We start from the raw sequence: 141689 nt of genomic DNA, 5'->3' as shown, positions 1-141689 counted from the left end.
GCCTTAAACCAAAAAGATCAAACAAATTATTTTAAAGAACCAATGCATATATACATGTCATTGTTTAACAAGACAGAATCAGAGCTAAAAAACTACGTACCACTGATTTTATGACTGCAGTGTGAAACAGAGATTTTTTATCACTGATGATGGCAGCCTATGCTCAAGTCAGCCCGGTTTTATCTCCTTGATAACATCAGCAATCCTTTAAACTGATGACAGCCAGAAGACTGGGCTCCGTTTGCCCCTCTGTTCCCAACCGCCGCCTCGTACCTGACTGTACAGCAGCCTCCATAGTCTATGTAATCGTACCTGCCATTTGAGCTGTTTTCCACAGACATGGCAGTTGAGATTTTCCCCATTCTTTCCCATATTTGTAATTGTCTCATGGAAGACTTATTCTCCTAGCTGAAAGGCCAGCCTTCTTGAAGAACTTGCAAAAGAACGGAAATGTTACATAGACGCAAGGGAGAGTTTATGAATTCACTTTTTCTTGCAGACTACTTCTACTACTACCTATGCAGCTTTGCATGTGTAATTTGTTTTCTTTAATGTTCTTTCTGTTAATTTACTATCACTTTATTATCATTTTTTATAGAACCTAGAAATTTCCCTCATGGACCACGAGCCCATTTTCCTGTGTGCTGCATAAGCACGGACTAAACTGCCCTGAGAGTTTGTAATCTAAATACGGGACAAGAGAAGGGACTTAGCATACGGTTACCTTGACTTTGTTGGCATCATAGAAGAGTAGAGTTTGAGGGATTTAAAGAAGATTGTAAGAGAGCATTGCTGCTGTTCGCATCAAGGGCAGCATGAAGATTTGTTTGAAAATGTAACGGGTGAACAACGGAAGGCAGCCCCATGAGAGGGAGTCGGCAGAGTACACTGCTGTGTCCCTCACCTCACAGGGGTGCTCTGAGGATGACTATTTTAAACATTACAAACCATTCAAGCACTAGGATAGTGCTAATTTTGTAAGGACCTGAAACAGAAACACACACCTAGGCACACAGCCACGATCACGACTGCATCTCAAGTGCTGTCTGGTGTCTGCAGGATGTTGCTGTAACAGGTAGGTAAGAAGCCAGCAGCACTTTAGAGAGGTGGTGAAACGCTGTGTTTTCTCCACGGTAAACAAGTTTTAGAACCTAAAAGAATGCAAAACTTACAAGTTATAATTGTCTCGGTTCCTCAGGCAAGGGAAAAACCTGCATGAGGAGGATATGCCCAAGAGGCCCTGTTTCTTTGTTTACATGCCCACCGAGGTCCCCAAAGCGTCGGGATGAGGAAAGATCATTCCCTGGTGGTTGACTCCAGTGAGGAAGGTGAGAAGGGGAAGGAGATGAGCTTTGTGGCGTACCCGGCAGCAAGGAGCGCTCAGAAGAGAAACAGCCCTCCTCCAGGAGCGGCTGTCCCTTTCTCTGTACCCGAAGGCAACTGGACTCCGAGCGGCACGCCGTGTAGTGCTGTCGGCTGCTGCAAAGGCAGTAGCTGGCTCAGGGGCTGCGGCAAGACGGGTCACCCAGCCCTTTGTTTCCCTAATTGCCACCTGTGGCCTCTCTCTGCCTTAGCTAAAGCCTGCCTTCTGCTATATCCTTGTAGAGCTAAGGGGACCAGGTGTATGCTGTGGGTTTATCCAGTGGCATCATAATATTACGTTTTAGTCTCCTGCCAAGGGCACAGCAGTGAATCAACCAAAAAGAAAAAAAAAGCATTGCCTCTGACTGCTTTGCTAAGACATCCATGTCTAAAGCACTGGATTCCCTCTATGGAAATCCAGTTTACAAAAATTGTATTATAACGGTGCCTAAAGTTAATGTATGTCACAGCTACACTTCCATTGTTCACAATAGGTATCTATTCTTCGTTGCTAAAAGATCTCGCTATAGCTGATCCAATACCCAATTTAGTTCTTCTACATAGAGTTTCTGGATTTATGAAAACAAATTCTAGATTCATGGAACTATCATTTGACAAAACATTTTAATATCTTGTGCATTCCAGATTGGATTAGGATATTCCAACCAAAAGTGAAATGTCATCTCTGGTTTATTGTTCTATTTGTATGTCAATAACAATAAATAACTCTTTCAAGTGTTACAAACACTAGCTGATAGATGAAACAGCTTGGTCTGAGTAAGGAGTTTGCTGTGGAAAGATACAGCGGCAAACAAATGGCTTCTAATTCCTGCCGCCATTCCTGTGGGCATGTTGCCTTCCCGTTACCTTACGTGGCTTTGCTGTAAACTGACCGTGTAATAACACTGAGGCAAGTGACCTTGTGGACACTTTGTACAACCAGAATTAATAAATGTTCTTGACAGGGTAATCAGTCAGTTGGTTCGTTTAGTACATAAGTTTAGTGGCTTAACAGGCAGCAGTGTGAGAAAAGTTTTGCTTCATCCTGTTGTGAAAACAAATGATTAGCAAAGAGCAACCTGACAGCCTCACTCAGCCACTGAAAACGAGCCCAGTTTTTCCATTGCTGCGAGACTGCTGGTGGCCGTTTGGAGAGTGGTGTGGTATCTTTGTCAAACCTCTTCAGTTTTACTGACGCGAGGGTACACGCTCCTGGAGTGCTTTCTTAGAGCCCTTCTGTATTGGGAGTTTGGTTTACAGCTCGTTCACATGTTACTTTTCATCATCCATGTGATGATTGGGGAAGAACATAGATATTCAATGCTGAAGTACAATTTTACCTGCTAAGCAAATATCACATGGGAAACTAGTAAGTTCCTCCTTGTTGTAATCAGATAGTCTTTAAAAAAATAATGAGCGCTCATTCTCTGAAAAAAACCAACAGCTGCAGCAAAGAGCTGCCGTAGGTGGCAGAGCCAGGTTCCTGGAGGGGCCCTTCAACAGCGGGACACCTCCACTTACCTTATTTCTAAGCTGCATAGCATTTACTAGGCGTAGAGCAAAAATGGAAGAGTTAAGGTTTTGGTATGCACTATCTGCAAAGAGTGAAATCTGTGGCATTGACTTATTTCACACAGGACTTTAAAAAGCCCTTATAGGGAAAGTTTTGTGTGCTCTTACAAATATGACTGCCCTATGGAACCTGGATGAGATAGCCTTTTAATATAGTTATTTTTTTATTGAAGTAAAACTCGTGAAGCTGATGAACAGAACTGTCCTTTGTTTGCACATGCTATTTCAGTTACAGGGAGGTGCTATACATGCATCCACAAACGATGGCATTAAGGTCAATTTAGTCCCACCTGAGGGCTGCTGCTGTCAGGGTGGGGTTTGCCTTTTCCTCCTTGCCTTTTGGCCATTTTCCGTGTGTTGGTGGAATAGTTTTCACCTGGTCTGTGAACTGAATGACCCATTCCCCAGCTGTGTGCTCAGTATAAAGTTGTGGGGCAGCCCAATATGTACCTTTTGTTTAAAAAAAAAAAAAAAAAAAAGGAAGGTTGGGGGTGACGATCTGCTGCTTTTTGAGAGCATCTTATGGTTAGTGTAATTAAATAGAATGCAAAGTTGTATAATACTATAGTCAGGTGCATTTTCAGATACTGTAGGTATCTGGAAAGATTTGATGAAAAAATGTAAATGAGTAGGTAGAACTTAGTTGGGTTTTTTGTTTAGTGTTTTTGTTTTTTCCCCTCCCCTTCACAAATATGCAGGCAAGGTTGCAGGAGTTATCTCACTTCCCTTCCTTCAGAAAAGAGAAAGAAAATGTTTGGACCAAACTATTTTAAAAGATAGAAAATTGGGGTCTTACATTGGATATTCTTCTTCTTGCCTTTGTGTGCTGGTGTGGAAAGCTGAGTTTGCTAAGCTTGCTATTATCACTTTCAGCTTTCCTGGTATATTTTCCTGCCTGGCAAGCTCTTGTTTGTGAGTTGGAGAGCAAAGCAAGCCCTGAAGAATAAAAGTTGTGAAAAATGGAGAGTCTGCTGCTGTTACCTCAAACCTCACCTCAGACAGCGTACAGGGCAAGGAAGTTGCTGTGTACCAGACATGATGACTTTTTTTTCTGACCGCTGAAATGTTTTTGTTGCTCCTAAATGAAATAACAGGCCTGGCCATTCCTGCAGCATCTCTGCCGTAGCGTTCAGTTGTGGCTATAAGGTAAGAGTCAGGAAACTGTGGTTTTCATTTTGTTGGGGTCTTGTTTATTTTACTCTACTACCAGATATGGGTGAGGTGTGAGTCCTTATGTGACCCTTCGAGAGAAAAACGCTATCTTGTAATTTAGCTTCTTACAACTGCAGGAAAATAAGTACCGGAATGATACTCCTTTCCGGTTTCTCCGTCCTCGCCGCTCACGCGTGGGCGTGCTGCCGCTGCGTGCCTGTCCCGCCAGCCTGGCGGGGAGCCTCGAGGGGGGGTGGGCTGCTCTTCATTCTGCCCAGCGCCGGCGGGGCTTCTCCTCCCTTTGCGGGAGGGGATGCGGCTCGGAGAGAGGCCGGAGTTTCGGGTTCGTGGTCCTGACCCCACCTCCGTGCCTCCCCCTGGGCAGGGCCCTGCCCGCTACCTTCGCGGGCTACAGGGAGCTCCGGCGGAGGCTGGGAGAGCCCTGTCCGTGTCCCTCTCCCGTTTCTCTCCCTGTCAGCCGGGAGGGGTGTCCTGCCTGCCGGTGCGGGCAGCGCTGCCCTCCGCAGCTGGCCCCGGGAGCGCTGGGGAGTCCAGGTAAACCCGCGCCGCGGGCGGGGACAGCCTGATGTGGCGAACGCCCGCGGCGAGGATGCGCGTTGTGCGAATTGGACCGATTGGGCCTAACGAGCGTCGCCCTGTGTCCCCCGCTGGAAGCGATTCGCCTTTGGGAAGGTGAGGGGGGCCGGGGGCGGCTGCGGGAACGCTGGGGGCGGAGAGGAGCGAGCGCTGCCGCGGGCGCTCCGCGGAGCCCCGCAGCCGCGCCGGCCGGTTCGCCGACCCGCTGCCTGTCGCCGACCCCGTGCAGCCCCGCCTGCTGTTCTCGGGTCGGCGACAGAAGAGTTCTGGTGGTGTTGCGGGAGCACGCGCGTGGCGTGCAGGGCAGGCTGTACCGCGCCGCGCTCCGCCGGGACAGGAGCGCTCGTAAAAATGGTTTTCTCTAACCCGGCACTATTTCAGTGGTAAAAAGCGTTCTTTCGTAGTTTAGAGTACGTGGATTTACGGTACTAAACCAGTTCTGACGTGTAACAATGTGGCTTATTTATGCTGTCTTCAGCAGGAGGGTTTTTAATCTTTCTATTAATTTAAAGACCTGAGCTACATAATTATTTCCTGCAAAAAATCACAGGGGCAGTAATTGCCCGGACCTTTCTTCTCCTGTTGTGCAGAGACCCGTTAATAGGATTCTTCTCTCAGAAAGAAAGGTCTCCTTAGCAGCATTTAACGTCAAGAATGAAGTAGAAATTGGATGGATTTTAATGAAGTGCATTCTAAAGAATTCCAAACTTAACTCTAGACTGTTCAGTGTTTTGCAAAATATTCATGAAGTGGTGTATTTAAAAAGTAGAAACGACTCCGAATGGTACACACTTAACGTGTGAAAATTAATAAGAACGTATTAAAGTTAAAACTTGAAAAACTATTTGAGTGTGCATTTAGAAAATAGGAACACAGGTCGAATAAATAGGGGAGGTGACAGAAAGAAAAGTATTTTCAGGTGTGTGGGGGAGGGAATCACATAGGATTTTCCAGCCATTTACAAATGGTGAGAGACTATGCAAATGTATGTATTTATGTATTTGCCCAAGAGGGGTTTTGTACGCGCGGGTGCTGTCTCTTGTTCGGCCTTATTTAGTGCTGAGGCGCAAGTCCAAACGTGTGAAGGGCCGGATTCGTACCCGCGGGGCTGCTGGGGCCTGCCAGGGTCCCTCCGGCTGCGTGCGCCACGCAGGGCGAGCTATGGAAACTGGGCAGCGCGTCCACGCGTGCCGCGAGAGGAACCTCAGGAGGCAGCTGGAGAGGGGCTGGGGCCTGAGCTCCCCTGCCCGCACCGCCCGAGGAAAGGGGGGCCCGGGGGTGTCCCTGCCACGGCCTCCGAATCCAGCCCCGGCTCCAAGCTGAAGGATGAGTGACCAGCTTTACATGCTGCCAGCTCTTTGGTACTGCCGGTTGTAAGACGCTCCTTTCTTCATTGTGATTTTGCCAGTGTTTTTCATCTTAGAATTTGCATTCTGGTTGTTTGCGTTGCCCAGAATTTTGAGAAAAAGGGGGACAAAATGACTCCTGCATTCCTAAGAACAAGCTTAGGGAAAAACCGACGTCTTGCCTGTTTTCAGTACTTCTGACCTGTCACTGAACAACTTTGTTTCCCACGCTTTGGGGAAGGGAACTAAATTTTGTTTTGCATGAATTTGCATCAGGGTTGTGCTTTTTGTTGTTCCCTTTGAAAATCTTCTCAAGTCTGGCCAATTAATAAGTCTTCAAAAATGCATATGCTTTGATTTTTTAAAAAATTTTTTTAGTAACTTAAATGTCCGAAGAGTCTCTCTTCAACATACTGGAATGTCCAAGAGCTTCCAGTTGTGGCTGGGCTGATTCTGTGCCAGTCCCACAGCAGAGATGAACATGCTGCCCTTGACCTGTGGCCGGAGATGATAAACCAGGTTGTCACCATCGTGGCTGGTTCCCGGTGGCCTCAGCAGTTTGGAGCTAAGAGCTGGCACTGGCTGAGCCCGCCGCGGTGACGCGGCAGGAGACTCGCTGGCATAAAAGACTGAAAATGGATTTGCAAAATAATTGAAGGGTGGGGCAGACACAGGAGTGGAATAGGAGTTCTGTGAGTGTTCTTTCAACATAATTTTATAGTATGGAATTTTAATTCAGAGTGAACAAAAAGCAAAGAGAAGGGGGGGAAAAAGAACTAAACATAGTCAGTTCCTCTTTGTTTCTAATGTTTTCCTAATCTCAGTTATTAAAATGACGTTTTAATTTCTTTAGAAGTTATTTGCAAAGGAAAAACTATGCTAGAAATATCATTGATATCAAATTTGAATATCTCGTAAGCTTTATTCTTTGAAAAATCCCTTCTAATTCCTATTGCCTGGGTTTTAATCGTGTTGGTACTGTGATACCAGCTCACTGTTTCAGCAGGTATCACGCGGAATAGTCTGGAGATCCACACTTCTGCTGCTTGTGCTGGAAGTTTGGCCGAGTGCACGGCAGTGTGGATTTTGGTGCCTGGGGCCGATTCTGGTAGCGGGGCGCTCCCAGCTAAGGTGCCCCGCACTCCCTGGCTGCCACCCCGCTGCGTTTCAGCAGAGCTTTTTGCTCTTTTTTTTTTTTTTCAGTGTACTATTTGCACACTCAAACAAGAGAGGGCAAATGTAAACCTTCCTTAAACAAGGGATGTATTTATCTCAAGGGTATGCAGGAGATGAATTGCTTTGGATTATTTCCTGCCCATTTCTTTGGGTCTGATTTATGGATAAAATCAATGTAAAAGTGCCGTTTATTTCAGCGGGCCTTGAAAAAAAAAAACCTGTTTCAAGTATAACAACAGAGCTTAATGTCATTGTGTCAAGTTATGTACATTTTTAAGACTGAATAACTGGATTTAAATACTCCATAATCTGACAAATTTAGATTACTTGGATTTCACAGATAAATGAAAACCAAGTACTTGGTGCAATAGCTGTTCCTTGCCAGACTTTTAGCCTGAACTCTAAAGGACAAGAGCTACCGTTTCATAAAGGACTGCCAGAATTCTTCTTAACCTTGAGAAGATAATGTATTATCCTGACACTTGTTCTTAAACAGCTGGAACCCTTTTTTTAAATTGTCAGATGAACACCCAAACCCCATGAGCATGTCTCCAGCTGGACTATTCCAACCAAATGGATAAACATCCGTCGTGGTAAACATCTATAGCAGGAAATGCTATATCGTGCACAGCAATGCCGATACACGTAGGACCTTTCTAGAATACACAAACCCATCTATTTTTCATCCCGAATGTGAAATGACATCTGTCCTCTTTGGGAGTTTATTCTTGGTGCAGCATTCCATGCATGGAGCTGTACAAGATTATTTCTTGGATCATGGACTTTTCTGCACCTGTCCCTGTTAGTATGCAGGCTCCTAGCTTCGAGAACAGGGAAGGAGCATGATCAGGAGTTGAAAAAGCCAACCAAACCACCCCATCTTTTTGCTACTGATCTGTCTAGGAATAATTATGTGTTGGGCTATCCACTGAACCTGTATCTAGTAAAATTTCAGTCCTGGTTGGAAGCAAATGTTTTTTGTTAATTATTTTTTATGATAATAAATATGAAGTAGCAAGAGTGTTTTTTCTTTTTCTGAAAAAAGTTACTAATAGAAAATCACAAATAAATTTTTCTTTTAAAATTGTCAACAAACTTTCCGTGAGTTGTAAAACAAATGGTTTAGGTAGTAAACATACTCTTCGAGCTGAGTTTTGTGGTCATCTTAGAGCCTGTAAAACGTAAAGGTTGGACCCCAGGGTTTGTTGTACTTCTACGACCAATCACCGTCAAGCTAATCTCTGGGTTTTTACTGTTTTGTCTTTGAAATGGCCACATCATGTTGCATATTTATTGCTGAAGTTGAATTTTCTGGTATCTAAAGCATCACAAGCCGTTTTTTACGAGACTGTTTGGAGAAGACTCAAGCATGACTTGATTTCACACCACAGACTGCAGAAACCCACGCGTCGGCGATGTAATGCTGCTTGTATGGCACTGACGTGGCCAAAGCTGTCCTGAGGAACGAGCAGTGTCTCTGTTCTCCCAACTGCCCTGCCCAGCCCTTCATCCAATCAAACCTTTTAAGGGAACAATATTCCCAGTACCACTGGCTCTGATTTAGGAGACTGACACAAGCCCGGGAATGTGGCGTCCACCCCGCTTCAGCACGCTCAAAACAGCAGCGCTGCGAGGCCCCGGGATCTGGGAGCGCTGAATTTCTCTGCTCCCTCAAACGCTGCCCGCGAATCTCGAGCAGTAACGGCGTGGCTTGCGACAGGGATGCTTGTTTCGTCGAGGCTGAAAGGAGGTCATCTGTGCTGATTCCGCACGGCGGCTGCACGCACATATTCCACATTGCTGAGGGATTTAGACATTCAAGGGTCCTTCCAGCTTAAGATCAGATGAGCTCATACGATTTGTACTTTTTTCCAACCCAGGTGTAGCGTGGCCTTTGCCTGTGGCCGGTCTGCGCTTTGTACGTGTCCCAGCCTCCCTCCTTTTATTCCTTCACCCTTCCCTGCTGCTGATGACCGTTTGTAGAAGTAGCTCTAAGACAATTTAATTGCAAGATTGTAGGGGAAGAGTGCGATCCTCACGGCGTCCACTGCTTTAGCTACCTCCAGCGCTGCTGGGAGACCTTAGTAGGAGTTAACCACCCAAGAAAGTGTCCTGCTTCCAGGTTGCAGCCCTTGCCAGCTGTTCCGTTATGCTGCTGACCACACTTCAGTGGTTTTTTGATGGTTGTGCATGTTCTGAATACCCTGAAATGAAATGTTTAATTTTGAGTGGAATTGGAACATTCTATTTGACACAAAATGAAAACTTGTACTATTAAGTTTTTCTGTAGACAAGCTGAACAAGTGATTTTGATATGAACTCAAGCAATTCCTACTTAACAGATTGAGTTGTCAAACTGAAAATATCTGTGATGGGACAGTGCCAGAAGGCTGTTCCTGGCAGATCCCGTCCGGCAAAGTTCATGTCTGTGATACTCCTACTGGTGTGAAATTTTGAGTTTCCAGCCCCAATCTCATGAGAATTCCCTACAAACCTTTGAGTGAAGTAAGTTGTTTAACTGGAGCGTAGGACTCTCTCCACAAGCAGCATCTGTTCCTTGGGAAGCTCAGCTGCTGTTTCTGCAATGTGGCGTCTTCCAGCGAGGGCTGAGGAGCCCCACGAATGGGACGGATGCCGAACCATAACTAAGTGTAGAATTGCACGGGTGAGAGCGACTCGGGGGCGCGTTGGTCCCGCCCTGCCCTTCCTTTCGCACCAGCCGCTCTCCTTTGCCCCACGGCAGGTCTCATGCGCTAATGTAGAGGAGACATTTAAATCCATATTAAGGCCCGTGGTGAGTGGCATGGTGTTTAGAATTGCTTCCGTGGTGTTTGAACGGTGTCCTGAGTGACGTTTTGGAAGGGTCAGTAGAACCTCTTCTAACATACTCATGGGACGCGAGCTTGCGTGCGTTCTCTTGGGCTCAAGGATCCGAGGCCATAACCTGAACTGACCTCTGAAAATGCACCCACGAAGTTTGCCTGTTGCGTGATTATTTCACACAGGAAATCCGGTCTAGTGAGTAGAGCAGGGGATTGGACAGTAGACGACTTCTCTTTCCACTTTTGCTGTGAACTTATTGCATGAATGTGGCTAAATTGCCGTGTAGCCCCAAATCTGTCTTTAAAGAGCTTCCGTCAGCTCTATGTCTGAGAAGTGTTGAGTTCAAAGTGCCTTTATATATTTTTATATATATTGCAAGTAATTTTGCCTAAATTATACGAAACAGACTGGTAAAACAAGAAGGATTTACTCAAAAAATAAACCCTTTTCAAGTTAGTGGGTTTTGTTAGTGAATTGTCAGTCATTAGATGAGAGTAATTAGAACTTCATGTTGTATACCTAAGAAAATTGCTACTTTTAATATATAAAATCAGATTAAAAAAGCAGCGATCAATTGTAGCATCTTGTATATCCACTATATAGGAATCTCCAGAACAGCCACATTCTGTGCTTCCTGTTTTCTGTTAATAACTTACTACAACTTCAGCACATGAAAAACGTCTTGAAACTTGTTCCTGAGCTTTTTCCATAGTGAAAACTCTCACAAAAGCTGCTGTGAAATTTCCGTTGTGCACAGCTTGCAGAATATGGTCCTTACTAGCAGAAAAGGTGCATGGAAAAGAAAATCTATGCCTCCTAAAATATTAATCTTCGTAAAATGGCTTTGTGTATTATTCTGTCACCCCAATGCCTTCTGAGGTTCAGGGAGACTCCAGAATTTAAATGATTAACTGGCATTTCCGGACTGCTGGCCAAACGAACGCTTACCAAATGTGAAATTGCGCGGTTAATGAGCCAGGTTTACTCAGAGACCTCTGAAACTTTTTAGTGTTTGATTATTAGAATAATATTGCTTTTACTTGTGAAAACACGCGCTGGAGTTGTGTTGTGAGACAGACTGATTTTTTCAAAAGCTACGTGCCAGAGACGTTAGCTCAGATCCTGCTGGGTTTATACATTTATAAGCTCCACGGCAGTAAACAAAAGCATATTGTACTGGGTCTGCGTGGCCAGGGTTTGGTAGCGGGGGCTGCAGGGGCGGCTTCTCTGAGAAGCTGCCACAAGCTTCCCCCATGGCCGGTGGAGCCGGTGCCCGCGGCTCCAAGATGGACGCGCCGGGGCCAAGGCCGAGCCCGTCAGCGGCGGGGGCAGCGCCTCTGGGGGAACGGAGTTAAGAAGGGAGGAAAAAACCTGCTCAACACCAGCAGCCGGAGAGAGGAGTGAGAGTGCGTGGAAACAGCCCTGCAGCCCCCAGCTCGGGGCAGGAGGGCTCCGGGCACCGGAGCAGAGGGTCCCCGGCAGCCCCGGGGGAAGCCCCCGGGGAGGCCGGCTGTGCCCCTGCGGCCATGGAGCTCCACGGGGGAGCAGATCTGCACCCGCACCCGGGGAGGGCCCCACGCCGGAGCAGGGGGATGCCCGAAGGAGGCCGTGACCCCGTGGGCAGCCCGCGCTGGGGCCGGCTCCTGGCAGGGCCTGTGGCCCCGTGGGGAGAGAGAGGACCCCCGGCTGGAGCAGGTTTGCTGGCAGGACCTGGGACCCCGCGGGGCCAGGCTGGAGCAGCCTGTTCCTGAAGGACGGCACCTGTGGGAGGACCCAGGCTGGAGCAGCCTGTTCCTGAAGGACGGCACTCGTGGGGGGACCCGGGCTGGAGCAGCCTGTTCCTGAAGGACGGCACTCGTGGGGGGACCCGGGCTGGAGCAGCCCGTTCCTGAAGGACGGCACCCGTGGGGGGACCCGGGCTGGAGCAGCCTGTTCCTGAAGGACGGCACCCGTGGGGGACCGAGGCTGGAGCAGCCGGTTCCTGAAGGACGGCACCCGTGGGGGGAACCGGGCTGGAGCAGCCTGTTCCTGAAGGATGGCACCCATGGAGGGCCCAGGCTGGAGCAGCCCATTCCTGAAGGATGGCACCCGTGGGGGACCCAGGCTGGAGCAGCTCATGAAGAACTGCAGCCCGTGGGAAGGACTCGTGCTGGAGCAGCCCGTGGAGGATGGTATCCCGTGGGAGGGACCCCACGCTGGAGCAGGGGCAGAGTGTGAGGAGCCCTGTCCCTGAGGAGGAAGGAGCGGCAGAGGTCACACATGAGGAACTGACCATAACCCCCATTCCCCGTCCCCCTGCACCGCTCGGGGGGAGGGAGAGAATTTGGGAGTGAAGTTGAGCCCAGGAGAAGGGAGGGGTGGGAGGACGCTGTTTGAAGATTTAGTTTTTATTTCTCATTATGCTACTCTGATTTGATTTGTGATAACTTCAGTTTTTCCCCAAGTCGAGTCTGTTTTGCCCATGGTGGCAATTGCTGACTGATCTCTCCCTGCCCTTATCTCCACCCACCAGCCTTTCGTTATATTCTCTCTGCCCTGCCCAGCTGAGGAGGGGAGGGATAGAGCAGCTTTGGGGGGCACATGGCATCCAGCCAGGGTCAACCCACCACAGCATTTGAGAAAGAAATACCTGTTATCAGTCTGAACTGAACCGTACTAAATGCCCAGATCTTCGTGTTCTGTACCTCTGTTGACCCTGTGTAATTTTTGCCTTTAAAAACCGCACGCTGCTGGCCCAGGCTGCTGGCAGAGCCTGCGGCTTCCTTCGCTGTACGCTGGTGTATCTGGGAGCGTGGCAGAGCTGCCCCGCTCTGTATCTGGAACTTAATCACGTAATGCTCCTTTTCTTAATGACATCTAATGGCTACTTTATTTATTTAGCCTCCCCGTAACAAAGGCGCCATTGTACTTGAGTGTTGTGAGAGAAAGCAGCGAGCCTGCTGCTGCCTTTGCCGCGTAGCTGGATCGACATACCAGCCGAAGCCCTTGTTACTGATTTATTTTTCTAAGTGCAGGAAGAGAGGAGCGCATACCTGATGACAAAAGCAGGCAGCAGCTGGCATTTCGGCTCTTCAGCCGGACCCTGGTCCCAGGGGAGCCTCAATGGCCCTCTCCTCTTACTTCTCTCACATTTTACAATGCGTAAGAGATAAACAAATAGATTCCCATTCCTTGGGAGCACTTTATTAGCACCCTGCACTACTCTTTAATACTTGGCTACAAGTGTGATTCCCAAACAAATTTTTTAGATGTAGTGACAAGTTGCATTTAAATTCTAGTTTTATAATTATCTGTGAAAAAAGAAAGTGTAGAACTTCTGACAAGTGATGTGTTCCTTAAACAGAATGCCCCATTTCTTTTTTGAATGCCCTTTCGTTTTGCCAATAGATTTGAGTGGAATTGGTACCAGTGCTGGATACACGTCTCAGGTACCGCACCACCGAGGGTCCACCCTCTGCTCGGGTGATTGCAGAGGGGAGGGGCGAGCTCTGATGCTTTCTGTTTTGCACCCAGACTCCTTTTTATGTCCAAGGAAGCTCAGCACAGCACTAGCGCTGAGAGAGCGTGAACTGGCTTGGGATGAATGTCTGTGGTGCAGCACGAGCTGCTAGAAAACGGCCGTCCTGCCCGGCAGAATGCTCCGCTCCTCTCCCTGGCATCAGCTCCACGTTCACCCAACTCCTCTGCGAACTCTTTCAGCTCAATAAACAAGCAGCAGTAAATAAAAACCCTGGGTTAGCAAACTGAATCTGCTCAGCAGAGTCCAACAAGCACCCGAGCTGCAGCAAGGCTGGTGTCGGGGCTGGGAAGAAATGGGAAGAGAAGGGGTGAGAGCAAACTCTCCCCTTTCAGCAGCAACACGGACTCAGCTGCATTTCCATTTAAATGGTTTGAGCAGATTCCGCTCTGAGGCCCAGGGATCGCTGGTAATCTATGAGCCAACAAAATGAATTTCAGCTGGTTTGAGAAACAATATTAAACAGTAAAATTAAAAGTGCTTATCCAGGCTGGTACAGTCCATTTTCTCAGGCACCAAAATGTCCCAGTGTGGTGGGATACAGCCTATGGCATTCTCTAAAGGTTTTTCTATGGGTTCAAATTGCTCAGGCACCAGTGGCATAGCATTTAAATGCGCTTACAACATGGTTTCAGTTGGGAACCTTGTTCAGCTAAATACTGTTTTATTTTTCTAATAAGGCTTTCAAATATGATTTGATTGTTCTCGCCTAAAGATCTGCAATCACGTCTTTTATCAGGGACAAATCCTGTAACCTTACTTAGTCAAAACTCCCAGCGAAGAGTCCTGTGACTCGGAGCGGGGCTGTGCTGTTTGGCAGCAATACCGATTTAAGGTCGTTCTTGGCAGCTGTGCTTTCCCCAGCACACAGCCGCTTGCTTCTGCTCCACGCTGCAGCAGAAAACCCTACGCGTTGCAACTGCTTATATTGCTGTGAATTGGGAAATCAGCCTTAAAAGGAGCGTGAGCAGAGGAAACTCCTGCAGGTTGCTTTGGCTGTGGCACACTTTGTGTCAAATCGGGGACTGAAGGAGCCGGGGACCTGTCCTTGATCCATGGTACATCAGTATGACTTAGAACAATAGCAGTGGCTTTGTGTTGCCTTTGGTCTATAAACTATTGCCAAACAATTAACTAAAAAATAGAAAATGCTAAAAAATATTAATGATGTCTGCTGTAACGTCATGCAGAAGGATTAACTCCTTGTAGGAATTGCTGGATTCTAGAGGAAAAAAAAAAGAAGATGTGCCTATAGTAACACTGTCTCAGTCCTCTGCCCTGCTAGCAGTTTGGTTACTAGGTAGGGCAGCCACATCTGTGAAGTCTGGGATTGATGAGATCTCTCAGCGATATTATTTTGTCTATTAGGCTGCTGTTACTTGGACGGTTTTGGTGGGTAAACCCCAGGATTTTTATTTTTATTTTTATTTTATATCCGTGCCACTATTTGACCTAGTTTTTGAAGCGAATAACTCTGAGCAGCCATCTGTATCCCAGCTGATGCCAAGTAATGAAAATAACATTGCAAGGTAATAGCCCACGGGGCGACTGGCGGGTTTTATGGGTAGCAGTTGCTGTTTGTGTTGCTTCCCCTTCGGATTTCACTTTCCAACACCTAGTAAAGAGGCTGGGAAGGCAGATGCGTGGGGAGCAGCGCTGCGGGGCGAGGGGGGCTCCCATCGGCCGTGGGCTGGCCGAGGTGGCACCAAGGACTTGTGGTTTTTACTTTATCCTGCTGCCTTACGGGGCTCGTCTTAGTAACCGCGGACCGATTTGGTGTATTTGGGGCTGAATGAAAGACGACTGTCACAGCCACGAGAAATTATTTTAATGTTATGTTTATCTGATGTCCCTGCAGTCCGTAAGTGGTTTTGTGATGCTGGTACTGTACAGCTGGTACTACAAGGGCAGCGGCAGAGCGCGAGGTGCCGGTGGACGGTGAGCAGATATCTCCTTTGGGTGGTGGTGATGGCCGACGTTTTCTGTATTCTATCCAGACTTAGGGTCCTTGCCTTCAGGAGCCGCACGCAAGTGCAGAACGCATCCTGGCGATGCGCAGATTAAGCAGAAGATCTGTAAAGTAGCATTAAGAGGCAGGTTTTGGCTCATAATCCTAATTATTGCCTTTCTACTTCCAAGCAGTTTTGTGCAGCGACTGTGGCAGCGTTCAGAAATGAAAGGCATACTGATGGCAACTACTGACAGCTTTATCATCAGTATTATGAGATTTTTGTGCATCTCTGAAAGCATTAGCGGCAAAAATTCAAGGATTCCCTGAAAGTCTTAGCTGTCAATTAAGACAATCCACCGAGTATATCAATATTTCTGGTTGTGAGTTTGGAAACATAACATAAATGCACTCTAAATATTTAGGAACCCAGGGACTGATAAAATAAACCTCAGCTCTCTTGTTTTCCCAAAATCCTTTCATTGTTTTGACTCTTGGCCCTGTTTATTATTGTTACCACGTACGTTTGTCGGTAACAAAGCTAAGCGCGCCTTTGCACGGCTTGTGGAGCTCCCGAGGGTGCTCGGTTGCTCCCGGCAATGATGAGCGAATGGCTGGTGTGCCTGGAAGGTTTCTGCCGTGGTTCCGTCACGCGCTCCGATTCTCATGTATCGTAGCGGTTTTAATGGCCATCAGCAGCTGTGTATTCTCTTTTTTGGGGTTCTCTCCACATCTCATTCCGCCGTTATTAGTCATTAAACGTCTTACTGCGTTGGAGCCGGGGCAGGGCTGCGGTGAGCCCCATCCCTCCGGCGTGCGTTCTTCCCGCTGCCCCCCGGCAGCTGAGCTGGACTCCGAGCGTGGAGCAAAGGGCAGCGATTGTGCCCGAACCTCCCGCCCTTCGTGCAAAGGCAGCAGGAAGATTTAATTGTTAATACTTGGAAAGTGCGGGTTTACTGGGGCGGTCGGGGCCCTAAAGGAGCTCTAGCCCTGCTGCCTGTTGGCTCTGCCCGGCGTTTCGCACGCAGGCGAGCGTGGCTGCGCAGTCCTCCCCCGCGGCTGAATCCAGCCTCGGAACGGTTTGCCATTGTGAGACACAATTGTTAGAGCTGCGGACCGTATATAATCCTTAATAACTTCTTTACAGGCAACTGGTTTATAATTTCAGAGGAGCATTTGGAGGCATGTGATTTATATTTTGAAATAATTTTATGATCAGCGAGTGCTATCATTGTATGCGTAATACTGTGTAGTGTTGTAAGTTACTAGTAAATCTACCACTGGTTTACAGCTCCAGGTTACAGGGTACTGTGCTGACAAGGCTGTTTTCCTGAGGCTTTGCACTGTTCTGCAAAGTTTCAAGTGGTTTGCTCCGAGCTGTTGCCAACACTCTGCACCCTGCAGTGGCTTTCGGCACCCTCGGGTAAGAGGGAAGCTGTGTTGGTTTCCGAGAGTCTCGTGGTTTTTAATGGATTTATCCTCGCAGCAGCGGGGCAAGCAGAGCGTTGTTTACCCCCGTTTACATACAAGAGACATTCCATCTTCCAAGGGCCCTTGAACTTCCACGTCTGTCCCGTTTCTGTCCAGGATACAGAGGTCGGGCGCTGCGCCGCGTCCAGAAAAGGCTGCTCACTACCTCAATCTTGATGTATTCAAACGTCTTGAAAAATCTCATTCCAATATAAGGGCCAAACCTTACAAAGATCCGTGGCAAATCCCGGAGCTAAACCAAACTCTCCGAAGTTAACAGCCTCGCTGCTGAGCTCAGCTGCCCCCGCTGTGCCCGGCAGAGGCAGGAGTCGGTGCATTAACGCTCTGAGGCACAGGACGGAGAAATGATGACTTTGACTTTCTCCCTTTTTTTTTTTTCCCCTTGTGGTATGTTTGAACCTTTATCATTCGTGTAGGACTACGGTCAGATTTCTGTCTGCAGCGCTTTAACAAATCGGTCGTCTCGACATACCTGCACAAAACCTACTGTTACAAAAGAAATGCAGAAAACCTCCCGCGCCGAGAAGGTGCGACCAGCGTCGCCGGCTCTGTCCCCAAAGGAGAGCTCTGCTCGTGACCTGGCAGGAGGAGTTGCTCAGGTTTGTCTTTTTCCTTCCAAGCTGGCATAGCACAGCGCAAAATTATTATTTTTTTTCTTCTCGTTTCTCAGACCACAGGGAAGGGTCCCCTCGCCGCCTGTGCAGAACACGGGGCTGGATCAGATACCAAGGCGCTGCCTTGTGAAAACAGGATTTAATGCGATGACTAAACACCGCGTTAGTTACTGAGTAACCTCCCGGGAGCCCTGCTCCATACCCTGGGAGTTACTGCGCACATTATGCGCTGGTGAAAACACATTTTCGGCTTAGGGATGGCCTGTTTGTGTACCGGACTCCGAAGAGGAGCCCGGGTGGTTGCTTGCAGAAAAACCTCAAACGTGGGTTAAGTGCATCATCAGCGAACTGTATTCCAGAGGCTGCTGTATCCTCCTCAGGCACAAGAGGTGTGGAGTTGAGATTTTCCCAACAAAACCATCCCCGGCCCCTCCTGCTTCTGCTGGTCAGTAAACCAGGGACGGATTCTGAACTCTCTCTGTGGTGGCTTCTGCCTTCCACGCTTTGGATTGTGGTGAAGCCAGGCAAAAACCAAAGGCTGAATCCGCGTCCCGTTGGAGAATAGTTTGCGCCTTGCCACCACGTAAAAACTGAACTTACCCACAAGTAAGCAGATTATTTTTGTAGAAAAACATGGAAGGAATCTCCAGTTTTCCCTCGAGAGACGATACATAAGCACAAATCAGAAAGCTGTTGCCTGCATGGCATTATCCAGCTGGCAGCTTAGTTTGAAGGGAAAAAAATAGCGGCATAAAATCGGCTTATTTTTTAAGCCCAGCTGGAAACTAGCAGGAATTCATCTCACCAGATAAGGATGTTATAAAATGTTGTATCAGACTCCATTGCTTATATTTGGAGGCAGGAAAGAATTTATTATGGAGGCTTGGGTTGATTCAGAGTCGCACAAAATAGATGAAAGCCTCAATCTGTGTGCCTTCTGTGCTGTTTTATGAGCGAAACTCTTACAAAAAAAACCCCAACCAAAAAACCTGCAGCACATAAAACATAGCTTCAGTGTTTCCTTGAAGTGGATTAACTTTTATTGTACAACCCTTTCTCTCTCCCCCTCCGAAAGTAATACGTAATTTTTTAAGAAAATCATATCTAACTACTTTGTTGATGAAATTTAACTACTTTCAGTTGGATTTAATTAGCTTTTGTCTAGTAGTGCAGCTCGGCTGCCCCAGTGCAGTGTGACCCGGGACTGGGGACAGCGGAGGACCGGGTGCGAGGGAGCGAAGGATGCTCCTCTGGTGATGCCATCCCGGGGGGTGCAGGGGAGGGGAGTGCGTCGGGTCCCGGAGGGGCGAGGGCCTCGCCCGCTCTCTCCGCTGTGGCCTCGGCAGCATCTTCGTGGAATTTTTCAGTTGTGCCCACGCGGGAGTCGTGGCCGCTGCCCGATGGCTGGGCAGAATAAGCACCATCGTTAATAATTGACCGGGGAGATAATGACGTAGCCGAGGCCGCTGTTTGCTTTCCTTCCTCTTCCACCGCCGCTGTAACGCTGCGCGCGGCGCAGGGGCTGAACCACGGGGCGGCTCCCGCCGGCGAGGCAGAGGAGTCGCGTGGGAAAGTCGCTTGTGCGGCTTTGAAGCCGGCGCCGCGCGTGGAGCCGCCGCTGCCCCCGGGACATCCCGGTCACGCGGCGGGGCCAGGTGAGAGGCTGCGGAAGTCGCCGCTGGCACGGAACGAGTTGCGTGGGAAACACTTCAGATCCCGGTGTTTACGAGTTCTTTGCCGCTGACTTTCGGATCCTTTCTGCGGACACAGCTGGACGGTGGCCCCAAAGCATTAGCTTTTGTTTTCTAAAGAGAAAACTGGAGGTAGAAAATCTGAGCGAACACGCGTTCAGATCTCTAGAGGTAATTAAACCAAACGTCGTTTCTGCGCGCGTATATATTTTAGATGGCTGTATCCGGTATATATTGTCTCTCTGTAACTCAGCGCAGTGGCTGTGATGCCTGTCTGTGTATTTGCTTTATGTGAGCAAAGAATGAAAATAACATTCTGCTTACTCCGTGCTGTTCGTTTCTTGGTTGCCGTAACTCTGTAGGAACGGTGATTCCGCGGATCCGCGGTCTCAGTGACTGCTCCTGAACCTCTGGATGAGTGCGTGTGTTTGGGGAGGGCGATTCGGTGAAACGCTGAGCCCGACCTTGGAGGGCCACGGTGCCTGTGGCCGTCCTGCGGGTTGGGCGATCTCGCTAGTCTCTCCTTACAGCGGATTTTCTTTCCCTTAGACGGTGGCCAGGGAAGCGTGTCCCAGAGCAGCTGGAGGATGCCACACGGGTCCTCGGACCTCACGGGGTTTAATGCAGAGTTTGTACGATATTACACGGCGTGAGTGCTTCCAGATGCACCCGGCCGTGCCCGTGGGCGTCGCGGCAGCAGTTTACAGGCGGTTTGCAAGGTCTCCGCAAAACAGGAGGCGCGGAGCGTGCGCTCAGCCCTCGCCTGCGCAGAGCCGCTGGGCGCGCGCGGGGAGGAGGGTTAGAGACGTCTTGCAAGCGCACGGCCAGACCCCGGCGTGAGCTGGAGGGAGGTGGCAGGAGAAGAAAGAGTGACGTTGGACAACGGAGTGTCGGCGTGTTGTGCTTTCTGCTGAGCCCCTCTCCCCACCGAGGACTAACTCGGCTCTCGGGTTTCTTCCGGAGCATCTGCTGCCGAAGGCCGTCTGCTCCCAGCCGGCGGCACACTGCTCTAACAGTCGGCAGGAAAACAGATGAAGGAGCAGGATATGTCTTGGAAAATATTAAAACCACGTTTTGCAATGTTTAACCTCGGGTTGCAAGCAGCCTGAGGCACGCGTGATTACACAAGGCAGCCTGAACTTCAGGGCTCGTCCTCTGCATCTCTGCGTGTGCAAGATGACGTTTTTCAGAGGGAAATGTGTGCATATAACCAAATAAGTGAACGAGGGCAGAACTTAATTTATACCAGAAAATTTCTCTTTAACATGCTAAAATTATTCGTATGTTATAATGCGCAAGGGACCAGGTTCACACCAGTTGTGGACAGGGACAGTCTGGTGTGTCACCTCTGGCGTGACAGCCAGTCCGGTACAAACACGGAGCTCCGCTCCGTCCTTGGGCCTGCAGAGTAGGGGTTGGGTGGTTTGGGTTTTTTTCAGAATAAAGAAAATCTAGGCCCATGTTAAGCAGAGGAGGCAGAGGTCTGGCCGTCAGACATCTTTACACAGAAAATAGTGACCTCGGTACAAACGCGCTTACCGATCCTCCAGCGCAGGCAGCGTTTGGGTGGCGAGGCCGATGATGAAATGCGCGTTACGGATGACCCATTTGGGAACTTGAAGGGAAAGTTTCCGGAGAACAGATTACATGTAGCAAGCCGCATCTGAAAAACCCCTCACCTTTCTCTTTGGATAGGGACTGGTGGGTGTGAAGTGTTGCAGGTGGGCAGTCGCCTGCACCGGGCGAGCCTCTGAATGAAACGTCCACTCCTCTGTTGAGTTACTCGCCGGCGGCCGGCGGCGGAGGGGCTGCCCTGGCGTTAGCTGATCTGCTACCGTCTCTCTCGCGTTGCTCGAGGCACTGCCTTTTCCCAGGATGAAATCAATTCGTGCTTTCCCCAAAGTTTTTCTTCCACCTCCTGTCAGTATTGCAGCGCGTCCGAGTGCTGTTTGCAGACCAGACCATCAGCTTCTGCCCGTGATTCCGAGTAACTTGCACCCCGCCGTTAAACCTGTATTAATATAACTAATAGATATTTCCAGATGAGTTTTAACTACTAACACAGTTTCTCATTGTTTGTTATGGAAACCAGCGATGATGATGTTTAATGAGAGTAAGAATAAATGCTTGTGAATTCTGTCCACGTGAAAGATGGGGGAAAATACTCAAATGCAATACTTGCCAGAGGAGTGGGCCACTCTCGTGTATTATATTTCTTGCATATATTTGTTTTTTCTTTTATTCCAGTGGAATGTTCTGTAGTAACCGGATACTACGTTGTTGTCTCCCTCAGCCCAAAGGCAGGCACAATTGTGTTCAGCATCTGGATGAATTAGACTGAAAACAGGCATCCTCTGGAAAGGAATAGTTTCTGTTTCTTATGTCAAAATAAGAAAATTGGCGCTAACAGCTTTTTTAATACCAAATTAATTAATATTGATTCATGACCCTTAATTTGTATATAAGAAAATGGAAGTGCTAACATTTTTTGCTAATTACATTTTAGACTGGCAATGTGCTAGGAAAGAATGGAAAAGTTACTCTATTAGAGAGTTATATTATTAATAGAGTTACTACTCTATTGACAGTAGTAAGCTATTAAAATTAATTTGTTGTTAGGAGAAGTGCTTAGGAGGCAGAGTGCTGGCTTCTGTGCCCATTGCGGGACTCTCACACAATTTTATGCTAAGGCAAATAGCGACAGTGTGTGATTAAGGTCTGTAAGATAAGCTCTGAGGTACAAGGAGGTGGTTTGGTTAGATGAAGCTCCGTTGCCACGTCTCTGCTTGCTTTCTCTCCCTGTTTTTCTCATGTGCTCAGCCGCCTCCTCACCTGTGGGCAGCGTTAGGAAGTTTGCAATTAGCTCAAGCTGATTATGGTGCGCTCTCCTGTCGTCTGGGAGCAGCTGGGAGAGCCAGCTTGGCTGTGCCGTCCCTCCGCTTTGGGAAGATCTGGTAGGATTCTCTGTCTGGTGTTTTACGTGTAGGTAATCCCTAGATGGGAATGACTTTGGGAATATAGTGAAGGGAATGTGAGTGTTCCTGTATCGTTCATGAAGTCCACAGCACGCAGTCTCAAGCTTGCTAAGTTCAGCAGAAGGCTTCTTGTTATATTTAGATGTATATTTTGTTATAGAATGAATTTTTTAATCCATCTTTATTACATCTAAAGGACATAAATATATTTACACATATATATTTATATATATAAATAATATATATAATCCCACTTGATTAAGTGCAAACTGGACAGTGCCCCTTGCCCACCCCGGTGCCTCGGGATCCGTCTGGTCTAGAGCTGGAGCAGCAACAGCAATGTCTGTTCTCATGCCAGTTTTGTCTGTGGAAAACGTAATTACAGCACAGAGAAATTGGAGTCTGCAGTCTTTTTCTGTCTGGGCCTCTTGGACTCTAATGACAGAGCCATCCATTAAGCTTCTGAGACTGGTTTTGTGTTATAACAGAAGAAAGCATATAGAGCTGCCAGAAAACCACTATTCTTCAAAAGATAAGATGACTTTGTGGCATTTCCCAGCCAGCCAAGCCTCGCTCGTAAGTTTGAGTGAGAGTTAGCTCTCCCAGAGCTCTCATAAAGCCCAGGAAAGGCAAATTCCGATCCATATAGTGCTGTGAATACATTTGGTTTGGGATGTGTGGCAGTAGGTGGAGCTGCCTGTTATAAGCACTTGGATTCTTCTAATTGTAGGCTGTTAATAATGGGCATATTTTTACAACTCTGTCTTGCACAGAGTGCTAACCAACTCTTACTGTTAGTTATTCTGGGTTCAAACCACACATCAGTGGAAGGAGATGCTGAACTGGATTTCACCTATTTAGAGGCCAACTTCTTCTCTTGTGGGCTTGACTTGATGCCTAAGCTGTGGGAAGCTCAGTGCAGTCAGTAGTAGGTCAGGGAGACTTTGAGAATTGTATTTTTCTCTCATGTTCCTTGGATGGCCTTGCTAGCAAGCAGTCAACAAGGTAGAAATGAGAAAACATCTTCTGAGACTGCTCTTACTGTGGACCTACGAGCATGTGCTCATGTTGCAGCTTGCCCTGTTCCTGGAAATCAAATCCCTTTTTCCTTACTGTCTGTTAAAATATGAAGGCTTATGCACCAGGCAGAAAGCAGTCCTCTGGGTGTGTCCTGATCTAGTTGAGATTCCTTGCCTCTCAGTACTGAGTCAAGTGCCGGGGGTAGAAAGTAGTTTTCTGCCCTTAGAGAGCAGCCTTCTTCCTAAACTTGTTGGGAGAGGAAGGAGTCTAATGAAGGCTTTTTACTTCGAATTTTCCCCGTGTTCTCTAGGACACTGTACAATATATACTAATTCTAGAGGCATATATCTAAAAATCAACAGTGGCGTGAGGTTTTTTTCTCGTTCTGAAATGTTGAGTTCTTTAGAGTCTGTCATTCTTTAATGGGCTTGAATATTTTTGAGTCTGTTCTTGTAGCCCGTAAAAGCAGTATGGAAGGTAAATTTATGGCATCAAATGAACTTGTTTAGATTTTTAAGAGAAAGAAGGAAAACTGCGATGAAGTAAGAAGGGTTGAAATGGAAACAACTGGAAAGAAATGCATACATTTGGAATGAAGCTGTGATTTCTGGCAAAAAGTATTTTCTGAGAAGTGCTTTCAGAGGTAGAAACAAAAGTAAGTGTTTGGTGTTTAGTAGATTAGGGAGTAATGATGATGGAAGCAAAGAGAAATTTTTGAGGCTGAATAAGGAAAGTCAGGGAATTAAAGGACAATGGAGAAGTATGTGGCGGGTGACTGCTCTAATTAAAAGGTCAGACTCTGTTGGGTGCTCAGAAAAGGTCTCTCACAGGGCTGTGAAGAATTGCCAAACCTGATCTTCCTCATTAAATCCTTGGCCAGAGATCGGACCATGGTTCTCAGGTCCAAAAACATTTGATTTGGGCCACAAGCTTTTCATCAGCCAAGTATGCATATTATCAAAATGCCAAACGTTCGTGTCCAGCGGTGAGACGTCATCGCTGTATGGGAAACGACTCCAGGGAAGGTGTAGGAACAGGTTCTTGCACCATGGCTCTAGCAAAGCTCCCACGCTAGTCAGTAGGAATCTCCTCCTTCTCTAGAGAGCTAGGCGTAGCTGGGTAAGGGAGTTTAGGAAGATTTATCTCCCCCACTGCCACACCCTAAAAAAAGGGGGATATGCATTATTATGCATTATTATTATTATTATTATTTTCACCCTCCTCTCAATCACTCAAGACACTTTCACAGCTCCAGGAAGCCTTAAGTCTGTATCTGTGGTTTTTACTGGAAATGTTTACATTTCTCAAACTATGGTGAAATTTATTTCTGTGCACACAGGGCATAAACCTCTTCTAAATCCCATTTAGGCTCTGTTTTGAGAATGTCTGACACTTTGACTTTCCCTGGCTCCCAGTAGCAGGGTAAGTTTCCCACTGGGCCTGTGTAAGCCAAACTTGAAAGTTTGTCCTTGTTTTGATGTATGATATCCTTGGCAGCTGCTAGCTACCTGCATGGTAGCTCTGGAAATTGCACTAAATGAGAAATTGGGTTTTTACAGTCTTCAGAAAACGTTGCAAGAAAAATACAGATTAGCAGAATGTGTGTTTTCCAGTCCTCTAAAGGGGATGATGTCATCTGGTATGTTCTGTTATCTTGCCTTCCTGTTTGAGACCTAAAGCTGAAAGTCCTAGGGGATAAAATTGTTGATTATAGATTTAATAATAATGATAATAACAATATTATTATTAATAATTGTATTCTTAATAATAATAATAACAGTAATAGAGTGAAGCGAGAAACAGTGGTGTTCAGAGATGCTGTGCACAAAGATGATCGTACAGCCACACTTTCCTGGATGTGGTATCCTCCCATTTCTCTCACCCTTTCAACACTCACGTGAAAGTGATGGAATTTGAAGACTTCAGACATTTGTCTGGAATTTCTGAATATTTTACAGTCTGGTCAAAGGAGCAGCTCTTATTTCCAGACATCCTGCATCTCAGTAAGAGATACAGTTGCTGAGAATGCACAGGTCATCTGTGTCATAAGTGTGCATAGATTTCTGTCCAGGAAGTCCTGGGTGAAGATCTGGGAACCTGTGCTAGATCAGCAACCGATGACCTACCAACGGTGTCTGTGATACCAGAGACTCTGTACTCGCCTTCCCCAAGATTTTAGACTCTCCAGGCTTCCCTGGGACAGCCGGTAAGATTGCCTGCTGAAGCAAGAGTCGCACAGATGATATTTTGGTAGCAACTAGATCTCATGGTCTGTGAAACAGATGGGTCAGGTGCTGCAGACTGTGCAACTGATTGGAATCTGAAGAATTTCGGCTAATATTTACATCAGGTGTTTACCCTTTGATAAGAAGCAGGTCATTCACAAACATGACATAATATTGGTAGGCTGGTCACGATGTTTGCTTTGCATTTCACACACTTAAAAATTCTCGTTACTTGGAGAACAGTTGCATATTGTAGTTTTATATGGATTAATAGCTGTGTTTTCCCCCTTTATTTCCATGGAGCCATTTGTTTAAAAAGGGCAGTTTTACAGAAATAGCTCTGTGAAGTTTCACACATGCCAGCGTGTTAGCAGGGTGTTGCCTTTGTCTCCGGAGTGTTTTGGAGGAGAAATCCTGTTTGGTTTTCCAAAGTTACAATTCCTCACCCATAAACACCAACAGCCCGGTCTGAAAAGCTTATCAAGGAGAACGCTGGTTCTTGCTTCTCTGATGGGAAGATTGTGCTGGTGAACTTTAAGGGAACTGCTCAAGTATGTGACTGCGCTGCCTGGCCGTGCTCCGTTTTTCCTGGGTCGTTGAGGATAAATTAGAGACTTGATAAAGAAGATACCTGTGTTTCTGATGGGTGACACTTTGGGCAAGCATTGTATATAACTGCGGGTGAGTTATGGATTAATTAGCAGCACCTAATACAATCTAAATGAGGTCAAACACAAACAAGCTGTAAGTAGAAAAAAGCTTGCCCTTAAAAGTCGGGTAACTTGTTAACTGGCTGCAGCCCGAGTCGCTGATTTTTCTGTGTACAGAGTTAATGTACCAGATACATCAGGCTTTGACTTAATAAGTTGCTTGCAAGGAATTCAAGATTGTGCAATACAAACCGCCTTTCCGTAGAATTAAGAGTTTGAGGTGGTGACGGGTATTTTAACAGCAGTCCGTGAGGGGCTGTAGACATCAGCAGGACTCAGACCTGTACTGCATGCTCAGGGGCTGTATTTGATAAATGTTTGGGTGAACGAGGAGTTTTAGTGCACAGCACTGCTACCTGAGCTGGGAAAACGTACAGCATGAGCAGTAACAATCTGAATTTCCTGGCACGGCTTTACGTCTACTATTTTTTTTCGATTATTATTACGGTGGAAACTTGGAACAAATCTTGTTTTGAGACACAAGACATCATTATCTCAGCCCAGAGACAGCCCAGCCTCGTGTACACAGTGTCCTGTGTCATCTGGGTTTTGTTCTTCCTCGGCCATCAGCTGCCTGGGAAGTGTTAGACAACATTGAGGTGCTGGAGCGGGTGCAAAGAAGGGCAGCGAAGCTGGTGAGGGGTCTGGAGCACAGGCTGCCCAGGGAAGTGGTGGAGCCACCATCCCTGGAGGTGTTTAAAAGACGTGTAGATGTGGCAGTTGGGGACATGGTTTAGTGGTGGCCTTGGCAGTGCTGTGTTGACGGTTGGACTTGATGATCTTAAAGGTCTTTTCCAACCTAAATGTTTCTGTGATTCTAAGTCCCGTTCCCTAGGGAGACCTTGTTTCTCTTCCACGCTTTTTTTCACCTCATCTCTCTAGTTTGTCAGATCTATAAAGCAAAGAGCGTGCGCTTTATATTTGCAAACTGCTTTGCATAGAGGGCTGTGCTCTGCGTAGGGTATCCTAGGCAGTCCTGGAGTAAATATAATAGATCAGTGGATGGAAGTCAAGTTAGCCTTTTTAAAAAAAAGCACACAAACCCAACAGAACTTTGGGTCTTAATAGGTTGTTAGTGGCTTTAGTTCTTCCTTGGGCATGGAGTCACACACTGTTAATACGCTTCCCTTCATCTTCTGGTGTACTTGGTTCTGATATACTTTTAATTTAACATTTTTCTTTTTGCTTTCAGAGGTTTACAATGAAAATATTGTGAGCTTGTCTGGAATGTGCACGTTGTATTCCAGCCTTGCCAGGACATTTCTAAGACCCAGAGACAATGTAGTCCATGAAGGTGCTCCACTACCTACCAGCTGAGGAGAACGATAACACCATTGTGAGCTGGGTTCTAGGTATGTTGAGGTTTTTCTTTTCCAGATGAGAGAGTAGGCAGTTTTCACGTAGTTCTTTAAACACGTTCTAATCAACAATTCTGCTTCCAGGGTTTAGGAGACATCTTCCCCACAGAAATATGATAGGTTTTCCCTAAGATGTGTTTTATTAATGTATGATTTCAATTTTAGCAGAAACGTCTGGAGAAGACTATATTACTGTTCTTAAGTGTATTACTTCTTTTGATTTTTTTGCTACTTCAAGGACGTGAAATTGCAAACTTGGTCTTAAGCAAAACAGATCTGCCAAATGTGAGCCATGGCAAGAGTGGGACCCACTGCGGGGGACACTCAATATGGGGGGGGAAAGTCCTCTTGCTTATCTGGCACTTCTCCATGGAGCAGAAGGAAAGACTGAAGGAGGCGCGACAGGGGAGACCGCACAGGAGGAGGGAATGTCCTACAAGCTGCAGTGTCCTCCCGCACCTGGCACAAACAGGGACTCGGTGCTTGCTGCTGCCCTTTCCAAGTCAGCTGTTCTTACCTCAGTCTTCCAAGACACTGAAATTGTGTTTGCTATTATTTCCAGTATCATCATAAAAACCCGAGACAAAAATTCTTCGCTACGTTGCCAACCTCACTGTAGATCACAAACAGGTAGCTTGAAATAACGGTGGAAAAGAGATCTTGGGAAACACTGGTATAAGAAACCAAGAGGGTACTTTCATTGATATACGTAAACCCAAGCACAACGGTTATTTAGATTCTACACATAGCTGTGAAAAGTTAGAGCCAAATTCTCATTGTAAATCAAGGTGGCTCCATTAACTTCAGTGGAACAGTGCCAGCCCACCCCAGACAAAGACTTGTCTCAGTCTATTAATAGCAGCAGCCGAGTAATGGAGCTGCTTGGAGAAGTTCCACTGGGACAAAATTTTGATTAAATGAACGGAGATAAGAATGACAGAGGAATCTACCTCCTGGTTCTCTTGTGGAATGTGGCTCCCGCAGGGTTTGACCCTGTGCACCTTCCAGCACCTCTGGAGACCACCATGCCTTGTGCAGCTCCGCAAGTCACTGCGGGGATCCAGGTTTTCAGGTGCAGTCTGTTCATTTAAATAATGTAACAGTGGTGTGATAGCGACTGTGGTACAGTCTGATTCTGCATTTAGTGTCAGTGCAGTCATTCTCTCAGCTTTTCTCTTTCTCCGTACCTTCAGAAAATCCAAGGTTTTCCTTTCACCAGATAGCTAAAGTTTTTATTTCTTTAAATTCTTCAATAGACTGTGGTGAAAAGGATGGGGAATGTTGTCATCAGCCACTGATGCTTCATGTTTCCTGTGAGACCCTGTTATTCAGGGACAGACAATTAAATTTCACAGCTGCATTTTAGATCATCTCTGAAGAGAGAGAAAGACAATTTCTCCAGGCATCCTTGAGTCGGTTTCTTACTGAAATTTCAGAAAAAGCCCAGCAGAATTTCCCACTGTGTGGTGTTATGCTGTTTTCATTTCCCAGAAACTAGTTAATTTATTTACTGTGTCCCACCAGTCCAAGTTCCCTTTATAGATTAACTTGTGTATTTTGGCTCCTATTCATCTCTTCCTTTGGCTCAAAATGAATGATACCAGGACTGTCTTTGAAACAAGGCAGGAATGTGAAATTTTTTTGATTAAACAGCAACGTCACCCCTGAAACCTCTCTTTCTGCCAGCTTTATGAGGCCCCACGGCAGGAGTGTGGTATTGGGAATGGCAGATTAAGGTCTGGTGAGTTCAACCTTTTTGAAGAAATGAGACATGTAACATTCTGGTGGGATTTGGAAACGGTTTGCATCTCCTCGGAAGGTGTGTCAACTGGAGCAGCTTGTCACCAAAGGTTTTCAAGACTATTTGCTTTCTTTTAATAACTAATTATCCTTTAGAACTGGTTTAAATAAGAATTACTAAACAAGGTCACTGGCTAGCACCTGCCTCGCTTGCCAGGTTCAGTCTTTTATTAGGGGCTCGTACTGCCTGTGAGTGTGTCAGAGGGGTTTGAAGCTGGTTGAGGGCGTCACACTAACAGTGTGACCATCTCCTGCCTGTCTTCTGTTGGCCTATTAAGCGGGCTGCTCGTAGAGATCTCTTTCATTAAACTAAACCTGCATGCATCATGTCTAACAATCAGAGAGTAAATGTCAAGTGCTGCTGATAAACACTGTTTTCTAGACTCTGCAAGAATTGTGTGTTTGCTGTATATGAACTCTGAGCTGGTGCTTTTTTGAGTACGTTTGGTAGGTTTGCGGGGGAGTTCCTAACATCAACCATAAAAAATATTTGGCTGCCTTTTAAAATCTATGATTTGTTACTGACAGCAGGATCTCTCACTGAGATACGCCATCAAGCTCTCATCAAGCCACTTTCTATAAGCCTCTGGAAAAGGTTTTCCAAGATGTGTAGTTTTGAGCACGTATGGGAATGGCATGGAAGCTCACTTAAATGACAAACCATTTTCATCATGTTCATGAACTAAAGTATGATTTGGTTCTTGCTTCTCTGGGAAGCAATGGAAGCCCTCAAGGAGTGGGGAAAAGGCTGATTATAATAATGATTTCTTCCTATTGATAATTCTTCTGGGTTAATCTGTGCACTGCTTGTTCAGTTATCCACGGGGCACTGACATGCCCAACTAACTGTCCATGTGTTCATACTTCTGTGTGAGATTTTCTGAAAGGAGACATGGAGGCACTGGTGGGGTTTGGGGCACGTTTTGTGTAATGTCGTTGCAGTTGTGTAGTTGCAAACCCCCATGCTATTTAGATCAGGGCTACATCCATCTGAATGAGAGCTAGGCACCGATCCCCGGTTGTGAGCATTTTTGGAAGCACAACTCTAGGTCACTTTGAAATTTCAACCAGCCAGGTGCATGTTGTATTTAAGCACCTCCAGGATTAGGCAGCATCTGAGCTGGGATTTTCAATCCTTCAGATTTATTTCTAGGCAGATTCGGAAACTAGTCTTGATTCTGGCCCTTGATGTTTTGCAGTTATAATGACAGAGCATCTTCTAATTTTATGTATAGTCTTTTAGATTTAATGAAGATCTAGAGAACTCTTGTTATCAAAAGCTTAGTTGCTCTGTTTGCAATAAAGGAAATAATCATGCTAAGATCCTGATAATTATGGAAGCCAGAAATTTACTTCTACCCACTCTAAATACTATTTTGACGTTCTCATGTTGAGCATGTGTGCGATGCTCAGTGCCTGATCTCCCCAGGTGCGATCAGAATCCTCCCACTGAGTCTTTTTCACATGTTTCTCTTTCTTTTTAGGATCCTCTAGATATTACTGGAATGTGACTACAGAGAAAAATGTGCTTTTCTATCAACTCAGTTGTGGACATTTAATCAGACTTTGATTTCTGGAGATGCTACAGCATGGATTCAACAGGGAATGAGATAGAAAGATGGACTCACAGGCAAGGGGACAGACTGGGAGAGCTGGTAGAGCCTGTGACCTCTCCTGAAAATAGTAATCGTCTTTCACCAGTAAAGTCAATTGGCAGTGTAGACCATCTCTTGCACCTCCCTGGGAGAGTAGACTCTGCTTACAGCTCTTTCTCAGGGGGATCAAATGTTCCAGAGTATTCCACCCCATCATGCTATGGTGAAAACTGCTGTTTGCCTCCAGACCAGGTACCATACATGGACTTAGAATATGTAAGAGGTATTTACAATCTCAGCGCAGCAAACTCTGACCTCAGATGCCTACATCCATACAAGGCACCAGACCTGAGCATCCATAACAACGCTCACAGCATCAGTCTCGCGGAACACTGTGGAAGCACTCCTACCCAAGGGGCTTTGAATCAGGGGCCACTGCCTCCGGCTGCACCTCCACCTTCTCCTCCCACGCGACTCGATAGCTATAAAGTCACTAGACACCTTGAAAACTCAAGAGGGAGATGCAACTTTAGATGTCACAGTGAGTGTAGGGTGCAGCCGGCTCCTTGCATGCAGGACAATCAGCTAGCAGATAGGGATGTACCATGGAGTCAACACAGGGATGAAGCTACGGCGCAAGATATAGTGGCTGCTAGGAGAAAGACTCTGGAAAGCAAGGGCCTTTCTTCTTCTGATTCTGCAAATGAGGCATCTCTATCAAAAATTCAGGGGTTAAAGATGGAGGAAAATGGAGAGTTGAGCCCATCCCAACAACCTATAAAGAGAAGCAATCCACACATTTTCAGCAGACCTTCTTCATTCATTTTCCAAGAATATTTAAAGACTGACTCCGTGGCTAATGTCCCTAAAATACTTTCTGCTTATAATGCAGTTCATGCTTATAAAATTCCTGAAGAGATGAACTCCAAGTCCTATCATCCAGTGCCTACCAACCCTAGCACTGTTAATGATACACAAGAAGACAAACAGTATCCCTGCAGCGTACGTAAGCCAACTCTCAAAGCAGCAGATCTGCAAAGCGCAGTGCCAGCACCCAGCCAACGAAAAGGATCCTTGCCCTGCCCTCAGTGCCCGCTCCATGCCGAGTTGCATTCAGACTTGGATCAAGATGTGTTTGAGGACAGTTGTGACTTAAAATGTATGGAGAATGGTCTTCTAATTAAAAATGCTTCCAGGAAGCTGAGCAGTTGTACAGATGAAAATCAGTGCTATGACTCTGAAGGAAAAATTGGGAGCGATGTTAGGGAATCACTGCTGAACCAGCAAGCCAAAATGCAGATATCATCACTGTCCTGCAGCTACAGTACTGCAGAAGCGGAGCACCCTCGCTGTGAGGAGTCGGATCAGGGAAATAAGCAATGCTACGATAATACTAACCAAATGACTTTTTTCAGACCAAAGGAAGATCCCACATCTCAGTTTTCACATGAAGTCAAGAAAGAAAAACAGGCTAACAACAGCAGTCCTGACCTTAGCATGCATCCGGAACAAGAGGAACCTCCTGTTCAGAAATATCAACCTGAATTTCAAAAACAGCTGTTAAGACAGCTTCAGGACGATCTTGCCGGGGAACAAATCACCAGGCAGACGACTCCCATGCTTTACTATCTTTCTGGGAGGAAAACCATCAACATCCCGCACAACAAGCTCGCCCAATGTCAAGAGGACTCAAGGAGCTCACCAAAGGAATTTCCAGCAAGCAGCTACTCTGCCTCAGCGTGGTGTCTAGAGATAGAAGGGGAAAGCAATCAGCTTCAAAGGACCAACCATCATCATCAGTGCAGTGCTGATGATCTCGTGCTCGAGACTGAAGATCTTACTCTTGCGAGTCCTGCTTCATCCACGGATGAGAGTTTCAAGAACGACTATAGAGAGAAACTCAAAGTGGCTCAGAAAAAGGTTCTGAGAGAAACCTCCTTTAAAAGAAAAGACTTACAGATGAGTTTGCCCATTAGACTGAGACAGAAATCCTCTAAAAGGCCTTCAATTGAACACCTTAGGTCTTTCTCGTTAACCAGTGCAAGCGAGGATGCCAAACCTGTTCCTTGTTCCCCTTCTCATCTAGAATCCTTGGAAAGTTTCAATAGAGATGAAGAAATTAAGAGGCTGCAAAAAGGTCGAGTAGGGGGAAGGAAAAGGGTAACAGAGGAGCAAAAGAAACTGTGTTATTCTGAACCTGAGAAACTCGATCAGCTGCCAGGTAAGGAAGTATCATGGAATCAAGTCGGGGATGAAATCACTGAGCCAGATATAGTGGCAGCTAGGAGAAAGACTCTGGAAAACAGAGGGAGGGCACTTTCCAGTTCAAGTATCTCCAGGACAGAGCTGAAACAAATCCAGCATACTGCACTTATTGAATACATGGAAAGAAAGATTAATCAAAGACCAGGTAGTTCACAACACCTCCCGCTGCATAAGCTGCCCCTGCAGAAGAGGCTGTCGCATCCCAAATGGCCTCCTGGCAAGACTTCCAATCCAAACGGGAGCAGGAAGATGCAAAACAATGAGGTTTGCAGCCAGGTTTTCTCTAAAGAAGAATCACCAGACGTTTTTCCTCCTTTGGCTTTTGTTTCCCCGCTGACCGTGACCAGCAGGTGCGATCCCAGCTCTGATGCTGCTGGTACCGCGACCTCGAAGCGCGACCCATCTCCCAGCGAAGCGGGCGGGAGCTGCGCTGGCAAGTGTGCGTCAGCTGCCGGTCTCCCACAGGCAGGTGATCCTGCGCCTGGGAGAGCTCACGGGAGACCAAAATCAACTCCTTCCACGCAGGTGAGAAAGATAGTAATATAGTAATTCTTGTTTGAGTCCAACTTACGATTATCTACCTGTTTTAGAGAACTGTGGGACTATTCACGTGAAGAACTGCTGAACATCACAAATGAGGAATTAAGACTCGATTGATTGATTTTTCTATTATTATTAGTATTATTTTTTAGCATGCAATAGAGAGTTGATAGATGTGGCGGAGAAGCCACATTTTGCTTAACCTGTAGGAAATGCTGTGTAGCTGTTAGAAAGCAGAATGCGTGCTCTGGTTTGCAGTGTACAGGAGGAACAATTCGGGGAGATTTTGGGAGAAGTGCTACCAATTTTAACACGTTAATTATTTTTGATTAATGATAACAATTCGTTATTCTCGGAAGTGTTTTGTAAGAAAGTATTGCAGACAAACAAGGTGTTCTTTAAGTTACAAGAGAACTGCATAAGGATGGAAACAGCTGCCTAGTCTGAAAACGCAGGTTGTCCCAGTGTGCTGTTTTCATTTCCAGGACGCTGGCAGAGGTGCCGCTGGCGCAGCGGCCGCGTCTCGGCGTTGCGAGAGCTGTCTGGGCCCCCCCAGGTAAGGCTGCGAAGGCTGCGCCTGGGTAGAGCCGACGTCCCAGATGTGCGAACTCCGAAGGCAGCCGCGGTTGTCTGCTTCAGTCTTGGGATCCTTCGTTGTCCATATGGGGATATTCATCCCCTACGCTATGTCCTTCACTTTGGCCCCGTCTTTAAAATAATTTTTACTGTGTGGAAATACTTGGAAATTTTTACTGTAGCAAAAGGGGAAAATGCAGAGTGTACCTGAGCTGCTCGCCCTGCCGCAGCCGCTCTCCTCCAGATCTCCGAGATCACAGCTCCCTCGTCTGAGCTCTGCAAAAACGGCATCTGCAACGGCTCGGATATGCCCGGTCTTGAAAAATATGGTTGCTCAGAGAGTGGTGTGACAGGAGCTTCTGGTGTGGGTTTTTTAAAGGGAAAAAAAATATTGTGCTGTTTACACATAGCTAACTAGAAAGTTTGTTTGTTAACTCTTGATAGTTATTTAGCTTGTTTGAGGACCATCAGGGAAGAAAAAGATCTGAACTCTGTCTCAACAAGGCAGTGACGCTGACACTTGTGTAGTAATAGAATTTCCACTGTTTCAGTCATTTTAAAAGATCCTAAGGTTTTCTGGAGGCTTCATTATCTTAGAAAGAAATTGTATTTTTTAGTAAGATTTTGAAGTTTCTCTTTAATTTCCTTATTTAGCTAAGAGACTTAGCAGGTCAGCATGAATGTCACTGGAAGTTCTGGACAGAACAGTAACATCATAAACATATTTGATCATAGCTCTATAATATGTACTAAATAATGAAAAGATGAGAAATCCAGAACTGGTTCCATTAGTAATTAACTTAGTTTATCATCTTTGGGAAATAGCTGTAAGTAGAGGTTTCATTCTGTTACAGCTGTATCTCATTTTTTCTCTTTGTTTTCCTCCACAAGAAAGTGCTGTTGTGCTGTGGTAGAAAATCCAGACTGGACCGGGCATGTTTGCAGTATTAATTACTCAGATAAAAGTTCCAGCTGGGACCGGCCCGAGGAGCAAGCTATGATCATTACCCGCACCGGTAGTGTCCGTAGGCTGGTGGAAAAAAGCTTGAGAACATTATGCACATTTTGCATTCATTCAATTACTCAATATAATTTTGAGGTAGTTTTTACTGATATTCTCTATTTTCTGTGATGACTGTTGCAAGCAGTTTGTTTAGCCTACAAGCTGGTCCTACCCCTGCCATTGCAATGAGGCCTGAGGATGAGTAAGAGCAAGGCCCAGCAATGTGTGCGGTCATTTTCTTGGGTGTCTCTGTGCCTCTTCCTTTCATCTATCACTCCATAAACATGCGCCAATCCATGATCACGATATTGCATCATCATCACATTAATTTAGGTGTCACAGTACAGCACCACACTGCGATGCCATGGGGTTTTGCAGGGGGTATTTTTAGCACTTTTTCAGTGGAAAGGCTTTTTCAGTGTTAAAGGCATCAGTAAATCACCAGAACCAGGTGGTTCAAGTCAAGGTCAAATAAGGGTTTTATTTCTTAATTGCAGTGAAAAGGTGCACATAATAGATAAGATACGTCTAAGTGACTTTGCCAAGCTGACTTCATTTTTTGATGAAAAGCTAAAAAGGCTGTGTTAAAGCTGGCACACAGAGTGTCTGCAGACCTGGAAGAGGGGGAAACTATGGGAGAAAATGTAATTTCAGAAATAGCAAGACTTTCTTTGCTGAGCCACAGCACAGCTCAGTTTGGCCTCATGAAGAGCTTTGCATCTCGCCAGCTCCTGCTTGAGCCGGGTAAGCGCAGCTCAGCTGCAAACCATCCACGCTCTCCGCAGAGCCCCACATCTGCGTCAGGAAACCTGCCCAGACAAGCCACGGCTGGAGATAGTGTGGGGCTCGTGGGATTAAAGACAATAGTCCAAGCATATGGAAGCTTTCCTAGCACAACAACATCTGCTGGCATTTTCTTAAATCTAGAAACTGCTCTGTGTGTGTATCTTCACTGGGGGTCCTGCAGGCTTCGCTGTTAGGCATTAAGTCTCTTCGTCGTCCTCCACTGCCCTGGTCTACTTCAGGAAAAGAAAATGCCTTCAATAACTCCACAAGTGGCTTAGGAAAGAGTCACACCAACCGTAGAGGCAGGGTTAACTAGGACCTTTAGGGGAGGGAAGGACCGATTGCTGCATTGCTTTTATAAGTGACCTTAGAAAAGGAGCTAAGCAAAGGTGGACAAAACCGCTATGCTTGTTTTGGGGGAGAAAATTTTTGCTTTGTGCCTACAACTTTGAAGCTCGTATGTCAGGTTAACGTATTTAAATTGGGGCTTATAAATCTTCCTTCCATCTAGTCCCTCTAACTTGCCTCTCTACTGTCCCCTCATAATCCTGTTAGGTTATGAAAAATTTTGCTAGAGGAAAAAGTAGGTTTGTTCATTCAGTCATGATTAATACAATAGTATTTACATATACAGATGCACTGACTATTTTCACAAGCAGTTACATGGATGCCTATGTGTACATTGGTGATTGCAGAAGATGGTCTACACATACTCCAATCATCTTGTGTTCAACAGTGCCCCTATATTCTTGCAAATTTTGGTCCAAAGTGTACTTTTAAATTACATATATCTACTTATTATGTCATTATTAATGTAATTATTTATGCCCTGCAGACAGTAGCTTTTTTTCCATCAAAGTTTCTTTGGAAGTGTTGAATCGGAAAACTCAAAGCACTGGGTTAGGAATGCATCAGCCAGCTCAAAAGTAGAAGTCTGATCTCAAATGGTTAACTGAAAGTCTTTAATAAAACTTTTAGTTAAGTCTAACGGCCATTTCAAAACAGAAGCCTCAGATGAACGCTGTTTCCTCTATGTTGGTATTTGGTTAGAGAGATGGAAGCACTAGGTGTCTTCTCTAAGGAGGACTGAGAAGTGATGCACAGGCGACACTGATGGCATGAACCTGTTCTCACTCTTGGGCTGAAACGTTCTCGCTACATGAATGAGGAGCAAGGAGCAAGACAGTAAAGATTTGCCCTCTTGCAATACGGCCGCTGTGTTAGCAGAGGGCTGGGGGAGGAAAACACAGAGTGCAGATCGTCCTGCTCTGTCGCTGGCAGGTGGTGCCCAGACGTGGCCTGAGAAAGGTCGCGGCAAGCCCTTATCCCCGCGAGCGTCTCGTCCTGGTGGTACCGTGCTCCCCAAGGCGGGCGGCACGGCTGCGTGCTTTTCGTCCATTTGTCAAACAGCGTCAGTGTGACATTTCACAGCACGCTTTACCACAGGCTTATTTCAGAAAACATGTATGTTGGTTATAATTAGCAAATGAGAAATTGAATGGGGATTCAAATAACGTGGAGTGGCGCAGCTACACGTTTCATCTACTCCCTTTTTTCCCAAGAAAATAGGCATTATGGAACCTGAATTTTAAAAGCTTTAATAAAGAGGAAGCTGGAAAGATAATGACAGTTAAACAGTCTGCAGAAATATCTGTTTGTAGAGGAAGTGTCTGAAACAAAAGGAAGTTCTTCTTTCTTATAGTTTCCGTGATCCTGAGAAAGATGGATGCGAGAATCACGAACATAAAGACGACGACATAATTGGACGTGCATGTTGTCAGGATACTAAGGAGCTGACTCCTGAAACCTTTATTCCTATGCCAAGAAACGGGAGCGAGGAAGATGCTCAGGAGGAGGAGGAATGCAGAACTAAATCTCTGAATGGCGATGCTTTAATAAAGTGTCCAGAGCAGCGGTCTGCAGCTCCCCAGGAGCAGGTAACGTACTGCCGCACGGCGTCCGCTCAGCCTCGCCAGGGAGACAACAATACAGCCAAAGGTTTCGTTGCACAGGGAACGTCCGTGCACAATAGCCAAGATGACGTTCTCCCTGAGAGAGAGACAAATCTGCCCAAAAGGAGGCTGCAGTCTCCTGAAGACCAGCGATATGAAGAACTTGCTATGGAGATCATTGCCAAAGACAATTCTCTGGTTGATATTCTCGTGCCTCATCCTGTTAGAAAAACTGCTCTAGACCTCATGGAGGGTCTTTTTCCTGTTAACATTTCCATGCTGGATAAATCACACAGAAAAAAGGGAGATGTGCAGCGTGCGCAGGAGAATGAGTAAGTAGACAAAACCAATTATCTAGTATTTTCAGCTCTCTTTTGTGAATGAATATCATGTACGTACTAGTAGTGAGATGACTTGAGCGTATTTTTTTGTTTTTGTTTTTTTAGCAAAATACTTTAGCTTTCTGATTTACATGTCAAGAAATATCTGAGGCTATGGGTGTATGACGGAAGAAATGTGGTTCAATCATACCTTATTAAAAGGGACTGTGACAAACCTGGGCTGCAAATCTTTTGCTCTACATCTTTTAAAAGCTTAGAAAAAATCCTGCTAAGAGGAGAGTGATTCTGAAGTCAAGATGCAAAAAAAACCATGAACACAATGTTTGGGAAAAAAACCTCTTTAAGTGTTTGCTGCAGGTATTTATTTTCTGTTCCAATAGCAGGAGAAGTAGTAAAGATGCAGCAGAAGAATGTCCCTTATCTGAACACGATGCCAAGCAAAGGAGTGAAGATCCTACCTCTAAGGGAACCCAAATCCCGAACAGGAGCAGAGACAGCACGAACGACCTAGATGACGTCACGCCTAAGAAGGTATGTAAGAGGAACTGCTGTTTCTTCACCACGACAAAGAAGTTGTTACTAATGTCACATATATATTACTGCGGATATTTTTATTCGGGACTTTGAGCACAATAATAAAGTTTCACAGAAAACTTTGAATACGTTTTTGCCAGTAGGTGAAGTCCTGGCAAATTAGTACATTGATCATACATGGTGATATTTAAATCCTGCCCGGTTTGATTCAGATCTCCTCCCACATACTCCTCCTCAGCGGGTCGCTGGGGAGGGTTTGTATCTGGAACAGGCACGCAGGGCTGGTTAGACATCTCCTTTCAAGGCCAGCTCCTGTGCGGCAGCTGACTCACGATTTAACACTCAAATCTGGTCTCAAAATCTGTAAAATCCACTACAACTGGCAGCTTAAATAAGAAATATTTTTCACTCTGAGAGAACTGGCAGCAGCGTCTGTACACTACAGTGCCCTATTAATTTCCATATGTGCAGGGAATAGAGGTAGCTGGGACATAGCTGGACTACGATAGAAATATGGCACCTTGGAAGGGCAACAGGTAGCTTTGAAGAATTAGGGTTTTTTTTTTTCCTGTAGAAACCTGGCCATGCTCCATCCCAGGTAATAACAATCTGCCTTCCTGAAACTGCTGCTGTGCACGTGGTGGCATTTTTCGTTATCCGCTGTCTAACTGCTGCTCCTGTTCACGGTGGCATTGGCTGATTTCCAAAAAAAAAGGCTGATAGGGTTCTTGTCCCACTCCGGTCTCGGGGCCTTTTTCCATATCAACATTTCTGTATCAAACAGCCTCCTCCGGTTCCTTTGCTACCCAGGCACTGTGGCTTGCTTGAATCACCCGTGGAACTGACTTTTTCTGTACATACTATAAATTAAATTCCAGTCAGTTCTCGTAAAGCTTGGTAATAGAGCTGTGACTTCATACTGCTGTCTTAGAGCATAACCGTGTGTAATCCTGTGGTAATCTTTATTGCAGTTCACTTCTGACTGACTGAAAGGTCTCCGAGCTAGGGATTATATCACTAGTTAAGGCGATTATCAGTAATTTGCTTTTCAGAGTTTGAGAATTAAGTACAGCTTAGAAAAAATTTTTTTTTCTTTTTCTTTCCCAGAGCTTAAAATTATTTTAAAAGTCCAAAATTTGGCAAAGACGACGTGAGGAAAATCCATTCTTTAGAATTATATGGATTCTCTTTGGCAATAACAGCTTTCTGTCATGTTTGCCCTTTGCAGCTGGAACTCATCTCCAGCCTCCGGTCAAAGCTGCAGACCCTGTGGCAGGAAAGGGAGCTCGTCCTCTCCGAAGCCAGGGAGTGCGCCGAGCGAGGCGAGGCGCTGGAGGCAACGGTGAGGGACGTCTGCAAGCCCAATGAGTTTGAGCGCTACATGATGTTCATCAATGACTTGGAGAAGGTTGTGAGCCTCTTGCTCTGCCTGTCCAGCCGCCTTGCCCGGGTCCAAAATGCCATGAGGAGGATTGACAGCAATACAGATGCTGAGGAGAAGGTGAGTGACAAGCTGGCAGGGCATTTGTTTTGTTCACTTCTTTCCAGGCGGGGCTGTGCTCACCTCTTTTGTCTGACAGCTCTAAAGAAAAGCTGTAAATGATCCACGAATCCCAACCAGCCGTTGCTCAGGCCGTGTTTAGTCCCACGCGACGGGCTGCGTCTCCACGGCCGAAGCGGAGGGGACCTCTGCTGTGGACCACAGGTTCAGTGCTGGAGAACGAAAGTGCAGAGTGAGCTCTGCAGCTGGGTGCTGGGCTGGCAGCAGCCGCAGCACCCTGAGAGGGTCTGAGCCAGAGGGGTGGCCTTCGAACCCTCGGGCCGCTCCCTGTGGAGTAGCTCCGAGCCTGTGCTTCAGAAGGCTTTGGGGTTTTGGGGCTTTTCCCCCCCCCCGGTAATCTCAATGCAGTAATTACTGCCTTTGAAATTGTATTTCGCTTCATGGGCTTAACTGCAGAGAGCAGGAAGAAGATGTGGCCGCAGCATGAGATAAAATTCCCTGTAGTTTAACTCAACTAGCCAGTTTTACTGGAAAATTAGGAATTGTCTCATGTCACCAGGAAATGTATTCAAGTCGGAAATACACTTTTTTGCTAAAGAAGAAAAGCCGAATTTATCTCAGGAATGATGCTTTCCTGCTGTCCTTATTGTTTTTAGACATGTTTTTATCAATACAATACCTGCTGTTGTCTCTCATTTGGAAGTCAGAAAAGCACAGAGTTAGAAAAGCTGGGATTTCCCGGAGCTGTGCTGCTGCCAACCAGTAGCTCTGGAGGTTTATCGTAGCTTACACGCAGAAGGGCACTGAGGGAGTCCTGCCATGCAGTGTGACACGGAGAATCGGGACCTACCCGCCCCAGAACGTCAGTTGTGTTAACATGAATAACTGGGGCAGTATTTCACACTGACTTTGGCCAACAGACTTTGGGGGGCACGGGGGGGCTGCTGTTTCTTTAGTGTTGTGTGTGTACTCTTCGTAGTAAATACATTAAAGTCATTTATTGACGATTTTGAAAAACATACTCAGTAAAGACTTGGTTAAGTGCCGGCATTTTTGCAACCACCTCCCAGTCACTGCAACTGCCCCGATGCAAAACCAGCAGTCTCGACCTTTGACTCCATTTTAGGGTGTCAGTGGTGACCTTTGCTCTGTGCTATATTTATGGACACTGTCCTGAAACTGGACATTTTCCAGCAGTGCTATCTCTGTGAAAATCATTACAGCTGAGAAAGAATTAGCTAAAATGTGAAAGGTATTAAAATCCTGTAGAACAGGCAAGGCTTGCTTCTCGTGGATTTGTTAAAAAGAAACCTTTGATGAACAGTTACTGTCTGCATCAAAGTTACTTTATCACATGTACCTTTTAATAGAAGTCACACTATCTTTTTAATATGACATTGGCAGTCTGGCCACACACAACTTGCAAAATACAAAGATATGTGCCTTAAAGACCTTCTAATTGGATGAAGATGGATACAGGATACTCTAAAATTACCAGAATGTGAAGTATATTGATTTTTTTCCCCGAGGGCAGCATGGAAGAAGTGAGCCTTGATGGGGTTTACTGGGTGTCTTTACCTTACAAGCCACAAGAATGAGTAATTCAATTGAGAAAAAACTCATGGGGAACATAAAGCCCACAAGAGGAAGCAATTAAACTAAATTGACTGTGGCTTCCAAATGAAGATCTAGAGTCTGCCAGGAATGATGAGTTTTCATAGTGTGCTGCTTTGTTTTTTCATCCTATTAGCAATCGCTGAATGAACGGCACAAGCTCTTGTCTAGACAGCGGGAAGATGCAAAAGACCTGAAAGAAAATCTAGATCGTAGGGAAAGAGTGGTTTCTGGTATACTTGCCAAATACCTGACTGATCAGCAGCTCCAGGACTACCGACGCTTTGTTCAAGTCAAGACCTCCTTGCTGATTGAACAGAAGGACCTTGAAGAGCAGATTAAATTTTTCAAAGAACAATTAGAAAATCTCGAGAAAAGCATCCCCCTCTAGTACCCACCAAAAGACCATCCATTTCAACACGTTGTAATTTGTGATGTTTTCCTGGAGGTCGCCACGCGCTCAGCTTGGTGAATTCTTGCAACCCTGTTAGTGCCACGGTATTGACAAGTGCTCAGATGCTCTGGGGATGCTCTAGGCACAAGTGCCTAGACTGCATTTTGGAAATGACTGGTAGGATGTGTTGCTCCTATTAACTTGGCATGTATTTCCCCTTCTTGTTGTCTGTCCATCTGTTTCCAGATTGACATAATCTCAATAAAAGAACGATAGAAATATTTTCCTCATGTGGGTGGGTTGAGTGTTTGAAATGAAAAATTATGTGGGTGTTCCATTTGAATTGGAGATTGCACAAAGCCATAGGAAATGTTATGGACCATTTCAGTGAAGCTCTTTCCACTGTTTATATGTATGACACAGTAAAAATACGCCATAATGGTAGAAAATAATTATTTCCTTCCTTGGCAGTTGCCATCCATGGGTCTTTGCTGGTTCTGCGTAATCCCAGTAGGCTGATCACTAGTGGGTCTTACAAGGGCATCAAAAAAACTTAATCAGTGATGACGCCAGCTTAAATGAACACTTCTGGGAACGATCGATTAAGCTCTGAACTTATTACTGCAGAGTCATTTGCAAAGTCCTCACTATTGTGAAAAGTCCTTCATGCTTTTGAAGTGTTTATTTTTCAAGCAGCACCTCCAGGGGTTTGCTTTTAGGTAGTTTTCAATTGTCAGCGTGCACAAGAAGTGCTGAATGTGGGGGGGAAAGCTCTGCTGCAGAGTGAGGGAGGTGGGACGAGTGGAGGAAATTATTCTGTTTCAATGAGGCTTTACATAAATCCCTTGGCAAAAATCTTGTAAACTAATGTTGCGTGTTGAGTCAAACCAGTGATGATATTGTATTTAAAATGTGAGTGTATTTTCTTTGTTTTTAAGTATTCAGTGAGAGGAATATTCCATCTGAGCTACATACCTAGACATGAATAAGGCAGCTACTAATCGGACTCAGGTCCCTTCCACAGGCAAAACAGCTGTTCATTGTTCCATGACGGCAGGCTGTACGAGGGAATGTTTTACTAGTGGTGTGTGTCCCGAGTATTATCACCACTGAGAGAAACTGTTCTGTTCTGAGGCATCTTCTCCTTTGGGGTTGCATGAGCTTTCAACAAACGCACAACCACCCAGCATGGGGAGTCAACATGGGTTTCAGTTGGTGGTTCGGGTTCGTTTTACCACAGATCACATTCTTCATCTGAGTTTACCCACCGGGCAACGTGAATGAAGTGATCAAGAAATGACAGCGTACAAGAAGGAAACCACTGTACGCGTTCTCCGTGAGCGATCCGACGCTCCTGGCTGCTGAAAGCGGGCACCGAAGAGGGTACAATGTGCTGCGCTTGCCCATGAGCAAACTGAGAAGCGCCCCGGGAGTTACACAACAGCGCAATAAAGCACAAATAGCTTGCCAGACTCCGAGGCTTTTAGCTGCTCTGTATTTGTTTTCAGAATAAACGAATGTATCATCAGGTGCTGCCCAGACTCCAACAAAGCAGCATTGTTCTGCTCTAGTTTGCGTATTTATGCAGAAGTACTCGTATCTATAGCCCTGCTCACGTTTCAAGAGAAACAGCATAGTCCCGGAGTAAGGCTGCGAACACTTGGCGTCAGAAGTCAGTTTTATGATGCATACCAAGTATCAGTAAATATCTTTGCAATAAAGTGTGCAAGTGGGTGGTATATAGCAAAGAGGAGTCCTGTGAATATTAACATTTTGTTCTAGTGATCTGAACAAAATAGATGGTGCTTAATGCTGAAAACACTGTGTCACTGGACACAAGTGACTCCAGGAGCGCAGGGGCCAAGTTGCCATGTCTACGGTGGTTATTGCCTTAATCCAGGGGGAAAAATGGCCAGACACGGTAGATCCTGTGAGTAGATCTGCTCAGTGGTTCTCAAAAGGCCAGAAATGCAGGCTTTTAATATGTAAATCTGAAACCTGCCTTTTGAAAAGGGTCTTTAAAAAACCAGATGTGATGATAATGGAATCAATGGAAAATTTTTAAAATATGAGCTATGTTAAATGAGCTCTTTGCATTATTTGAGAAGCCTGACTTGAAGGTGCACTCCGTTATTATTATTCCTAGTTGAGGAAAATCCATCTGATTGGAAAGAAATGTTTGACAATTGAAGCTAATGCTTACCTTTAAGGGAAAGAATGGGTCTGCTCTGCTTAATTTCTCTTATCTTTTTGGTCTTTTGTGTCATGGGGAGGATGATTGCTGCTCCTACTACACTGGCATTCATAGGTATGCATCAAAGAGCAAGAATTAGAAATAACTTTTAGTCTATTGCCTAAAAAGTCACATATCTGTGCTCCTTGTTACTTTGTTAGAACTGTGAATTTCAGGCAAAGTGAAAAATGGCTACAGCGATGAGATTGAAACCTCTTTGCTGGCCAGCAGAAACCCCCTTCCCAAAGCACCAGCAGGTCTGGATCGTCAGGTGGGTCTTGATTTTGACACGGATCGTTTGTCATGGATTTATTACCAGGGGCCGAGCCCAAGGTAACAGTAGTAGCTCACACCAGACCTAAGTCGTGCAGCATTCCTGGCACGCCTACATACTAAGTTGTGGGCTTTTAAAATCACAATCTGATGTGCAAACACAAATAATTTAATCTGCTCCTGGATGAATGGCAAGGAGCAGCCCTGGGTACCTCTGAGACTGGTGAAAGACTCTTTCGTTGTTCAAAATCGCAGCCATTACCTGCAGGAGAGACGCTCTGCTCTTATAGATGGGCTTGCATCTCCTTTTAGCAGCGCGGAGTGGCACTGAGGTGGTGTGTGCTGGCCAAGACCTCTCCCTGGAGAGAACAATGCTCTTTATTTCTTAGCTGCTGGGAGGGAGAACCGCATCAGGCAGGTAGCGTCCACATCCTCCAGGTGATCTTCTTGTCTTCACGTCAGTTTACATTATTTCACTTTAAAATCCTTCTCCTAAGTAGAGCTTCCAAACGAAACTTGTTTGTGGGGCTTGCAGGACTCTGTCCCAGTGAGTGAGACCTTGAATCATCCTGCAGCCCAGCCAGTTCTACGTACGGTAAGTGTCCCTCTCCGCTCCGGTCAGCTGTAGTCTTTAGAAGAACAGACTGAAGTCAAGAAATGGTTTAAGTATCTGCTTTTGAATCCCATTTGGGGAAAAAAGAGGGGTTGCCCTTTTCTGAAGCTTTGCTATTTAAAGCACTGATTACATCCCCACAGCAATAACCATTGCTTTTACATGTCAGCTTTTTGCCAACTTCAAAGTCATGCAGTTTAGCTGGTACTGCCTTAACTTTATTCTGGGGAATAACATGAGAAGACTTCATATTCTAGCCTAAGCTGCCTGAAGAGCTCTATAAACAGATTTCCTACTGCCGTCCCAAACTCTCCCTTCTCCAGCCGTGATGCCTCCTTCCACAGGTTCCTGCAGCACCAGTGAGAACAAAACCCCAAGTACCCACATGCATCTGCCATTGCTGCAGCGCGGAGGCAGCCGACCCTGGCCTTGGCCGGCAGCGCTGCTGTTGAGTTCACGCAGCTCCTCCTGTTTCTTCTGCCTTCCTTTCCTCCCTCTTGGGGCACAGAAGCCAGGACGGCCAGAAATGCAGAGTGCCTTCTTTTTACAACACTATGATCCCACGCTGCTCCAGTTTTTTCTGACCCTGTATAGGCAGAAGACAAATTTAACACCTGAGCTGTAAATAGCAGCAACTGGTGGTGGTCTTAGGGAAGCAAATCTTCCAAATGTAAGGATTATGGAAATAAAACCCTGTGCAGTGCTTGTACATTATTACTATTAATACCGCTACTCTCTAGCCTCCCATTTGTGACTTCTCCAGCAGTGATAGCGAGTTGCCTCTGCCCAGCATGCGTTAGACCAGGGAAGCCTTAACGCTCTGCTCTTCCCAGCTGCTGCCCAGAGCCCTGGAAAGCTGTCGGCTTCCAGGGGCTTCAGGGCCTTGGCAACTCACCAGTGCCGAGACCTGCTGAGATACTTCTTATGCAAAGTCAGGTGTGTGTGTTGGGGGAATGTAAGGCATGAAGGAGCTCCCTGCCGCCTGAGCCCCTGGGGAGAGCAGGCAGGAAATCCCGGCTGCTGCCCAGCCGCAGGCAGCGGGACGCTTGGGAGGCTCCTGTTGCAGCCTGCGAGCCTAATACTTTCTTAACATCCCAGGCAGAAGGTAATGTGACCCCACCACCGTGAGGGGACTGCTATCGGAGACCTGCGGTGAGCTGTCTGTATGAATTAATTACAACTACATCCAGGAGAATGCAAAATAATAGTGCTGAGGAGAAGGAAGAAGGTGCAATCGGCAAAATGCAAGAGCCTAGACCTCCCCCGAGGGGCGCGGGCTGCGGGGAGGCTGGTGGGATTCCGGGAATGATCTCTGTAACTCATTTGGCCATCCACGCACGAGCGTGGGGGGAGAAACTGCAGTAGCTTATGTTCTGCTAAGCAAAAGCAGGTGGGCTTGATTTCAGGATAAAGAGATACCTTTTATTGCCTAGAGCCAGAGAGATGAGCAAGTGGTCAGTGGAAGCAGACGGTGCATCATGCGCATCTGACGGTGTCTTGGCAGCAATCGTGGGGATTTTAGACATAGCGGCTCATTTAGAATTTCGTTTAACACCCACTGCAATGTGTGGGAGTCACTGCTGGATCAGGAGCTGCTGTTTCAGCCTCTCAGGCACTAAATTGAAGGATTTTAACTGCCTTTTTTTTAAACCCCAGCCTCGTTTTCTTCACTGGGGTGTTATGCTGTGGGACTTTTGCATGTGGAGCTAATTAAGGAATGGAGAGGTGCAGGGGTTAATGTAAATGTTCTCTGCAAAAGATCTATTTGATGCTTGTGCGAGCTGCATTTAATAAGTAGAAGGATGTTCTCTCTGCTTTGGGAATTCATGGCAACCATCTGAATAAAATTTTAAAAATAAACTCGGAGCAGCATTGCAAAGCTAATCTTCTGCACCTGAAGGGAGCCCACGTATAGATTAAAGAATAATCAGGCTGTAGGAATCATGCAACCTCTGGGTTTCACAGAATGTACTCGAGAAGCAGCCCATGAATTTCACTGCCAAACAAAGAGAGGCATTAAAGGTTATCAGAGAGACTCTAATATGTCACATGAGCCTTGAAGCTGAGTCATCTCATAGATAAACCCACGGAGAGAAAATATGGGCTGAACCGATAGTCTCGATTTAGAGAGTCAGAAACACTTCTAAAAATGTGCATAAACAGCCAGAGGCCTTTCTAATGGCCTTCGGCCCACGACGTAAGAACAAGAACATCCCAAACTACCTCCAGAGGGAAGCGCTTGTGAAACAATCGCTGCGGAGGTCCCTGCCCCGTGACAGCTCCTGACGGGAAGGCCGGTGGCTCAGCACCCCTTTCCGGGCTCCAGCTGCTGCCTCCTGAGCACGACGTCGGCGTCGCCCAACGTCACAGTCGGAAGCACGAGCTGGTGGTAGGACAAAAAGAGGTCTGAGCAATTCTCACTGACGGGCAACTGTCTGTAACAGAGTGCAGAGGTGGACGGACAGACGGCTGCTTGGAGAGGGGCGAGCTGGTCCGGCCCTGAGCTGACCCGAGCCCGGAGCAGAGCTGTCCTGCTTTGCTGCAAAGGGGGAAAACTACCGCAGGAGAGCGGGGGAAGAAAATACACCGTGGTGAGAAAGACTCTTTGTTCCACTGCAGTTTGTCGTCGTGATCACATTGGTGAATCTTACTGGTGTGGCCGCGCTGAGACCATCTGCCTCACGCAGGAGAGGTCGGCCAGCAGCGATACCGATTACGGAGAGAACGACAGCACACCACGCAGCGCACGGCTGCCACGTTACCACCACCGCACTCCGCCTGAGCCCCACAGGAGCCTAAATGTCTCGGTATTTCTGTGCTTTGCATCTGTTCCCCTCCACATCTGCACCCTCTTTAAAAATGCTCCTTATGGGGCAAAAGCTCATGGTGGTCTCTGCGAGAGCACTTCTGGCAGTCGGGGATGCAGAACCCCCCGCTCCATGCAGCACTCGGGCGCTGGGATGCTTTCGGCAGCGGGTGAGGACAGCCGTGGTGCCTGGAGGCACGCTGGGGGCTGAGCGCCTGGCACCCCGACACCGCGACCTCGTGTCCAGGGCTTGTGCATTTGGGTGTTGTGTTTTACTCAGGGAAAATGAGGGTTATTTGGCTCGTGTCAGCAGGGAGCCCACAGTGCCTGCTGTGCTTCTCAGCTGGAGTCTCTTACCTCGTCTGGAGAGTCTCAAGGTGACAGGGATGGAGGTGGAGGAAGGAAAAAGGATGAAAGGAATTCCTCCCGGGAAATTGTGGTTTGGCTTTGGCTGGAAACTTGTGCTCTCACATGGAGAAAGGCAGTAACGCTCTACCCGGGGCCAACAGCAGAAGCCCTACCTAAGAAGGGAAAGCTGAATGCTGCCAACATCTGCTTTTGTTGTGCACATCTGGAGTTTCTTCTTCACAGAAAGGGAAGAAGACATACTGAAGTTGTGCTAATATTAACAGTATGGATCTATTTTGTCTGGGCTCGGGGCAGATTATTGCTTTAATTTAAGATCAGAGCTTTTTTTCATCACAGCAATATTTAAAAAACAAACAAACAAACAACAAAACTGAATGTACTGAGCTGAAAGGATTTTCTGGCAGTTCACTCCAAAAGGACCAGGAGGTGACCGGCCACCATCATGTGGTGACCAGCAGTTGGCCACTTCAGGGTTGCACACGTAGTCACTGCTGTTCCCCTGAAGGAGCAGTCGTCATGATGTGGCTCTGCCAGCTGGTTATGGGTTTCTTCAGCTTTAGCGATCAGAGAGGGAAGATGAGATGGGAGGTAGGAAGGGCGAAGCATCACTTTGCCCATAGCTCTTCCTGCCTGGGGATAGAAAATAGTCCCTGGGTGTTAGATGCTCTTTTCCTCGCTGTAGACAGACATTAAGACACTGCTTGTGGTTAGTGACAGAAGCTAAGCCCAGTGTAAGGGTTAGATGTGCTTAATGATTTGCTTTGTCTTATAAATTAGTGAAAGAAACCTTAGAACTGGAAGAGAAAGTGAATGTTCCTCATTATGATGCAGAGCTTTTGATCTGTGTCATCCTGCTCTGTCCCTGCTCTCCCCCGCACCAAACAGACACCATGCTGTTCGTGCCCATGCTACGTGCCGGCCAAGTCCCTGTTAACAAACTCTTAATTTGGGGGGGTCCCACATTAATACGAATCACTGGAAAGGGCAAAAACTGCCTTGCTGCCATTTTACTCAGATTAATATGCAAAGCAGGAGGCAAATGCATCCAAGGAATGTAGGTCATGGTGGAAACGTGCAGAGCAGGAGGACAAGGGACGAGCAATGGCGAGTCCGGGGCCTGTCTCGAAAGGCCTCCTCTGCCTTCATCTGGTGGTTGCAGCTCCCGTTTGGCTCTGCTGGAGTTACCCCACGACTCTTCCGCTGGACCTTGGTTTTGTGATGAAGCTGAAATCTCATCAAGACTCGTCTGCAGCGCAGGAGCGGCGTTTCCTGGAGCTTTTGCAGAATAGGTGTTTCTGTGTGGCACTCACAAGGGAATGGAGACAGCCAAAAATCTATTTGAGCCTGACCACAACCACACCGCCTCATGCTGCTCAAACAGCCGCATCCGGGAGGACAAAGTCTGTCCCTTTGTATAGAATCATGGCTTGAAGCTTGTTTGCAAACCTCTTCAGCGCAGATTTTTGAACTGATATTCCTCAGAACAGAATGTGCGGAAGAATGGATGAACCGAGTTATCTTCAGAAAGATGGACTGAGTCAGGGTCAGACAAACATTAGCTTTGCTGATCTCTGATGCCGCTACAATAAAATCCGAGACAGTTTTATTTGTGTAGGCACTCCCCTGACTGCACAGCATTCACAGGTTGTGGATGATGATGCTCATGCTGCCTACAGGTCTAAAAAAATTATTTTGATTTCAATTTGGAGTATCAGTACTAACTGTATGCTTTAAAGAAGTGACCAAGGTGATAATCTCTATTTTAGAGGAGGAAAACTGAGACGTGGCAAGTAGGCAGGCTAGTAACGAAGGCAAAACACCACCCTGAGCTCCTGAATCCCTGTCCTGTGCCTTACCTGCACCTTCCATCTTCAGCCTTCCGCAGCTGCCGGCCTTCCCCCACTGCGTAAGCTACCTCCGCCCGGCAGGAGCAGAGCCCAGGGGCTAGGGTTTTTTGTTTTTATCCTTTCCTTCAACCAGCTTTGATGGCATGGAAGGCAGCTCCCCGCTCTGGGCTGGGCCAGAGGTTCAAAAGGCTGCTTGCCCAGCCCATGGCACACGCTGTCGCGCAGCCTCTGCCCTGGGCCAGCGCACCGACGGGAGCTGCAGTCCTCCTCTGGGCTCTGTCACTTGTGAAAGGATCCTGGCTAAACTTCACAGCTCTCATTCATTCGTGTGAATATCCTGCTGCATTCAGCTGGATTTGGGCTTGACACTGTATAATTAAGGAGAATCTATCAAGATGAGAGATTCGTAAAACAGTTCCAGCCCCCCAGCCATAGTCTCTGCCAGGAAAACGCTCACGCGATCGTCCTGCCGTGTCTCTTCCAGAGAGTAAATGGCAACATAGGAAACCAAAGTCCAGAAAGGCCAACAGACTGGTTTTACTTCAAACTAAAGGCAATATGTATTTTTGTAAGATTACAGCAGGGCATTTTCAATACTTCTCAGTATGTATTTGCACCTGAAGTTGTACGGCACTGGATATAGTAATCACAGGCTGCCTAAATACTATCTTTTCCTTCATCTGCTCACCCAACAAGGAGTAGGAATGAGCTGAGTCACTGCGCAAACTTGTTGGCAGAGCCCAGCCCGCCCCACCCACAGCACCCGACCTTGCGAGTTCCCCACCTTTGTGTTGCAACCTTCCTACCGAGGCTGCGAGCACCTCCCCAGGGAATGCTGTAAGGAGGAGGGCTCTGTTGTTCCTGGGCGTTTTTCTCTCGCACTAGCTCATTGCTGTGATGCCTCCGAGGAAGGAGTAGTGCAGAATTTCCTTGATGATACATGTTGCAATGAAGTCTTACCTCAGCCGTGACTTCTTGCTTTTTCTTTGACACAACAATACAGGAGCAATGAAACCTCACTAGTTTCCTTATGGCAAAGTCATAACCACGCTCTACAGGTTGGTCGGTTGGTTTTTTTTTTTTAAAACAGAAAACACTCCATCCTGGAACCTTGCTTCTGACTCAAGTAGGTTTTACTCAAAATTAGCACTAAAAATTCAGCTATGTGATTTGAACAGGTATCAAGCTTATATCCATAACTATAATGAACAAACTTTCCAGTAAGGCTGAGGCAAACTGGAGAGTGTTTCCTATTCACACAGAAACAGAACAATTTACCAGGCAACATCAGTCCTGCCAGTGCCTCAGACGTAACATGAACGGACACATACGCTTCTGTCGTTCAGGAAATACAGAAGAAAAGTGTTTAATGTCAATAAACTGGGAAAGACCTTTTAAAACAGAGCAACAGACCTTTTTTTCCTGGAACTCTGCAAGCTGACACAGTGCAGCACAAATCAAGGTTTCAAATGACCACGCTGGTCAATGGTCACACCAACAGCTATGGAGCAAATAGGATTTTTTTTTAAACCCTGCTCCAGATATAGAAGTCATGAGGTGCTTGATCATTAACATTTGCTTAACAACTTAATTAGTTCAATACGGAAGCAGACTGGTGCAGAATAATCCACTCCCTTCTGAGAGCAGGTGGATCAGACCCCTTTGCTATCGCTGACAACGTTCGCAACCAAATGTCACCAACTGCAGGGAGAACATTTTAAAGTGGGCAGTGCCTCCACCTTCAGCACAGTCCTACAGCATTCCTTGCCAAGCGTTTGGGAGAAGGCAATTACAGCCCATTAGAAGTACTGGGCTTAATTCAAGGCTGAAAAAAAACCCAAAACATTCCTGAAGTCACTGACTTGAAAAGGAAGGCAAAGCATGCAAACAAGTGTTTCAGTACAGGAACAGAAACTCCTGATGGGGCTGAAAAGCAGAGCAAGTGCAGTATTGCCACCACCTTCATCACCTCTGAATTACACAGGTTTTTTAGTTACCTTTTTAGAGAAAACGTGATTGTTTAGCAGACTGGCCCCAGGAGTCGGACAGTTTCTGTTCTTAGCTCTGCCTCTTTGCATTAACTTTAACCAAAGAGTAATTAAAAAAGTAATAATCTCACTGCAAAGGTATTACTTAACCTGCAGTTAGCATGCTTTTTGGAGCTACGTGTAGTTCTATATATAGAACAATTATGTTTATAATATAAAAGAAGAGGAATGAGTTTTAGGTCAATGATTCATGCTGTGGAGATAAACATTGCTTTAAGAGGTCATGCAGACATTCTATCATGAAACACCTAACATAACATAAAACCCAATTTTAACAAATATTTACTGTAAATAGGTCAAAATCAAAGGCCAAGTTTTAAATAAGAAGAATCAGACATACGAGCCTAACTGTGTTTACAGTTGGCTACTCAGAAACTCTGCAGGATCCAATTCCTGGTTTTTCAGTTCACTTTTTCACTATCAAATATCAACACGGTTTTTATTCAGATTAAGTGGCGGAATTATAGTCAAGTTTAAATGTTCACAGTATCATCAAGACATGTGGTTGGTACCACCTGGTCAAAAAGTCTTCCAGGAAGAGGAAAAAAAAAATAATCTAAAATGTTAACCTAGCTTTCAAACTGAGGTAGACAGGTCATGGTGACTTGAGTGCTGAGGGTTGTTTTTTTACTTTTTTAAACATGTTCATCTAATAAAATGTTTTAGGGAACAATTGAAATTGTTATGTTAGTATTTCTGAGAGTGAGAAACTTTGTTGTGAAAAACTTAAAGTACACAATTTTTTAAAATAGAAATATTCCTCTTCTGTTACCAAAATAATCAGAAACATCATAGAAAACTATGCATCTTTCCTCTAATAATTTAAGCCTGCTCTATAACAAGCCACGTTAAAGTAGCCAGCTACCAGCTTGCTGTTCACAGTGCACAGTATGCAATTCTTTACCTTACTGTTGCTCTCCAGCCGAGGACACAAATCAAGAAGGCTGTACCTTGAGCATTTTAATCTGTCTACACACACAGAGGTTGTTTCAATTTTTCAACCATTAAGCATAACATTTGCGGTCTCTGCCGATACATCAGCACAAGGGTACATACAGCATTTATAACACTGCCTGAGCAGCTCCCTTTCCACAGGTATCGGTGAGCTGGGTTTCATCCAGTGGCCTTTAGAGCCAGACCCTATCGCTGATTTAGTTAAACATCCAAAAAGACAGACACAGAGAGAAGAAATCCAAGTTGCTTCTACGAGAGAAAATCGAGGCCCTAGTCACATTATTAAACAATTCTGATCCCATGAAGGCAGAAGCTAATGGCCAAAGAACAGCTCAGAAACAGGTCTGCGTTTCACGATGACCTCCTCTTCCTCCTCCTCCATTACCTCAGAGAGGGAAGAATAGGAAGGGAAGCCCCCTCTGGTCTTTGGCTTCCTCCTTGGGCCTGTAGTGGCAGCCAGCAGCTTGTTTAAGGATGAGGGCTTCCTTAAACCTTTGGTGAGATCATAGAAAGCCATATCATCAGATATGACCCCCAGGAAAGTGCTAGTGGAGCTCAAGATTGAGGCAGCAAGCTTTGTGGTCTTCTTGATTGGCATGGAGGGCTCCACATTGTGGGGAAGGCTGGGGTCCCCCAGCAAGCGCCTGACTGCAGAGGAGGTCCCTTCCTTTAGGTACTGGTGCGGCTTCTTCCCACTGTAGTCCCTCAGGTCGGTCTTGGCGTGGTAGCTGTAGACCAGCATGGTAATGATCTTCTCCTGGCCGTGAATGGCAGCCAGGTGGAGCGCCGTGTAGCCGCCATGCGACCTGGCGTCCACATTGATGCGGGTCCCCCCCTTCTCGGCCGCTCTGATGATATTTGTCACCATGTCACAGTTGCCGCTCTTGGCGGCCCAGTGCAGGGCGGTGAAGCCCGAGATGAAGTCCCTCCGGGCCGCCAGGCTGGCATCACCCAGCAGCAGCCCATGAAGCTGCTGGGTCCACTGCCCGCCGGCCGCCATCACCAGCCACTGGTGCTCAGCCTCCTCCAGGGGAACCGCCGCCGTCTCCTCGCTGGCACGATGGCTCTTGGGCCCCCGCCGCAGGCCAGGGGAGCGGGACCCAGCCTCATCCTCTGGCAGTGGGGGTGACAAGGGGCACCCCGGCTCCTCAGGCCGCCCGGGGGCAGCGGTGGCAGGGGGCGGCACGCAGCGCACCGGCAGCATGCAGGGCTTGGGGAGCGGCTCCCGCCGGGACCCCGCCGTGCCGGCGGGCAGGGGCACCCCGCCGCCGCCGCCCTGGAAGAGTCCCCGCAGCTCGGAGACGGCCCGCGGCGACGGCAGCTCCTCGGGGGGCGGCGGCGAGAGCCGCCCGGCGGGGCCGGGGCCGCCGCCATGGCCCCCCGGCGCCAGCGCGCCCCCTGGCGGCGGGGCGGTGCGCAGCTCCCGCCGCAAGACGACGAACTTGGCGCCGTCGCGCTCCTTCACCACCGCCACGGCGTTCACCGCCGCCTTGAACCGCTCCCGCCGCTCCGCCCGCGCCGCCGCGTCCCCGCCGGCCTCCACCAGCGGCCGGAAGGTGCTCACCAGCTCGGTGTTGCGCACCCGCCCGCCGCGCTCCCGCAGGAAGCCCAGCACGGCCGCCGGGCTGATGTCGAGCTGCGCCATCCCGCCGCCACAGGTGGCGGAGCCGCCGCCGCGCCCGCCGACTTCCCCGCGGCGGAGGGAGCCCGGATTTACAGGCAAGAGGCACCTGCGGCGGCGGCGAGCGCGTCCCCCGCGGCCGCTCCCGCTGAGGTGATCGGGCCGCCCCGCCCCGCCCTGCCTGCGCCACCACCCCCGTCTGAGGGAGCGGAGCGGCCCCGGCGCCTCTCTGCTCTGGCGGGGCGGCGCTGCGGGGAGCCGCCCGGCCCCGGCCCCGGCCCCGGCCCCGCTCGCTGCGCTGACGTGCCCCTGAGGGTACTGAGGAGACGCGTGTTGGTAAGGTCACGCGTGCATCAGCTCTTCGGAGACTCCTCAGGCAGGGGCAAACTCTTCATTGGTTTTACTCCTCTTCCAACTTCCTAAAGCGGTTATATTTTTGTTTGTTTGTTTTTTTGTCTCAATAGCAAGTTAAGGGGTGCAGCTTCAGGTAGAAATCACTCTGCAGAGTCGGGTCTCCAGCCTCTGAGAAGCCTCTGGTGTTCTGTGGGAGCTGCGATCCTTCTGGGTTAAGGTCTCGAGCCTCAAAATAAGTCAAAGAATAGCTCAGTCTTCGAAATATATTCAACCCTATGTAATACTATATCTATTATCTGTATGCCTTTTCTGTATATTGCATCTACAGTGTACATATGTGTATCTATATAAATCTTTACAACATGCCTGCATCTATTCACGTACACCTGGAGGAGAGCTCTTTTTAGCTCTTTTAAGCTGTCTCTGCTGCCATATCAACTACTTCTGCTTAAGCATTTAACATTATTATTGTTCTCAACTTTACAGAGAAAAAAACCAAAATCCCAGACAAATGCCTTTCCCCAGTCAAAGGAGTAGGACTGAAGACCTCCTGGAGGGGTGACGTTCAGCCTGCAAAGTTGTTTGCTCTTCCACTGAATATTGCAATCAAGATCAGTAAATTGATTCCTGAACGACTGAACAGTTTGTCTAGGAAAACAGCAAGAGAGACTGAACACAGAATGAACAGAGTCAGTGTGGTATGAATTCAGACAGAAAAAAGTATTAAGAATAGATAAGAAAACAGAAAAGAGATTCGTTTTTGTTTTCATTGTCTTGGAACTTGAATAAAATGGAGTATCAGCCTGTGCCAAAGTCTCCATTTTGAAGGCAATTTCAGGCACGTCGATCCCCACGCAGTGCATCTCTCTCCCTTCTTGTTGACTCCTTGATGCTGACCTCCCTTCTGCCTCCTCACACCTCTTACTGGTGGTGGAAGAGCCTCTTCCCACACATTACTCAGAGTCTTCCTTTGGCAGTCTTTCCCCTTCTCTCTCCATCTTTGTGCAAATCTCTGAAAAGCTATTTTGCCTCTTGCTAACAAGCTGGCACTGAGCCAGTTCCTCAAAATCATTTTGCTGCTTTAATGTTCTTTCACATAATAGCATGTAATCTTCATGCTGCTTGTAGCAATTCAGTATTTCTATGTGAATCGCACATCTCATTACTGCCCTCTTACATGGCATACACAGCAACCTCGCCCTCTGCTGAGGCAGCCACCTGTGTCTAGTGTTCTACCGTATTAGCAATGCTTTCTAGCTTATGGCATCGCCACAGTTCTGCCTTGCCTGCTGTAGAGAGCTAATAATGAGCATGCATCCAAACCTTAATTGCTATGCCTTGCTTTCAATGTTGATTTCTTTTCCTTACTAGAATTCATTGCAGGCATAAGAAAATCTCAGCAATCCATGATTTTTGAATTGCAAACTTTCAAGTCTGCCCTAGCATTATAGTTCATCTCTGCAAATGAGCAAGAGGAGGAGGGAAAATAATTCAGAAGAATAGGCTCTTTTAAAAAGCATTTTCATATGTTACAAATGTTAAGGGAGAAGTTGTTCCTGTTGCTAGAATTGGTGCAGTTGGAGCTCTTTCCCCAGGTGATTTGCCAGTGATGCATCTAACTGCCTGCCCCACGTGCGCTTGCTTCGTCCTTTGTGGGTGACCCGTGCCGTGTGGTTGTGCTCCTTTTCACAGTCTCTTTGTCAGTGAGCATTAAGTTAGTCCTATACTTTCCGTAATTAAGAAGGAACCAACACTTCTGGCTAATCCTTCATACCATTTCCAGACTGCAGCATGGAGTGCATCCTGTTTGCCAACATTTCCCTTTATCTGCTGATGCCTTTTGGTCACCTGCCTTTCAGGCTGGGCGCTGAGAACCAAGGGACCAGATCCCAGTGAGCTCCTCTTAGTTTACTGAGCACTGGTCATATTCTGATCAGATTGTGCAGCAGAAATTAAGCTGTCTGAATGAATTTTATTAATATAGATAATAAAAGTCTGGAGCGTTACGGGTGTTATGCTCAACAGTCATGTAAAATTTCCAGCCTTAAAAAGCATGACAAGTTTTGCCTCTTTTTCTGTGTCACTAAAAACCTACAAAGCAAGTATTTTTTGTGGGTCTATTTACAGAATACTGTGGGCTGCTTCGTAGGAGATTTCAAGCCAACTGTCTTGATATTTTTAATTTACTGGCTGGGCCAAAAACAATGTACAGAAACCCATGATTAAATTAATTTACTACTACTTTTTTAAACACAAATACTGCAGTTTGCTAGTTCTACGTCGTATGCTGTAGAGAGCTGGCCTCTATTTATAACTGTGTGACTGAGGAGAGTTACCTTTCCCATGAAGAAGTTTCACAAACTTTCAAACTATTAACACTACAGTGTAGTAACTGCATAGAGAGCCTGGGGCCTTTTCCCAGCCCTCAGGGGAGGAAGGTAGAGGTTATACAACTATAATTATTCATACCACACAAAACTAGGAAAGAAGGTGGGAGATCAAGCAAAGCATCTAGTCAGAGCAAAGGAGTTTCTACTGACACTTCAGAACTGAAGGAGATGGTATCCCAGGTCCTGCTCCTTCCCATATGATATTCCTAGAGCCATCGGGAAGGCGAGGTGCCAGGTTGGAAGCAACAAAAGAAGAAAAAGAGAATATGGGGGATAGTCTTATACAGGATGCTGCTGCTTTGCAGAAAGGTGAAGCTTAAGTGCTATTTACTACAGATGGGATTTGTACCTCAAGGAAAATTTATTTTCCTCTGAAATGAAATCAGTGTTCCCAGAATAAATTGGATTACAAAGCCCATGATTTTCCACTTTCCTCGTTGATATTTTCATATGAAACAAAGAGCATGCATTGTGAAGGAAAATAGCTCTTCCTTTGTTCCACGGAGAAATGCAGCAACCTTCCATAGACAAACAATTGAGCAAAAGTCTGTGAAGGGGCAGAGAGAGGGAAGGAATGATTATTTGCAGATAAAGGGCATTTTCTCATGAGCAAGGTTTAGCGGCGGTAACTCAAGGACCTCAGAAACTGTTTCGGATGATGCTTCTCAACATCAACCATTCAAATGCAGTTTTCCATGTATCTCAGAGTTTGTATCTATTAAATACTGCTTGTTCCACACAGATGATGCAAGGACCCAACCCAAACATCCTCTGGTTTTCAGATGGTGCCTGTGAACTTCATGGGATTCTAGCAGGATCATGCAAACCGGGCATGAGGTACAGTATGGTAATACTGCCCTTTAACATCAGGAGGCAAGGAGATTCGGGGTCTGTTTCCAGCCATTGCAGTTACATTCACCGGGACCACTCGGTGTGCACGGGGGAAATGGACCTACAGCTCCTATTGACTTTCAGCTTAGAAAGATAACGCTTCTGTAGAAACGCCCTGTAAGTCCCACCTATCGTCAGAATAACCAGTGAAAGGTTAATAAGGTGCTTGGTGGCGGCGCTGCTAAAAGAGTAGCTATGAAACCATTTGATTTCCAATAATCCCCAGGAGGACACATTGTGAGAAATTAATAGTTACCAGTAAGCTGCTTCCTCTGGCCTGTGTTGAAAAACGTGAAGGAGTTCTGTTTATCTGCACCACCTGGATTTGAAGATCAAGGATTTTACCCAGCCCTGAAAGATGCAGCCATCTTCAAAAGGCCTTAGTCTTGCTGCAGTATTCATGTGGCAGGTAGGTTGATCACTGTGGCTGTGTGTGAAGTAAAAGGGCCTCTGATGGCATTTATTTATCTCCGGTTTCATTGTCTGTACCTAGGGTGACATCGTGAACAAGTAAAGCAACTCCTGCTGATCTCCCCACCATCAGAACTGTGCTACTGCAATGCCACCATACATGCAGCAAGGGGCATTTTCCTTCCTCTCTCCTGGACAAAGAGGTTCCAGGGACGCATTTGTGCCATCTCCAGCTCTTTACCTGTAGCAAATTCACAGCTTGTCCTAAATTCTCAGGGATTTAGCAGGTACAAATACTCTACAGAGTTTAAAATCCTTGCAGGAGCATCCAGCACTGTAATACACATTTAATTCCCGAGCCATTAGGAATAACTTGCATAACAACTCATGCCTTAACAGTTAAAGGAGCCACCAAACCCAATTATCTTCTCTTGAAGCGGTTTTTGTGCATCTGAAGCTTTTGAAATTAGCAGTGTTTCTCTTGAACTGGCATTAGAAATAGTGTGCTTTTTGAAATAGCAAGGTGTTTAAAAATAACTGCAAGCTTTTACACAGTGCTCACCTGTCCCAGAGCTCTGCCCCATGCTGGTGACAGTGCTGATGGGCAAAGGGAGAGAGGACTCCAGCTGCAGAAGGTCTCAGCAGCACAGCTCTATCAGAGAGCCAAGTGACAGCAGTGTTGTCCCTTGATCTGTTGCAATGTCTCAGAATATCCTTTATGCTGTGAATCTTTGTATCTGGCCTGCAGCTCATAAAAACCAATAGCTGTCTGAGAATCAGCTTTTGTGAGTCTTATGTTGTTATATTCTGCACTTTATTGGCAGGGAAAAGAGCTCTTAATGAATCGAAGTCAGTCACTCCTCCCAAAGTACCTGGCATAATGGCATTTAATTGTGTGTTAATTGTTAATTGTGAGTTTTACATTATCTTAAATCAGGACTCCAAAGCTTAACTGCAAAGTAAAAAAAAAAAAAAGTAACTTTAAAACTTCTTAATCTGTTTATTTTTGTTTCTTTCTGATATTTAAAGGTGGCCTGGAAAGTTAACTCTGCTTCTACATAAACGATTCTACTTGCATCTGTACACAGAAATACCAGATTTTAGCTTCCCCATTTTTGTGGAAGGACCCAGGGAGAACTGGAGGGCCTTTGGGAATTGGCGAAAGAACAAGGATGGCACCGTGAGTGTCTGGTCTGCACAAACATCTCACTCGAAAGGGATCAATGAATAAAAGGTTCAGCAAGCTTATACCACCGCTGGGGGTGGAGGGAGACTCAGCTCTCGATGCCAAAGACCAGCAGGCCAGCTTTGCTATCCCTGGCAGCTCTAGCACAAGGCAGCATTAATAAAGAGCTGTAGTTGTGACAGGAAGAAGGTTTGTTGGGGTTTTTTTGTCATTTGTGGTGACCCAAGAAAAGAAATTAACAGATGGTATTCAGTAATGGCCTTTTTTAGAGAAATACGACATTTTTGCAACCTATCTTGAGCCAGAACTAATGTATGGATTAGCAGAATTAATTTGGTCGTAGGCAGTACACTCAGGAAGGGCAGACAAACAGCTCTTCTGACCTGCAGTAGATTTATCATATTTCAAAAAGCAGATCACGTGGATAACACTTCCTCAGAAAATGCCTTGAAATTGCTTCAAGGGAGAACACAATCTTCTTCCTCTAATCTCCACTCCCTCTAAGCACTTGCATTTGATAACCCTTGCCCCCTCCCTTCAGTTATCCATGTCTAATTTTCATATCCTGTTTTATTTCCCCAACATAGCACAGTCCCCTTCTGGAATGAACAGTGCTTCCCAGAGCTCCTGCAGTGCAATTCAGGTGTATCCCAAGGAGCCTTGGGAAGAATCAAAGATGTGAAGATTTAACGTATGATCTTGCACGCCTGCTGTAACACAGCAACTCGGCGCCCACGACCACAGCGTGGTCTCATTATTTATATTGCTGTGGGAGCAAGAGACCTTTGTTAAGATCACAAATAGTGGGTAAGGGAGAACACAGAAGCTAATACAGAGTGCAGCTCATCGAGTATTATAATGAAATGTAATTTCTGTTTTAATTTGGTTGCTGAGGTTTGCTTGTCTTTGAATACTTCAGTCCTGCTTTAGGGGTCTCCAGGGACTGTGCTTTTGTGGGCAATGAATAAAAGGAACTGGGATATTGAATATCTTTCCTTTTCCTTATCTTGCCAGAAAGTTGAAATTTGCCAAACCTTTTGAAAAATAACTGGAAACAGGGCGTAAGCACAGTTGCTCACCGCTTCCTAGTAATTGGGGTGGGGCTTGGAGCTTCAGCTGTATCATAATTAGTTAATGACTGTATCTGTGGCCCTCCTTTGTACAGGATGCTGGAGCTGGTTGAGGAGCACCTGAGGAGACAAGGAAGAGTCTCCTGGGGAGAGTCAGTCCAGGTAAGCTCTCCCTTGTCTATTCCCTGTGGGGTGGTTATGTGGTGCTGTGAGATCAGCATCCCACATCTAGCATAATTTAGGGAAGTTCAGGCAGTGAACTGGTTCTTGAAGGACAATCTATGCCAAAAACAAAGATGGGACAGCAGGTTTGGCCCTGCCTGAGGAGGGGAGTGGAGCATCGAGCCTCAGCCCATGCTCGGTTATCTTGATTCCTTAATGCTCCCTGTAGCTGGTGCCTGTGCTGAGTGGAGAAGCAGCCCTGAGGATGGTATTTGAGGAGCAGTTCAGCTGAGCAGATGTGTGTTAAACAGCAAAGAGAGAGAGGGCTGAGTGCCTGTGTCCAAAGGTCCTGGGGGGATTTCTGCTCTGTCCTCAGGGATTGCATAGTAACTGCTGCCCTTTTGCACAGACAGTAGCCAGGGGAGGTTTAGATGGGATATTAGGAAAAATTTCTGTATTGAGAGAGTGGTCAGGCATTGGAACAGGCTGCCCAGGGAGGTGGTGGAGTCACCATCACTAAGGTGTTCAAAAAACGTGTAGATGTGGCACCTGGGGACATGGTTTAGTGGGCATGGTGGTGTTGGGTTGACAGTTAGACTTGATGATCTTAAAGGTCTTTTCCAACCTTAATGATTCCATGATTTTCTCTGGCAGTGAGTTGCAAGAGGGCTTGCCCTTCTTGAAGGGTTCAAAATGGTCCTCAGCAGCCCTTTCCCTACGCAGAGCCCATTGTAGGGAGAAGTAGCTGATCTTTTTGCCCAAAGTCAGCTCTCCAACTGGAAGGATGTATTGCTTCCAGAGAGGATGAGGAGAAAAGACGAGGACATGGTGGCTGATAGAAGGACTGAGGAAAGCCTAAGACAAAACCAGGGCAGCAGATGAGATCTGGTGTAGTGACCCATCTGTGTGGCCAAGGGAAGAGGCAGCTCTGGAAAGCTGTTCCTTGATAGGTGCACTGCAGCAGAGGGCACCAGAAAGCAAGAAAAACTTCGCTCTGTGCTAACAGCGCGTAAAACACGAATGTCTTTGTGGGCTGCAAAGACTGAGGGTGCTGGTGACGGGACTGGCGTTGTGCTTTATGTGGGAAGGAATGATGAGGAGAGACTCGATGACGGTCCTCTGTTGCGTGCTTTAGTTTGCCATAAACACAGGCAGCGTAATGGCCACGAGCATCCCGACTCAAACCCACGCTGTGGCTGCAACGTCGGTGTAACTCGCGTGTGTGAGGCACCTCAGGGCAGAGGCGCCGCTGCCCGGGGGCACCTCAGGGCCTTCGGACGGCTGGAGAGCTTCCTGGGGCGGGGAGACTCCCCACCTGTGCGCCGCCCGCGAGTCCTGCCGGGGGTGCTCCTGGCGCTTCTGCGGCCACAGACATACAGCTTGTCTCCATTTCATGCTGCACCGCTGTCTCGCGGCCCTCTTCGTCAGTGAGATGCCATCAGCGTGACGTGCTCACCCCTGGCTGTGCTCGTCCCCCTCCCCGCTGCCCCCGGCTCTCCCCGCCGCCGGGGCCTTCCCCAGTGCCCGGCCAGCCCAGCCGCCCCCCGGCTCCGCTCCCGGCCCGACCTCCCGCCTTCCCCGCCTGGGAGGGGGCGGGCAGCGCGGGGCCGCCCCTTCCCGCCGGTGCCGCTGCCCGTCCCCCGGTCCTCCCTGTCCCCGCTGTCGGCCGGGCGGGCGGGGCCTGCGGCGGGCGGAGGGGAGTTTCCAGGAAGTGGCCATATTGGATCCATTCAGCCGCATCCACCCGCGGCGGGGAGAGCCGCGCTCCCGCCGCCGGCGCCGCGCCAGCCCCGGCCATGGCCGCCACCGACCTGGAGCGCTTCTCGGTGAGCAGCGCGGCGGCCCGGCCCCGCTCGCGTACGCGCCTCTCCTCGGGCAAATAACTTGGGGTTTTGTTTTTTTTTTCCCCCTCTCCCTCGGGGGGAAATCCATCTGATGGTGGGGCCCCGTGTGCGTAGGGGCTGCCCCGCCAGCCCCCTGCGTGTCCGTGGCAGAGCCGGGAGGAGGCCGGCGGCTGCGGGGCGGGGGTGACCGGCTGCGAAGGGGTCTCGGCAGGGTGTGGGGTGTCCTTGCGGGAAGGTCCTGCCCTGCGCCGTGGGGTCCGGCGGGCTGGAAGGCTCCGAGGCCTCGGCGCCTGCTCTGATGCTGAAACCGGTAAGGAAAGCCTGCCGTGACCCCTCCCCGGGTGGGCAGGGTGCTGCGGGGTGCCCGATACCCGCGTCTCTGCGGGCGTGAGAGGGGCGGAAAGAAACGGGGTCAGACCTCCCTGAACAGGAATTGTTTGCAGACGCCTGGTACCCAGACACTCCGAAACAGTGAGTAACTTAACGGTGTGTGTCTACTACCGTGAGGGGGACAGCGACTCGAGCGGGGGCGAAGCGACCCCCCGAGGCCAGCCGGTCCCCGGGCAGCGTTTGGCGAGAGCTGTGCAGCGAACATGGACGTGACCTGTGCACCGCCGCCTCTCCCGCCTTGTGGAGCTGCGGTCGGGAGTCAATCTGGCGAAAATCTCTGTCGGCATAAAACTCTTCTTTGTCTACGGCTTGAATTTTTTGTTGTTGTTGTTGGAAGGCTGTTCGGGTCAAATAGCTCGGTGATGCGTCTTGTGGCCTTTCAGAGCTGAAAACGTTTTTACCACGTTAAATAGCTCTCAAAAGGAAAAGTTGTCTGGTGCGATACTGCTAAATAAATGAGAACAGCAGTGGTGGTTGCCTGAATTATAGGCATGCCGCTTGAGCACAAACAAGTCCCTGCTACTGTTTTCTCTGTAAACTACTTTTTGCCAAGAATCTCAAACTTTGCTCCATTTCTTTGAACCCTGTCCCGAAAAGTTTCCAGCTCAAGAATGAATTTGCAAAGATTGTAACTTGCATAAAGGAAAACTGATTGTGGGCTCTTATTTAAGAAAGCAAATGCTTCTAGACCCTGGGGAGAGGGCATTAAGGTAAAGCCTCAGTGGCAGGGAATAGAAACACCATAACTATCTCACTGCAGTTCTTTCTGCATTTGTATCATATATAAATACTTTTAACGTTAATGTGGTGTGCCTGCTGGTGCCTGTGCAGATTTTCGTAGGTGTTACAGGAACCTAAAATGTTGCCTAGCCCGGGTGAAAATGAAACAATCTTGCATTCTTTGGTGTGGGTTCTTCAGTGCTTGGTGTACTTGGGTCAATACTCTGTCATTTTTATTTAAAAAAAGAAGGGGGGGGTGAGTGCAGAAGAAGCTCCTGAAGGTGCTTGGCTCTCATTTGGGCACCGAAGTGAAATGCCTGGGCTCCAACGTGACTTTAGTGCCCAACTCCACTAGGAGAAAATCTGCTTGCTTTGTGCAGGGTGGGTTTATAGGGATCTGCAGGCCCGGTAGCTGTCTCTGTTGATCTTTGCCGCTGGACTAGTTTGCCTTCCACCCGGAACCCTGGCAGAAGTGGGTGGGAGAGCAGCATCTTGTTTCCATTTGATGTAGGGCAGAGGGCTGTCCCAACTGCTTCCTCCTCAGCGCGTGTCTCAGCGCTGATGCTGTTCCTCCAGCCGTACCGTGGAAACCTTATGATTAAGGTGTTCTGAGTTGTTCTTTCTGTGGGGTTTACAGCTTTTTTGGTGTCACTTTATATCGCTGCACCTCAGTTTCCTGAGCATAGAGTCTGGGTGACAATAGCTTGCTACTGCCAAGACAAGGTGATGATAAATTCATTGATTTTTACTAGCTGTTTGTATCTGCAGTGGGAAGTAATGTTGAAAAGGCCTCTGAAGGAGGTTTTCATATACAATAGGTCATACTATTCAGATTGGTGAAGCTATTTATAAGTGTCCAGCTGACAGTGGCATCCTGGAATGTAGTGACCCTTAGGTTTGGATAATGTGTTTTCAAAACTCCCCAGATGCATGCTTCCCTTGTACAGTCCTCCAGAACGCCTCTGTCTCCAGCACAATAAAGTTCCCTTGAAGTGCTGCTGTTGGAAATGACCAACAAAAGCAAATGAAAGGAAGCTCGCCCATAGAAAGCTGCCTCTAAGGCAGCAGAATCACACCAGCGGTGCTCAAGACCGCCTTTGTTTTTGTGAATATAGCGCTTGTGAGAGAGATTGGCTTCAGCCCCTGGAGACTGAAGTTTTCTGCTGATCTGCCCTGAGAATGTGGCTCACCACTGCCGTGTTCAGGGCTTGGTATGCAGGCATCACCTCTAGATAGCCAAGGCCCGTTCTCTTCATTACAGTTACTGCCAGAGTGGAAAGAAAGCTGATAAAGTTTGGTTCTGTCGTGAAATGCTTTAATTTGTCATCAAAGCTCAGAGCTTCTCTGTTGTCTGTTCTGGCCAGTGCTGAGCTAGCACATGTGATGACTGTGTGCTGGAGCAGACACTGGCAGTATTAGCAAGGGTGTTGGTATGTTGAGCGGGAAACAGCCCAACCACCACGTGCAAGCGGAAGCCAGAAAGTGCATGAAATGCAGCAGGGAAATGCAGAAGCTCTGGAGGAAGATAGAAAAGCTGGACGGAGAAGTAATGAAGGAGAAGCGACTGGAGATGTGTGGGAGAATAAATGGGATGAGATGTGAGACTGTAAGGCTTGTTTTGCCTTTGAGCAGCTTTCTCAAACCCGCAAATCTGTTGCTTTCTCTCTTTTTAAATAAAACCCATCCACCTCCCGAAGTGCTGTCGCTTAACTATCTGCATTAACCCATCGTCTGACTTGGAGGTGCAAAGGCAGTTGCTTGGGCTCTGAACTGAGCAGCTGCGTGCTCTCGGATTCCTGCATGTGAGGAGGAGCAGGTGTCCTCAGCCTTAAGGTTGGGCTGAGATAAAAATTTAACGTTATGCCGTCAGTTTTGAAAATATCATGGCTGATTGCTTTATGTGCATAGCGTGACTGTGTGCATGGGCAAGGGATTTGTGAACGTCGATGCCTAGTGAAGAGAGCGCTGGATGCATGCATGTGGCTGTGTCAGCTGTGGTTGCGGGGCGACTGTCTGCTTGTAGTCCTGAGAAGATGTCCCTTCATGTTGGTGATAGCTAGGCTTTTACTGGTAGCTTTACTATAAATTAATGCCCCTTAGATGATCTTGCCAGAAAAAACACCACTTTATCCAGAGGAAAAATGAATAACACCTTCCTCACTGGGAAGAGACGATGGGATTTTTTTTGTCGCGGCAAGCTGCCGAGCTGGGAGGGGTCTGGCCAGTTTGGCAGCTTCGTGTGAGTGTTACCTGTTTACACACCACGGCCTTCTTGTGACCTGCTCCCAGCTCTGCGGGAGGAGAGGGACCCTTGGATGGTGCCTGTTCTTGCCGTAACTGCCTGGATGGTGACAAACTTCATGCGTTTCTGCTGCTGTTTTCTGTAAGCTCGTGTTTTCTCTTACTGGCTGCACAGCCTAAAGCCCATCATCTGTGTGAGGGGGCCAGTGTTGTACCGTAGTCCGTGAAAGATGGGCATGAGGAGTGGGCTAAGAACATCTCTATGTACCGTGGCTAGGGCAGAGTGGTTGCCAGAAGTCTTATCAGTGCAGGTCCTAAACATAGGGTTACATATTCTTTTAATCATCCTCAAGGAAAACATTTCCATGGCCCAATTCCAGTGGAAACTGGGGTTTGTTTGCATTCAAACATTCCCCCTGCCCTGTGTTTTTTCCTGGCCAGCGGCATCATTTGGAAGTTCCAGGGTTAAATTTCCTTGTCTGTTTCTGTTGTTCAATTATTTTACCTTTAGCCTGGAAAAACTCAAGTGATCCCCCATGCAGTGTGGAACAGAAGTGACAGATTTTTCTCCAAGCTGGTAACATGCACCAGGAAGCGAGCCCAGCGGGAGCAGCCCTTTCCCGCTCTGCCCTGGGCAGCTCTTCTGCCTGTAGCGTATGCTTTTTTAGGAAGGCGGGATGGGGAAAATGGTATTCCACTGGTGGTTGCCTCGCCGAGCCCTGCAGTCCCTCCCTGGGAGTCTCTCCTGTGCTCATACAGGAAGCCAGCTCCAACTGTTTCAACCACAGGACCAATTAGTTCAACCACAGTCCATCACAGTTAAACCCTTATTTTGAATGTATGCACTGGGAACAAATGTTGCCCAGAAAAAGATTTTGTTGTTGTTGGGGTGGATTTTTGGGTTTGTGTTTTTTTTTTTTTTCCCTCCTGTGGTGCTGTTGCCATCGGTGAATCCGGAGCGTCTCTTCCTCTTGCAGCAGAGATGCAACATGTTGTTCTGCGTGGGAGCTCCAGAGCTGCTCTTAACCGCTCGTAATGGCAGCGAGCGCCGAGGCAGTGGGTGGAAGGACGTGAGCTGGCGAATGCTGAAGCTGTGTGTGCCCTCTGCATCGGCAAAACAAATGAAAGCCTGAAGAATAACTCTCTTTCAGGAAGCCGGCACGGTGTCAGGGCTCGTCGTCAGCGCTGCGGTGGCAGCTGTCAGCCAGTCTCCAGTGTTGCTGGAAGGCCAAAAGCTCCCTAAATATTATCTTCTGTAGCAGAATAGCAGCGCTGTCGCCAGCTGCGGGGAGAGACGCAGCCCCGTCGCCGCGTGCCCCCGCTGTCCCCAGCCCGGTCGAGTCGAGGCACCACCGTGCAAACGAAGTGCTCTGGGGACGGGGCTCTCTTTCTGTCTGCAGGAGCAGCGGTCACGCTCATCTCCTTTCCTTCGTGTGCTCCTTTGGCTCGGAGGTTGGGAGGGGAAGAAATGGCATGAGGCTGAATTGACTTTTTCTGGGTTGTGCATTTAAGAGGAGGAATTTTGGAGGCCATGGGACTGAGGGAGACGTGCAGGGCGCGGGCACACTGTTTCCACCCACCCTGTGTGAGGTAGGGTCACATTTAAGTGATTAACTTCGATTATTCAGAATGTGTCCTGGGCCCGTTTCGGTCTACGGGTGGGAGAAGCTGCCCTGCTTGTTTCAGATTAGCTGCAACCCTTAGAAGTAACGCTGTCCTGTCCCGTATTTGTGTTTTGATGAGGTGGGCCCTGTGCATTCATGCACAGCCTGCTTGTTTCTCCCCTTCCCCACATCTGTGTAGCTGCAGCGAGCTCTGGCTTTATACCTGAAGCTTTGCCGATACAAATATTGTGTATCGCAGAAGTGTCACATAGGTAGGAGAGCCCGTCTCTGCTCAAGTGAGGGGGAAAAAAACCCTGAAGCTGCTGCCTCTCCTCAGTCCCAGCCACGCACTTTGCTTCCAGAGCCTCTTCTCTGGCATAAGCGGCTCGCCTCCGACATGTGACATTTGGATGCAAAAAGTGGAGCCAGACAGGGAATCAGCACCCTCCAAAATGGGGTGACAGCTGAGATTTTTCAGCGTGCTGGGGGAAAATGGTGTCAGTGAGAAGCACAGGCTTCTCGGATACATCTCTAGTCGCCGTTCTCTGCTTGTGGGCTGACGAGAGCCGGTGGGGTCAGGATTGTGGAGGCACCACTTTGTTTAGATGTTCAGATTCCTTTGCGAAGCCAAAAAGTGTCCGTCTCCCACACACACACAAAATTCCAGAGATGTCAGACAGCTAGAGAGAGGTTCCCATGGAGCACCCTGCCTCAGGGCTCTTGCCCTCTCTGGCTCGCGCAACCTCAAAACCAGATTGTCACAGGGAGCTGTGGATCGAGAGAGCTTGGGCTGGATTTCCATCGAGGGACTTGGCTGCTCCCCGCCTCTCCTCGCCGCTGCATGAGGTGCAGTGAGGAGTCTGTGCCACCGCTGCATGACGTGTGCAAGGAAACATGTGGGGAATGCATCCAGAGTCCTCCACAGGCAAACGAGCGCTTCGGCCGGCTCCTGCTGTAAGAGAGAGGCAGGACACATCCCGCAGCTTCTGCCCGGCTGAGTTGGTGTCTGCCTGCAAAGGACTGTACAGGCATGCCTTCAGCTGTGGGCCGGTGTGAAGCGTGTTCCCAGAGCTTGTGTTGTTCACACTGGAAAATCGAACCTTCCTGCAGCGGCAGCCAGGGTTGCCTAGGTCAAGTTGCTGGGAGAGGAGACTGACCACGCTGTGCTAAATAGTCTATACATTCCTGCAGGCGCCTGGTGCGCGGGGCGCAGCTTGGGTCAGAGGGACGTCGCTGGATCTCTCGTCCAGACCCTGCTTACAGCAGGCTGCTCCGGGCCTTGGATCCTAATCCAAGCTGATCCTGGCTTTCGACTCTGCCGCAGTGGAAGGGCTACTGGAGCTGGTCTCTCGGGAACGGTCTCCTCCCCTCCATCTTCTTCAGCAAAGGTGTTTCCAGCTTGTACTGGTGAACATAGGTTTATTCTGTAGTTTCATACAGAATGAATAGCTGTTTCAGCTTACTTCTTTGCTATATACTTTTTTCAGGTAGAGGTTTTCTTTTCTTCTTCAGTTGCCTTGAGTCTTCAGATTAAAGGTATTCTGTGCTAATACATTTTGAAGCTTTCTGGAGGTACGTGTTAATAGGATATATAGCAGTCAGCTTATTAGCATGATGACTCTGGTTTAGCTCTGGGAGCCGAGTGGCTGTTGTACATAAAACTCCTCTTTTGGATGTCTTCCAGGCAGTATCACCAGGAGACCTGCACAGGAGCTGGAAGAGCTGTGGAGATGCTGTGAGATGGTTGCATAAGGCAAACTGGGAAAAAGCATGCAGTAGTGACCAAAACTCTTGGGTTCCCATTACATCTCTGCTCCCTTGTCTAAAAATATATTGAATAATAGTATTTATTGTAATCAGGCAATAAATTCTGGAAACGTATGTGGGAATTAGCTATGTTTATTTTAAGTGGTAACTAAAACAAATTATCTTGGTGGCTGATATCCAGCATGGCTTGTTCGGCATGATGGGGATCCAGATCCTTTTTCCCCTCTTCAAGATTTCTTTTAACTGCCCCAAGGCTTTTCCATGCCACTCCTGAGGGGCAGGCACTCAATTTCTCCCTTGGCTTTGTCCCACGGCCTTTGTATTTGCCAAGTGTCTCCTCCTCTTCCTCCTGGTAGGATAGTGGGGAAGGGAAGACGGATCCTGCTGCTCAGATCAGTTGAGTGCAAGCTGGGAATGCATCTGCTGCCTTGGATGAACTTGGGAAAGTCTCTTACTAGATAAGGTGATAAGATTAGTCTCTTGTCAGGGGTAGTTGTGAAGTTCCATTAAAGAAAAAGCCTCAGCACCTTCTGAATAAGTAATTCTGAAAAGAAACGAACTGGGGTAACCTGTGTTCTTGTTTGTATTTTGGGTTCTTTTTAAACAGACTGAAGGAAAAGTTTTGTTTCTGTTTTGGGCTTTGCTTTCTTGGTTTTGAATAGCTCACGGAGGATGGAATTCTCAGGCTGATGAAAAGCTGAACTTTCTCATCCTTTAAGGTCATTTTGGAGGAAATGTCTCTCATTTTTGGTTCCATAGTTTTTCTGTTTTAACCAACTTTCCTTATTCTCAAAGGCAACATTCATGTTTGCAAAACATTGTGTGCATAATGCCCGGCAAATCCTGTTTTGCTCCTTTGTAAGCTCTCATCCAGGGCTTGTGATAGGGACAAAATGCATGTTTTATCCTTTCTTAAGGAAGAAAGACCTCACAATTAACTTATGAGGCTTCATAAATGTTATAGGGAGGTTGCTAAATAACAGCTTAAGAAAAGGAAGCATGTGGGAATTTTGCTTTTAGTGTAAAAAGTCAGAGAGGATTTTAAGCCAGAAACAGTCAGTTTGTTTGCAGAAAATTAAAACTGATATTGGATTCAGAGGTTGTGAATGTATCTTCTTGGATGTATCTTGTATAAGAAAAAATGAGCTGCTCTGCTCTCCCTTCAACATAGCTCTGAAAGTCAGCAAAAACTGATATTTTTAAGCTTGTGCCGATTCATTTGATTCTGTGTGTAGGACTTTTATGTTTTGTGGTTTGTTGGTGGGGTTTTTGGGGTGTTTTTTTTTTTTTTAGGGAGGAAAGGCTGCTGAGACTGAAGCAAAGCTGAAGGCAGTGCCTGCAGTTCAGCCGCTTGCTCGCAAGCGCTGAAGTGAGCAGGCTGGTGCGGAAGGGGAGTGAGTTGAGTGTGCAGATCCCTGCTCCTGGCTTGCTGCTGGGAGTGCTCAGCATCCAGCGTGTTGCTGGGATATCCGTACAAGGTGTACCGCAGGAGTGAAAAAACCGCTTTGGCACCAGCATGTGTTCGGCACGCTGGATTTTTACAGGTGTGCAGCAGAGCATTTTATTCCCTGAGACTAGCATGGGGCATATGGGACACTGTGAAACATTGATACTGGACCAGTGACCTTTTTTTTTTTTTAATTTTTGTTTTGCCAAGATGCTGAGCATTGTTCTTTGCAGTGTCTTCACTGGTCTCAGGGTTTATGAATAGCTCTTAAAAATGAGTCTAAAAGCCTTCAAGAAAGGCACCACTTCAGGTAACATAACCTTTAGATAGCCCTAAAGGAGAGAACCTCAGCTTTTGAGTCTTGCCTCTGTAATGTAAAGTGGCTTTCATTTTTATTTGGCAGGTCTTGGTGGTGACTTGGTATCTGGTTTCTTCAATGATGTTTTTGCCTGCCTGGAGTGCAGCTGGGAGCTGGGAGAGAGATGAATAAAGGCTTGAGTGTCTGGGAAAATTCTTGGCATTCTTAAGAGAGTGGTTTAAAGGGGGGGTTGGGAATTATTTTTTTGTTCGGTTGGTTTTGTTCTGTTTTTTTGTTGGTTTGGTTTTTTTTAGCATGAGGTTTTTATTGGGGGAGACTGCGGTGCGGGCTGTGTGTTGGAAAAGAGAAGGAAATGAAGGCCGCTGGGGCTTTGCCCTGCGAGGGAAAAGCAGTGTAAGGCATCGCAGTGTTACTGTTCACAGTTCTTCAGGGCTGCCACAGTGGGGGAAACACTTACAGCCCTCCCTGCACAGGCATGGTGAAGGCGGAGAGGGGCTCACGCCATCTGCGATGTGTCCTCTTTGGCCATGTACCACCAGAGCGGACCCGAGAGGTAGCAGAGAAGTCTGAAACACAGCAGGTTGCAATTGTAAGACAAGTGGTACAGCAGCATAAACCCTATATCTAAAATTATCTCTATAGGGTCTGGTGGTTGGTTTTTTTTTCTTCCTTTCTTCTTCCCCCAGCCTGTTAAGTGCTTCACAATGGGAATCTGGAATTTTGAGCACATGTTTAAGATTAACTGAAAACCTTCAGAGTTGCTTATGTGCTTGCACTTTGCAAATCTGCTTGAGATTAGGTGGCATTTAGATGCGACAATTTTAGCCTAAGAGGTGCTGAGACCTCCACTGGCCAGCCCCAGCTGAAAGTTTATGTTCTTTCATCTCCAGTGCCAATGGCACCCATAAGGTCATGCTTACTGCACCTAAGCTCTCTGTCTAGACTTACTATGCTCAGCATCCTCTGACTGTTGTTAGACAACCTCAAATCCGGTCTCATTATCTCTCTTGGGTCATCTCTTTCTGCTTAGTAGACTGCAAAGTGCAAGCTCATTCATTGATGCTGTACTGTGTCTAATAGTCCTTAGCCTGGGAGTACAAGGAAGATAATGTTTTGATGTGTGATAGTGTCTAATTTGGAGTGGTGCTCGCACCATAGAGGTGCTTTTCAAACGTCAGGTGTGGTGTTGCTGTTACTACCCCTCAGCTGCTGAGCTTGGCAAAAGAAATGTTTTTCCTCATGGAAACCTGAGTCTGTACTTGCTGTTTCTCTGCAAATGTCAAGTGGCATTTATTGAGACAGTATTGAGAGATGGGGTAGGATCTCTTGAGAGGGGTGATTTGCCAGATTTTTCTGCATTGATCCAGGAACTGGGCCAAGCCCCAGGGAGTGCCTGTTTGGACAAAGAAGCTGAATTTGGCATCCGACACTGTTTGCCCAAAGGTCTCTGGGCAAGTACTCAACTGCTCCATGACTCAGTTCACTTGTGAAATGATGATAAAACTGCCAGCGCCCCTGTAAGGGACCGTGCAGGGATGGGGGTTTGGGGGAGGTCCCCTCAGCATCACACAGTCGCGGGGCTGGGACAGGGACCCTGCGTGTGCTGGACCCCGAAGGACACCTCTCTCTGTCCAGTGCGTTTGTGGGCAGCTCGACTTGCCCTGCCGGGTCTGAGAGGGGCCAGGCAATGCCGGCAGCGTGGCCGCTCGGGGTGCCAGCGTCCGTGAGCCTGTACGGGGGACTAGCTTGCTCCGTTTGGATTTAATAAACAGCCAGATCTCATTTGGTCCTTTCTCTGCTCTGTTGCAAAAGAGACTCCCTGCACCAGGACCAGGTAATTTCCTGATTCCGTGCATTTCCATTCAGGAGACAAGGGACTAGCATCCTGCAAACCCCACGGGTATACGTATTAATCTCTCAGCGCCGTTGTGTTGGGGGATTGCGGACGGGGAATCAAGAAGGTGAGGTCATTGCTTTGTGACTAACAGCAGTCCCCAGCTGTGCCGGGTGCTGAGCCGGCCCTGCAGAGCGATGACCGCCGCGTCCCGCCACGGGAGCACTGCCAAAGGTGCCGCGGCCGTGCGGAGCGGGGCCGGCGGGAGCTTTCCCCGCTCTTCCTCTTGCCGGTCTCTGAGTCACGCTGATCAGGGAGCTGCAGTCTGTCTGCTAGCACTGTTTTATCTTTCTGTTTTGATTTGATTGTAAATTGGAAGGGAGAGGATCTGTCTGTGCTCTGCACTTTGCAGGGTGCCTGGCACGCCGATCAGTGACTCCACGCCTGCGTGTGCTACCGCAGTGCGAAGCAATGTGCCTGTGGGCGTACCCAGTGCTGTAGAGCTGCTGCAAGGCATTGGCGTGAGGGTAACAGACTGTACCCAGGTTAGAGCAGGAGCCATGCTGCAAAATTCTGGAAGATTTGGTATTATTTAAGGTCAGGATGTCATCCAGGATTGAGGAATTTATAGACAAAAGTGTGCCTTGGTAGTGGGAACTGAAGCACTATGGAAAAGTGCTGTGCAGATGTGTTGTTCCCTCTTGCTGTTTTATAAATGTGTGTGGAAAACATGACTGGAAAAAGCCCAGGGAGAGGGGACCTGAAATACTACTGCCTGTGAGCTCTTGGAACAAGAAAGCTCTTATCCCAACAGCCGTGCGTGTCCCCTGCCTGCGGGGTCTGCGTTTGGGGAGCTGCAGCCTGGCCACAGCTCGGGGACACCCCGGGTTGGTGATGCGAAGCCTACGGGGGTGCCGGAGGGAGTGTTTGGGAGGAGCAGATACTTTTGGGTTGAAGCTCAAGTGTAAGCCCTTTTCATTTAGCAGAAAGAAGAAAAGACTGAGTTTCCCCTCCTTTTTTCCCCCTTAGGCCTTGGCTGTTTTGCCTTGGAAAATGTCAACTGTTCATCTTTCTCACTCGTGTTTTGTTGGGCTGCAGAAATTGGAAGACGCACCTTAGATACACAAAAGTGCTGTGCTCTCCCTCAGGAGAAACCAGGAGTCTTCACTTGGTTTAGCTGATTTCTGGTTTTCACTCTTGGTTTTACAGGGCATATTCACAAGTTGGTTGTACACTGATGAGTCTGCTGTAGCTGGGCCCAGGATTTCCATTACAACAAGTTCTTAAAAATAAGTATCACCGTTTAAAAAAAAAAAAATCACCATTTATGATTATGGCATTCAGTTACGCTTTTGTTTACCCGTATGCTTTCATCTGCTTCATTTAGGAAAACAAAAATGAAGGTTGTCTCAAGCAGAAAACACAAGCATATGTCACCAAAGAGCATTTCTTGTTGAAATTAATTGAAAGATGATACTTCTCTATCTTTTTCCTTTATTTATTTATTTATTTTTATCCAACTGATGTCAGAATGATCTTTTATGTCCAAGTTCCAATCTGTGTGAAAGCGAGGAGAACAGGGGTAATGTGTCTAAAAGCAGAATGACCTGCTCTGCTCTGCACCGCACCAGGAGCCTCAGCTAGGAAAACGATGCAGTTGAGGGGCAGCTGAATGTGGAGCTGATCTTCTTGCTGCTGACGTCCCCCATGGCTTGTGCAGGCAGTGATAAAGCTACTTTTCCTGGGAGAAGTTTCTGAAAAATGTAATGATGCAAAGTGAAACTGATGCTAATTTGGAGGTGTAGCATGAAGAGACTGCAAGAAGAGAAACTGTGATCAGATTTTTGTTTTTTAAAGAATCATAGGCACAGTGGTTGATGCTGTAGCCTGTGCCATTTCTCCGCACAGATTTCTTTAATCCCTCTGTCTACTAGAAAGAGCCTAACTAATATGTGAATACTGTGTTGACCCTCCTACAGGGATCTGGATTTGGTCTCTCTGGTTGTGTTCCTTTGCCTTTTCTTGTCTCACTTGCAATAAAGGGCCAAAAACCGTATCATCTTCTACGGATGTGGTTTGTGGCCAGCTGCCCGCAGCGTTGCTGCCTCCAGCTTCCTCCCAGCCCCACGGTCCCGCTGCACAGCACGGTTTGTGGGACCCTACTGTGGATGGGCTTAGGAAGCTGATGTGGGTTTGAAGTGCTGTTTTCGGTTCCCTGGCCGGCTTGGTGCGGGTGCAGCCGCAGGAACGGGCCAGCGTGCTGTCGTGCATCCCAAGGGCATCACCAGCCCCCAGCGGAGCGTGTCCGGGAGCCAGGGTGGCTGGTGCCTTACAGCAGGTTTGAAGCTCTATGTTTGGAGGTTTCTTTTCGGTTCCTGCGGTGCTCAGCTGAGTGTGGCCATCTGTGCTACCAAGGGCATGTCTGTCTTTCTGCAGCATGCCAGGAGAAGGGTCCGTGACGTAGCTGTCAAACCAGAGCCAAAGATTGATTTCCCTCCGGGACGGCTGCTGTTCCCATGGCCGTGCCCCCAGGTGCCATTTGTGTGCCTGTTGCCTTGACAGACTCTGCCTCTCGGCCCAGCCAGAGCATCTGTGAAAATGTTTAATAAAGGACTTTGGACTTGAAAATTAGTAAGTTCTGCTCTGAGCTTCTGATGAATCTTTTCTTTCCCATGAAATTCCAGATTCAAAATACAAATTATCCCCTTGTCTCACTGCTTCAAGCCCTGAAGACCGGTTCAAGGCACAGAAGAAGCGCATGTTCAAAGGGTCCAAGTAAAACCCTGGCAGCTGCCTGTCACAGGATGTCGTTAGTGACCCAAGAAGTGATACTCAGGGCTGCAGTGGCTGTTCACGGTGGGAGTTCACACTTGGAGCCATCCCAAACTCCTAATTATCATGTTGCAAAATGACCAAATGGGCTTCAGGAAGGGTTGGCTGCCTCATGGTTATTTGCAGCCCCAGGATGGGGTCCTGCCTGGTAAGGAGCAGAAGAGTTCTCTCTCCAGGCTGAGAGATGAGGGACCTGATTCTCTTTGGACATTGCGGAGGGCGGGAGCGTTGCAGAGACTGGCACCAAATTCAGTCCTGCTGAAATTCTTAGCTTTTGTTTAAAACAAGAACACCCCCCATGGCTGCAATGCTGCTGCCCTCATTTATTGCAGCATTTATGTTCTGGATTGATTATTTTTGCTGAGCATTGCAGCCTGGTAGGCTGGCTGCTCCTGCTGGAAAGAAGTCAATTTTGAATGTGACCTTGTTGTCTTTACTAGCAGGTGAACGTTTCAAGCTGTCCTTCAGCTAGCCTGGGCGAGCAGGAGCTGGCCAGAAGGGTTAGTCAGTTGAGGTGAGACTCGCAAATCAGTTGTAGGTAGAAGCAAGAAGAAGTGCTGGTGGTTGCTCATTGGGGTGGTGGGTAGGTTCCTCTCCAGGGCAGGTCAAGACACCAAACAACACAAGTGAGCAGAAAAATTGGTTGTATCGGCAAGGCTGTCGAGTTTCAAGCTCAATGGATTGGAGGGAAAGAATAAAACAGAAAACTTCTGTCTGTCTTTCTGTCTTTTCCTAGTCTTATTACTTTCCAGCAGTTGTTGCTGCTGTTTGTCCTAACACAGCAACAATAGCAAAATGCCTTTGGAGGCTGAATGACAACTGAAGGCACTGCAAGCACGGCAAATGCTTTTCTGCTTTGGTATCAGTGGTGTTTGGACTTGAACCAGATTACTATCGTAGCTTACAGAAATAAAAGGAAACTATGCATTTCAAGGTCACCGAGAAAAATATTTCACTAAAGTTTGGCTCGTTGGTTTAGCCACTTTAACAAATGGCAAGCAGTTTTGAGTGTTAGTGTTGTCCTGTAACGAGCAGCGACCAAATGCCGAAGAGAAGCAGAAAAAAAAAAAGAAAAAGCCCTGTGTGAACGCATTTGGGTTTCCTCTGGCTGAAGCATGACTGAGTTCTCAATGCAGCCTTGCCTAGCTGGAGCCTATTTTAAAATGCAGCCTTGCCGAGCTGGAGCCTATTTTAAAATCCCGAGCAGTGGTGCTGCCTGTTGCCTGGAAACCTCTTCCCAGCCGCGGGCACTCGCAGCCTAATCCTTGCCATCGGCAGCCTTTATTTATTTCCCATCCAAAATGTCATCCCAGGCTTCTGGTTTGTGTTTGCTTGTTTTTTGTTTATTATTTAAAATGAAAAGACACAAAGTGTAACCATCAAACTCGGTGACTTTCTGTGGGAACGGCTTGCTTGGCTGTCACCGCATTGCAGCGGTGGGAACGGGCATTTTAAGCTCTGTAAGGTGGTGGCTCGGAGGGGCAGCGGGGGAGAGGAGACGTGGGTGCGGAGGGGATGGGGCTGAGAGCCTGAGGAAGCCCCCTGAGCTCTGCCAGTGCCGGGTGTCAGCCATGCAAGTGGCTTCCTGCGCCTTGTGACAATCTCCTCCTTAAACGCAAAGAAACCCAAACCCAAACAACTCTGAGCCCCTTCCCAGCACATGTGTCCAGGTTCCCATTCCCAGTGTGGCTGCACCATCCCACGCTGGATCCCTGGGTCAGCGTTGAGCTGCCCAGATCAGCACGGACTCGCTTTTCTCCCTGTGTGCTGGGGCATCGCCCTGCGGTTGGGGTCTGTCCCTGCAGAGGTGCCACTCTCAGCTTTAGCAGCTCGGTGTGGTGACAGATGAATGGAGAAAAGTTTAACTTGGAGGTTTCCCGGTCTTAAGGGCCCTTTTTAATTCACCTAAACTCTTGGCCACCTTAAAACCTTAAGTGATGCCATCTTTCCCACAAGAATTTAAAGGATTGCTATTTCCCCTTAGTGAGTGAGTGTGATCGATCCTGATGGGATGAAACAGAATTGATTGCAGGAGCCCAGCTACGATTTGGTTGTGTTTCTGTCCGAGGAGTCCCTTGGGAGTGTGCTGGGCTGAAATCATCTGAAAGTTGGTAACAAATGCTAAATAGGACAGCCGGAAGGTTTGTGTGTGAGGCATAGGAGCTGCTTCAGCTGTTCACAAGTTGTTCTTACAATTTAAATGGTTTATTTTACAAAGCTGAGAATATTTGTTCTACTAAAGGAGGCTTTGACTTGAGATGCAGTTGAACACAGATTTATGTTTTGTTTAGCAATCTTATTGCTAAACAAGGCTTATCATGCCACTTCTATTTTCCTCTTGAGTTAATTTAAAGTTTGACAGCCAGCTTAGGCTCTTCTCAGAGTATGCTCTTGTCTCAGTCTTAGTGCTGGGACATTAGGTCCGAATTGTCAGGGACAGACAGAAGAACCTGGGCCAGACGAAGGGCAGATGCTTTTTCCATCCCCGTCTTCCACTGTGTGCTGGTGATTAAGAAACACAGACTCATTTACCAAAGAAACTGTGAGGGTGAATGAATCGTAGTGTGAAATCACGTATCTTTGCTTCTCCATGGAAGGCTAAGAGTGCTTGAGAGGCTGTGGGCGCAGTGGTCTGGACGGTGCTGTTCAGTTGTGTAGAGAGGTGGCAACATCTGTTGAAATGTTTGTGCAAATCCAAACTCTACTGTTCTTAACCACAAGAAACAGAAATGACCCGTCTGTCGAATCCGCTCTTCTGGAATTATAGCTGATCTGGGCTGCCCGTCTGTATAATATGGGGCATAGACATGTTGTCTCCTCAGATGTTTATTGTTTCAGCTTCTAAGCAAAGCTTCCTACAGGTGATCAGCTTCGTCTTCCTCTGGGCAAGGGAGGAGACAGAAGGAAGAACAAAGTGCATACGGGGGAGGCAGGAACAGGAACAGCAGAGAAACGGTGGAGAACTGTGTGGTCACAGATGGTAAAGCAAGAGGATTCCTCACCTTGCCTGTGCGACCAGCACTCCTGGATGCATGAGCAAAAAAAACCATGCTGCTTATGGCAACAGCAAAGGGAAAATGCAGAGTCTGTCAAGCTGAATTCATTGCTGGAGGGATTAAGAAAATAAAATAGAAAAGGTCGAGGAGTAATGAGTACTAAAACACAGAGTGGTGGGTTTTCCTCGTAATCTCTCCCAGCTGCGTGTAGTTGGAGCTCATGCTAGTGCTTTTTCTTTGTAGCCTGGTAGCTTAGTTGTCCCAATTCCCCGTTAAGACCAGTATTTTTCCCTCTCTTTTCTGTTGTTGGTGTCTGTCAGAGGGTTTGTGCTGTGGTGTGCCAAGACAAAAGCTCTTGCGGGCAGCATTAGGGTTTGTGTTGGTGGCTCTGCGGTGCCCGGGAGGGTGGTGATTTCTTGGGCTTGGTGGTTCCTCTCATGCCTCTGTATTGCCATCTCAGTGCAGTTCTGCTAATCTGGCTTCTTCTCCCTACCAGAATGAAGAGAAGAGGAACCTTTCCCTGGGGGGCCATGTCGGCTTCGACAGTCTCCCCGATCAGCTGGTCAGCAAGTCTGTCACACAAGGCTTCAGCTTCAACATCCTCTGCGTGGGTGAGCACGGTCCTCTGCAAACAGACGTGGGATGAGCTGGTGGCGCGGTGAGGTTGGGACCAGGATTTCTTGTGTGTCCTGCTGCGCCACGGGCCTCGGCAGTGACTTTAAGCAAGTCAGAAATGCCTAACTCTTTAAAAAAAAAAAAAACCAAACACAAAAAAACCCCCAACAAACCCCCACACACAAAAAACCCGCATAATAATTTCAGTGATCTTGAGCTCTCTGGAGCTTGATGTGCTTCTGAGTTGTGACTTTCACAAGTGACTGTTGGAGACTCATTGCCCAAAATTAGAAGGAGTTTTGGGAAAAGCTTGAATATATCATCTTTCTGCCTTCAGTGAAGTGAGGAAATGGATGTGGGACTGTTCAGCTCTGCATTGAGCTGAGCTACTGGTACAGGAGCTGCAGAGAGCGGCAGGGAGGTCCAAAGTGGCTAAACCTTGTGGGTCAAACCAGAAGAATTTCCATAATCAGTGAGGTGTTGCTGATCTTGTCTGCTGCGATAGCTTTGCAATGGGAAGGATTAAGGGAAGACAGTATGTGGCAAGTTAAATATTCCCATTTACAAACTGGGGTGACTGGCATGAGCAGCTTCTCAGTGAATATGGTGCCCAGGTAGATGCAGTCAGATGCAGCATGTGTTAGCTGAGAGCTGCTGGTGGTAACTTGGTCATTTCTGACTGTAAGCCTGCACCCCAAAGCCTGGAACAAGAGGTTTGTATCTGAGCTGTGCCCGGTTGATGCTTCCCCAGGGTGAGTCAAAGGGCTTGAAGCATGGCCATCTCTGTGCTAGGGAAGGGGGTGTTCCTGGCTTTATTGATTGTAAAGTATTTGTCATGAAGATTGTGAGGAGGTGCGAGAGGCTGGCCTTAAAATAACCTCATTATATTCCTGTTTTTTAATTTTGGTACTGATGTGATCTTGCAGGTGATGCTGGCTAGAGTACTAGAAAGCAACTCCTTCCAGTGATGAGAAGAGCATTATTTTTACTTTGGCTGGTTCTTGTATTGTGTATGAGGTCTGAAGTATGGTAACCTGCTAGACCAGCAGAAATACATCGAGAGACAGCAGCTCCCTGCCTGGACCTTGATCTGCCCAAAGGGAATGTGGCTCTGTATAGACTGTGCAGTGAAACCCTGACAATTTGCACAAGGTGCTTGTGCCATATTGAAGCCACTTTTGCATACCCAAACCACAAGTAAAAAGCATGGCTGAAATCACAGTTGAACTTCATAGACTTGCTCCTTAGCAGAAGGGTAATTGCAGCAGAGTGCTATATGTTTTTAATCGGTGTTGTTCTTGGGGACTCCAGAAAGGAAACTCTTCCATTTTCATTTGTGACACGCTGGAAAAAATTACAGCTTTTTTTTTTTTTTTTTTTGACAAAAGGAAAAAAAATGTCCTGTACCCCTGTTTGCCAGTTCCTGCTCCCAGCTGTGCCCACAACTGAACAGGAGAATGTGGCTTGCATCGGTAGCGAGGTCTCCATATGACTTCCCTTTCAGATTAATCTAGAGCTCTAGGCTGTTTTTCTTTCTTTGCACAACTCTTAGCCACTGCTGGTAGGAAGCCTCTGTCCTGTTCTAAGCATCATGAGGTACGTATTCTCTAGTGAAGAGCAGAACCTGTGGTGCTTGAACAAGGAAAAAGCCCAAAGCCCTTGGCAGCAGGCATGGCACCTCCCTCGACCAGAAACTTGCTCACCCTCCTGCTCTTCCACCAGCACGTCCACTGTAGGGCTCCTCAGAGCTGACTGGGTTCAGTGAGAGAGGCTGTGCTCAGTAGAAGCAGCGGCTGTCTATGCCGAAGGTGTAGCACAACGGACTGCCTGGGAAATGAGCTGGGAGTAGTAGAAGGCTACTTCCTTGGAGCTTGCCTTTTTTCACTCCCTTGGTCAATAGGGCTGCGTGTAGCAAGTGAGCAGTTTAAATGGAGCCCCTTGCAGGCAAATCTGGAAAATATCAGCCTCATTTAGTTACCAGAAACAGCAGTTCAAAGCCTTTCTGGCTTGCACACAGCCTGTGAGCCAAATATTCTGGGATGGAGCTTGGTTTGTGATGCGTCCCAGGTGTCCTTCAGTGGCTGTTGTAACAAGGGGGCTACAGATGGGAAACTTCTCCTAATCTTGCCCTTACTAATTCTCCAAGAAATATTCTCTCCCTACCAAGTTTCTCTGCCATCCCCTCTTGACTCCATGTTGTCTCCCTCTGTCTATCTCAGAGGTTCAAGTTGGCAGATTTTTTCCTGCTATTGGAAAGATGAAGATGCCTTAGAAGTGCCCTGCTTCAGTGCTCCAGCACAGGGCTCTGCTGAGGTCTATAGTAAAAATGCGCCATGGAACTTGGCCTCTGAAAACATTGTCATGCTTTGTCCTCTGTGTCACAGATGATATATTGCATTTTGGTATTGTTTTCACTTTGGTTTCCCCTAAACAGCATTCTTGTCTCCCCTTGGCTGATCTGGCGTGAAGAATCATGGGGCAACAGGGTAGCCTTGAGAGAAGCAGAAATACTAAAGGGAAACTCCAGAAATCAAGAGCAATGAGAGATGAAACCAACTGGGTTGCAAGATCGCCCTGTGCAGCTGTAACTCTTCAGAGCAGAGCAGCACCTCTTGCTCTCTCTGACAGCTTCTGTCTTGCTGAGGTTATTTGGATGCCTGTGGAAGCTCATGCCTGATGTGATGGAAGAGTTCATTGCTTATTTCCTCCAGTTTGGCCGATTCCCTTTGCACAGGTGGCCCTATCATCTCAAAGCGTAGACATGCTGTCTGTGACGGGTCTGTGCAGAACGGGACCATCTTGGACAGTTTGCGTGTACCGAGCTAGATCTCAGCAGCTCACCGAGCGCCTTGTGCAGAGCTTGCTGTGCTTTTCAGAGGGGAGAATAAAAGAGCCGTAGAGCCGACTGGTGTAGCGGCCACATGGATGGGGGTGGAAGGGGTTACAGCAGAATGGGCTTTAGTCCTTTGGCAATTATTAATGGGACATGTGGGAGTATAGGGTTGAGGCTGTGGAATAGGGACAAGCTACTTTAGGGCTTCCAGGCAGACCAAAGTTCAGCTGCACGCTGAAATCATGAAACCTTCATCCAGCGTCTTTCTGCTGTGTAAAGAGATTTTCAGTCTGATGGCGAGATATCCTAGCAGGTCCAGAGCTGTCTGCCTGCTTCTCTGCACTGAAATAGGCACCCAGAGTCCCTCCTCACAGGGGTCTCCACTCTCAAAAAAGGCAGGTACCCAGAGACTCCAACGGCAAGATAAAGCAAAGAGAGAAAGTGGTAGAGAAGCCTGTTAAAGTCTGGAATCTCACAGAAAAGAGTGAGAGGAAGCATCACTGTCAGATGTCCCTGTCCCCTCCATAGCACACCAAACACCCATCGCTTCGTGCTGATCTGGAGTGATATCTGGAGTTATCACTGTGTTTGGGACAGCCAACAACCGACCCCGATAGTCCTTGTCAGTAGGAGCAGCTGAGTTTTACTCCTCATCTGAAGAATCAAAAGACTCTGCTAAAATTGTGCTCTCCCCACCTTCTCTGGTGCAGGATCCCAAGCAAAGTCAGGGTATGTTGGAAAGGAAAATAGTGTGTTTTGTTGTGCTGTGTGATCCTCACTGGGGAGATGAGACCAAAGTGCTCTTTGTTAGCTTTGCATTAAGCACAGGAGGCCTTCAAGAATGCAGTTACCTTTGACAATTATATGTCTGTCCACAAGCAATTTGTAGTAACCTTTCACAGTATAATTTAGTTCTGCTCTGTAATTAACGTTCTTTGAAGTACCTGTGACAAATGCATGCTGCAGTGAGCTGATGATTTCTCCTTCCTAGGTGAGACCGGCATTGGGAAATCCACGCTAATGAATACCCTCTTCAATACCACGTTTGAGACGGAGGAAGCCAGTCACTATGAGAGCGCAGTTCGCTTGCGGCCACGGACCTATGACCTGCAGGAGAGCAACGTCCACCTGAAGCTAACGATCGTGGATGCCGTTGGATTTGGGGATCAGATAAATAAAGATGAAAGGCAGGTCTCGTGCCATCTGCTTGGTATTCCTGGGCTTGCCTCTGATGCTTAGACGTGAACTGCCTGCAGTTCTGCTTGCAGTGTTGCAGAGGAGGTGTCCATGTTTCTCTTAATGAAAGAGCTCCCTGCAGTGGCTCTGGTTCTGGGGACTGAACGTAGAGGGAGTTGGGTGAGGAGCCAAAAAGAGAGGTCATAGGAGGTCTTTGTGGCAGCGAATGGTGTCCTCCAGGAGCGTGAGTAGTTAACAAGCTTTCCTCAGCGCAGGGCTGGGAATTATCTGTTCTGGCAGTGATTGGTGTCTCTGGACCTGTCTCATTTAATTATACAGACATCTTGTTCAAGCCCCAGGTAAAGGCTTTCTGGGACTCCAAGGTCTCTCCTTGGTCATGTTGCATTGCTACAGCCAGATGGCTCAGCCCTGAGATCTGGGCAAAGTTTGATCTGGGGAAGTAGTCGTCTTTTCCATGCTCCACTGTCTTTAGGCTTTGCAGTGCAGCCTCAGGAGGCTCCAGCAACCTTTGGATTATAAGGTCTGTGTGTAAATGCCACACTTTTCCTGTTGTAAAGCTGAATTGTTTGAGTCTTATACCTACTTCTTAAGTGATATCGTGGTATGTCTAGGAGAACTCCTTAAGCCTGTAAACTGTTTGAACTCCAGTATCTGGGTTGCTAATGGTATGGTTTTAGTTACAGGCCGATAGTTGAGTACATTGATACGCAGTTTGAAAACTATTTGCAAGAAGAGCTGAAAATCCGCCGATCTCTCTTCAACTATCATGACACAAGGATTCACGTCTGCCTGTACTTCATCACTCCAACGGGGCACTCGCTCAAGTCCTTGGACCTGGTGACAATGAAGAAGCTGGATAGCAAGGTAAGGGATTGGAGTCCATGGTCCCTTTTTCTGGAAGTTGTGGTGCTTCTTTTAATATTGATTGTCATGTGGAAGATTTTGTTCCTTCCATGTAAGTGCTGACTTCTTCCTGCATGCCAGCTGAGCCATTTTCAGGACTCTGGTAAAATGTTGTCTGCCCTGCTGGTTGCTGAGGTCCTGTGCTTGTTTTCTGACTGGCTTTCCTGAAAAATGGCTGGTGAAAAACCTGTTTTACAGATAGCTGTGTAAAGTCTAGAGTATCCATCACTGTAAGAATCTTAGCCGGATTAGCTCATATTTATCAAAGCCATCATCTGCAACTTTATTAGCTCTTCTTTACAGGTGTGCAGGTAAGGATGTGTTCCAGCTCCTGCAGTTGAACTGTGAAAACTGCGGAGCCATCTCTTCTGTCCTGACCTGTCAGCAGGGACAGAGGGGCTGAGAGCCACCAAAGCTGCAAACTTCCTCAGGGGGTGGTCAGTGCGGGGGACACAAGGGCTGAAGAGGAGTCCTGGCTGTGCGTGCTGGCGTGCAGGGAGCGCCTGAGCTGTGACTGCTGGTAGTGTCAAGCGATCTGGACAGGAAATCACAATATTTTCTGAAAATGTAAATATGGTGAGAAATTTTCAAGGTCATAGGAATCCTAAAAGTGGGTCGTGAGAGGGTCTAGCTGGGGTTGCTTCTTTATGCATGAGCTATTCTGCCTTAGGGGGCAGTGGGTTACTTAACCGGCTACTGCTGGTATTCCTGCAGCTCGAAGGAGGTTTCTGACACACTTTTGGTTGTTCCAGCTGGCTTCCAGGGAGCTGCCGGAGGCTTCAAAGGTCATTAGTGGCAGCAGCATCTCTTCTTTTCTTTGCAGGAATTTCCTATCTTTCAGAGCAGTCTTTTAGCAGCAAGGTGGTTCCTTTCAGATGGCAGATGCTGATCAGCCTACAGAGGGGCAAGCAGGGCAGCTGGGACCCTGCAGTAACCGGGGATCCCCTGGATTCCGTTTAGGGAGTGCTCTCTTCTCTGGCTGTTGTCTACATGCAGCTCTATCAGACTTTCCTGGCGGGTAGAGTTCACCTTCGCGGAGTCCCTGCTGTTTGCCCTTGCCACCCGGGGCTGTTGGCCTGCTTCTCCTTGGCCCCACTCCAGAGCAGGCGCCTGGCTTCTCATTGCAGTGGGCTGTTTGTAACCGTGGTGGCTGTTACACTGACTTCATCAGGAATCCAAAAATTCTCCCTTAATAAACTCTTGTCTCTTGGCATGCTGCCAGTATTACGTGTTCCCAGAAATATGTTTGGAGGAAAGCTTTTGCATGATTCCCCTTGGTGCTGGTGGTCCCACAAAGCTTTTCTCTTCCTTTCCTTCTGCATTCCCTACTTTTCTCATCTCCCTGTGGCTGCCTTTAATGTGGTCCTTGGGTAGTACCAAAATAAATCCTTTGTACTTGTGCAGAGATGAGAACTTTGTGTGCACACAAACTTTTTATATTTCTAAACTTCCACTTAAATAGTCTGAAGTAATTTTATCCCTTTGCTCTCATCTCCCTTCTTACCACACTGTGAGAACATCTTGGATTTCATGGTGTGGTGGCCTCACACAAGCACGCACATGGAAATGAATAAGCAAGTGGAGAGCATTGATCTTTTCTGGGTCCTAGGGGATTATGTTGCATTTTTGCATCAGTGTCCTCCCAGGATATCAAAGTGCTTTCCAGACACTCCTTAAAGATGTGTGTAGGACGGTGCTGCACCCCCTTCCCAGGACACATGAACCGTTTGTGCCTGGGGGCCAGCGTGCGCGCAGAGTGAAGTGGGGTGTCGGCAAACCCCGGGCAGCTTTCTACCTGCTCCAGGCTGGCGACAACGCGTGGTTACGGTGGCTGAGCAGAGGTGGTGTGCACTGACTCGCGTCCGCAGCCGTGTGAGCACACCTGAGCCCGGCTTTCCTCTTGGGGAGCTTTACGTGGCTGGTGCCCCCTGTTTTACGGTTGAAGAATGGAGCCCATGGAGATGAAAGGTGTATCAGAGGTAACACTTTGCTGTGTGCTCTGCTGGCTCAGCCTCTGAAACTAGTTCAACGAGGGTTTTGTAGGAGCCTGGCTCAGTTACACCTTTGCTTTAGCACACCAGTGGCAGGGCATCAGGTGCTGGGCAGACTTTTGAATCTGTATGACGGTTTCAATAATGAATCTTGCTTTTAGTGTAGAGCTTACAAAATCCCTTCTGGGTAAAGCTCTTTTGTAAACAAAATCTTCCACTGTACTGTAATACAATATTTGTTTGGCTGAGCTCATGGCCAGTTGTTGTCTAGGGTATTTAATTACAGCCAGAGAGATAGAATCTTCCTCAGAACTGGTTCTAGGTAGATGAAATGTGGCTGCCTGGCTGGTAGGTGGGAAGAGTGTATGACCTGGCAGGGGTTGCCTTTCCATGGGGTTTAACCCGGGAAAAGGAGGAGATAAATAGATTACATAAATATGATGAATAAAATTGCATTTGTATCGGATGAGAAGATGATTTATTGATTTAAACCACAGCCCTGCCCTGGAAAGTGACGGCACAGCTGTGTGCTGCCATGGGCATCCTGGGGCTCCCTGGCTGTTGTCCCTGGATGGCTTCCAGCCAGCGTGCGCTGTTTGCGAGCGGTGGCTAATGGCTTGCCCTTCGTGAGCTGACACGTCCTAGGCGGGTCACTGGCCAGTGGGGACGCTTCAGGCTGGTTTGTGCCTCTGCTGCTTGGCTTCCAAGGTAGGATTTGCCTGTTGGCTTCGCTGGGTCTTGCATTTGGGAACACTTCGGAGATGGGGAGAAATCCAGCTGTATTCCACGGGGTGAAAATGCATGTAGCCTTATTAGAAAAATTATTTTCTACTAACTGCCTTATTTCAGCACATTCTTGTTAAGTTTTACTTTTGGAGATGAGAAATAACTCTGTGGTCAGGATGACCTGAGAAGGAGGTGCATTTTATGTGTGTGCATGTGAGTTCACTGTCTTGTCTGAAGCACAGAATTCCTCTGGCCATAATCCCAGCTCCAGCAAAGACTTCCAACATGTGGACCGGTGGTCAAAGAGACATTGCATGCCTGTCACATTCAGTGGGATGACACTCCAATAGTTAACGTCTTTAAAGAGAGAATAATGTTGCTCTGGGATTTTGCCTGCAACCCAACATAAACATTATTTGTGTAAAAGTAAGAGTGGAGAGAGAAACCTCACACGGTTCTGATCTAGTTGAAGATGTCCCTGCTTATTGCGGGGGGGTGGAGTAGATGACCTTTAAAAGTCCCTTCCAACCAAACTATTCTATGATTCTATGGCTACTTCCTTTTTTTACTGGGTGAGTAAAGGAGAGAGGACATGACTTTCATTCTCTAGCTAGTTGTATTTCGCTTTATTTGGCAGTAGTGCGGTGTGCCACAGCCTGTGGCCTTTGCACAGAAGTGGATGCGTGGAAGGCGCTGTAGGAGCACTGGATTAGACACAGTTCAGTAGCATTTCATATCTTGCTTGTTTCTTGTTTCCAAACTTTTCTGTCCTTTCTCCTTAATATAAAGGGATGAGCTCATTCTAGACCTAGACAGCTTTTTGGTGCCAATGCTCAAAATCAGAGAAAGGAAAACAGCAAGATAATTGAATGGTGCCCTGGGTATCACTTGTAACCGTGGGATTCCAGTTTGTGGGTTTCCAAGGCATGCATGAAATCAAAATAAAAACAGTAATAATTTAAAAAATTAAAGAACTCTCAAGGGAAGAAGAGAGAAGGAGGGAGATAGACCCAAGTGCCCTTTTCTTAGGACTCCACAGTATTGGTGTTGGCTCTTGATTACTGGAAATACGACAACTTGTAAAACCCTTTTGCGTTTTGAATTCTGTGGTAGCAGGTGCTGACTGAGTTGCTTTTTCAAAGCATGAGGAACCTGGCTGGAGGGGACTTGAACCAACCTCGGTTTGCACCTTCTTTGAGTACTGCTGGGGCGGCAGCGGTGACCACAGAGCCTGCCTTCTCCTGCTGCTGCGAAAGCCAAGCTCCAGGCTCTGCGCCTCCTGCCTCGCTGTAAGCAGTGCTGAGCTGGTGCTTTTTGGAAGAAGAGGGGGGGAATTCCTTAGCCCAACTGAAAATGGACTAAACTCACCTCTTGTGCTGGTTTGTCAGCGTGCCTGGCTGGATGGAGAGGGCAAAGCCCCACACACAGCAGCTCCCTGGCAGTGCCTTTCCCCTCGCAGGTACTGCTCCTGAGCGGGTGGTACGTGAGCCCTGAGCTGACCCTTTTTCTGGGCGAGATGGTGGATCCAAGCCTCTTTGGCTCTTAGCAGGTCAGCCAGGCACCCAGCTGTGGTCATGGCCCTTCTTACCTTTGTAATGAGGACATTGACCTGCTGAGGAGTGGAGTGAGCAGCAGACTTTGTTCTGTGTGGGTTTGTGGTCCTTGGTAAAGGAGGCCAGATCAGTAGCTGAGAAAAATAAGGAATTTCTCCTTTCAGATAAGTTTGCAATGAGCAAATTAAGACGACTTTCTTTTGGAGCAAGTAAATGCTTTTGTATTTCGTGAGCACTAAGCCAGAGGGGGGAGAAAAAACAGTATGGAGACATCACTGAGCTACAAAGAGAACTTGAGCTGGGAAAGCAAGGTCACTTATTTTTATGGGCACCCACTGGAGACCAAATGGCTGTTAGGAATTTCTGCTCTGTAGGACAAAAAGCATTGGCTGTTGGGAAATGTTAGATGGCAAATCAGACTCGCCCCTCATTTCTCTGAATTCTTCTGTTTTACTGCTATGAATCTGGCTGCTGTTCAGACAGATGCGTTGTGTTGTTCGTTTAGGCAGTGGTTTGCCATATTGCACTTGGCTTTTCTGGGCATAGCAGCGTTATCTAATAGAGGCTTCTGAGACAGATCCTGCCCCACTGTAGCTCTCCTGAGCACAAGGCTGTAGTGAACCACATCCCTCCTGAAGGATGTGGCCCTCATTTGCTCTTGCTCTTGGTAGGTACCAGGCACGGGGGTGACCTCCTCACACTGCAGCTTGCACGTGGCTTTGAAACCTTGGTTGATGAAGCTGTGCAGGGGTATTGTGCTTGGTGACAGCCGATGTGAAGCCAAAGCTGAGCAACAGCAGCATGAAAACACATCTCCTGTCTGTTGTGGGGCACCCTGCACCTTCCCCAAGGTGGTCCACGTAATCTGCACAGCATGCCGGCGTTGTGATCCTCACAGAGAGGCTCGGGGAGTCCTTGGAAAGGATCCACAGCTGCTGTGAGAGCGTCTGAGGAGTCCCTGCTCGTTCTGCTTAAGCATGGGAAGGCTTCACATCAGCTCACGGCAGCGTTTCATCCTTGTGCTAGTCTTCTAAAATGGCTTGTCAGCACAGCCAGAAGTGGATAGGTGATGAGATGTGACAGTTTCACTGTCTCTGCCTCCCTCGAAGTGTGTAACAAAATACGGAGGCAAGAGCAGAGGCTTTGATCTGCTCATTGTGTATTTATTGCGGGGTGTTTGTCTTTGGTTTATCTGGAAGTCTTGTAGCCAAATTAGTCCTGGAAAACTCTTCCCTCTAGTGTTCAGCTGGGCTTGTGCTGCAGCTTGCATGCAAAACCTAGCACCTTTGTGGTTTTATGAAATGTAAAGCAGCCACTGGGGTAGGACCTGGGTCACGCCACGGGCACCCATGCTCCCGACAATGCTGCTTGCCGGACTGCTGCTCACCTGGTTCTTCCCCCCTTGCCCCCTTTTTTCCCCCCCCCTTGCCCCCTTTTTTTCCCCCCCCTTGCCCCCTTTTTTTCCCCCCCCTTGCCCCCTTTTTTTCCCCCCCCTTGCCCCCTTTTTTTCCCCCCCCTTGCCCCCTTTTTTCCCCCCCCTTGCCCCCTTTTTTTCCCCCCCCTTGCCCCCTTTTTTTCCCCCCCCTTGCCCCCTTTTTCCCCCCCCTTGCCCCCTTTTTCCCCCCCCTTGCCCCCTTTTTTCCCCACCCTTGCCCCCTTTTTCCCACCCTTGCCCCCTTTTTTCCCCCCCTTGCCTCCTTTCTTTTTCCCCCCCTTGCCTCCTTTCTTTTTCCCCCCTTGCCTCCTTTCTTTTTCCCCCCTTGCCTCCTTTCTTTTTCCCCCCTTGCCTCCTTTCTTTTTCCCCTCTTCTCCCCCTTTTTTTTTTCCTCTCTTCTCCCCCTTTTTTTTTCCTTTCCCCTTTTCCCTCCTTTCTGCTGTAGGTGAACATCATTCCGATTATTGCCAAAGCAGACACCATCTCCAAGAGCGAGTTGCACAAGTTCAAGATAAAAATCATGAGCGAGCTGGTCAGCAATGGTGTGCAGATCTATCAGTTCCCCACAGACGATGAAGCAGTCGCTGAGATCAACTCTGTGATGAACGTGAGTAACGCTGCAATCCCATTTGCCACCAAAAGTTGTGACAAATTAAATTGCTGCACAAAAAGGCACTCAAAGGGCAAGTTTCATTGGGATTGTCCAGATGTTAAATCTGTTTGAAAGTTGAGCTGTGGATCTGACAGTTGCCTAAGGCTGTTGCATATAAAATTAATTAAAATGAGGCTCTCATTTAGTCTGTGGGCTCTCTGGAGAAACACGGCTCAGCTCTAAAATTATTGAATTTTTGAAAAATACTTTGTTCAAAAATTATTCTGTCTGTTTTTAGGTTACTTTTCATTTGAGGAGGGAGAAACTTTGAATACAAATTTTACAGTTAAGATTTACATTAGCTGTCTGACTTACGGAGGCTAAGCAGAGAAAACCCAATTTAAAATAAAGAAGAAAAAATGTTAGACTCTATTTTGTCCTTGTTTTTTCAAGTTCAAAGATCAAATTCAGACCTGGCTGAAGTGTGTGCAAAACACTTTCAAGTTTCCTGTGTCCCAAATCAGAGCACCGCTATTGCAGTAGAAACAGCTGAAATGTTTCCGTGTTAATTTTTTAAAGTAGCTTTTTCATCAAAATGAACATTTTCCTGCATAGGTGTTTCTGATTAAATGCTTCGTCTTTTCTTTCACCCCTCCTACCTTTTTATTTTTTAATTTCAATAGTCAATTGATTTTTGGGTCAACTAGATATGTTTTCTCACTATAATAGTTCTTTTTTGCTGAATTAATAAAAAATTGGAGGATGCACTCTTTTTAAAATAACTGCAAGTTGTGTGCATTGGGGAGAAAAAATGGGAGTCGTGCTTGTTTGGTTTTTCTCCCCCTCCCCCCCAGTGAAAATATTTTTGGCCACTTCTCTACCCGTTCCACACTTCTGGATCCATTTCTTCTTAAATGTGAAGGATTTTGTCAACCTTGTCCTACGGAAGCGCCTGCTCTGTGGCTTCTTTCCTGCAACGATGAGGACGGTGCCATTTCCTTGCTGCGCTTGATGCTTTGCAGACTCGGAGAGCAGCGAGCACATGGCGTATCCTGCACATGTCCCTTCCAGTGCCCACACACAAACCGCTGTGCCAGGGCCTGTTTACGGATGTCTTTGCTTGTGCTTTCTGCAAGGCAGGGAGTGACCCGCTCTTGGCGCGTGGAGAGACTACAGCTGAGGAACAGCCTGACAAACGGAGAGAGGCAGATAGTAATGACCATGGTGTTCCTACAATATTTCCCCACCTAGTTCAGTCCAGGCAGCATTGCCAGTAAACTGTGCTGTGGCCCTACGCTGCTCTCTGCCAGAATCACAGAATCACTAGGTTGGAAAGGACCTTCAAGATCATCAAGTCCAACCATTAATCCAGCACCACCATGTCCCCTAAACCATGTCCTGAAGTGCCACATCCACACGTTTTTTGAACACTTCCAGAGATGGTGACTCCACCACCTCCCTGGGCAGCCTGTTCCAATGCCTGACCACCCTCTCAGTGAAGAAATTTTTCCTAATATCCAATCTAAACCTCCCCTGGCACAACTTGAGGCCATTTCCTCTTGTCCTATCACTAGTTACTTGGGAGAAGAGACCAACCCCCACATCACCACAACCCCCTTTCAGGCAGTTGTAGAGAGCGAGGGCTCCCCTCAGCCTCCTCCAGACTGAACAACCCCAGTTCCCTCAGCCGCTCCCCATCAGACTTGTGCTCCAGCCCCCTCACCAGCTCCGTTGCCCTTCTCTGGACACGCTCCAGCACCTCAACGTCCTTGTAGTGAGGGGCCCAAAACTGAACACAGGATTCAAGGTGCGGCCTCACCAGTGCCGAGTACAGGGGCACGATCCCTGCCCTACTCCTGCTGGCCACACTATTCCTGATACAGGCCAGGATGCTGTTGGCCTTCTTGGCCACCTGGGCACACTGCCGGCTCATGTTCAGCCGGCTGTCAACCGGCACCCCCAGGTCCCTTTCCGCCGGGCTGCTCTCCAGCCACTCCTCCCCAAGCCTGGAGTGTTGCATGGGGTTGTTGTGGCTGAAGTGCAGGACCCTGCACTTGGCCTTATTAAACCTCATACAGTTGACAATTAAATCTCATACAGTTGACATATACATCCCAGTTATGTCATATATATTATGTCATATATATGACATAATATCCCAGTTCATAGTAGAGACTGCCCTGAGTATTGGAGATTGGCTTCAGAGGAAGGACTTCTGGAAGTAGGTCCTGTGTCTGGGTGAGGGGGATCTCATGGTCAGGCTGATCTCCGAGAGGTTAGCCCACACACTGGATCCCTGGCCTTGGCTCTGTTTCAGGCTCATCTGCCCTTCGCTGTCGTTGGCAGCACGGAGGAGGTGAAAGTTGGGAATAAGCTGGTGAGAGCTCGGCAGTACCCGTGGGGAGTGGTGCAAGGTAAGGCGCCGCCAGCCGGGCACCCGTCGCGAGCCTCCCTTCGGCATGCACATGTACACGCTGGCACCCTCTCCAGCTCTGCCCTCCTGCCGGCGCGTCTGTGTGAAGGTGCCCTGTGCCAAACGGTGCAGGACTGTCCTGTGCAGCCTTTCGTGGGTTGGCCAATCTTTCCTTTGAATTCCCATTCCTACCAGCAGTAGGGGAATCCCTGCATCCAAGGGGCTGTGTTGTGCCCTGTGCGGGACAACGGGTCCGTGGGAGGGGAGTCTCTGGAGTTAATCTGTATGTGCAGTTGTGCTCCCTGGCCACGTGTGCAGTTTGCTGACCTCTCCCTTTGCTTCCATCAGTTGAGAATGAAAGCCACTGTGACTTTGTGAAACTGCGGGAAATGCTGATTCGAGTCAACATGGAGGATCTTCGGGAGCAGACTCACACCCGCCACTATGAGCTGTACAGGAGGTGCAAACTGGAGGAGATGGGCTTCAAGGACACGGATCCAGACAGCCAGCCCTTCAGGTGAGTGGCCTTCATATCTAGCACCAATTTAGAGCAATGGTTTGGTACCGACAGCCCAAAAAAATGGGAGGTTTGTAGGTGACATCTACAATGCTGGGCTGGAAAATACTAGCACTGGGTTTGAACTTTGCACCTGACTTGGGTGTTCCCTTCCCTGCCTGTTTGTCTTTAAGCAAAGCCTGTCTTTTAAGACAGGCATACGTTTCCCCATCCCTAGCTCGTTGGTGTCCAGAGAGTCTGGATTTCATTCGCTTTCTTCCCCAGCCTCCAAGAAACATACGAGACCAAAAGGAAAGAGTTCTTGGGCGAGCTCCAGAAGAAAGAGGAAGAAATGAGACAAATGTTTGTTAACAAAGTCAAGGAGACGGAGGCAGAGCTGAAGGAGAAGGAGAGAGAGGTGGGTGTGCCAAAAACCCGTGAGAGGAGCCCAAAATACAGTCAGCATAGGATCTGGGTCTGGGCAATGTATGAATCCTGGAAAGCACACGCAGCTCTTCAGCAGACCTCACCAGCCAAAGCGTGCGCGGACACACACACCTTCCCCCACTCAAAGGAAGGGACATGGGGTAGTGTTTGCAAAACAGCATCCCTGGTTTAGGTGCCTCAGAAAGAAATCTTCCTGTCCTGTGTCGGAGACTCGGCTGCTGCTTGGTGAGTGAAGGGCAATGCAGGACATTTTGATGAGCATCCATGTCGGGTAGACTTCACCCCTGGAGGCTCACTGGACAGCAGAGTCGAGTCCCCCGGGTCAGTGGTGTGAGGCACTGCCGTGACTGGGGGGGGAAATAAATGGACCCTCTTCAAAACTAGCGAGGAACAGAAGAGCCCACAACGTCCACAGCCCCCTTGCAGGGCTGCAGGCTGAGCTGAGATCCTCAGTGCAGTTATCCAGGGCTTACACGTTCTGATATGTGGTGTCGGGCAGAGCTGAATTTATTGTGTCTTCACCGCTTTTGGTGAAGAGGCTGTGATTGCCCAGAGGTCAGCTCTGCCGAGGGCTCGCACGGTGCAGGGGCACTGGCTGCCGCACCCCGCCAGCCGGTCGCTCGCTGTAGGGTGGTGGGGGTTCGTGCGGGAGCTGACTCCGGGGGGAGCGCAGCCCGACGGTCGTGCTGGATGCGATGCTCAAAGGCTCTGTCTCCTACCAGCTGCATGAGAAATTTGAGCACTTAAAAAGGATACACCAGGAAGAGAAAAGGAAGGTGGAGGAGAAGAGGAGGGAGCTGGAGGAAGAGATGAATGCCTTCAACAGGCGGAAAGTAGCGGTGGAGACCTTGCAGTCCCAATCCTTGCAGGCTACCTCACAGCAGCCACTGAAGAAGGATAAGGACAAGAAAAAGTAAGTGACTGAACTCGAGTCTTTCTCCTCTGCTCCTGGGAAGCTGGGTGTCTGCTCAGATGCTTTAATGTTTGGTCCATTGTTTAGACAGAAAATGGAAAAGGGGATTTTGGAATCCTAATTCCTACCCTTCTGACTCTTTGCTTAAAGTGGGGGAGAGACGGGGCCCTCCTGTGCCCGGGCACTGCCCTGGGGAAGCCCTGGTGGCTGCAGGTGGGAGAGACTTGCAAGTTGGGGTCATTCTCTAAAGGCTGAGTCCCGGGGGGGTTGCCCTTGCCTCCATGACAGCCAGCTGAAGCGATCCTGAGAGCTGTCTGCTCCTGGAGGCAGACGTGACTAGAAATAAGCTGCGTCTTCTCCCCAGCAGAGAGGAGTGGGGACGATCTTGACACAGTTGTAATGTCTTACAGATGTGGTCCCGTGTCATGCACTACCTCACTGTGATCTCTGTAGGCTTGGGGCCCTCTCTGGAGAGTGCTCGCACTTTATTTTTTAGAGGCAGAGCTGTAAAGAAGGAAACAGCAGCTTAGAGTGAAGATGCATTGGAAATTCATTAAGGGCTCCGTGTGAAGTAGGGCTCCAAGACACAGTTCTGCTTACGAGAAAGCTCATTTCCCCTAAAGGCAGAATTCTTATCTTAGCTTGCTGCAAGTTAATTGACATTGCTGAAGCCAGCAAGAGTGTGGAGCGAGGGCATGTAAATAATGCTCTTTCAGCTGATTCTGTAGCGGTAGAGCAGGAGCGGGGCAAACAGGTTTAAAAAGAAAAGGGGGTGAGGGTGATCCTGCTTCTATTCAAGCCAGTCTTCAAGGAACACTGGCGGGGGAGCACAACGAGAAGCGCCATCATGCAAGCTGGTAATTCTCTTATTCCAGCATTTTTTGTTACTTCCCCTTACGTGAAGGAGCTTAAGAGTCTGAACTGCGTTCTCTCAAATCCAGAACAGGCTGGTGGCAATGCTTTCTGAACCTTTTAATGATGAAAAGAAAAAAAAGACCATCAAGAGTAGCGGCACCCGAGTTTGCTCTTGGCAGCGCAACGTTCGCCTTGACGTTGCTGATGAGATCTCGTGCTCTGTCATTTCTCTGCTCTGAACAGCAGCACGAGAGAAGCTCAGTCTGCGTACTGACGTGCCAGTCATTTGTTTCTTCCTGTGGAAGATAACAGCGTGTGTTATTTAACATATTTCCTTGGAATGTAAATGTGTTGGTGTTAAAACCAAAGCACTCTTCTGCAGACCTCTTGGCATGCTCTGGGGCATGTCCCACCTTGCGCACAGAGTCCAAAACGCTTAGTAAAACATTTTGCTGAAAATGGAGTTTAATCCAGCTACACTTGCACATGAATTAGGGGCTGAATACCGAGGCAGCCTGGGGCCCAGGTCCATTTTGAAGAAGGCGAGCACGCCGAGGCGCACGCTGGTAACTTGCGCAAGCGATGCCGGTCGCTGGGCTGCTCCGGCGGTGATGTACTGCGTGTGAGCTGGCCAGGCGGAAATGCCGCAGCGTCCCCTCTGCTCCGTCTGTCTGTAGTAGAATTAGCTTTCCTGCGCTTTGCCGGCTTTAGCCCACCTGCAGATGTGAGTCCGGACGCCCTTCCTCTTCTGGGTGGCGATTAGAGACCGGCTGCGGTCAGAAGGCGGCAGCTCAGGCGGCGTACGAAGGACCGAGGGACACCCACAGCACGTGCTCTGCGCCGTGGGGACCCCCGCGCAGTGCTGGGGCAGGGGGGATCTCTTCAGCTCCGGAGCGCGGCTAGAGGAGGTGCACCGTCACTGGGAATAAAATGAATAAATTAGGGAGAGGAAAGGAATTGGTTTTGGATTGGCGTTTGTTTTTTTTTTTCTTTTGCAAACCTGTGAGCTAGTTCAAAATGTGGTATTTGGGGGTTTCCACTCAAGCGGGACAATGAAATTTGTAATAAAAAATTCAAAGGAAGGTGCCTCCCCTTGGCCTTGCCAGCGGCCTGTCTTCCCAGACCCTCTCTTCATCTGGGAGGCCTCAAAAGGAGCCGGGGGTCTTGTGAAACCTGTGTGTCAGAGCACAGCCCTAAGCCATCCCGCCGCCGCATCCCTATATCGTGAGCTTGGGGAGGGGGAATGAAGATGGGGATCGTGCAGGCGGTGTTTTTTTTCTTGCTTCAATTTTTAGGAGAGCTAGTCGAACCTTTTATCGTCGCTTGTTTCAACACAGCGTTGTTGGTAGCTTTCATAAGGAAAAAATGGAGATGGAGGAGTCGCGGGTGTCGAGGAGGGAAGAAGGTGTTTGTGCGCAGCCTCTCCTTTGCGCCCGCAGCCGCCGAGCGGGGTGTGCTGTGTGGCGCGGCGCTCAGCGTGCCGGGGCTTTGCTCTCGTCTGTTGTGAGTTTTCAGATGCCCGAGCTGTGTTGTCCCTTCTCTTCCTTTTTTGTTTTTGACATATTTTGCTACATTCTGCTTTTGTTTAATTTTTGTAACGTTAATTCATGCTTTTTTTTTTTATGTTTTGTTTCTTTCAGTTAATCACACACAGACTTGCAGGCCAAGAGGGGACTTGGTGCTTTCATGTGTTAAGTTGCTTGAGTTTCCCACCCTGTGACCCTTCTCATAACATTGTGTGAGTGGACCAAAGTGAAAGAGAAAATGAGCATCTTCAGTGGTTGCAGTGTAACGACTCGCTGTTATCTGTACAGAATTTATCAGGAGGCTTTTATCAGAAGTAACCTTACCATGTACATCTTGTTAAACAAAGTCAACTAATCCCTACAGTAAGATGTTTTGTTCTAAACCCAGTGACCGAGCAGCCAGGTATAAGTGACCATAACTGTTTGTCTGAACTCATCTTACCAGCTGAATAATTGCTTTCTAGATTTTTTTTTTTTTTTTTTTTAATTGGCTAAGGTGACTGCTTGAGGCTCATCTACCTTCCCCTGTACATACACAAATGTGAGTACTGGTATGAAGAATGCCAAAATGTTTATTTTTCTAACAAAATTCTCAACTTGAATAAGTTTTTAGAATGGGTGGAAAAACCTAGTGCTTAGATTTTCTGCCCTGGGAATCTTACTCAGAGTAATCCTCATTCCAGTAATTATGTATTTTAATCCTGAATTACTCCAAACACTTTCTACATCATTTATTATATATATATATATAAGGAGAGAGAGAGTGGTTAATAAAATTCATGTGACAATGTTTTGAATTTTCTTTACTGCTAAAGTAGAACATTTATATAGAAAGATTTTTCATAAGAGTTTGTATAATGTGGAACTACAGGATTTGTGTAACTTTTCACTTGTCATTTACCAATGTATTTTACTGTTGTGGAAAACTATTTAAGCGGTCATCTCTATTTTTACTCTTTAACCTTAAACTTATTATGTGCCTAATAAGGAGCATCCCCTGATCTTGAGCTATGCACTGTATTTATGCCGATAGGCTCTATTCCTCTTAGAAGGTGCTTCCTTTAATACTCTTCATGCCTAGAAATCACAGGTTTGTTTTCCTGGGCAACTGAGCTTAGAGGAATAATTAGGATCAATGTTATTTGTTTTCCACTCAAACCATTTTGTGATAAGGCAGGATGATAACTGAATAGAGACTTACTAGCTATGTTGTCATGGAAAAATAGTTGGACCCAATTCCATCCATCCATCAGATAACAGGCTGAAAGAAAGCAAATATTTTATATTAACCCTCACATAGTGTCTTTAGACTTTATAAAAACACTGGCTGGCTAAGTGTTAGTTGTGAGTGTGTGCATTTTTATTTAGTTATTAATGTTGCAAGATTTCTCTGATTTTTTTTTTTTTTTTTGTTCCCCTTAAAGACGTGTCTTTAAGCAAAGATGGCAGGAAATTCCGTATTGACTTGCAGGTGGAGGAGAACAGCCTTGCATCTGAGCAAGGTCTGTTTGAGGGCAGCATTTTGCTGGGTTGTAAGATGAGATTCTTTAACTTGCATATCCCATTAAAGCAGCTTTTATTTTTTTTCCCTAAATACATGCTCAGGTGTGAAACTGTTTTCATGTGGACACTGGCCTTTTATATGGATATACTGAGACTCATGTCAGTGTTACTTGATGCTTTTAAGTAAGAGCCTCATGAAGATCTCACGGGTACCTTTTAAAACAGGACATTTTTCAAAGAGTAAAAATTATGCATGCTTGTTAGGAGTCTGCTGAAAGCTGAACACTCAATTTTTAAGGCTGTGCCTCCAGGTTAGATGTATTTTAAAGAGTAACTGTCAAATGTTAGGAGGTTTAATGTGTTTTTTCTGAGAGAAACGTACAAGGAGCCCAACCTATTCTTACGTGCAGCTCACCACTGACTACAGTCCAATCCTGGAGCAAATTAGGGGCAGGATTTTGATTTTTTTGCTAATGAGAGAAACCTTGGTGCACTAAAGGCACGAGTAAGCAGCACTATTTGGTTCATTGTTTTGCTTCTTAAGGCCAATGCTACGAAGGCTGGGATAAAACAGTGACTGATGATGTTGGGTATGCAAACAGCTGCCTTGCCGGCACTTGTCCAGTCGATAGTTTTCTCCTGATCTCATGCTGCAACCAGCAAGTTCTATGCCAATGATTTCTATCTGCCCCGGCTTGTCAGAGATCAATTCTTTTTTCCTGGAATAACAGGTAGTTGCTATTAATGATGATGACAATGAAAGAGTAAAAACCTTCAAATCCATGGGCATTGTGGAGAAACTTCCAGCTTTTTCTGATGAAGACATTCAGAATGTATGTAACAATATTTTAATGATGATGATTATTATTATATATACATTGACTTCATGTTGTGACAGACATAACCTTTTCCTCGTAGTTACTTGTTCTTTAGAGCAGCCAACAGCATAATCTCCCCAATGGGACTCAGTAAAATTTTTTTTTTCCCTCTAGTACTTGATTTTTCCTTTTGGCTGAGATAAGATTTTAAGTATGTGGTATATAGGGTAGTTCTGTATCTTATTTTTATTTAACAAGTTACAAATGCATGGTGATGCTAATCTCACTCCAGTCCGAAGATTTACATCTTGTAGGCTAGAAGTGAAAGAAAAAGCCTTCAGAATTGACTGAAGCTGTTCAGTTACACATCTTTCAGCTGTTTTATATATTTATCTGTAAAAGGTTGGTATTAATGGGAGAAACTATCCATTTTTTAATCATTTAAACGTTTACCATCATGTATGTTGTCTGCTTTCTAATTTAAAATGTGTTTTGTGGAGCTCTAAGCTCTGTAGGTGTCACGTCTGGCTGTGGTGGATGCCCCGGGGGTGGAGATGGGGTGGTTGGCTTGGAGCATGTGGAGGTGCCTTGGGGACCTGCCTGGGGCCCAGGGTGGGTACCGGCCTCTCGGACATGCTGTATCCGTTCGCTTTGTCATCCCGAATGTGTTGGGGTGGGGTGTTGATTTTTTTTTTTTTTTTTTTTTTGGACTTTCAGTTCTTTCCACTCACTTTGTACTCTTTTTCTTTTATTAAATCTCACATGTATTTTGAGTTTTTGTGGTGTCGTTTATTTAGCAGTGGATTTCCTGCTTTACCTAGTGGATCTCTGTTGAAATAATAACGTGTAATGATTGAAGGCTTACCAGTCATAGGATGTCTTATGACTACCGGGAACATTCAAAAATAAAATTAGCTAATTAATTAACAATTAGCTACAATATGCTGAAAAGCACATCATCTGTAATCTGGGGAGAAATTCTACGTTATCAGTTGAAATGCTATCCCTATTTGGGCTAAAAGTTGCCTTTAAGCTTGTTTGTACTTCTCCTTTGTGGGATCTGGCGATGGGGCAGGTAGATTTACCAGCGGTTTGGCTGATGTAACGATGCCCAAAGAGGTGATTGAGAGGTAGAGTGAAAAGGGAATGGAGGCAGAGGGTGATAGTTTCCTAATGGTACTTGCAAAGCTGCATGCTTTTTCTGGAGAAGCACATCATACACTTAGATTAAGGCCAAAAAAAGAGCATGGCTTTAGTTTGGGATTCTTTTTTCAGAGAGCTGCTGCTGAAGCTTTACCTGAAGGCCTGTTCTTGGTCTCTGTTCTGTGGGCCATTGCTACCTATGGCGTCACAGTCAGTTAACTTCGGGTGTCCCTGGGTTTTATTTGGTATTGGAGTGAGATCGATGCTGTACTTCAGACAAAAAGCTCTACGTCCACGGCAGAGAGCTGACCAGAAGCGGTGGTTGGAGCTGGTGTGATACTGCCTGTAGCGATCGCTGACGAAGAGTGCGGGTGGAAGTCTGAGCCTGCACGGGGTTAGAGTTGTCGCTTGAGCCTGTTACATTTTTGAAGGATAAGCCTTTGTGGGGACTTAGCATTTGATACCAAGCGGTTTGTATGAAATGTTTACAACAGTTTCCATCGCAATACTTTTTAAAGGCAAATCTTCTAGGAGGCCAGGGAAGAGAAAGTGCATTCAGGTACATAAGAATTAACTGGGAAACTAAGGTGGCAGAGTAGCTGGTCACTTTAAAGATGGGCCACCTGGTGATTCAGGATGACGTACATGGGCAAGTATTTTTCCACAGGAGTGGTGTTAAAATCATGTATTAATACTTGTGCAAAGCTCGTAGAGATGCTCGCAAGAGAATGAGAAGTGCCACATGTTGTTACAACAGCAGTCCAGCAGCGAGGTAGGTACCGACCATTTCTTGGTCACCAGGCTTCGGCTGTGGAGCTGCAAGGCCCAAGGACATGTCGATGCTTTCCATTCGGGAGACGACCCAAACCCAGCCTCGGCTCCTTGTCCCGCTCGATAGGGAGAAGTGTGCGCTGTGAGGGACGTAGCCCGCGAGGCAAGGACCCAGCACAGCCGCTAGCCAGGAGAGCCAGCTGGGGCCGCCTGCGCTGGTCGGTCCTGGCCGGGCTGGAGACGGCTCCGCACCTCTCCCCATCCCGCGTCTCCGTAGCACAAGACTTCTTAGATGTTCCCTGTCAGCAGTCTTTCCTCTTGAAAATTTTAACTCCATCCTCTGATTAGCTGTTCCAGACAAGATCTTGGCAGCCGTGGGAGCTTCTCCAAGTTGCGATGGTTTAAATTCCAATGTCTGTACCCGGCCCCACACGCTGTCGGGCGGCATACATTAGATTTGTACTTTGACCTTTCATGCTCTCTTAATGTAAATAACTGAAACTTAAATACTGATTCTCTTTTGTTCTTTCTGTAGCTTTTTTAGTCTTCCCAGTGCGTGCTCCATACCATCAGGAAGACATGTTAATTAGAAGATTTATTAAGGCCAAAACATCTCATGCAGAAGAAATTAATTGGTGCTTTCACCTTTAAGCTTGCGATATATTGCACAGAAGAGATTATATAGCAAGGACTAAGATGCACCGTATCTTTTGATTGGGAAAAGTTTGCTTGATCAGGTTTCTTGATAAAGTTGAAATCTAAGATACTTGCCAAAACATAAATTGCTAATTAAGGCTGCTGCATGGCTTGCACTAAAACCAAAACACTCCGCTCTGGTCTGGTTTTGGGGTGTAACTGGAGAACCTCCTAACTTCCCTGACCTTCCACCTGGATTCTTGCATTTCTTAGCGGTAACTCTTCCCTGTAGCTCTTTTCTGTAGACTTACAGGCTTCATAACCAAAGTCCCCCAACCTTCATTTGTTTAGGGCTACACACATGTGCCTCAGCTTAACCCCTTCCCCAGAGCTCCCTGCCTGCCTCCTCGCTCGCTGCTTCGGGGACGGGTAACCCTGCCTGGCCCGTCCCGCCTCCGGCACGTCCTGCTGGGATGTGGTGGGTGAGAAGGGAACCGGTTTAAAGGACAACTAAATGTTACATGCTAATGGAGGGGAAACGGTTTAAAGCTGGAGACTGAGTGTTCCTGGTTGTGAGCTCTGTGTGTAAGGGAAAGTCAGTCTGTTACAAACAAATACTCATTTAAAAAAAAAAAAAGGGGGGGGGGGCAGAAAAAGTGTGATGGCTGTGCCCCCGTCTAACTTCACACAGGAACAGGGAGAGGCCCCAGTTTATCTTCATTTTAAAACAACCTTGTAAATGCATCTCAGGAATGACCTGCTTGTACCAAAGTTGGGTTTAATAAAAACAAAACTGACTTGTTTAACAAACATCTGTTAAAAACATGTTTTGTATACTAGTTATAGTCACCGGAACAACACAGTGCTGTGTCCAAATTCACAGCCCTTGCTGTTACTGCACTTGCCCTCTGTTAACCCCGTTACCCTGGGAGCAAAGACCCCCAGGGGCTCTGAGCACCCTGCTCTAGCTGAAGACATCCCTGCTCATTGCAGGGGCTTGGACTAGATGGCCTTTCCCTTCCAGCCCAAAGGGTTCTGTGGTTCTAGGTGTGCCTCTCCTCGGCCGAGGCTGCGGCAGGAGAGGGATCCTGCCATTGCTGCGTGAATCCGGCCTCACTTCTCTGCTGAGGGCTGGAGCCCGGGACGGGGAGCGGTGCTGTGCTCCTGCCCAGAGAGAGGGAGGAAGCAACCTTCCTCACCAGGTCAAGATGGGGCACCTTAAGAGCTGTGTGAAAATACTCTGTAAGTGTTCTCTGGAGTTCTGCAGTGGCTGAATGTTCCCCCAAACAACCCCTCTCACAAAACTAGCCCTAAACACGTCCGATCTCTGCCAGCACTCACTGCGCCAGCTGAACTGGGCATGTTGTCTCCAGTAACTGGTGTGTAGCAAAACGGTTATGGGATCCACAGCGGTGAGTTTAGCTGCAGGTAGAATAAACCTGCGTCTCTCGCACGCAGGCCGTGCGCAATCCAAGCAGGCAGGCACAGAAGGAAGATACTCATCATCTGTGAAACTCAGCTGGGCAAAACGATTGCTCCTGTTACTGCTGTCACCTGGGTGCGCTGTGTCTTGGTCTTGTTACTCACTATTTGTCCAGGCAGTGTGGGGAAAGATATTCACGGCCTCAGCCTCCGTTGTGCTGGGAAGAAGGGAATTTGTGCAGCTCTCCCTATCAAAAATGCTCTTTCCATTAACAAGAATGATCCTTGTTGCAACAGCAGCTTCTTCCTGAAGTTTGCCGCGTGTTCTTTAGGGCAGGAGGTGCCATTCTTAACGATGGCGGGAACGCAAAGGTAAGCGGCACTTTTTAACCTGTGTCAGTTCCTTTGTTCTCCAGCACTGGAATAGGTGTGCAGAACGGACCCGTGCCTGGGAGGGCAGGCGGGCTCCAGCCTTGCTGTTCCCACCCCGGTATGGGGGAACACAGGACCCTGGTGGGCTTTTCAGCACTGACCTCATCTGTCTGTGAGCGTATACTTTTGAACGTTGATCATACAGAGGTGCAGAGGTTTTTAAAAAGCAGGTTCATTCGTGGGCTTTAATGTGTCATCCAGCTTACGGGCAAGAAACTACGTACATAGGCTCAAAGCTGGGGGAAAAACTATGAAGTATGGTTGTTGTGGCATAAAGTTACAGCACGCTCATTACTGTGCGTAGAACTTTCCTGCTAGCCTTTCCGCCGGTTAACGCAGCTGGTGAAGATGCTTGAGACAGGGCTCAGGAGGAAAAGCAGAACCAGACACGCACCCCAGCTTCCCGCAGGGACTGGAGCCCCTCTGTGGGCTTTTGGCTGGCCTCTTCAAGGAGCACACTGACAATCTGCAGACCGAGCTTAGGTTTTATTTAATGAAAACTACAAAAAACGTGTCCCCTTCAAAAAGTCAGGCAGTCACGTCACAGCTTGCGATAGAAAAGGAAGGTGCTGCACTGGGGGGAGGGAAGAGCCCTACCACGCAATGAAAACCTTCCCTGTGGTAGGTAGGCAGGATGAATAAATAACATATCCCCAGCATGCCGCTGCCTGGCCCCCGGCCACGCGGCTACTTCGTAAACCTCGCCAGGTCTAAAACCTGAGCCCTGCGGCAAGCCCTGGCAGGGGCAGAGGCTCCCGCTGCAGCACAGCGTTCACAGTGTGCAGTAGCTTTGACTCGCCCTCGTGGGATCGCCGCTGGTTCGAGCCACATCTGCTCGCGTGTGTCACGTGCGCCAGGTCTCTGACACAAAATGTTGCCTTCTGGAACGCTTGGGCACTGCTTTCTTTGCGGTATAAAAAGAAAAGCATGGTTTTCTCCCTGCGCACCTACAAAGCTTGCTCTGTTCTCAGGGCTGGTTCTGGCAAACGTAATGCTTTAGAAATCTGTTAACAGAGCTGCTCAGGACAGCGGTCCTGCAAGGTAAGATGATGAGCAGGGGAAGAAGGCCAGAAACTTTCATCCTGCACTGATGAGTACTGCTGTTACGCAGCACGAGGGTCTCCTCGCTCCTGGCTCATCCCTGTCCCCTCTTCTTTTATCCTGTGTCATTACGTGAGACGCCTGCTCAGTGTTTGGCCTGGGCGGGTCCACACGAAACCCGTTCCTGTTCTGTGACAGGGCTTGCAGGTGGGTGGTGTTACTCATCCAGTGCTGTCTGGACTATACCTTACAACTTGGATAACAATCACCTGAAAATGCTGGCCCTATTGTTTAGAACAAAACCAAAAAACCCCACAGAAAACACCTATTTTTAAAAGAATGTGTAAGGCTGGTTTTCAGAAGTGCAATAGAGGTTTAAACTGGCCTTTGTAGTTTGTAAAACTGCTTTGCTATGGCTATTAGCAGTTAATAAAAAATAGGGGAGGGAAGATTAATTAAAGGCATTTTGTATTGTCCAGTCTGGTAAGACAGAATAAATTTAAAAAGCCCTGAACAGCACATGCTGGTTGGTGAGGGCCCGAGGCAGCGGCGATCGCGGACAAGGAGTGACTTCCCACAGCTTGTAGGAACCGGAACTGGGTCCTTAATGGCTTAACCAGGAAGGGGCACAGACCTCACACCCCTGGATTCCAGGGTAAGGCCTTAAGAAAAACTGGAGGGTTTGGTTCTCAGTCTTCTCACTACTAAATGAAAACTGGTTCCACCTGAGCACCACTCATACAGCAGTGGCAGCTCCCCCTTCCTCCAAAGCAGCTCCTGTTCCCTCTCCCATGGGGCAAGTCAGACTAGCTCTAATAAGAGAACAGTGGAGTGAGCAGGACGGAAGGCTCAATCCATCACACTTCTTCACAGCTACTTTAAAAATAAACTCTGAGACATTTGGTTCTCTCTGGTTGCAGTTCGTAGCCTTCTGCCAACTTGATCCCTGAGTTGTAGGATTGTAACCAAGTCCCTCCTCTCCCCAGTTTTCTGTATTTACATGATGTTAAAAACTGAGGGGTAGCACATGCTGCTTAGGAAGGACATAAAAAAAATAGATAATACTAAATGTCGTTATCCTCTAAAAAACACAGCCGTCGGCTGTTCTGTTTGCTGGGACCTACTGGTTCTGGAGCGGCTGAATTCACTAGTCCCCTTCAGGCGGCTGTAAGGGAGGACACGGGGACCTGCCTTCTCCAGGCCTTGGCTGAGGGCACGAGCCACCCGCGCTCACCCTCCCACCACTCGCTCCCCCATCCTCACTGTACAGGTGTCGGAAGCCATCATAGTATTCATCTGTCTCCATGGCATCATCAGGAATTTGGGCTGTAGCAGGTGTGAAAAGTGTGGAAACGGGCTGGCTTACAGCAACCCTCAACCTCATTTGATGGGAACGCCTCAGTGCAGAAGGGTCGTGGTAGCGTAGCCGTGCCGTGGGATGGCCCTGGATGGCTTGACTGATGGGACAGAAAATATAAACAGCATTGGATGGCTGCAAGCACATTAGCTCTTGATCCACAAGCTCTTTGCAGTGGATGAATTCCGTGCTGTTCACCTGTAAGGAAAGATGCAGATTTTTTGTAAGTTCATGATAAATTACTCTCTCTCCTGGCCACTGCCTCTGTAACTCTGTAATTAGGGGGAGGGCAGGGACAGGCTGTACTGGATGCCTCAATAGATGCATATCAGCAATATGCATGTTGGCCCTGATGCAACACGCTTACGCAGGAGCTCCTGGACACACAAAAGGTGGGCAAGCACTCCCTCTTCTTAGGAGGTGACAACAGCTGAGAGAGACAGAAGGAGGCTAGGTTATTTTAGACCAATTAAAGACCACAAAATGGGTCAACGGTAAGCTGACAACCAGGCTCTTTAGCCTTCTAGGTATACTCTCTTAAAAGGCATGTGTTTTATGAAACTGGAGAAAAGCTTTAAAGAAACCACCAGAGCTTGCCTCTAATGTGTATCATTAGAAGCCAAATTGATTATATTTTAAAAGCAATGTAACTGTACTTACTTAGAAGTTCTCGCAGTCTTCCATGTGAGGCTGGGGACACAGTGGGCAGATTTTCAGGTGCTCTCAGACACTCCCACTGTGGGAGAATCTCTCCTTGCTCAGCACGCAGGGAGCTATTTGTGGCCAAGCAATTTAGAAAGCTCCCTTCCCTGCCCAAAGGAAAGCCCTCTCCCCAGTCCAGCCCTTAATGGCAGTTTTATTCCCTCTCTCGTTAGCACTAGCAGGGTCTGCAGCAAAGGCAGAACATGGACACATGCTTCTCAGAAGGCTGCTAAAGTGCAACGTTGGTTGTAAATACACACGTGCTTTATTAATTTATCGGTGTCCCGGCCTTAAGATTTGTGACCAAAGGCCATTTTGATTCCTACCTGTGCTTTTTTTAGCAGATCAGTAATAACAGGAAACCAATCAGGAGTCAGCCTCTCCAGCTCTAAGGTGATGATCACCAAAGCCAATGTGGAGCCCTTAAACTGCAATAGTTGGTGGCACGCCATACAGTGCTGTAGCTGTTTGGTCAAGAGTGCAACATGGCGGGAAGGATTCATCTGAGGCAGCCCGTGTAGTAGATGGGGCCAGTTGGACATCACCATGGCATGGAACTAGAGAGAAGATAAAGTGTATATATATATATTTAAAAAAAAGCAGAGGTCAGTGAACTTTGTATGTTTTCATATGTTATCAACCAAAAGTACAGATTAAGTTCATCTCATATCAGGAAACCTAAAAGGTGTTGTCCCCTCTTTTTGTTTTGTGTTTGTACTTGACAACCACTGAACTGTTTTTTTGAGCTTATGACGAATGTAAAAGGTCTGTGTTTCCTAACAATTTCTGAAGTTTCTGCATTACCCAGATTGCTATCCAGGAGATTCAATTCAGGCGGGCAGATGCGAATAGAGTAAAACCAATAATTACGACTGCACTCTGAATTCACTGAGGAAACAAGCACCTAAGAAAGGCAGTTTTCACAATCAGCAGCCTAAGATGGCTTAATATTTGCACATAACCTTAAAAAAAGGATCCAGGATGTGTTCGTATCACATGATTTTTGCCTTACTAGCACATGATCGATTCTTGAAGACGAAGTTTAATTGTTTCTATCAAATGTTTAGTAACTGCAGTGTGAACTAAGTGCCAGACTGGAGTAGTCTCATTGCCTGAAACGGGTGAATAATTAGTGGGATGGAAAGGAAAATGGTTTAAGAAAAAAAACCTGTGTTGTGAAATGTAGCAAAATTCTGACAGCTTTCTATGTACAGTATTAATAGAATGGAAATAGTTAGAAATATTTTTGCAGTGTGTATTTAAAAAAATAAAAATGGCATATAGTCATGCATTATGAGCATCTTTTTAACGTCCATTTTAGTTGTCCTTTAAAGATAAGAGTAAATTTTTTGAGAAAAATGAAGTTTTAAATAGTAGAAAATTTAAAAAATCAATTAAAAAAAATCACTGTAACATTCTTCAAAAGACTTGCAGATAGCTAAGAACAGGTAGTTTGCAAGCCATCTTGGGAAGGATGTGTGGGTGTGTGTATGTGTGCGCATCTGTGTTTTCTATAGTCTTATTTGATAAGGAGCTGTTTGTTTAAAGAAAAAAAATTTGCAAAACTTAGCGCTTACAATGTTTAAGAAATCCATTGGTGTTGCTGTGTAAAGATCCCAATGAAGCTTATCCAGTATAATTCTTTCCATTCTCAAGATCTCAGCTGGAGAACGTTTACAACCACTCTGCACTGCGAGCATCTTCACGGATGGTATTACCTGTAAAAAAAAAAATTTAAAAATAATAAAGAAGCCAACGTCCTATACAGTGCCGTGTGTGTTTCTCTGTATTGCAAAGGGATCTGACAAGTTTATAACATCCCAAAGTGCTAAGCAGAACGCTCGCTCAGGAGACCACTTCCCTTGATAACTGCCATCCTCAATGATGTGAGCTGCAAAAGGGCAGCTGGCTGCAAACCCAGCCCACGGCAAGAACGATTGCTGTTCACCTCCCGGGTCACTGTGAGCCTCCTTAACGCGGCTTCGGTGATGCACGTCCCCTGCTACCAGTCTCATTAGTTTTGCTCCTCTGACAAGGAGGAGGCTTCCTGTTGGCCTCTTTTACAGGGCCTTCTGTGGTGGTTTTGTTTCCTGTGGTCATTGACTCAGCTTCTCCTTTTTAGCTGAGGGGAAAAGGAGAATAACCTCAGCATGACACATCCTAAGAAAGTCTACGAAGAGCACGTCACTACAGAGGAGGTTGTTCAAAGAAACATGCATGTCCAACTCCAACTCCTAGGTTTCCTGTTCTTTTTCAAAACAGAATGAAGGAAAGAGGAGAAATGCCCAGGTTTGTAAATGTCTGAAGAAGTCTATCAGGGCACTTCTACCATGAGAGATTATCCTGTGTAATCTCACACTTACATGGTTGCTGATTTTACAAGCTCACCTTGAGGTGCAGACCTGAGTCATTTCCTCACCAGGTTCAGAAACCAGTTTGACTCCAAGCAAACTCACCTATTTTAAGCTTCCTCTGAAGAACCTCTGCTCTGTCTCGCCTACCTTACCCTCCCAGGACCTACAACAATGGAATTACAGCACTCTGATGTTGTGCGCACAAAACTGTGCATGTGCATCTTGACTGTCCCGCCCAGACTAAGCTTTACTGCAAGCCATAGATTCAGAAGAAAGGAGAAAGGTTTAAGGGCAGGAGGAGGGAAACACATCCATCACATAAGCAAATACAAGTCCTTCATCCATAAAGGTCACAATTCTTCCAAGCAATGATGAAACAGGACTGAAAATGATACTGTCATCCCTTAAGGACTGCTTAGGGTAAATAAGTTAACACTTCCTCATTATGCCCAAGTTATTGAAAGAACTGGAAACACAAACAGCTTGAACACAAGAAATGAGTTTAGTGTGTTTAAAATTAAACATACAGACCTCATCTTCTTCATTCGTTTTTGCTGCAAGCACAAGGCAGGAAATTGCTATGCACTGAAGATATTTTAATTGGGCCTGAAGGGAGAAGAAGAAGAAAACACTGAGTAAAGAAGATAAGAGTCTTGGGGAAAATAATTGTCATTCTATGACAGATGCGCAAGTTTCAAACTTTCCTTTAAGTTACAGTTGCTTCTGAATTAGTTTAGCTTCAGGAATATTCATTTGAAGCTGGAAATAGAGCAAGGAAATCCAAAGTGAAACAAAAGAAATCCTCCTTGGTGCAATTTTTATTCATGTATCCCACAATTTTTAGACGATGCAATGCCACGGTATTTACAATGCAATGTTATTCCTCTTCTCAGCTGAGATACTAATGAATACGCTTTTGCCAAATGCCAATATCCATCTAAATAGAATTGAGAGCTGCAAGGCTCAATTCAACTCATAACTTTGCTGTTGCTTCAATTGCAGGAAAAGTTGGCCCCACGGTTTGGTTAAAAATAGTGGTTTCAAAACTAAAATATTAAAAGTGATAATGCAGATGTTTTCTGTTTAGCAGAGATAACCAGATGATCATGATTTCTTTGTACTTATCTTTGGATTACAACTCACGCAAACACTTCTACTGAGGACTGTAAGTCAGTGGAACCTCATCAAACACTCCAGCTTTTTTTATATATATATATATGCATGCTTAAAAGCCTTCCCCAGCGAAGACCCTGACTGCTCCCTAAATCTGCTGCCAAACATAGCACCTGCTTTGTGTGTAAACTGATTACATAGTCCTTACATCCCCAATCAGTAATCTAGTCAGGAACAAGCTGACAGAGATTCTCTACCTTTACTGATGCCAATAACCGGTTAAGGATGCTGGTAGCCAAGGCAAATGTTTCAGGGTAAAACTGGAACTGAGAGCTTATTTCTGCAATCCAGAGAACTGCTTTCTTATAACACGATAGAGAGATATCTGTGCCCTGAGGGGAAGAAAAAGTTAGAAGAAAAATACAGTTAGTGCTTTGATGATTTTGTTAACATATCTCCAAAGGAAGGCTCAAATCATTCTAAGTGCTCTAATTAACATTTCAGATGTCTGGAGGCTTGAAATGGAGAAAGTTGTTGGCTGTGTCTACAGAGTGAGGGCAAGTGTCGGAGCAGTTTAAAGCATTCATTTGTGTTGCCCACCCAGTCAGGCTCTAGCTGTGCTTACAAGGGCCTGGTACTGGAATTTACTGGAGCTCTGAATGGGGCAGCACCCAGCCCTCCCCTTGCACAGCTGAACCACCAAACCCAGCTCTTACAAACAAAGTGCCCAGTCTGCTCATTACTTCCCCCTCCAGAAAAGACCGAGGCCTCTGCTGCAGCACACATTTCATTCAGACAGCCTCGACAGGGAGAGAGAAACTGGAATCAGGAGCAGATTTTCATTTACTCTGCAAGGTTGTTTTTTTTTTTTTAACAGCCCTTGAATTTGCTTAATGTTGGGACCACAGAAGCCAGGTTTATGGCTTCTTGTGCCCCAAGGCACAAGGCAAAGCATACTTGTTTTTTTCTTTGTTATAGCTTATTTGAAGATGCGTTCAGATGAGAGGAAGGACTTTACCCTGGCTGCCATTACAATGCCACACGTGACCCATGGCGCATATTTGAACATTACTGTAGGAGAACTGAAAGGGCTGAGCAGCTCCACAGAACAGACAACATTTACCACCAATTAGTTTAATGTAACCCATCACATTATCCCTTCCACTATTTTGCTTTATTTGTTAGTAAAAACACTTGGTAAAAAATAGCATTTCTACATTAGTGCAAAACAGAGAAAAGGTTGGCAGGGGGCTTTTGTGCATTCTTGCACGGGTCTGATGCACTTCACAGAAGCAGCTGAGCCTAGCTGTTTCCATTGCACACAGAGGGCCACTAAGTGTTGTAGCTTCCTAAGGTAGCAGACTGACTTGCTTTAGCAGCAGGGAATGGGGCTAGGTTTCTGCAGACCTCAGTGAATTCCCTCTTCTACCATCTGAATAGATGGGACTCAAAGATGGCGTCAAGCATAATTAACTCTACATGACATATTTATGGCTTTACCACCGACTGTCTACTCTTACCTGCCCCAGCAGATTTCCCAAAACTACCTGAGTCAAAACAAAGTGCAAAGCACCTGGTTTACACGGGGCATTAACGAGATGTAAGATGGAACAAATACAGACCCTCCTCCCCCTCCATTCCTTAAGCTTAGTCCATGCGGGAGGACTTCTGTGTTCAGGTGGATTGCATGGCAGGCCCAGCACTGCATCTCTGCAGTCCCTTAGGCACTTCCAAAGAGGACAGGGGAGAATACCTTCAGGGTGAGATTCTGGAAAACTGGCACTTTCCAAATCCTAGCCTCTCTGGCTAAGGCATTCTCCAGGAAGAAGGCAAGTCTCGAGCTCTCTGGAGGTCCAGGGCACTTCATGGCAAGTCTTTGAGCCAGTTTCCCAGGTGGGAGCTGCTGTCAAAACCAAGAGAATTGAATTATAAAGCAACATCCCAGCTCCTTATACTAAATGAGACTTCCTCTCACGATGCCTTTCCAACACTGAGAACTAAGTCGGGAGCAGCCATACAATTTGTTTGTTTGCAGACAGAGCATTTCTGTCATCCATTTTCCCCAGGGGGAAGCTCATGATAAAAGAAAACATGTCAGATGGCTAAACAACAGAGCAGTCGAGCTTTTTCCTCTGGGGCTGTGTAAAGGCTTGAGTAACCTTGGGTCGAGCAGTATGTATTACGCTGTTGCCCTTGTTTCAGCTCTCCATTTGCAGAGCTATTAAGTTGCAACCTGTTATCACCTGAGTTCAAGCTTCTGGCAAATAGAGGTCTATTGTTTCCATACAAAAGCTCAAAGATGACTGTTCTTAGCAGGTTTATTAATTCCCGGTTAACAGTTTTCCTTAAAGCAGTCTAATCTTTCTCTGTTGCTGTTGGAAGGCATGCAACAGCAACACTTTGGAAATACCACCCCCCAGACTAAGCACGTATTTACAAGAAGTAAACATCTCTGAACAATATCATTGAGAATATCTCATATTCTCGGTTATGAGAACCGAGCGGTGAAGAACACCTCAACCTGAAACTGAGTATTTCAAATGCTTAAATTTTGGTGTTTAACAGCAGGGAAAAAAAAGATGTAAAATTTCTGCTTTTCTTGGTAAAGAGTGGTGGATGTGGGGCTTCGTCATCAGTGCTTTCTGGAAGCTCACAGCATTATCTCTGCAGCTCCATTAAAAACCCCAAAGTGACATGAATCCTCTGGAAACTGTTCTACATTTCTAAAGCTGAAACTCTGCGATCAGTGCATTTCACTGAAAGCAGGAACCACACATGACTTAGGCTTTCGCTGCTGCTGGATGTCAGCGCATCCAAACCCAACCACCCGGACCATTTCATGGAATCACAGAATCTTTGGGTTGGAAGGGACCTTTCAAGGCCATTTAGTCCAACCCCCTGCCATGAGCAGGGACATCTTCAACTCGATCAAGTTGCTCAGAGCCCCGTCCAGCCTGGCCTGGGATGTTCCCAGGGATGGGGCATCTCCCACCTCTCTGGGCATCCTGGGCCAGTGCCTCACCATCCTCAGCGTGAAAAATTTCTTCTTCATGTCTAGCCAAATCTCCCTTCTCTCAGTAGGAGAGCTAGAAGAGATTCATTTGTCCAGTCTGATGCACTGAAAAGTTTATCTTTCTGTAGCTGGGGGGAATAATTAATTAAAAGCTCACCCTCCGACTAATTTGAACAACATCGAGCAGTTCCCGCACCATCAGCGCCCGGACTGCCCTTCCAGTCCCGCACAGCGACCGAGGGCGGCGGCGGCAGCCCCGTCCCGTCCCGTCCCCGGGGGAGACCCCCGCCCTCCCCGTCCTTACCCGCCCGGCTGGGCTGCGCCGGGGGTGCCGTGCCCGGCATGTGGGCGCCGGGCGGGCGGGCGCTCGGTGCGGCCCCGCCAGCGGAGAGCGGCTCGGCTGGGCTCGGCTCGGCGGAGTTCGGCGGGGCTCGGCTCGGCGGGGCCGCGCCCCCGCTGGCATCCGCGGCTGCGCGCAGGCGTGGCGGGTGGGGGCGGCGGCCATCGAGACCCGCCGGGGAGCCGTGAGCGGTTTGGCTGCCCGCGGGCGGTGCTGCACCTCTCGGCAAGTAACCTCTGTGTAATAAAGGCACCACGGTGAAAAAAGCACAGCCACCTCGTGGGTGAGAAAGGCCTTTTCAGCACGGCTCCCTCCTGCAGACTGCGGGGGGCCTCTGAGCGCAGCCCTGTCCTACTCGCAGCTGGATCACACCAGATCACCGCTCTCCTGGCCCAAACCGCGTGGCAGTTCCCAGGTGAGCGTCGTCTCAGCCAGCGTGGGTCTGTCTCGCCTGTGCAGAGATCATGGCAAAGCCGTGTGTTCCCGGCATCAGGAGGAAGTTCTGCCACGCTGAGAAACATGGTAACCTTCAGCATAGCCCGCCGATCGCCCCTGCCCCCTTTCCTGGCAGGGGTTGCTGCCCCTTCTCTTTGGCATGGCCGCATGCAAAATTCCCTTTTGTTGCATCCACGCCATCCCCAACACCTGACAGGAGCTGTTTTACTTCTAGACACTGGGAAGGATCCTTTTTTTTTGCATTTCATGGAGCATGTGCACCTTTGTCCCCTCCCAGGGCTGGGCTGCTCTGCCGGCATCCATGTTTCACCCTGTGTTCGTTTCCAACCAGGGTCTCTGCATCTCTCACAACTACTCTCCTCAGCTTTCCCCGTGGCTCCTGGTTCTCTTTGTTTTTCTCATGCAGCATTTTCTGTGAGGAGCTGGTTCCAATATTTTATGTTAAACCTTTTCTTGTTCCTCAGCTTTGTCTGCCCACACACGACTCCCTATTCTCTCACCAACCCTTTGGGATACATCTTTTTGGTGCTAAATTACTCTATTAGTCTACAAATCTTTGCATACAGTACAGCTCTGAGTAATACCATGGCAATGTATAAATAGCAAAGCGACCGTGTTTGCTGAACACCTTGTCCTCGAGCTTCCTGAGTCACCTGGTGATGCTCAGCTGGGGGTGAGGAAACGGCCCCATCCTGTCATTACCAGCGTGTTGCTGTTCTTGCAATACACCAGTGAGTTTGGTGGGTGAGATCAGAAACCCTTCTGGAAGCCCCAAATCCATCCTGTCCACATTCCTGCTCCCACCTACAGCCTTCTGGCAAAAATACAGAGCAACTGACTCTTACAGTCTTCAGTTTGTTTGTGTGTTTGATGCTTACTCCTGGCCTCGCTCTAGGATCCCAGGCCTCGGCATCCAGAGCACTTTGCAGCGCAGGGAGGAGAGGGATGGGAACAATGCCCTGCGACCTACCAGCAGAAGGATTTGGGTGTGCAGAAATACCTGGGGGGAGAGTGAGAAACCGATCAGAGATTGGGAAAAGGAGGAGGATTTTCCCTCTGTGTGGAGAACAGGCTGGGGCTGCAGGCCTGTCAGCTCTGGAGCCTCGTCAGCCCCCCGTGCCTTGTCAGGCCCAGAGTCCTGTCAGAACCCCCAGAGCGCTGTCAGCCCCACGGAGGCCTCTCAGTCCCGGAGCCTCGTCAGGCCTAGAATCGGAGCCCCCGGAGCCCTGTGGCGGAGCCCCGGGACCACTGGGCAAGGCCCCCCGCCCACCCCGGGCGCGGCCATCGAGCCGCAGTGACTCCAGCGGCGGCCCCGTCCCGCGCCCCCCGCCGTTCCCATGGCGACGCCCCGCCCGCCCCAGCTGCTCCCTCCCTCGTCATTGGCTGGAGCCTGGCACCTATGGCAGCAAGGGGCAGGCCGGACCCGTCCTTTCCCCGTCAGCCATTGGGTGCGCGACCTCCGCAGCGCGCGGGGATTGGCTACGGGCCGGGGCGGCTTGGGGCGGGCGCAGGCGCGGTGCTGTTATTGTTCCGTTGTGCCGCTCGGCGGCTCCCTCGCGCCCGGCGCCGCTCCCTGCCCGCGCGCTGCCGCCATGCCGGTGAGCCCCGCCGCGCCGGGACTGCGGGGTGGCGGCGGTCGGTGGGCGCGGTGGGGAGCGCTGGTGGCCCGGCCCTGCTGCTGTCCGGTTCCTGCATTCCTCGTCCCGTCGCTGACAGGAGCTGCGGCGCGGGGGATTCGGAGGCCCCGCGGCCTCTGTTCCCCGTCTCGGCGTGGGAGCCGCCTGCGCCGCGGGATGGGAAATCGCGGGTGGCGTGTGCCGTCCTGTCGGGTTGAGTGGGGCCGGTGGGGCGAATACCCCGGCAGCAAGGGCTGGAGGCTTGTCTCGCCGCGCAGGAGTGTCTCGCTGCCGCTCCTGAGCCTCCTCCGCGCAGCCCTGGCTGGGGAAGTGGCGGGTGGGAGGAACGTGGGTGTCTGCTCAGCGCTGAGGTCCGCCTCGGCAGTCTTTCAGCCTGCCCGCTTTGCTCTGGGAGGCTGCGGATGACGGTGCAGCGGAGAGGTAGTGTGTGGCTCGTCGTGACTCACTGATTTTGTAGCTGGTTTCAGAAACTCTCCGCACCTGCGGTGCTAGAACCGGACTGTAGGATTCCTCCTCCACCAAGATGAGACTGATCAGCGCTCTGCTTCTACCAGAGCAGCAGAAGCTGGTTCCGGCCTCTGCTGAGGCCTGAGAGGAATCTAGGCAGATGGCAGCTGGTGGGAGAGGCTCCTGGAAACGGGATTTATTTCTTGTTGACATTCAAGATAGCTGCTTTAGAAGTAGCTAGATGCTCAGCTACAGCACCGGTCACCAAGGGTAGTGTCTTAGATTTTACTAGATCAAATGGGGTTTAGGTTTATTTAATCAGGAGAAGCATGTGACATCAAATTAATCAGTGGTGCTTCAAAGTTTGTATTTGTCACTACTCCGTGAAAGGAAAGATTTGTGCGGTTTTATAATACAGCATTTGAATTTTCTAAGTGACTAAAATTCAGCAAGTACACTGAAGCTTGTAACTTAAATGAATTCCATTGAGCCAGTGCTTGCTGGTATCTGCTTATGTCATCTAAGGTTTGACGCTTGTGTGCTCCAGTGAGAGAGCATGGTCAGTGTCACTGTAAAAGAATGGCATGACTGCACCTGCCTCCAGCAAACTGCTTGCAGATTGTTTGCAAACCTGAACTTGTTTCTTGAAGAAATTCCTAGGTGATATTGAATGTAAAAATCTCAAGTTTTACTCAGCCAGTTTCCACATTAGCAAACAGAAGAAGATTGCATTGACTGGATAAGTGTACATTATTCTCTCAGCTTTAATTATAAACCAGTTCTGGTTTTAAGCCCCCACATTCATGATCCTATGGAGGTGTATGCATCGACTTGAGTTGATTTGACAGCGTTTGTGCTTAAACACTCAGTTTTGTTAACAGTAGTGTTACATAGTGTTACAGCCTGTGTATTGATTCTTTGGTTTTTGCTTTTTTGATAATTATAGATCAATAAGCCTGAGAAGCTGGACAAGCCAGAGAGCTGTGATAATGTCAAGGTGGTTGTTCGATGCCGGCCTCTTAATGAACGAGAGAAAGCTACGGGCTACAAAATGGCAGTCAACGTAGATGAAATGAGAGGCACTATAACTGTTCATAAAACAGACTCATCCAATGAGCCTCCCAAGACATTTACGTTTGACACAGTGTTTGGACCAGAGAGTAAACAGCTGGATGTCTATAACTTAACCGCAAGACCTATTATTGACTCTGTCCTAGAAGGATACAACGGTAAGTCCCTTAAGTCAAGGATCCCATCTCCTATTCTTTGCATTGTTAAGAGTTTCTGCTGATGTTATTTAAGGGAATTTCACCTTCTGAGGGCTGTAGCCCTGTATTGTTTCTGTTGTGGCCTCTAACTTAAAATAGCCTGAAGGTACTTGCTGTTCAGGTTACTCAGTGGTTGTCCTTGCTATGATCATTAACAGTGGGAGATTGGTGATGAACAAGACTCAGCCAAGGTCAGTTAGCTGTATGTTTTTATTCTGTGTCTTCTGTTTGCAAAAGGTATACACTTTATCTCATTATCAGAATTCTCGGCGGCTCTTCACTGTACAATTTCAGTAACCAGGCAGCTGCCACGGTCCTGCAAGTAACTAGGTATGCATACCAGACTTGTGCATATAACTGCTGCATTTTCTCCTCTAAACTTTGCTGTTTTTAACTAAGATGACTAGTCAAACACATCTGCCCTACCCCACAGATAATCTGTTGCTTCCTACAGCTGGGAAGAGTATGACCATGATTTGTGTGTGTGTCTTGTTATGCATGTAAATATATTACGTAAAGGAAAGCAGATGCTAGTGAGGAAGCAAATTACTGCTTTCCATAACAGTATGCTATAAACAATAACGTTTTTAAAGGTCTGTAAAATGCCTAATAAGCCCTAGTGCTAACACATTCAGGTTTCAGCTGATTAAAAAAATCAGCTTTTCTGAACTGTAATGTCAGTGGCTTGACAGTCAAAACTTGAGTTTTCAGCAGTGCTAGGCTAAACTTAAGAACGAGTATATTTCTAGAGTACCAGAGTCTGGGATCTCAATAAATTTTCTGGGTGTCTACTTGTGCAGGCTCATTATCTAGTCCAAATTATAGCTGTTTTTGCAGGTTCAGAACTGGGCTTGTGCTGTGGCTTGTGTTGTAGAAGCCTCACACTGTTTCTGCGGTAGCTTAGAGTACTAGAAATAGTTGGTTTTGCAGCTGATATATAATGATCTTCCTGTAATTGACCATGTTATTAATTGGACTTCGTGTAATTATTTGTGTGTAAGACTTAAGTGTACTAGCACTCCATACTTTAATCACTCTGCGCAGTTAAAACAAGCTTACTTTTTCTTAGATATCTTGCAGGCTGTCCAGTCCTGTTCACTGTGGTTGTCCAGGATTTCTGTTGCTCCTAGCCTTGTACAGTATCTACTGGAGTGGTTGGAAAATTTCACCTCCATAAAAATAGAGGTGTTTAGTGCTATCAGGCTAAGAAGGGATGAAGTAAAAGTAACTGCAGTTAGCAACTTCTTAGAGCTTGTTCGTATATCTTCTTATCCTTCAGGTACTATTTTTGCATATGGGCAGACTGGAACAGGCAAAACTTTCACCATGGAAGGGGTCCGAGCAGTTCCTGAGCTTAGAGGCATCATTCCCAATTCCTTTGCCCATATATTTGGTCACATTGCCAAGGCAGAGGGGGATACAAGGTAAACGGCTTCTCTTCACTGCTGCTATCTTTTGTATGTCCATCTGTAGTAGGAGCCTGACCTTGACAATGGCAACTGAAGCAGTACCTCTGGCCCTAGCTGAAAGACTCCTTGGGCAGTTCTTGGTGGGGTAGCAGGATTGTGCTTGTATATCACTGCGTTTTCTCTGTGCGTTTGTTGGATTGTGTTTGTTGGACTTCAACAAATGCCTTACTAAGACAGTTACCCAGCTGTTTGTCTTCAGGTTTTTAGTACGTGTGTCTTACTTGGAAATTTACAATGAAGAAGTGCGGGACCTGCTGGGAAAAGACCAGACACAGAGGTTAGAGGTGAGCCTACTGATCTGCATGTGATGTTTGTTTTTGAATCAGTGAGCAATATTATATTTGAAAGCCTACAGAAGCACTTGAAGGGAAGTGTGAGGTTGGACTCCTCAGCACATGTACTATTTCCTTTAAGATGGATGTCACTACTGACATCTCTGAATCTTTTCCACTTGGTCAGTTGCATAGTAAGAAACAGGCTGTTCCATCTGAGTCCGTTTTGTGCCTGCAGTTCTACCCCAAAGGCCCCTCAGCAGTCTTTCTAGGAATTGGAGACTGAGATTTGAAGGGGGGAAACCATGGGTCTTTATTCCTTAGCTGCTCTGATTCTGAGTGCTGGAGCCAGAACCTGGAAGAGTAAATCACTGTACTGTTACAGTACCACTGAAATTTGCTATTGGGGATCTCCTAAGGATGCTCAGTCTAAACTCTTTCTCTCTTAGGTTAAGGAGAGACCTGATGTGGGAGTTTATATCAAAGACCTTTCAGCTTATGTCGTAAACAATGCAGATGATATGGACAGAATCATGACTCTGGGACACAAGAACCGTACGTAGTCTTGCTGTGGGCAGGTTTCTAGCTCAGAACAAAAGTCTCGTTATGAGACCACAGTAGGAGATCCTAGTCCTAATGCTGGGAGGATTGTTCAGCTGAGCAGAGCAAAAAGGATATCTGCTCCCTGTGTGCAGGGGCAGGTCGAGAAGGCTCTGCCTCCCGCATTGGCCAGTGCCAGTGGGTGAAACGACGAAGGATGCAATGAGGGCAGTCAGCGTTGTCAGAACTACTAGTGTGTGTCTTGGTTCTTTTCCCTCTTCATTTCTCATCAGGATGAACAACTAGCCCTGTGCTGTGAGTGGGAGGTGGTTTATGTTTTCTGGAAGACTTCTTAGTTAAGATCAGATCCTTTTATGACCTGAAGTTCTGACTACTGTTGCTCTTGGCATGGATTGCTGTGTTCTTATTTCTCAAAATACAGCTGTCTGTGGGGATCAGCTGTGAATGCCTTAGGCTACTGATCTTTGTAGCCTTAAAGAAACAGATGAGAGCTATTGCTCTTGGGATGGGAGTCTGTGGTTGACTTAGAGCTACAGCAGGCTGTAATGCTTCTGCTAATCCAGGTTGGAGATGTGCTGCAACTTCAGTGCCCAAGAATACTGCTGAGTCTGAGCATCCCTCTTCCATCTTCTGAAAAGCAGGGTTGGGTAAAGAAGTGGGGATAAATCTCCTTTCAGAGCAGGAAGAGTGTTACAGGAGCATGTGATGCCTTATGAAAATGTCATTGCTTTTTCTCTTTTAAAAGGTTCTGTTGGAGCCACAAACATGAACGAGCACAGCTCCCGTTCACATGCCATCTTCACTATCACTATTGAGTGCAGCGAGAAGGGGGTTGATGGAAACATGCACGTTCGCATGGGCAAACTGCATCTTGTTGATCTTGCTGTAAGTAGGACCAGCCAGGTCTGCCATAATGCATGGTGGGCATCGCTGCTTATGTATGCACTGTTGAAGGCACAGTAAAGGGCATGTTCCATGTTTCACAGCTAAAGCCCAGACTTGTGTTTGGCATTTGACTTCTGTGAAGTAGTCACTTGGGGACTTAAATCAGAGGTGTACCAGGAAGAGACTTTAGTGTAGCTAGAGCCTGTGCCAGCAAAAGGTCTTCTCTTGCTTCTATAAATTAATCATTAAATGGATAAACTACATTGGAAAGAGCCCTCTGGACAGCAGAACTGGGTCTTTGCAAGAGGGTTTTTTGTTTTAGAGGGTTGTGACCATGCAGTTCATCACTTGCAGGTTCCCTCCCTCTGTCACTCACTTTGAACCAATGTAATTGTGCTGGTAAAATGTGTCTTTAGCCCAAACTTTGCATTGGAGTATCATTCCTTGGAGAAGATGCAGGAAAGGGCAGACTAAAGGCATTCAGTGTCTGTGTGTTAACTTTATTTTCGTGATGTATGTTTAGGTTGCTTTGTGAAGCTCTTTAAAATAATTGCAGTGTAGCTTTTCTCCCTTCATCTGCTGGGAGTGGTGGGGGTGGGAAGGGCTGGGGGTGGTGCTTAGCAGCTCCAATTGAGGCATCTCATAACTGCTGACTTGCTTCTCATAACATTTTTGTTCATGGGCACAAAATCTCCATTTTCCTAGCTGCATTATTTTGAGCAATAAAGAGTTTTCTAGCACTGAAAGCTTCAGTTAAGATCTGTTTGACTTGCCCCTTAACAAGAGAGGTCTGAGGTACTTACTCGTTATTTGAGAATGTGGCTGAGGTGGCTAGTGATGTGGCTGCTAGCAAGACTTCAGGTGTAGTTGATCCTATTTGGAGGAAGGAAATGTGTTAGAGCATCTGTTGCAACTTCTGCTTCCTGTTCCCTTTCCAGGGTTCTGAAAGACAGGCGAAAACTGGAGCCACAGGGCAGCGACTGAAGGAAGCTACTAAGATCAACCTCTCTCTTTCCACACTGGGGAATGTTATCTCTGCGCTGGTGGATGGCAAGAGCACCCATGTGCCCTACCGTAACTCCAAGCTTACGCGGCTCCTTCAGGATTCTCTGGGGGGCAACTCCAAAACCATGATGGTAAGCTCAGAGATGCCCTTTCCGGTGCCAGCTATCTAGCTGCATTTTTACAGGGATAGCATAGTGCCTTTGTAATGAGAACAGCCTGGCATTTACCTCTATTTCAGAGCTGTTTGCAGCTCAAAGAACTCTTGATGTGCTTTTTCTATCTTTTCTCTTTGCCTCTGTACAGATGAGGTTCTAAACACCATGCAGATGTACATATGTGCATAAAATCAAATAGAAGCTGTGCTGGGGTAGCCAAAAGCAGCTTTGGTGTAGAAGCAGCAGGAAGGCTTGGGAAAGAGTAGCAGCATGAGACTGGCAGAGCTGGGGATGGATACCTGTGAAGTTACTTGTTCTGGGCTCTGACACTCTGTCCTCCAGTAACTTGGTCTTCCATGTGTCACAGTGTGCAAACATTGGTCCGGCAGATTACAACTACGATGAGACTATCAGCACTCTCAGGTATGCAAACCGAGCCAAGAACATAAAGAACAAGGCCAGGATTAATGAAGATCCCAAGGATGCTTTGCTCCGCCAGTTTCAAAAAGAAATTGAAGAGCTGAAGAAAAAACTGGAAGAAGGTGAGATTTCCCTTCCTCCTAGTGTTTCTTTCTATACCAGCGCTCATTCTGTTTGAGCGTGAACATTCTTTGCTATTTGAAGCTGTGTCACATGAGTTTAGTAGCTGGTCAGTGTCCTGGCGGTGTTTGCCCTTCTCTGTTCCAGGCGAGGTGTCCCAGGGGCAGCAGGGTGCTGTCCTGCAGGGTGCTTTGCCTGCTGGGTGGCAGGTGGCACGAGGGTAGGTGATGGCTCCTGCACCTGGGCTGGCCTGCTGAGCGGGAGGGCTCTGGGCATGGCTAGGCATGGTGTAGGCAACTGGAATGCACTGTAACAAAAGGTCAAGTGTTTCCCTGCCTGAGGAGGAGGGATGCATTTTTTGGGAGAAAAATGAACCAAATTTGTGGAGCTGGAACTGCGGCTGACTTTAAAACAATGCATAGAGAAACAAGAAGCTTCTTTAAGCCCTGTAACTTCACAGCCTTGTCAATTAGTCCATTGACATCAAAGGACCCTGCCAGCAAGATGCTTACTAAACAGTGACCTTGGCACAACATCTTTCTCCAGAGATGCTCGCAGCACAGAACAGCTGTAGCAGCAACTCCAACATGGCTCACTGTTTGGAGTCTGCCCCGTTCAGGAGCAGCAGGAAATGGTCAGTAACTCTTTCCCCAAGGGCTGGGAGCTGGGTGTAGCTGTTTTATCCCTGGTGGGCTGAGGGTGGCTTCTTACATTTTAGACTCAGCTACAGCCTTATGTTTGCTAACATTACTGGGAGGCCAGGATGTTAAACATTGGATTTTATTCATTTTGTTTCCAACTCAGCCTGAAACTCCTAAGCATCATGTCTGCAATGGCAACAATGATAAACATTTGTGAAACTGGACGTTTTTCTCCATTAACAGCCATCTAGCTTCATGTATACAGGTGTCTGATTAAGTAGCAAGTCTGTGTGAACTTTGTTCATCTGACCGTTTTCTCTTCCATCTGAGATAGAAGAGAAGGTATGGGTAGATCCTGCTCAGAAAACATTGTAGCTTAATGCGTCAGCAGTGCAAAGATGCTTTATTTCCCATGAAAAGCACCCACTTGAGTTTTAACATATGCACACTGACTTCACAGCATTTAGTTGCTTATCTGGATTTTCCTTAAGTTTCCTGAGCCATGGAAAGCTGGCTGTCTGCTCAACAGTTAATGACTTCTGCAGGTGCTTGTAAGCTGATGCTGGGTTTGGACAAATGCTGCTGTCACAGTAACAAGCTGATATGAGGTGAAGGAAAGAACACTCTTCTGTTCTAGGGGAAGAGATATCTGGTTCTGAGACCAGTGATTCTGAAGAGGAGGATGAAGATGATGATGGGGAGATTGGAGAAGATGGGGAGAAGCGGAAGAAACGGCGGGGTAAGGCTGTCGAGACTCCTGTCGGTGCCACCAATCTTCTCTTATCCAGCAGCTGGTGTCAGAAACTGTAGCCAGAGCCAGGCGGGGAAAAGTGGATTTGTAGAGCTGCCCTACTGCCGCTGCAATTATCATGCCTGTCCTAGAAACGAAGCTATTTGGTGCCATTTCCGTAGATGGACAGCTCTGAACCTGTGTAGTATCTGCTTCCACTTGGGTAGTTGCGCTTGTGGTAACATCCTCTTTTGTGGTGGCTCCCTGGTTGCCGCAAGGTGGCTGTGTATGGCTTGTGACTGGTGTTGTGGAACTTCCCCTGCTCAGAGGTAGGAGGAAGAAGACACCAAAGATCAATGGTAGGCTGTTGTGGGTTGTTATAACCATGAGAATGGTTGGAGGGGAATTTTGGCTGTGGTTTAGGCAAAGGATTCATTTGTCTTATGGATGTTCAGTAACTGACTCCTCTGGTGTCTATTGTTGATAGAGGAAGAACTTGACATTTGGGGTCTTTGTGCTAGCTGAAAAAGCATCCCTTGTTTGGGAGCACTCTGGAAAGCCCATGGGTGAAGGCTGCTGTCTTACACCAATGTTAAACTACTGTGTAACATCTGAACTCCAGGGGTTGTTGCGGAACCTAGAACTGTGGGTCACTGTGTACTGTGGGATGCTGTGGCTTCCAGGGGGCACCAGTACTGTGCCTCTAGAACCTCTCTGATGTTTTTTCATGGGGAGTAGAGAAGTCAAGCCCAGTGCTACATCTCAACTTCCAGCCTCTCTAGTAAACTAATTTTGACATGCAAGCTGCCTTCCTGTCCTGAGGCACCCACATCTGTTTAAAAATTCCTGCTAAAGCATTCCTGCTTTAGACAACCTCTCTTAATTTTGGTATCTGTCCAAGCAGAGTCATAAATGACCTTTGTCATGCCTTTGGTGATAGTTACAATAACTTTTACTTAATTTTTCACCTTTTGGTAATTTCTAGAAGCAAAAAGATTGACAACTGTCTCCATCAAGAACCAAGTTCTGCCTAAATCTCCTCCGAAGAGGAGATCACCTTCAAAATGCTGCTTGAAAGGAGTAGAGGGCAAATAACTATGACTTACTCAACTTCCAGACAAGCTACTTTAAGCTTCCTAAGAAAGGGTGCTGCTCAGCAGGAGTACACACAGTAACTGTCCCTGTGTAAGCTTATTCTGCCTTCTAGAGGCAAAAGTGCACGTGGCCATGTACGTAAGACGGGAAAGGACTCCTGGTCACTGAATCCTCTGTTCCTGCAGATATCCGCAGCCTTCTCCACTATGATCTGGTTTTCTGTGCTGTTGTTGCTTGAAATGGAAGCTGCCTTGGCATGTTGTTTTAAGCCGTAGGCTGGTTAAGATGGGTTTTAACTGAAGTGTCTTTCTGAGCATGCTATTTTGTGCTGGGAAACGGTGGCTTTGCAAGCTGAGTTTGGGAGGGGTCCTACCAAATGCTTCCTAATGGAAACTTGTGCCTTTTTGAATTAGGTTGCTGGCCCTTCTGGGTTTCTTTCCTTTAGAACTAACTTCCCATCTGCATGTTTCTTCCTCTCTGGGTTTTTCTGTGGGACGCATTTCTGTTTTCCAGGCAGTAGCAGCAGCAGTAGTTCAGACTCCACATGCTCTGTCATAGAGAAACCTCTGGATAAGTCCTTCACTAGTGAGTGGGAGCTCTTAAGTCCTTTAAGCTTTGGCCTTTCCATAATCTGCACACTCCATTTTGCAATGCTGCACTCTTCTCTGCTATGTCTGTTGGAAAGATAACCTGAACTTTTAGCTCTGCTAAAGCATGCCTTTCCTTTGCTGCTTCCATGCTTGAAACAGTTGTTCAGTGTGCACATTGTCAGCCAGATATGTGAGAGAATAGGAAGCAATTTAGTATGCTGCTTGAACAAGATTTAAAGACAACTGAGAAATAATAGGTTAAAAAACAGTTTGCAACTTCTGTGTTAAACACTCCCTCTAAAATATCGGGAAAAAGCCTGAGCCAACTTTTTAATGGCAGTTGCTACAGTGTGAGTTTATAAATAAGACATCTAGACAGGTGAAATGGGTTGTGCTGTGTTATATTGGACTCTGCCTTCTCAAAATTAGTTTTGGAGAAAATAAATGGAGCGGTCAACAAGCAACACAAGGCTTATACTTCCAAGGAAAATGTGGTAATGCTTGGTTGATCTGCTTTATTTTGGCAGATAATTTAAAAAAATCCTCAGTGGTTTGTTTTGGTTTTTTTTAACTGCCCCATGACATTAAGTTCTTGGTCACTGTGGGACTTAGTTCAGAGGAACAAGGGATCTAGATTTTGGTCTAGCAGTGAGGAAAGTCTGGTCAGAGGGCTCTGTCCCTTTTAAAAACCCTACAGTCAGTGATGACTGAAGAAAGAAATCGCATCTCAGGACTTGGCTTGTAGGGACTTCACCCACTGTTGTGGTTATCCTCTGTAGATGCAGTCTACTTTCCTCCTTATGTGGCGAGAATCTGGAAAGTATTGTGTTATAGTGGCACTTCAATCAAATTTATACTAGTTATGTTAGTGGAGAGCATCAGCTCAGAGAAAGTGTGGTAGAAGGTTAAGAAGGTTCACAACCTAAGGGAGACCTTTGGTGGGTCATACGATGGTAGGCTTGGAACTCTGCTTGCTTCAAACTTGCTCTTCCAAAGCTTGCTTGAAACCTGAATATCTTATTTGGATGAGGACAGTTAATAGCAAACTGCTGATCTGGCAGTGGATGGATGAGTCCATCTCCTGCAAGTTTGGAGACAGTTCTGGTGTGGAAGTTGCACTGGGCTTTTGGTGACTAGGGTAAGTGTAGCTCTGTGTGGTTTGGGATATTAACTGTCCTCAAGCGTGGTCCTTTTGCATGTGGTGTCTTTCATTACCCCTTTCCTGTCCTGCCTTTTTTGCTGCACTTGCTTGAATAATCAAAACTGGCTATATACCTCTATGGAAGCATCAGTTACTGCAAATTAACCTACTAATACCCTGTGTAATTAAATGGAGAAATCTTGTGCTGAGACTCCCGATGTGCAACTGTCATGTATCTTGCAAAGAATTGGCTTGGAAACCTGGTTAAAACTTAGAACAAGTCTTACGTATGCTAATATTTTACAGGTAATATAACAGAATTGGATATCTTGGGGCAGGGGGGAAGCATTAAGTGTCTTATTCAAGAAGAAATCTACCCTCTTTCTTAGGGCATGATCTTTGCGGCAGGCTCATAACGTTACATTTGGATTCTGCATTGCATTGGATGGGCAGAAGAATGGAAGAGTGAGCTGAAGATTATCCTGGATAGGCAAAGCACACTGGAGTGTAGAAACTTTCTGTGCTTTAGCATAAAATCATGATGCATTAATGTTTGCTTTAATGGAGTGGGTTTTTAGCGATGACTATCCTGTGTTTTCTACTCTAGAAACATGCATATAAAATTAATGCTTGTTCTGATGCTCATGATCTTTGTCCAAAATGATCAAAGCAGTAATATATTTTCTTTCCTCCTCTTTTCATGCATATGCTGCCTCTCTGCGATTTGCTTTCTACTTCCTCTTAATGCAAGATCAAGCAGGTTGGTGTAATTGACTTCCACCTCCTTGTAATACAATTGCAGAGCTTGTGCAAGGGTCTTACAACTCTGTTTAATTCACCTTTTTCTCCTAAACTGAGAATATGTAGGGCTGTGTACTAGCAGTAAGAAACCTTTATCTGGCTTATCTCTTTTTATATGATGATCTCTGTATAGGATTTTCATAAAGCTTCTTATTCAAAGACTAATTAGTGAGAGATTTTTTTCACCACAGATCCAGAAATAAGTGCTTGTTGTCTGATTCCTAAGTTTGGCAGATGGAAACTAAGACAGTTTGCTGTAGTCCCGAAGTCCTTACCTTACCACAAAGCTAATTACATTCTCTTGTGTGCATGAACAAACATTCATACAGATATGTACAAATATGTTCACAAATACAGTGCATTTTGTCTGAGTGCTAGATGTCATATATTTGTACAAATAAAGCAGAATGCCATGAAGACCAAAGGGAAGCCTGTTATTGAGCAACAACTTTCTTGAGCATGTTGTGACCATATGCATTATGTCACTGTGAAAAACAGTCCCTTGGCAGTCGACGGCTTCTGTTAGTTTTAGGCATCTGGATTCTGGGGGTGGGGGGGAGAGGTTCATGTCTGGAAAAGAGCAAAACAAGAAAATGAAAGGCTCACCTTTCATTGAATAAAGTAGTGGATAAAGGGAGATTTAGGACTTGTGGATTTGAAGAAATACATATAGGCTGGGCTCTCTCTCACTCTGGATAACCCACAAGGATCTCTGTGTTCACCTGCCTTAGGCACTCTTGGGATTACAATGAAAGTTGACTCAAGACTTGTGGAGTGACTTCCAAGAGCAGTAGCTTCACACTTTGTTTCAAAATCACGGGTATTTGGGACCAACCCTTCAGACCAATAAGTTCAATGAGCTGCTCTGACCACTTCCTTTGTAACTCTCTAAGAAACACACCTGGTTTGCTGTAATAGTAGTTACACTGTAAAGACAGAATTGATAAGTTGCAGCAAACCTCAGTACTTTCAGATCTGTGGGCAGTCACTCTTACATAGCTCAAATACAATCAAAAGGTTTCTTTAATTGCCTGTTGTGGTGGTGTTTGTTTGTTTGTTTTTATAGGGCTGTTCTGAATTTCCTTAGTCTCTATTTTTATGGTAGTGCATTCTTAAAATATCTATGTGCTGACTTTGCAATAGGTAAGTGCATAAGGAGGGCAGTGAACAAGGGGTGTGATGGGGATGCTAATCTGAAATTTGAGTATGTAACTCTTGGTAGCTTAGCTGCAGGTCAAGGCAGTCTCCTATTTTCTTTCCTCTGGCCTAATCTACAGAGTTAGAATGCCTGAGCTTCCAGCTCAGACTTCTCTTCAGGCAGTGTTCCTTCTCCAGGTGTTCTTTGTGTGTTTTCTATTTTGGGGGCATTATGTTATAGTGTTCCTTCGCTGTAGGAACTGGTGGCAACTGGTCAATGTTAAAATGGGATTTGAAAGACTTGAGTTGTACCCAACTTGGAGCTGACATCTAATTAAATTAATTTTTCTTAAATGCAATTATTGAATCTGAACTTGGAGAAATGCTGTGATACAGCGGCTGTCTTGCTTTTCTGTGAGCTAATTTGTTTTCCCTATCTCTTCCAAAGGCAAAAAGAAAGTTTCCCCTGATAAGATGGTAGAGATGCAAGCAAAGATTGAAGAGGAGAGAAAAGCTCTTGAAACTAAGCTTGATATGGAAGAAGAAGAAAGAAACAAAGCCAGAGCTGAACTGGAGAAGAGAGAAAAAGACTTGCTTAAAGCTCAGTGAGTACACTGCTCTGCACAGTTTGTGTGGCAATGTGGGTTTTTCCTTCCTTAATCTACAACTCAGTTATGGATATCTGGAGACGCATGGTGAGGTGCCTGTCAAACTTCTTCTGTATAAGCGGAACATGAGCTCTTGCTATTATTAAAGTGAAAGAAGAGCTTACTCTGCCTTCAGAGTTTAGAGCAGATGGAAAAGACAAACTTTATTCTTCTGCCATTTCTTTCTTCTCTTAACTTCATCTAGTTGTGCAAGGTAGCCTAGCAAGAGAAATGAATCCTCCAAACCCTGGAGACCTGTGAAGAGCAGCAATACTGCTGTACTGCTTGGTCCGTGGGCAATAGCTGTGTAGCAAGCCAGATTTTTGGCAGCATGCTGTCACAAGTACATCATTTTGGGTTTTCCACTCTGGAGCTGAAAAGCTGCTGAGATTGCATTGGCCCATGCAGATAGCAGAGTCCTGCTGTCAGGCAGCAGCCAGCATTCCTGGTTTGCATCTCAGCTGCCCTGCCTTGATCTCAGTTCACTCGCTTCCCTTCCATTTCTGCAGCTGCCTCTGGGCATTGCTGTGCTGGCAGGGCCCTTGAGAAGGGGGTGCCTTGGATAGCCTGGTAATACCCCTGGTGCCTTGCAGCCCCTCACAGAGGGGGTTTGCAGCAGGAGAGACTTCTCTGCTGACCTGGTTTTGCTTGCAAGAAAGTGATGGGAGCTGGAGCTCAGGGAACTCCCTGCATTCACTTGCACTGCCTCACCCCTACTTAAACCCTTGGCAGCAAGACAAGTTTTTCCAGCCCTGTGAGTGCTGTCTGGGCTGTAAAACTGAGCTGGACCTGCTGCCTTGCTAGCACTGTAGGATAGGAAGTTTTTCACTTACCTGTGTCTCTAGACAAGAACACCAGTCCCTGTTGGAGAAACTGTCTGCATTGGAGAAGAAGGTGATTGTGGGAGGAGTGGACTTGCTGGCAAAAGCAGAGGAGCAAGAGAAGCTTCTAGAAGAATCAAATATGGAACTGGAAGAACGAAGGAAGAGGGCAGAGCAGCTTCGCAAGGAGCTTGAGGAGAAGGAGGTGAGGTTATACGCGGTAGCTGTCTGAAATCAGCAATGGCAGGACACACTATGTTGTGTGCCTTGGCTTTGCTCAGGTGGATGAAATGTGGGTCCGCTCTGCAAGCGGAGCAGAAGCTAACAGCTTCAGAGGCTGTGCGTTGGCAGCGCTCACCTGTAGGGCAGCCGTGATCGCTGTGGGTCTGAGCCAGCCTGGCTAAGCCAGGTCTCTGTACCCTTGGCAAATGCTTTGTTTGGTCACAGTAGTTTCTCCTCTTGTTCATACTATTGTGGATATTTTCCTTGATTATGTTAATTAATGTGTGGATGTCTGTGCTAAATGTTGCATGCAGCAAGAACGCTTGGACATCGAGGAGAAGTACACCAGCCTCCAGGAAGAAGCACAGGGGAAAACCAAAAAGCTGAAGAAAGTTTGGACCATGCTTATGGCTGCAAAATCAGAGGTTAGTATCTGAAGTCCTCAGCCTGTGATGATGTGAGAGACTATAGCTGGGAAGCATAAGCCATCAGCTTTGTAACACTGGAAAAAGTGCTGTATGTTTAGAAGTGTGTTTCTGTGCTGTCCATTTAGCTCATGTAATTCAAAAAGATCTAATCAAGTCTGGTGGTAGAGCGTCACAGGGGCATGTTGTAGAGCTTTTCCCCAAGCCAGGCTGAGGGGGTATGTGTGAGACCCATAGGTACTCAGAACTTCAAGGAAAAAACCTGGTTATTTCTGAAACAAAAGTTTTGCTGGCAACCCGGTCTCCTGCTTTGCAGCAGTCCAAATGCTCCTCTGCTCTTAGCTGTCTGTCCTTTCTGCCTGTTGCCCTCATTGTCTCTTCCTCAGTCACACTAGATCAATGTGTTCTTTGGCTGATATCTGGAGTTCCTGTTGCATGAAAAGTGCATTTTGTCTCTGGGATCAGAGATTTCCCTGGCAAGATTTCAAGGGTATAACTTCTCTGCCTGCTCTTCATCTGCTCTTAGTTGATGCAGAGCCTGAATTGGCAGAAGACCAGTTTCGTTTTTATGAAACTGAGAACTTAATGCTATTTTCAGCCATTTCTGAGCTGGAACGTTTCAGAGGGTTTGTTCTTCAGAGATAAATATTCTAGTACTTATAACCAGAGTTTGCTTTCATTTCCCAAAAACCTTGTATAGCTGAAGACTGTTCTCTTGTTTGCTCTTGCCATGTCTTTAGCTAGCTCCGATGCCTCTCAAATGCCTTGTTTGTCTTGTCATCTCTGCAGATGGCAGATCTGCAACAAGAGCATCAGAGAGAGATTGAGGGATTACTGGAGAATATTCGACAGCTGAGCAGGGAACTTCGCCTTCAGATGCTTATCATAGACAACTTCATTCCTCAGGACTACCAGGTAAAGACAAAGAACCTAAGCTTGTGACCTATCATAGAGCGCCCAGCGTGCCTAGCACAAGCTTTTATTCTGTCTGACAAATGAAATGAGTTGGCTTATTTTCTCGTCATGAGTTATTGACAGTGAACTGATCAACACTTGTCTGCTACGCAGAGGTTTGCTAGCACAAATGAGTAGATTGTGTTGCTGCGAGCCTTTGCTGTGGCCCAGCTGAGCAGGTGCAACTTGGTTGCATTGCTGTTTGTGCCATTATCTGGACTGTTAGAACCAGATGTTGAAGTGGGGAAAAATGCTTTTGTCAAGTGGCTCTTGTAACCTGGTGGACTTCTGCTTGAGCTTCAGTTGGAAGATGATGAGAGTAGTGGGTGCGTTTAGCTCCAAAAGCATCTCAGTAATGTGAATAATGGATGCAGAATGTCTTTGTTGTATTCCTCAGGGGTTTTGATAACTTTGGGTACAATTACATGCTTAGGGAAGCAGTGTATAACGTATCGGGGGTTGTAAGCAGAGGAATGTATTAATCTCAGTTCTCTCGCAGCATATTTTCTTTGTCATTTTATTTCTTTAAACCATATTCACCATGTATTTAACTGGTGTATTCACTGTCTGCCTATGCTCTGGGTGTGTTCAAAACATTTTTTTTTTTCCACTGTGCTTGAAGTTGTGCCTGCTAATGTCTGATATTAATACTAAGTAGTAAGACTGAACTTGGAACTCTTCACTTCTTGTTTTCTTTGACCCCAACGTTCAGAAAATTCACGATGAGCTTAAATATGATGCCCACTATTTAATAGAAAATACAAGCTGTTTCCCTTAATCTTTCTTTTTTTTCCATATTACAATGTGTGTTTATTACTATCCTGATGGCATTGGTGTAATGGGAAACCCATGCTTTAATGGGAACTCAAATGCATACAATTTGGGAGTGGTATTTTTATTTTCTGTAGCCTTTAAAATGTAAATAGGGGTTTTTGAACATGGTATGACTGTCCTGATAAAAACAACTTGGATTGGTCAAGACTGTTCTTAAGCAGCTTGGCCAGGCCTTTAGGGATATATGTTCTGGAAAATGTGTCTGCAGTGTAGACTGTGCAAGTCTGTAACAATTATTGTTCTAATTTCTGTCTAGGAAATGATTGAAAACTACGTTCACTGGAACGAAGACATTGGAGAATGGCAGCTGGTAAGCTAGCAGACTGGCTGATGTACCAACTAATGTTAGCACAAGCTTCTGAGGAGTTTAATTGAGCCCAGAAGTAAATTAATAAAGCTGTAGTCAGTTTTACTATGCATGGTAGATTTTACTAACAGACCTTTCTTTCTTTAAGAAATGCGTTGCATATACAGGAAACAATATGAGGAAACAGACGCCTGTCCTGGATAAAAAAGAAAAAGATGTGAGTGACTCTTTATAAGCATGTATTGAACTGCATAGTTCATAAGTTCTATTGCCTGTGCCTGCTACTGCATATTTATAGGGGAACTGTGCAACTTCGGTTTTCTTTTGAAGAAATGAGGCTTTCTAGTGTTACAAAAGCACTGTTGATCAGTGTATAAAATGATTCTGATGTTTTGGGGTGTTTTTTTTTCTTTTTTTAGCCCTTTGAGGTGGACCTCTCCCATGTGTACTTAGCTTACACTGAAGAAAGCTTGAGGCAATCTCTGATGAAGCTGGAGAGGCCGAGGACTTCAAAAGGAAGGTCCAGGCCCAAGACAGGTAGAAGGTGAAGAACTTTGGAGTATCTATCTATATGTAATCGGGGATTTACCCAGGGGAAGGCTTAAGTTTGTGCTTGTAGACTTACTGTGAGTCTTCAAATGTTTGCTTAAGGAGAAGACAAAATACCACAATTTTGCACAGTATAAAGTTTACTGGTGCCAAGTGTGATAGAACCAAGCTGAAATCTCCTTACTACGGTAAAGTCTTATCCAGAAAGACTTGTCTGGGGATTTTTATGATTCCCTTTTGCTGCATTCCCCTCTTCTGGCTTCTTGCTTAATTTTACTGTGTTCTGTGGTTCAGTTTAACATCTGACACATTGACAGTGCATATACTGTTATTACTGGAAAGTAATGTGCTGTTGGGGGAGATTTCAGCATAGGTTTTCTGGGTTATTTTTGGTTGGTTGGTTTTGACAAATGCTTGCGGAAGAGTAACACTTTGTAGTTTTGACTTGAAATGTGGCTGGTCCCTGTCTTTCCTAGACAGCATAATGATGTGTGTATGGTGTTGTTTTTCCCTTTCCTTTCTGTTCTCCAAACAGAAAACGTTCGGCAAAGCCAGGAGCCGTCATTGACTCTCTGCTGCAGTAGGTGTGACCTGTTCAGAATTGCCGTAAAAATCAGTGAGTGTGTAAGGCTTGGCCAGAATATGGAATTCAAGAAATAGCACAGTTTGACATGGCTGTAAAATCCATGCCTTGCTGGTATGGAGCTTTATTTAAAAAAAAAAAAAAATTCCTTAGTTGCCCGTATATTGTATGTTATATTAACATAATATTAAGCTGGTATATATGATGGTTGTGAAATTCCATGTGTTAAATGTGTCGTGCAGGGAAACTATTGTTGGCAATCCTTGTTGAAATGTATAGAAAACAAGGGTTCTAGATGTGTGTTTAAGTGCTAGACGTGTTAGCGTGAAACGGTTGATGAAATGCTGAAATTTAAGGCTGGTAAATCTGATTTATGCCCTGCTTTGCACATAACTGGCAGCTTTCACTATTGTCCTCTGTTGCACTGATCTGTGTTTGAATGTGGTTGCTGCAAACCTTTGAATTAAGAGCATCAAACCCTTTTATTTAAATATTCCTCACTGTGGCTATTAACCTGATCGTATTGTGTATGAAATACACAGTCCTTTTTCCTTCATTTGCTGTCTTGCTGTACAAAGAAAGTAGTTAGGTGGGGGAAACATGAACTACAAACTTCTGGAAAGGGACCATGCTCTGTTTAAGTGCAACAGAAAACAAGTGTGTCTAAGTAGTGCTTTTATTTTTGTCTATTTGTGTGTGATCTGCTGGCACTGGGGAGAGTGAGGCCTTTGATGCAAAGGCAAGAGAGCTTTTTTCCCCTCCTTTTATTAAGGCTGTGTTGCAGTATTGCTTTGGCTGCTTTTTAAGCTTCTGAGCTGGAATTTTTTTAAATGTGTATGAATTGTTTTGTAATCTGAACAGCAGAGATTATTTAAGGGGAATGCTGTAACACTAGGACTTGGCTTCAGCCTTGGGACTGTGAGCATTAATGCTCCATTTCTCATCCCTGGCTACACGGGCACTGGGCCAGTGCTCTAAACTGAGGATGAATTTGATTCTCCTATCTTAAAACAGGCATGAATTGCCCAATTTTCCCAGAACAGTAACATCCCCTGAAATAGCTGATGCTGTTTGTGTTCCTGTGTAGACTGTATCATCTTGGGTTTCTGGCTATGTGCTCCGAGAGGAAAAAAATTCTGGTCTCTGATAATAAGCATTTATCTGTGGTGGCTGCTCTTTTTCTTTGATATTTATGCTGCTAATAGACACATATCACTTTAATACATTGCTTTTGTGTCACAGAAAATGCATCTCCTTTGGATTTTGAGTGCTTTATAACTCATGCTGGAGCACACGAGCTGCAGGCATCTTAACAGCTCCCATGCCGGAGTGGTGGTAATTAGCTATAACTTCCATGGGATCCTAGTGTTACCTAGAGGTTTAAAAAGCTGTGATTACTAATAGGAGAAACTGAGTCCTTAAGCACGACAGTAAGAACAAGACAGCTCCTTAGGAGAGTTCTTGTTAGTAGCCATGTTTACAATTACCAGAATGTTCTTGTGATAGTACTTAGGGATATCAACTTTTAACTACTCTTTCTTACTGTTGTGATGCTTAACTGCATGTACCTTGTGACTATAACAGGTCTGTAGCAGGATCTGTAATAGTTAAAACTGGTCTTGTAAGGGCATATTTTGCTCGGAGATGTATTCAGTGCTATTCTAAATGAGTTGCAAGCTTTTCCCTTGGGGTTTTGATCATGACCTAGGAGAAGAATAGGCTGCCCTCTGTTTTGGGGGGGAGGGAGTGGAGTGTCACCTAAGTTCATACAAGATCTGACTTTGTCACCTGAGTTCATACGAGACACAAACACTGGCGTTTGTTTTCTCTAGCACAGCAGCTAGAGGTAAATACTCAGAATGTTTGTCTGATCTAAGCTGTAGTTGGTTTTGCCCTTGAAGAGTTGACCTTACTTTGAATGTGCTTGGGTAGAGTTGGTTTATCTCCTGTTACGTACTTCTCATCAAACAAGACAGACTGAAAATGGCTTAAATGCTGTTTTGTCTTAGGCCTGATGTCAGTTCTGAGTCCAAGCAGATAGATGCGTAATTTTGGCCTGTACTAATACTCAGAACCAGAGATAACTGTTGCATTTCCCTTTGTTAGTCTTGTTGTGCTAAGGTTTGTTGAATGATCTGTTTTTAAGGGAGTTTCTCCTGAACTTTGCTTTCAAAAAGACCACTGAAAAGTCTTTTACCTGACAGACATCAGCGGTTTAAAGATACCGCTGTGAACCATGATACTGCATTTAAAATATTTAAAACTTATCATAAAGCATATGCCTTTATAGTTTTAATGTTACAGTCCTGCTGCTGAAAACAGTAGTACTCTATATATTTAAGTGAGCCTTGGGGCAGAGAACATAATAAATAATTGCTTGCACACCTTTGTAATTAGCGGATTGGAGAAACTAGTTGTTAATCCCCTGTTACAGGGGCTTGGAAAACAAATTATCTGCTCTTACAAGAGGACTTTAAGTGGAACACTATCATGGTCATGGTGATCTATCAGCTTGGCTTAGCTTTTAACTTGTGTGTTTTGTTGCAGTTCTGGGAACTTTTAAAGCCAGGGAGTCTGGCTTGCAGGTTTATCTCTAGCCCTGGACAAATCTGTGAATGTCTAATGCGTCCATAACATGCTCTAATGAGGAAGGGGTTTGGTTTTGTGTAGGTTTTTTAAGAGCTTAATACAGCCATTCTTATCCCAGGTCAGTATGTGCTCTATAGTATTTATCAAAAATCATATTACCATAATATATATATTACGTGTGTTCATCTTGCATCTTGCTACCAGAAGATTCCCTTCATTCCAGAACATCAACCTTAATGTTGAGGTTTTTGATGCTTTATGTTGTTTAATGTTGTGTTAAATGAATTATTTCATATTTAACTTGTTCCTGATCCTTTCCATAAGAGGAAGGGAAAATGGTCCTTAGTGCCTTTCACTGACTTACGCTGTCTGCACATGTCCAGCTTTCACCTTTCTTGACAGTTCTGCTTAGCCAGTCCTGTGCATAGGAAAATCTGCTAGTCTGTTTGTATAATTTGTTTTCCTATTTATTGTTTTTTCTAACTCTGTTTATTTTTGATTAGTCTTTATTTTATGATTAAACTTTATTCATTACACTGTATATATCAGTATTGTGTCCCTGGAGCATGTTCATACCATGAAATAAAATTCTCGATTCCTAGTTTCACTTCTGTGCATGTTTTTCAAATAACTTTATAAATACAGCATCTTTCTAACTCAGTTGAGTCAGAACATGTGTCAAGAAGGGTAGCTAAAATGGTCTGTGCAGCTCTGTGATACACAGCAGTTACTGGAGGAGTCGGAGAAGTGCGTCTGGGGTACGTGGGGACCCCCAGGGCAGCGGGCAACAAGCTCCTGCCCCGTCTACCTCTTCCACAGAACAAGAGCATCCTTTGCAAGACTCTGACAAGGTCAGTGGGCTGAGGCCAGCACACAGACCAGGAGCTGTGCCCCTTCGGGCTGATGAGCCCTTTGTCCAAGGCCATCCTCTGCTGGGGCTGTCCTGAGCTGCCCCTGGGGGAGAGGATTGCCCAGCTGGGCCAGAGCACTGCGCGAGCGGCTTCTTGGCCACTGAAGTAGTCAGTGCTGGCTGCGTTCTGCCTCTTCTTGCGTATGTGCACGGCATAGGTGACGGAGAGAAGCCGTTTCACGCTGTTTGGGCTGGAAGTGTCCTTCTGCTACACGGCAAGCCTGTCACACCCTGTATTCGTGCAGATGGTATGAATTTACCTGCAGTAATTGGAAATGTTCAGCTCTGTTTCCTTTGCTGCATAAATTGTATTGGTCTGCAGTGCATTTTTTTCCTCTGGACGATGTTTCAGCCTGCTCATGCAGTAGGTAACAGGTTTTTTGTGGTCTGCTAACTTTGCAGCTCCCCTGAGTACTGTGAGTCAGTTGATGCATGAACCAAAACTTGCACAGTCCTGGGACTTTCCAAAGTGCTCTCCCACGCTGTGCCAAAGCTAGCTGTGCAATGGTAGACACCTAAATACCTGTAAGACTCCAGTCTCCGCTTGCTAGAGAAAGACTTTAACCACCACCCAGGTTTGCTGCAGGCTAGAGTCATCCCTGCAACAGTGCAGTCTTGCTCCCTGTTGCTATTTCTTTCACTGCTGGAGCCTCTTTACCCTGGGCCACAAAGGGCTATGCCAGACTATATATAGTGAAAATTAACTCTATCCCAACTGAAACCAGGACAGGGGGGAATTAACGGCCTGCTTAGCTAAAGACCTGGAATCTCCATTGTCAGCTCTAGCATACACTTCTGAGGCCTCTTTTTTGTGGCCTGACTTCTCTAATCTGCCTTCCTTTGGGCGTTTTCCCCTGCCTGGAGCTTCTTTCCTTGTGTTAGTCCAAGCCTTAACCCCATAGCAGGACAAATTCTTTGTTTTGGCAACTCTTGCCAGCACCACCCTTATGGCAGTGGACTCCAGAACTCCGTTCACTGTAGCCCCATGTGTTTCTTGCAACTTCCATGGCAAAGTAACAAAAATGACTTCAAACTTCATAATTTTAAGACCTCTTATTTCCAAATCCCCAGTTCCATCTAGGAAGCCTTTGCTGCTCAGCTCTTGAGTTAGCACGTGCTCTTATGCTCTCCAGTTTCTGGCCAAGAAACATCCTATGCAATGCCAGAAAATTTAGTCCAAAAATACATTTATTTAAAGAATTATTATAAATAATCTTTAAAAAATACAGTGCTGTCATAGTTTAAAAAAAAAACAAACTGTTTTTTCACTTCAACCTCCAGTCCTTTACTAATCGTTGGAGGACTCTGCGTAAGTCCGTTAGGAAATCATGTAGTGAAGTAACGTTGCCTGCTGCCACAGGACATGGTGCCTGTAATAGGAGGAAAAAAAGGCCATTAGCGGGAGGGATCTGGTGCTGCAGTGTGGTCTCGGCTGTTAATGGTGGTGTGGTTCGGCTGTGCGCAGCGCTCGGGGGCCGAAAACACAGCGCGGTCAAAACCGAGAGCCGCTGAGAAACGGCCGAGGCCAAGCGAACAGCAGGACCCCAGCCGCCCGCCGGAGCTGCTGGGGTGAGGTTCCCGCGCCAGCCGAAACGGTGACCGGGGGAGAAGCTGGACGTGCAGAAAGCTTGAGGGCCGTACAGCCCCGGCGCGCTCGGGGCCGCGGGGGGAGAGCCTTGCCTTACCTTGTGGCCTGTGCTCTTTCCCCAGACGAGACGGAGCAAGTTGAGGTAAATGCCCTCCAGGTGCCTGTGGCAGCTCCGGCCCTCCCAGGCAACTGTGCTGGCTTTGCATAAGATCTCCATATCGCTGTCGTTCTGGAAAAAAGACGCGCGTGGCTTTTTTAGAAACCCTTTTGTACAGTCACGGCTTCACTAGCAGCGGATTAAAACAGAGCAAGTAAAATCATAGAATAGGTTGGGTTGGATGGGATCACTAATACATTGGGGAGTTGTTATATACAAATAATACATTTCTGTTCTAAAGGGCTGGCGCAAAGTACAGCTCGTGCTGTCAAAGCCTCCCCTGGAGCTTCCCAGCCACCCATGTGCCCAGAGGGGTCGGTTCCTGGCCCTGGCCAGGAGCGTGGTGCCGTTGGCGTGAGCACCCATGTGCTTCGAGCATTGTGCTCCCGGCGCGGGCGCAAGCGTGGGACCTGGGGGTGCGACCCTCTGCTCAGGGAGCTGCTCCCCACGGAATGAAGCTGGTTTGGGTGGGCAGAAGCTCTACGGGAATAACAAAAGCCCCGGGGAAGATGTTGCCTCGTCAGGAGCTTTGAGCAGATAAAGCCTTGTAGTGGCGACACATGGAAGACGAGGAGCCAAGAAGTGAAGCACTGGCAGTAATAAGAAAACTATTCAGTCGTCGTGCCCGGGGGACGTTCCTGAGGCTCTGCCCGCTGGGGTCCCCTCAGCTTTCACCCCAATGGCACCCACAAATAAGTGACCGGCCCATCCTCATGGGCACAGCCGGGTCGTGCGGCATCCCAGGGGTCTCTTCTTGCTCCCGGGGCCGGTCCCTGCAGCAGGAGGGGTACGGGGAACCCCCTGAGGGGGTGCTCAGCCCCCAGCCCCCCACGGGAGGCTGCTGCGCCCCTCGGCTGCCACCCCTCCATGCGGCGAGGGCATCGACTTTCTGTGAAAACAGGAACTCTGGTGCCGGGGAGCTTGGCTTAGGCAGCAATTTTCAGAGCAGAAATAGGCTTTATTATCTGCTATTAAATCTTCTGCTAACTGAAGAGCCTTCCCCCAGATAAGGGGCTAAAGAGGGATAGTGTGTCTAACCAGAGCTCGAGATGCTGCGCGATAGGCGCGTGTGGGTGTCTGAGGTGGTGACACACCACTCCAAGGCGAAGGAAGAAGTTCCTGTCTTCCTTTCTGAAAAGCCTGAAAACGCCTGTATGCTGCTAAAACACACACTGCCCATTCCTGCCTCTCCGGCCTCCCCTCGCCGTCGGCGTGGCCCGGAGCAGCCGACGCGGCTTTGGCTGGCGGTGGAGCTGGATGCAGGAGGGTGAGGGCACCCGTGCTGGGCAGCAGCGAGGACCAGCCCAGCACCACCGCTCGGGGCTCGCGATGCGCCTTGCTCCCGTGCAGTGCCGCACTGGGGCGGGCAGAACCAGGGCTTCCCGGCGGCCTCCCGGCTGCCCCGTGCTCTCCTCCGGCCCCTGGCAGCCTCT

At 47.0% G+C, this 141689-nt stretch overlaps 5 protein-coding genes across 7 annotated transcripts; 3 read left to right on the top strand and 2 right to left on the bottom strand.

Annotated features, from left to right (window-relative positions):
• Nucleotides 1–30966: 30966 nt before the first annotated feature.
• On the top strand, nt 30967–42475 carry SHROOM1 (shroom family member 1; the record flags this gene model as incomplete). Its single annotated transcript, XM_082006341.1, is given in 6 exon segments — nt 30967–33762; nt 34263–34333; nt 37845–38426; nt 38816–38969; nt 40144–40470; nt 42221–42475. Coding segments are annotated over 6 exon segments (4185 nt in total).
• An 11459-nt stretch (nt 42476–53934) lies between these two features.
• On the bottom strand, nt 53935–55266 carry SOWAHA (sosondowah ankyrin repeat domain family member A; the record flags this gene model as incomplete). The annotated part of the gene is made up of 1 exon (XM_082006170.1): nt 53935–55266. The coding sequence occupies one exon, from the start codon at nt 55264–55266 to the stop codon at nt 53935–53937; it is 1332 nt and encodes a 443-aa protein (XP_081862296.1).
• A 7747-nt stretch (nt 55267–63013) lies between these two features.
• On the top strand, nt 63014–108527 carry SEPTIN8 (septin 8; the record flags this gene model as incomplete). Of its 3 annotated transcripts, none has more annotated exons than XM_082005965.1 (10): nt 63014–63532; nt 80197–80311; nt 84140–84344; nt 85023–85209; nt 91399–91560; nt 93863–93959; nt 94307–94475; nt 94740–94872; nt 95624–95814; nt 108362–108527. In XM_082005965.1, exons 1-10 carry the CDS (start codon nt 63503–63505, stop codon nt 108525–108527), a joined length of 1455 nt encoding a protein of 484 aa, XP_081862091.1. In that variant the 5' UTR covers nt 63014–63502. The 3 variants fall into 3 exon arrangements, with proteins under 3 accessions (XP_081862091.1, XP_081862092.1, XP_081862093.1); XM_082005966.1 differs by lacking the exon at nt 108362–108527 and adding an exon at nt 102966–103020; XM_082005967.1 differs by lacking the exon at nt 108362–108527 and having other exon boundaries at nt 85029–85209; nt 95624–95818.
• A 461-nt stretch (nt 108528–108988) lies between these two features.
• On the bottom strand, nt 108989–113354 carry CCNI2 (cyclin I family member 2; the record flags this gene model as incomplete). The annotated part of the gene is made up of 4 exons (XM_082005968.1): nt 108989–109738; nt 110906–110980; nt 111745–111879; nt 113241–113354. 4 exons carry the CDS (start codon nt 113352–113354, stop codon nt 109532–109534), a joined length of 531 nt encoding a protein of 176 aa, XP_081862094.1. The 3' UTR covers nt 108989–109531.
• Nucleotides 113355–116888: 3534 nt separating this feature from the next.
• On the top strand, nt 116889–135606 carry KIF3A (kinesin family member 3A; the record flags this gene model as incomplete). The annotated part of the gene is made up of 18 exons (XM_082005972.1): nt 116889–116894; nt 118327–118609; nt 119928–120072; nt 120317–120401; nt 120839–120944; nt 121696–121835; nt 122774–122971; nt 123363–123537; nt 124814–124915; nt 126515–126586; nt 130119–130275; nt 131163–131343; nt 131675–131785; nt 132575–132700; nt 133830–133883; nt 134029–134097; nt 134300–134424; nt 134965–135606. The coding sequence occupies 18 exons, from the start codon at nt 116889–116891 to the stop codon at nt 135011–135013; spliced, it is 2184 nt and encodes a 727-aa protein (XP_081862098.1). The 3' UTR covers nt 135014–135606.
• Between the last annotated feature and the right edge of the window lie 6083 nt (nt 135607–141689).

Source organism: Phaethon aethereus, assembly GCF_964289735.1.
Source record: "Phaethon aethereus genome assembly, chromosome: 14".
Lineage (NCBI taxonomy): Eukaryota > Metazoa > Chordata > Aves > Phaethontiformes > Phaethontidae > Phaethon > Phaethon aethereus.
The sequence above is the reverse complement of the archived record's forward strand: the minus strand, read 5'-3'. Positions and strand labels throughout refer to the sequence as shown.